The sequence below is a fragment of the Trichosurus vulpecula genome, chromosome 1 (assembly GCF_011100635.1).
Source record: "Trichosurus vulpecula isolate mTriVul1 chromosome 1, mTriVul1.pri, whole genome shotgun sequence".
Classification (NCBI taxonomy): domain Eukaryota; kingdom Metazoa; phylum Chordata; class Mammalia; order Diprotodontia; family Phalangeridae; genus Trichosurus; species Trichosurus vulpecula.
In genome coordinates this window covers 439,823,380-439,967,558 of record NC_050573.1, presented here as the reverse complement: position 1 = coordinate 439,967,558, position 144,179 = coordinate 439,823,380, and the positions used below count along the sequence as shown (strand labels likewise).

The 144,179-nt window shown below is 38.7% G+C and overlaps 1 protein-coding gene across 1 annotated transcript; it reads left to right on the top strand.

Moving 5' to 3' along the window:
* Positions 1-53,814: 53,814 nt before the first annotated feature.
* Positions 53,815-134,755, top strand: AGGF1 (angiogenic factor with G-patch and FHA domains 1). Its single transcript, XM_036763222.1, has 14 exons — positions 53,815-54,466; positions 59,270-59,372; positions 60,568-60,770; positions 61,528-61,692; positions 67,918-68,106; positions 97,003-97,351; positions 105,974-106,085; positions 109,687-109,738; positions 111,611-111,712; positions 113,987-114,152; positions 116,011-116,093; positions 122,995-123,122; positions 131,697-131,796; positions 133,580-134,755. Exons 1-14 carry the CDS (start codon positions 54,257-54,259, stop codon positions 133,778-133,780), a joined length of 2,163 nt encoding a protein of 720 aa, XP_036619117.1. The 5' UTR covers positions 53,815-54,256; the 3' UTR covers positions 133,781-134,755.
* Positions 134,756-144,179: the final 9,424 nt, after the last annotated feature.

Sequence of the window (144,179 nt, the reverse complement as noted above, 5' to 3'; positions counted from 1 at the left end):
GCCTTTGGCTTGATTAACAATATGCAATATAATATAATAGAAAGACAATTGGATTAGGAGTTAGGAGACCCCTCTCCAGACTCTTCAGAAGTTTCTCCTCTACCAATTAATTATTGTAACTGTAATTTGGACAACTCCCTGAAGCTCTCTAGGTCTCCATTTCCACACCTTAAAATATTAATGAAAAGTAGATGGCCATCAATTTAAGAATGGTTAAACAGACTCGGTACATGAATATAATAGAATATTACTGTGCCCTAGGAAATGATGAACATGGAGAATACAGTGAAAAAGGGGAAAACTTAAATAAACTGATGCAAATTGAAGCAAGCGGAACCAGGGAAATAATATGCACAGTTACTACAACAAAGATATGGAAAGAGCAATAGAAAGAGGAACAATAGCAATTAAACCCGCCAAACTGAATGTCGTTTTACAATGTTCAACCTCGGCCCCAAAGAAGAAAATGTACCTTCTCTCTGTCTAGGTGGAGGACTTAGGGTACGGAACATTTAGGATTTTACCGTCAGACTCAGTTTGAAGCAGCTGGGTGATGCACTGGAGAGCATGCTGGGCTTTGAGTCAGGAAGCTCCGAGTTTGAATCCTGCCTTAGACATTGGCTGTGTAACCTTGGGCAAGTCATTTAACTTCTCTCAGGCCCAATTTCCTCAGCTCTAAAACAGGGATAATAATAACACCTGGGGCATGTAGGTGGTGCAGTGAATAGAGCACTGGATCTGGGGTCAAGAAAAACTGAGTTCAAATCCAGCTTCAGACACTTACTAGCTGTGTGACCCTGGGCAAGTCGCTTCACCCTGTTTGCCTCAGTTTCCTCATCTGTGAAATGAGCTGGAGAAGGAAATGGCAAACTGCTCCAGTGTCTTTGCCAAGAAAACCCCAAATGGGGTGAGGAACCATCAGACACAACTGAAAAGACTGAACAACAACACAGCAACAATAACACCTATTTGACAGGGTTGTTGAGAGGAGATGTGAAGTGCTTTGTAAACCTTAATGTATTATGTAAATACTAGCTACTGTTATTAATGGATTGGTTAGTTTTGAACTGATTTTTTTTGGAGGGAAGAAGAGAAGTTAAATGGGGCCTCCCATCTCATGCTGCACTTGGCTCCACCCTTCTCTCCATGATGAACAGTCTCATACCTGGTCATACCCTACATATTCCAGCAGTTCTGAATCCCTATAGGTCATCATCCAAACCCCATTCCCTATCTTCCACCACCCAGTTCTTTATTCTCATCCCCCTCAACCCTACCACTTCAAAGTTCCAACTGAACATCATCCTCCCCTTCCATCATGCCTTCTGGAATGCCTGTTGCATAGTCAACAAACTTCTCTTCATTTTAAATCTTTTCTGCTTCCACTCCTTCCATCTTCTAGCTATTACAGAAACCTAGCTCCCCCTTGATGATACATTCTCCCTGGCCACCCTTTCCAATCCAAGCTGTACCCTAACTCAGTGGTCAAAATCGAGGAGTTGGAATGCTCCTTGCTTCCCATTGCAACTTCCAGTTTCTCTCCCTACCTCCATCACTAAGTAACCTCTTGTCCTTTGAGGGTATACAATTCACCTCTATCACTCAATCAAATTCCTAGTAGCTGTAGCCTACAGACCCCCAGATCACCCTCCTTCCTTCTTCAATGAGTTTAGTATATGGCTCACAATTTTTCTCTACACCCCAACTCCTGCCCTCATACTAGGGGACTTCAACATATCTATTGACCCTCCCTTAAACACCCTAACTAATCAGTTCCTCAATTTACTCACCTCCCATGACCTACTCCTCCACCTCACTTCAGTCACACACAAAGATGGTTATACCCTTGATCTTGCCATCACCCACAAATGCACTACCTCTGTGTTAAAGAATTCTGAGATCCCCTATCCAACCACAATCTATTGGCTTTCTACCTTTCCCTTTGCCATCCCTTACCAAACCCTACTGTTATTACACACCATGACCTCCAATTATTTGACTCCTTGATTCTTTCCCAAGCCATTTCCTTTGTACTAACCACTCCCCCATCTTGACCCTTTGGTGAACCAATTTAACTCTATGCTATCTTCTTCTCTTGGGTCCTTAGCTCCTCTATCATTTTGCCAGTGTGCCCCAGCCAACCCTCAGATTTGACTCACTCCCACCATCTCTTGCTTTTGTTCCTAAATAGCAGTTGCTGAATAAAAGTGGAGAAAATCATACAACTGTTCTAAATGGCAGCACAGATTTATGTTCACAAACTCAACTGGACCCTCACTGCTCCTAGGGAATCCTACCATCCCTTTCTCATCAACTCACTATCCCACTCTCCACAGTGGCTCTTCTAAACCTTTTCATCCCTTCTCAAATCTCTGATGGCTTCCCCTTCTCCATCCTCTCAGCTGAGAACCTGGCCTCATTTTTACAGAAAAAATTGAAGCCATTTATGGTGAATTCCTTCATCTTCTGGCTCCTTCAGCAAGTTCCTTGCAGGTGGATTCTGTTGGCTGGCTCTCTGCTGGGAACCACTTCTTCATCTCATATCACTCCTATGCCCACTGCCACTCTCTCCTCCTTCACCCTGTCTCACATAATGAAGTAGGCTTACTCCTTACCAAGGCTAGCTCCTTTAGCTGTTCGAGTGATCCTATTCCATCTGTCTTCTCTAACTGATCCCCCCCATCATCCCCATTCTATCATTTTTTTCAGTCTTTCCCTGTCTACTGCCACCTTCCCTACTGCCTGCAAACATGTGTATGTCACAGCCCACATTCTGGGGGAAAATACCCTCGCTCGATCCTTCCATTCTGTCTATCTTCTTCTACTCTTTGTGGCTAAAGTCCTTGAAAAGGCCATCTACAATAGATGCCTCCATTTTCTCCCCTCTCAGTCTCCTTTTGATCCCTTACAATCTGATTTCTGACCTTATCATTCCACCAAAATTGGTCTCTCCAAAATTACCAAAGATCTCCTAATAGATAAATCCAGTGACCTTTCCTCTTCATTTCCCCAGACTCTTTGCAGCTTTTGACACTGCTGATCACTCCCTCCTCCTTGATGCTCCCTTCTCTCTAGGTTTTCAAGATACCACTCTCTCCTAGCTCTCCTACTATCTATCTGACCGCTCCTCGTCCCCTTTGCTGTATCCTCATTCAGGTCACACCCACTAATCTTGGTTGACCCAGAGAACTCCATCCCAGACCGTGTTTTTAATTTCTTTTTTATTATGAACTTAATAAATATCAACACATATGAACATTTCCATATACTAAAAAGAGGATTGTGTATGACACCATGAATCTCTATTCTATGCATCTTTTTTAAAAAATAAATTTAGCACAACAGTGCTAACACTGTCCTGCTTATCTATGTTCCCTTCTGTGCTCTTCTGTGTGTTTTTTAACATTTCATCAATGCTCCTTTGTTTCTTTTTTTCCAATTCTCCTGTTTCCAAAAATTAAAAGCCTACCCTTCCATGAATTTCATCTAGAAACCTAGATTTATAGAATTTTTAGACCTAGAGGGAGCTTAGAAATAATTTCATTATAGGATCCTAGGATTTAGAACTAGAAACAACATTTAAGGCCATTCCCCCTTGTTTAAATGGATAAGGAAACTGAGGCAGCATGGCAGAATAGAAAGAGTACTGAATTTGGAGTCAGCTAACTGGGGTTCATATCCTCACTCTACCAAGTGCAACACATGTGACCTTGGGCAAGTCACTGAAACTCTCTGGGACCCAGTTTTCTCATTTAGAAAGTGAAGTTAGACTAGACAATTTTGAAGGTCTCTCCCAACTCTAACCCTATGGCACAAGAAGGGAAATAATTTGGCCAAGGTCTCATAGAAGTAGTCGGCACAGTGAGCATTTCTCAAGGTCACCCAGGAGGTGATGAGACTAGACTTTAGGTTTCTTGATCCTCAATTAAGTTATTTTACCATTATACCCAATAGAATACAAAATCCTCAAGGGCAGGGACTCTTTTGCTTTTGTATTTATAACTGCACCTCTTAGGAAAGTGCATCGTACATAATAGGCACTTAAAAATATTGTTGATGTGAGAGAGGTAGTAGTGGGGTGTTGAGCCCCAAGCGTGGTGAAGTTCCACATATGGTGAGGATACTGTCCTTGTGGGTGGCTCACAGAGAGGCAGAATAGAAATCTCTAGCCTCTCCCCACCCTTCTTCAAGGGAGATTTTCATTTTCCTGCCAGGAGGGAGAGCGGGAAGTTGGGACCAGAGAACACCACTGGTCTTTCCTTATAGAGAGGAGATACCGAGGTAAAGGTATATCTATCTGCTCCCTTAAATATTGTTAGTCTAGGCTATATGATCAGATTCCATCTAACTGTTGATTGCTTTGTCATTCTGGAGAGAAGAGGACCCCATGCTTTATATCCAAGGTTTGACCCTTTCCCACCAATACCAATCCCACAATGAACACACAGCAAATAGCAAAGAAATCTATTTACCCAAATCATAGCAAAACAGAAATCAGATAAGATATACATAGGAGGATGTACAGCAGACAATACAGAGTAGAGGAAGAGCATTTGAAGCAAGGCAACTCAGTTCAACCAAGAAAGAAGATCCTACATTTCACCCAAGGGGAAACTTGCTGAAGTCTTTAGAGAAGCAAACTGGGACTAGAGACGTGGTGGAGGCTGGCCACTCTTCTCATGTCTTCCTAGGGTCTTTCCTTCAGCTGCCTGAACTAGGGTTGGCCTCTTCTATCTTTTCTCTCCAAGATGGAGTCAGGAGTGCAGTGCCTGAAGTGACTGGACACTTGAACAAGCCTGGAAGCTTGACATGTCCCCAGAGGGGATTGTCCCAGGAGAGTCCCAAAGAGGCACTGACTCTACTTTACCCCACCTCTCATGTAGGGGTATAATGGAGAAGACCAAAGGAGTGCAGCTGGGTGGGGAAAATAGATAAAATGAGAGTCTAAGCCATTTTCAAATGTTTGTTAAATACAGTAGTTCATAACTCCAAATGTATAATTAGCCTTTGTATTCAAAGTAAGCCTGATTGTTATAATGTACAGTGGAGGACTGCTTTTAAAGCATAGACCTTTATATTACATTTTTAAAAGCCCTTATTTTAAATAATTATTTTCAGATGCCATGGACTATATACATTTTTGGAAAATATAATAGTTACATTGTACAAAAGACAAGTAAATTTGTGTAATCTGATCCTGCTGTTTAAACATGATTCCAGATTGGTAGAGAGAATGATTACTTTCTATGTCCCTGCATGAAGGATGGAGCTTGGGAGAAGAGAACATTTTCTTCTTTCCTGCTTCCAGGGGCGATACACATGGTTCTAGACTCTCTTCAGGAAGAGAACTAAAGAGAAAGAGGGAAAGACAGACAGGGAGAGAGAGAGAGAGAGAGAGAGAGAGAGAGAGAGAGAGAGAGAGAGAGAGAGAGAGAGAGAGAGAGAGAGAGAGAGAGGAGAGAGAAGAGAGAGAAGAGAGAGAAGAGAGAGAACGAGAATGAGAACGAGAAAACTCTGGGAAGTGGGAACTTCTACATGTCCCTGATTTCTAGCTTGCCTCCCTTGAGACTTTGGTGAATTTTCTCCTGGATAAGATTGGGGACTCTAATGGAGGCACTCTTTATATTATCTGGTATATTCTAATCTATATAACTTCCTTGATTTCTGTTTGCTGTTTGGATAAATGGGTTTATTCTCTGTTCATTATTTGTGATTGGTTTTGTGTAACTAGCATTTGGTGGGAAGTAACCAAACCTTCAGACATAAGTTATATCCCCTCCTCTTTAAAGAATAGCAACCAGGAAAGCAGTTCTAACCCTCTCAGATTAAAAAAAATCCTGCTAATGAAATTATATAGGGGCATATTATTAAAAATTCTTAGTAATATCTTGTGAGTGTTTTGTGGGGTTTTTGACAGCTGTGTGTTCCATTCTTTTGGGGGGTGGTCCCTGAATGTTTTCTCTTATAAAAATTAATTTGATAATTTGATGCTGTACTTATAAAAATATATCTTTAATTATAATACTTTGATGGAGTAGACCTCCTCATGGATATTTCTCTTGGCATTGATATCACAATTATTCAAACTAACTTGCGAAAAAGATAAATCACCCTTACAGACAACTTTCATAGGATTATCTAGCAAGGAAATTTTATTCCAAGTATTCCATGAGCCCATTGTACTCAGAACAATGATACCTTGGGTTCTACTCTGCACTGAATACCACTGCCCACCAGGAAGGATGAGTACTTACTTAACCAACTAAGCATTTGGCAGTGACAAGGAGATATTTTTAAGTCATATCCCCAAAGTACCAATATAAAAAAACCAAGAGCCTCAAAATATCTAAAATGAATCATAGAATGTAAGAGCTGGAAGGGACCTTACAGATCATGTAGCCCAACTTTTTTTATTTTATAAATTAAGAAACCAAGGCCCAGAAAGGTCAGATTAGTAAGTGGCAGGGAGGAACTAGAACATAGTCCATTCTGTTACACTACACCATGTTATGAACAATATATAAATAATAAATGGCCTCCAAAGCATGTCTTTTAATTACTGTCTTTTGGCCATGTAAGTCTTAGGTGTGGATTTCCTCCTTTTTGCTTTCCCTGATTCAGATCCAAGCTTACCATCTAACCACTCATTTGCCACACTGGATGAAAGAATTGAAATGTGTGTGACAATGATAAAACAAACACAACGTCATGTATACCCCTCTCAAAAGAAAGGAAAGGGTACCAATGAGATCTATCCAATCATTCAAAATCTAATTTAGGATTTTAATAATAAGATTGTGTCTACTTTAAAATAGGTTTTGCTATTTGGTCTATTGAATATACTAAAAGTATAAAAAAATAATAATTACTCAGCCAGTTCAAGATATAGTATAGTCAAGGGTCAATGTCTTCCAGCTTTCATCATGTAAGATTATCATACAACAGTAGTTTACTTTTTTCCTGCTCAATAATTCTTCATATATATTGAATACAATAAAGAATTGTTTCAGAAAAATGAAGCTAAATCTGTATTTTACCCACATTCTGTACGCCTTTATTCAATAGATTATTTTACCTCTAAGAGTACAAAAATTTTGATGATGAAAGATTCATGTACCCCTGTAAGCATCATAGAGCTATTTAGGAAACTGGGTAGTGCTAAGGCAGATCTGACTCAGTTTCCTCCTCTGTCAAATGAGGATAATAATATAGTACCTACCTCCCAGGGTTGTTGTAAGGATCAAATGAGATAATCGTAAAGTGCTTAACACTTTGTGCATGGCACATAGTAAGCTCTATATAAACATTAGCTATTGTTGGACTTTATCTCTGTAGTAGATTTAAGGTGACCCTTGAATCTGCACACCCTTTGCTTAATTTAGAGGCTCTGTCAAAGCTACTCTTCCTGACAGATCCCCATATTAAAAAATAATAATGATAATGACAGCTAGCATTATATAGTACGTTAAAGTTTGCAAAGCACTTTTAAGGTATTGTCTCATTTTATCCTCACAACAACTCTGGTTGGGGCACTAGGGGTAGGTGCTGTATTATTATCCTGATTTTACAGAAGAGGAAACTAAGTCAGACAGAGATGAAATTCCCTGCCCAACATCACACAGCTATAAAGTGTCTGAGGCTGGATGTAACCTCAAGTCTTCCTGATTGCAGGTACGGGGTTCGCCCACCATGCTTCCTGCTTCACCTATCTTATTTTTTGCTTCTATCCATAATTAACATGCTGTTAACAATCATCATTTTAATCCGCAGCTTTCGCCTCCATGTTACCAACAAACCAAGATATTTAGGTTGAACAGTTCACAGTCTCTGTTTTCTTATTTACTTATAACACTAAGCAGGCTCGGGGAAGTGATTTCCCTTCAAGGCTGCCTGGGCTTCCAGCAGCTGTTAGATGCAAGCCTGAGCTAGGAGAGGTGCCCATTTGTCTGATCAGCATCATGAGGGACCAGATTCTTTGCAATATCCTTAGCCAAAGCTGTGGAGAATATATTCCATAAAACTGAACCTACTCTGCAAATTTCCCTTTGTTGCTTTAATGGATGAAATGGACCTGAGAAACCATGTCCAAAGCATTAGCTTTGAAATCTTAGCAGATTTTATTGACTTAAGTATTTCACTCAGTTGCCACCAGAAGCTTGGTTAGCTGTTGTAAAATAATTGAGGTCATGTTGGTGTGACTTTGTAGATGGCCCTGGCACTTAGTACAGTACCTGGCATGTAGTAGGTATTTTATAAATATTTATTGACTCGCTGACTGGCCCTTCCGTGGTGTTTATTTTCTGTACTTGTCCTGCTTCCAACGAGGTGCAGAGAGAGAGAGTAGTCTTTCCCACCCTGGCTTGCAGCCGAAAGCACACTGTGTTTTCAAGCGCAGGTGGCTGATTCTAATGTATCACTACAAAAAAACAAACAAAGAAACAAATGAAACAAAAACCCGGCATCAGCTTCATGTTAGCATTTTTTGAATGGGATGCCATTGTCAGCTCTCCCATATTTTGTTTTTCTATCTTTCTGGAAAGCATCTTCTCACACTAAGATGAGCTGTTTGTGTTCCCAAGGGATTGTTTCCCTATCTCAGAATAATCAAATCTGGCATTTACTAGTAAAATATCAAAACAAAACCCAATTCATAGGGAATGGTGTGAGCACAATTCAGAATGATTTAAAACAGTCAAGACTTCTATATTCTCTTTATTATTCCTCCTTAAAGGCTATAATATGATTATTTATGCAGGCTTATCTATGGCATGAGGATTGAAAAGTCTATTTTTTTTAAATTGTCATCACACCAAATTTTTTGGTGTTGCCTAATGAATGAAGGTTCGAGTTCCCAATTGCACAGCCATTCTCTACTGTGAGTTATCTCTGAAGCAGGTTATTCCTGACACTCAATTGCACCACTGTTTTTGTCAATAGACATTGAGTGCCTACTATGTGCAAAGTACTTTGGTATCCACAGGATCATGAATTGGAGTCAGAATCTTACTCTTTGGATCATGGAAGTTAGACATAGGAAAAGAGAATACGGCCACAAATTAGCTGGTAGGCTTCTTGAGGTCCTCTTTTCTCCCTACCCATCACAAGTCTCTTTCCTCTGAAATTTCCTTCCATTTACACTGTGTATATATCTTGTATGTGTAGCCTTTGTGAGCTCTAAGGATCCTGATCCCAACTCCCACTCTCACAGATGTGTCAGGGCCCAGAGCAAAGTTATATCCCCCTCAAGGCTCTAGGAGCACCCCTGAAGGGTTGAGGGGTGATTATCTCATGTTATTGGATCAAATTCCCGTTCTGTTATGTTCTTCCCATTAGTAATCACCAGTCATCAGTGCCTCAGTACCATTTAAACAATTAATGCCAATTAACTTTTACAAACAAATTTTACAGTAACAGAAGTGTAAATGTCCCTCCCCCAGTACCTGAGGACACACTCTCCCCTATACCACCTCAGTCCATGGGAAAGTGGAATCAAGCACAATTTCTATATAATCTTCTTCCCACCATGTTTCCTTTCAAGTGGAGCACATCTGATGAATAAATCCATGTCTCTGTCACCCCTGGGCTGGATCAAGTAGCTCCCTCAAGACTTTGCTCTTCACCATCAGGCCCCCCAACAAATTTTAGCATGGCCTCTGGCTCCCAGAGTTCTAGTGGCTTGTCATGACCTTTTGAAGCTCACAAGGCCACAGCTCTCTCTAATACTCTTTCATCTAAAAGAAGGTCTGTATCTGCTGGTCCCTGATAAGGAAGTCTCAAGGCCTCTCCCCATCCAGAAGCTTATAGCATTGTCTCAGTCTCTCACTTAAACAATAGCCAATGAGGAACAAGGAAGAACAGGCCTCTCACTTCACCCAGTTAGTGGCTTTTGAATGTACCCCACTTGTAACAGAGCAACCAATTAACAATCCATCTCCTTTGCATGTGATGAGCAGTCTTGAACCACTTATGGAATGCCCACGAATGACCCACATCAGGGAACATGGCCATTCCATGTTGTTATCCAAATCTTTCTGAAAGCAGACTACCTAGCCTCTTCAATGTGGACATTGCATCAGCTAAGCACACTGTACAGTTATGTGCTACATATATGTAGTATGGGCTATTTTTGCTTTTATTTGCAGCATTTAGCATAGTCATTAAGGCAAATAAAGGTTAAGTGGCTTGTCCAGAGTCACACAGCTAATGAATGTCTGAGGCTTGATTTGAACTCATGTCTTCCCTGACTCCAGGCCCAGTGCTCTGTCCACTGAGCCAGCTAGCTGCACCCTCCATGGGGGTAAACAGCACTTTAAAGGGAGCTGAAAGGAGTTGGAAGTGGAAAAGTAGTCTAGGGAGTCAGAAGCTGAGCTGGGTTAGGAGTGAGCATGGCTGGTGGGTACTTCTTCAAATGGAGGTTCTAGGAAGGAACTCATCAACTGGAGGAAGAAGCCACAGGAGTAGAGGTATCTCCAGTGTGACAATACCCTAGGTGCCTAATTAATGCTTGTTGACTGACTGAATGACTAACAGTTATAGTAAATGGTCTGAGGAGAGTTTGTGCCTGAACTAGATCTCTTTGTAAGCAGGGATTTTTTCATTCTTTGTATTTGTACTCTCAGTAACTACTATAGGACTTGGCACACATTAGGTGTGTAATAAATGCTTGTTGATTGATAAAGTCCATAATCTATTTCCCCACAGCAAAATTCTTTTCCTTAGTGAGTAGAGCTATGCCCTTCCTTAGCCAAATATATTATTATCAGTCTTTTTTGGTCTGGACCTGTGACACCATTTGGGGTGTTCTTAGCAAAGATACTGGAGTGGTTTGCCATTTCCTTCTCCTGATCATTTTACAGATCAGGAAACTGAGGGAAACAGGGAGAAGTGACTTTTCCAGAGTCACACAGTTAATAAGTGTCTGAGGTCAGATTTGAATTCAGGAATATGAGTCTTCCTGACTTCAAGCCTGGCACTCCATCCACTGCACCATCCAGCTGCCTGTACTCAAATAACAGATGAGCAAACTGAGGTCCAGGCATAAGAGGTGACTGGTCTAATGTCACATGGTGAATTCATTACAGAGCAGCAGCATCCATTGACTTCTAGCCCAGGGTTCTCTCTGTTTAGCACACCGTCTCCCATATTTGCTCCAACCATCTTCTTAATTGTCAGTGACAATCAAGAATCAATTCATTTCTGAAAAGACCATGTCACAAGAATAATCAAGGGTCCCTCTTTGCTTACCTATTCCTTTCCAGTTGGTTTATTGTGGCAATAAAGCAAGTAATGAGAAAGCAAAGAGTGAAAGAAATGGTGGAGGTTCAAAGGGATTGAGGAAACTCCCCAAATGGCATGGCCATGCCACTTAAAACTGCAGATGTGAGCTGACTCACACTTTATGAGCTAAATTCTATAGGCCCATGACATATTAAGAAGAAATAAATTCTCTAATAACTATATGCTTCTGACGTTTATAGCTCCTGAGATCAGATATGAATGTGTGATAGAACTAATGCATTACAAGGCAACTGTAATTACAACTCAATGAAATGAAAACTAGTCTAATAAGTGTGTCTAAGAAAATGCAGTGATTCATCTACTTACAATGGAATTAGGATTCTGAAAAACATGCCACCAATTTCTTTGCCATTACAAGTACTGAATGGTACCAAATAAGTGCATTTTGTGTTATTTATATCTCCACTCTAAGAATTTCTCTATGAATATATGAAGTGATTCAATGACTGTTGGCCTGTTGCCTGATGTTTTGTAACAGTTTAAAAAAAAAACCACGCCACTTTGACATTTCCAAATTTCTCGGTAAAAGATTTCCTCTGAAATGGAATCCTGTTATCTCATTATTCCCTGGTACAGGTCCATCACAATTCCTGCATTAGGTTTTAAGTGGGTTGCGGTTTGACTAGTCAAGTGCTACAGTTCAATTTATGGACATATTTTCTGGATTCAAACTACAAGCAATGCAAGGATAGTGGAAGCTACTTTCTTATTTGATGCATTCTCCACATTGCAGGTTACATTATCCTAAACAAATCTCACTTTCAGATCCTGGTCGACGTTGTTATTTACTGAGCTCTTAGTTGTCTTCCTTTCTGAGAGAAGGTATAGGTCTGAAAGCAAGGAAAGGCCGGTCTCTGTTTTACCTGAGTCAAAGAGACAATGTGTTCCATTCCCAGCATTCAGTGAAGAACAAGAAAGATACTGAGCAGGACATCATTAGTGCTACAAATCAGGAAGCTGAACTGTCTTTCAACTTCCCAAAACATTAAAGAGACCCACAGTCAAAACCAAACACAATCATACATGTGTCCTGACTATGCTCAGAGATGACGTTAATCACGGCCAAGAAAGGCACCATACATGCACAATACAACATGCGAGGGGTGGTGAACAAGGGACGTTACTAAGATGGTATTTTATAAGGGCTTTTTTAAAAAATAAATTCTGTGATTTTTTTTTCTGTCTTTTTTTCAGACATGTCCAACTCTTCGTGACCCCATTTGGGGTTCTCTTGGCAAAGATATTGGAATCATTTGCCATTTCCTTCTCTAGATCTTTTTTTTTTCCCCTAACATCAACTAAATTTCCCCTGGTAGCTCTCCTATTTCCTTTTTACAGAAAGTCATCATTCATATATATACATACATATATACACACATACATATATACATAAAATATTTTTGAAAAAGAAAAAAGTAACAAGTGAAATTAGCAAAAACAATCAATACATAGAAAAAAAATCTGACAATATATGCAATGTTCTATACCCTCAAAGCCCCATTCCCCCTAAGAAAAGAGTTGGGGGGAACATTTCCTCTCACATCTCTTCTTCATAATTTTGCAACATTTATATTCAATTGTTTTTTGTTGTTTCAGTTTACATTGTTGTAGTCTTGGATATGTTGTCTTCTTGACTTTGCTTACTTCTCTTTGCATCATTTCGTGTAAGTATTTCCATGTTCCTCTATATTCATTCCATTATATTGTATACAATGTACACAATGTACAATGTCACACTCCATTACATTCATGTAACATAATTTTTTTTAACCATTCCCCAATCAATGGGCACTTGCTTTTTTCCAGTTCTTTGCTACTCCCCACACAAAAATACTGCTGTAAATATTTAGGGTATATAAATACTCAAGTTGATAAACATTTATTAGGTGCCTACTTTGTGCTGGGCACTATGCTAAACACTGGGCATAGAAAAAGAGGCAAAGAGTTCACAATCTAATAGGGAAGACAAAAACCAAAGAAATATGTATGAACAAACTGTGTGTGTGTGTGTGTGTGTGTGTGTGTGTGTGTGTGATAAACAGGAAATAATTAATAGAGAGAGGGAAGGGGGCAGTGGTGAGATTTCAAATAAATTAACAACCAGCAAACCAAGCTGAAGCCCCACCCCCACTAACAACTGGTTTGCCGAACTTCTACCAAACAAGTACGAATCAGCTGAATCCCACCACTGGTGGTTATTTGGGGTGTTCATACCTCTGGTGTGAGCCTTTCAGGGCTGCCCATCACCTGTGGCATGCACAATGAACACACCATTTCAACAGACAGGCTAAATCAGGTCGAGGGTAACCAGTGGGCTTCAAACCTGTCAGTGAGTTAAAGGGATGTCTATACCAAGCATGTGAAGACTTCCTCCAGTGGAATGGACAGATGAGAACAATTTGTTCCAAGAGCTATGAAGGCAGCTGAAACAGGCTATATGGGGCTTTGAGCTTGGTCATAAATCAAAGACACCAAGGTCAACCCAGGACATTGACAGTCATCCTGACTTTTATCCTGGCACTGCATTTTCGATGACTCTGGAAGAGAGAGTGAAACTGACAACTTTGTACAACTCTGTCTCACTCAAATGCAATTCATACTTGAGTCAAAACATTACTCTGTGATGTCATTGGTCCTCTTCAACCAAGGACCACCAACAATAGAGAGAAGATGGGAGAATTAAGAGGGATTGAGAAAGACTTCCTGTAGAAAATGAGATTTAGTTTGGCATTTAAAGAAAATTAGGGCAGGCAGTAGGTGGAGATGAAGAGAGAGAATAGAACACGACAGGCATGGGGAACAGCCAAGGAAAATGCCCAGAGTTGAGAAATGGAGGTCTCAGCGGTGGAACAGCCAGGAGGCTGAGTGTCACTAGATCAAAGAGTACATGGCAGAGAGTAAAGTGTAAGACCAAAACATAGGAGGGGGCAAGGGTCAAATGATATAGATACTTTAGCCACTTTATTTAAAACTTATACAGTATGTCTCAAAAGTCTTCAGTGTAGTCGAGCTTTAAACAGCTTTAAACTGCACTAAAACTTTTGGGACACCCTGTATTTTGAATAAGCATTACTTTAGACTCATATGTAGAAATTTTGATGCTAATAGATCTGGGTCTGCTTGAGCCCTCTAGGCATAGACTTTTTTTTTCTGTGTATGAAATACTGGTGACTCAGAACTATGCCATCGGGATATAGCATCTGAAGATCAGGTGGCAGGTATAGGTAGAAGCAGCCTTGGGCCCGGAAACTCTGAGGCCCATTCAAACTTGTGTTGGAAGCTGTCCCTGGGCTAGAGCAGGGGATAGAAGCAGCGGGTATATGACCTTTGATTGGAATGGAACTCTGGAACTAAAAACATAACCTGTGGTCTTCCTGAGGCCTGGAAAACCTTCCATAGTGATAGGTTCTATTTATATAGTGCCCATACTATTGATGCAAGGTCCTCTAACTCAGGACAGCAGAAGAGTCAAAATAGACTGTTGAGAAAGGGGCTGAAGATGGGACTCTTTATGTAGAAATAGGTAGTCCTGTAAGTAGGGATGTGCTGGAGCCAGCTCTAACAACTTAGGAAAACCAGTTATTAAATGTTCAGTTAGAACATTACAGATCTCAAAAACTGGTAAACACTACGAATCAGGGCTTGATTTATCTCCCCACTTTCCAGCTCCCCTTTATGTTAAATCTTCCCTCCTTAGAATGAAAGCTGCTTGAGGGCAGGGAGTGTCTTTCTTGCTTGTGTTGTGATGTATAAGTTCAAAAGACATAGTTTCTGGGTAATTAATCATTTTATTAATTATGCTACCGAGTAATTAATTAAAAAATCAGTGGCACTCTCGAATGCCAAAGATGGATCATCGAGGCTTCTTTATGCTTATATTCCCTGAGAAATGTGGGAGGGTTCCCTGACAATCTGCAATCAACTGATTGGTTAACAATTAATGAGAGAATGAATATTATAATGAGAGGTGGACCTATTCTAATGAGGGACTAGGGGTGAGCACTCTGATCACTCTTGTTTCCAGACCACCCCAACCTTGAGCTATCTAGACAAAGGATCTACCATCTAACCTAACCTTAGCAGAACACAATGGGTTTCCCCAACTTGGGTGGGGTCTGAACAAGATTGAGGAGAAAGTTAATCCAATTTCATTATCAGCTATGTCCTTCAGATGCTGACTTGACCTAATGAAGGAGGAAATAGAAATGGAAAAATGCCTGGACCTCCCCAGTAATTGGTTATTTAATAATCATTTTTCTCTTGGTGTTTATATCTCTGGCACACAGCAAAGTATCTGACATATAGGTAAGTGTTTAATAAATGCTCTATCCATCTATCCATCTATGTTAAACTATGAGGAGACAGCTGAATAGCAGTTTGAAAGATAGGTACTACAGTAGTAGTAATTGATAAGAATTTCACTGATTTTCAGTGGAGTGAATTGTATGGAAGCCAGCCCCTGGGTGTGTAATTGGCAACTATCACATCTAACCTCATTTGCCCATGACTAAGGTGAAGGAGCTACCCCTTATTGGGTAAATCCTCAAGAGTTAAGAATCTCGCGAGGTTTTTGTCTGGATTTGGAGATTACATTGGGAAGTATATGGTGGGTTTGAACAAAGAAGAAGATAGCCACCAAGAGGAAGGGTTAATGGCAGCAGCAACCATAGGATAAGGGGAGTACCTACTTATGTAGTCTGTCTGGTAACAGCTGAGAATAAACTGAGGAAGCTTAGAATCAGAAGAAGCCTCCTGATAAGACTGGGGAAAGGTCTTTGATTGGACAGAGTAAGCAGAAAAAAGACCTTGTGAATGGATTTGCTATATTGTCTCTGAAGCCAGGAGTCCAAGTGGAACTCTTAAGGTCTTGGAGTCAGTGTTACAAATCATTGCACAGGAGAGTCATCTGAACATTTCCATACTGCCTAGTGAGATCAAACTGAAAGAAGACTGGGAACAATGGATTCTTTTCTTACCCTGCCTGCCCATTCACAACAGGGATAATTTTCCCACTCCAGTGAGTTTTCATGGGAACCGTTGCTTTCCCTCTGGCACACTGGGAAGTAGATTATAGCTATTCTGTGTAGCGGAGGGAATAATTTTGCTGCCTGTTTACTTCTCAGTGAGTTACCTTGCTATTTTGTCTTAGTTAAATTCCCTGATGTTTGATTTGTGCTTGGTTCCTAGATGGTCTATTCAAAATGCATTGGGTACAGAAGGCATTAGATGGGTACTCAAGCTTTATTTTGCATAATTGAACTGGAGGCAGCTAGGAACCCCAAAGTGAAGGGAGGACCCTGATTCCAGGTGCTTGAGTTGGAGGATGTTATGAGCAAAATTTGAATGTGTGGAAGCAGAGAGAGCGATTAGTTAATAGAAGCGTGAGCAAGCAGCAGGATGGTGAGTCATTGCTTTGTCAATGAGATGTGAGTCAGTGCATGTTGTGAGTGAATGGGGTTGTTATTTGGGCACAGATCTCTGTGTAATTTGAAAGTCTGTTTCAGGTCTTTGGATGTGGATCCCCAGAGAGTTCAAGGTGCCCCTTTAGGCAAACCTCCATTTAGGGAATGCAGTCGTGACTGAGAAGAATATGGAGTCAGGCACCCCCAGACTGCATCCACCTAATGAAATTGAACTGTCCTAGGTTCTGATGCTAATCCTCATGGAGTAATTCAAGCATTTTTGGAACTGTGATAACGAAGCCCAGGAAGATGTAAATATCAAGCATAGTCCTTAGTAATAGGGGTAGTGTGGGTGGGCACAGAATCAGCATGAGAACGTTTGGGGAGGAGGGGTGATCTGTGTCAGTCTAAGTCACACAAGTCAGAGAGAAAGAGGAAGAAAGCGGTGGAGTGAGAGAGAGAGAGACAGAGAAAGAGAGAGAGAGAGAGCATTTTGCCTAGTCAGAATTGCCAAGCTGCCTGAAGTGAGCAGGCTGTTCTAGAGATATCTTCAGCAATTCAGGTATCAAAATGGAGGGTGCAAAGGATGCTGGATGCCATGTCCTGGCATGATTGGGCTGCTTGAATTTTAAAGAGACAGTGAGGCCCTGAGGTCTGTTAGGTCAAGGTCCTCAGTTCTCTTGACCCTTGAGTCCTAGCAAGAATTTTGTAATACACATTGGCAGTAGAAAGAGTGGGAAAAACCTTAAGCTTTAAAGCTCTGAATATTAGGATATACTTAGGATATTCCTAGAATAAGAAGCCACAGAGTGCAACAGAATAATGAAATAATGCTAAACTTAGAGTTCTTAGGTCTAAGTGCAGGCACTAATACTTACAAACCAAGTGACAGTGGTCAAGTCACCTAACTTCAATAAGTCTCCATATTTCCTTGTCTGTAAAATAGTAATAATAATAATAGTTGTCTTTATAAAAATAAATGTTATTGATTTCTTTTGCTTTCTCCATCCCCTCCCCAGCCATCCCATATAATAAAGTACATTTTTAAAGAAAAAATCAGGAAAACAGATGAATAAATTCAAAAATATGAAAATATACAGAATGTTCTATAGCCATGGCCCTGCCAATTCTGCAAAGCAATGAGGGGAAGTGTCTTCTCATTAACTACCACCATGTTGTGAGAAAAATATTCTGTAAACCTCACAGTATTGATTATGTCAATAGGGACAGGAGAGGGATAAGGAGGGGGGACAGACAGGATCTAAGAGTAACAAAGGCAATTAGTAGTGTCTTGGGGCTGCCACTTCTGTTAAATTTGAATGCTTAGCTTGAAGAGGCACAGAGTGCTAGACTGATCTGGATCATAGACTTATCCTCCCTAAGCTAAACCTTCAAATTCAATGGAAGTGGCAGCCCCAAGACAAGATGGCTACTAGAAGACTTAAGGTGAACAGATCAGAGTCAACAGATAAATGTCAACAATAGATCAACTTCTATGAGAATGAACAGTTTATTGCTAATTTAAAGGGAAAGCTGAACCAACACATGGTTGGCAACAGTGGAGCAAAAAAAGTAGGTAGCTTTCAGAGATTTGGTGTACATTTACTCATCTGGACCAGAAGACTTGCAAACATCACAATTAATTTGAAGAAAATGATGAGGAAATTCAGAAGCTGCCAAACAAAAGACAAGAACTCCTCAGAGTTTACCAGTTCAGGAAACTGAATCACCTTCATTTGAATTGTCTTAGGAAGCTTCTGAAGATCACCTGGCAGGATAAGGTACCAGATACTGAGGTCCTTAATGGAACTAAACTGACAAGCAATCAAACTCTACTGCAGAGAACACAACTCTAGTGGGCTGGTCATGTTGTTCGAATGCCAAACATACATTTGCCTAAAAGACTATTTTATGGAGAACTCACATGAGGCAAGTGCTCACAACAGAGGTCAGAAGAAGCAATAAAGGGACACTCTCAAGGTCTCTCTGAAGAACTTTGGAATCGATTATGAGACATGGAAGACACTGACAAAGGAATGCCCAGTATGGCATGCCTGCATCAAAGAAGGCATTGTGATCTATGAGCAAAGCAGAACTGCAATAGCTCAAAGAAATGCGAGATGCACAAATTTAGAACCATCTCTGCTCCAAATGTTTATATGGATTATTTGTGCCCCCTGTGGCAGAGTCTTCCAAGGTCATATTAGTCTGGTCAGCCATAGTTGGACATGCTGTACCTTCACCCCAACATAGTTATGTCATTTTGGTTCTCTTCAAGAACAAAGGACAACAGACAGTGCACCTATCATTTCACAACACACCCAATTCTCACATTGAGTACTACCGTTTTTGTCATTTTTGCCAATCTGCTGGATGTAAAGTAAAGTTTCAGGGTGGTTTTGATTTACATTTCTCTTATTATTAGTGATTTAGAACATTCTTTCATGTGATTGTGAATACTTTGCAATTCTCCTTTTGAGAACTATTTGTTCATATCCTTTGACCATTTATCTATTGGGAAATGGAGATAGATAAATAGATAGATAGATAGATAGATAGATAGATAGATAGATAGATAGATAGATAGATATGTGTGTATACATACATATACATAATACATATACATATACATATATCTTGGTTGTCAAACTCTTATCAAAGAAATCTGACATAAAGATTTTTCCCATTCAACCAGTTTCCTTCTTATCCTAAGTGCATTAATTTTGTCTGTGCAGAAGTTTTTCAGTTTCAAGTAATTAAAATTACATATTTTGTCTTTCATAATTACCTCTGTCTTTTGTTTGGTTAAGGATACATCTCCTACAGATTTTTAAAGGGCTACCATGATGGTGTTACAGGGTTGTCTGCCTTAACAATAGTAGTTCGGAGCTTTGCAGTGCTGATGCTGCAGGGTTTTGGCTCCCAACAGGCTTTTGCTCCTGAAGGACTGTGGCAGCATTGGCTATCCATCCTCAGCTTGGACAAATTTCCACAGCTGGGGTCTCTGCAACATTGGAGGGAGGGGGGATCAGATGTGGAAGCAGGTTTTATTGTAAGCTTGTGTCATGTCTTTGGGTCTGCTAGTGTAGCCTTGCTGCTGGTAGTGTGGGAGTTAGGGGAGGTATGTTCAGTAAGCTCAGGGTCAGTATCAGTTCATGGAGTTCTATTTTTGTTTTTTTAACCTTCTTTTGGATTCTGGGTATCTTTGACCATGGAGACAGCATAAGTTACTTTATCTTTGGCACATATTTTCTGTTTTGGAGGTTTGAGAGGTTGTGGGGATCAGAGAAAACATCTAGACCTCCTTCTCATTGTTCATGTGACCCCAAAATCCTCACATTTCCATAAGAAATGTGAATTATTATTTCTACGTTCTGAGTATTTGGCAATGGGATTTTCACTGCCTAGGTGATAAAAATGCCTCTTTGTCTCTAAGTGGGAATGATATAAACTAGATAGCTAACAACTTGAGAGTGGTTTCATCACTCTTGTCTTCATACTCACTATATTCTGGGGCTTAAACTGGCAGCTTCTAAGATTTATGAGATATACTTCAGACCTAAAATAGAGCCCCGGGGAAGTGGTAGGCTAGATTCTGGATCTGTGATTTGGAAAAAAAAGTGATGGTAATGCTTCTGCATGATCCTATTGTAGGCATTGCCTCTACAATAAAACAAAGGGTGTTGCAAAACTGCTTTGAAAAGTAATAAATTGTTTGTAAATGTTAGAAACTGTGGCCATTTCTAAAGCTTTAACTTTCTGGAAAAGGAGATAACCCTTCTGTCTTGACTGGAATTTCTGGGACAATCCTGGTACAGCCACTTCCAATTTTCAGTATTTTTGGCACTTGAATTAACCAAATCACTTTAATGGGGATGCTTACTTCAGTTAATTATAGAACTTGGGCAACCCCAAGGGCCATATTTATAGCATTTCATTTTACATGCCATGTTTAATCATCACAAAAGGAATGTGTTAGCTTGGCATAGCTCCCTTTAGTGGTCCAATCTGTTTAGCACTTTATCCTTTAATAAATAATATCATACGTACTTATATGAATGGAAGGAGAGCAGAGTAAACAGAACTAAGAAAACAATACACATGATGATTACAATGATGGAAATCAGAATAACTTGAAAATAAGCAAAATGTTGTGTAGTCATGATGGCCAATCTTAAGCTTCTAGAAGAGATGACAATGTACACCTCCCTCCTCTCCTTAGAGAGGTAGTGGACTATGATCACAGAATGTTACATATACAGCCAGACTTGGTCAAAATGTCAGCTAGTTAGTCTTACCTGTTGTTCTGTGATATAAGGGAAGGCTCGTTTGGACTTAAAAGTGGTTGATTTCTAAGGTCTCTTTCAGTTGGAAATGCAATGATCCTGTGCCTCAAATGCTGGTGGCCATTTTGAAGTTTTTAGAGGAAGTCACACTACACATCTGTATCATTAAGAACCACCACCCTGCTGAACTGTCCAGCAGTTCTTAATCGTATCATACACTGATCAGCCTCCTCTATCTAGATCCTGAGTTCTCCGGGTTCCTATTTCTCACCATTTTTGTGCATCTTTGCAATGGTTGATGACCACAACATATGTAATAATGGAGAAAATATTCTAAAGTGGTTCTGCAATACATAAGGACCAATTATCACAAGTTCACTTGACTGCTTTAAAAAACTGAAGAACTGTTTATTTAGAAAGCAATGGGAGTACCAGGATTAATACAGTTGTACTCATTGGTGCCACAAGTACAGAAAGCTTCTCAATAATTCATTGAGTGAGTGTTCCATACGGTTATCAAAGATATCTTTGCAAGTGACATCTGGGTTATACACTGCTGACTGCAAGGATTAGAAACAACTCATTACAGCAGAAAAAGAAATGGACATGGAGTCAGGTGAAACCTGGCTTCAAATCCTACCTGTGACACTTAGTCACTGATACTGTATGACCATGGGCAAGTCATTTAACTTCCCTAAGCCTCAGTTTACCTATCTGTAAAATGGGGAAGTAATAGTTGTAGTATCTGTCTCTTGGAGTGTTGAGAGAATCACATGAGATACCAAATGTTAAAACAGCTTTGCAAGCCTTTGAATGCTATATAGATGTCAGCTATTACTATTCTTTGAGTGGTTCAGGTTCATTTGGGACACCAGTTCTTGGTGAGCCATTGGCAGTGTCAAGTGGCTTCTCTCATTCTAATCCCAGTGTGTTTTCTTGGTTTGTTACACCATCTCCTTTAAATAAAGGGGGTTTTGATAGCAGCAAATTATGAGTCAAAAAGTCCTAAAGATTTTCTTCCCATCTCTGTGAAATTTTATTTGGTTTGTAATAAACAACACAGGATCATTAAAGTTTAGAGTTAGTAGGGATTTTAAGCCATCGCTTAGTTTTACTTCCTACAGAACAACTCAGTTAGATGTGAGTTTTTTGTTTGGTTGGTTTTTTTACTGGATCTGTGATTTCACTAGTATAGAGAACTTCCCAAGAAGAAACTTCCTCTAACAAATGCAGATGGCTCAGTAGAAGTTGGGCAGCAACTTCTAATTTTACAAAGTCTCCCTGGGTAGTGAGAGATCAAGTGACTTGCCAAGCAAGGGTCACAGAGCAAGCATATATCAGGTAGATCCAGTGGTGGGATTCAGCCAGTTGGCACCGGTTCAGTAGAACCGATACCTAATTTTAGGCTGAGTTCGATGAACTGGCTGTTAATTTATTTGAATCTCACCACTGGGTAGATCCGGCTCTTCCTGATCCCAAAGCCAACTTTCTATCCAATGTACTGCCTCATATTCATTCTTCCATTTTCAGCCTTCAGAGGAAATAGAAGCTCTGAGACATTAAACACCTAGGCAAAGGTCTTGGGTCACCTGGTTGCTAAGTGACTGAGGCTGAATTCAAACCCAGATCTCTTGACTTCAAACCCTGCATGCTGCTTACTCCCCTACTACTTGGCAGTGACTTTCACTCTGTCCCTCTCCTCTGTTATTACTGACATGTTTATTTTTTTAATAACTGAAAGTATGATGCAGCATGTTCTCTTGAAAATAAATTTTTGTTGTTTCGAAAATGCCAGTAGAATTCATATCCTCAAACAATGACATTGAGCGGCTGTTCAGAGACACATGGTCAACATAACTATTCAGTTACTGAGCTGCGAGTGTTATTTAACCAGTAACTTCAGAAGATCTCCCTTTCTCTAGCAAGTACCAAAAGGAAACATGACATCGGTGTCAAATAATTTTGCTTCCCCTCCTGTGCAGTGGATTCTCAGAAGATATCAATGTTTGCCAAGACACATTAATATGGCAGCTGACATTTAGAAACAAAAACACTCCTTCTGGATTGACCAAGAACTTGTGTCAATGTCAAGTTTTACACCGTGGATCACTGGAATATGGCACTGTATAATGTATAGTGATTAATTTGCATGACACACAGAAAGTTCCAGACTTCCAATTTCCACTTTCCAAAATGTTGTGAAGAAGGATTGACATTTTTCTCACATATCACATCCAATATCTTCTTTAATATATCACTTTGTTATTACACATACTAGCTAAGAAGTTTTCTGTGATTCAAAAACCTTGGTCACTTATAAGCCTCATCCTGATTTAGTTCAACTTTTTTTCTCACTTGTTTTTGACTAATATCTGTATTCTTAATTATTTTTTGTAGCCTTTGCTTTTTGAGAAGTTGTATAGTTGAATTTCCCTCTTTTAATTATTTCCTACACATATTTGTTTATCCTGTATGTAGCTTGCTTTATATGTATATTTGTTTGTATGCTCTCTCCTCCATTAGACTGTAAGCTGCTTGAGGGCACAGGCTGTCTTTTGACATGGGAAGCTTTGAACCTGTAAAACCTCCTGACACAGAACCTGAAAGATCTAGACCACTTAATCTGGGTATGATTTCTCAGGTCCTCAATTCCTTCATCAGTACAATGAAGAAAATAATATTTATATTGCCTACCTCACATTGTTGCTATATAGCTCAGAGGAGCCAATGCATATAAAATACTTTGTAACTCCAAAGCACATTTGAAATTTAAAGCTTTTTTTTTTAATATCTTTTTCCGAGTATTTAATACAATGCCCAGCATGTAGAGGGAATTTAATGAATTTTTTTGAATTAAATACCATTTAATGCACTGTTCTCCCTTGATAACATCTTTGGTTTCAACTGAATCTTCATGCTAGTATCATTTCGATTTCTAGTTTCTTCATTCATTTTAATTCTGAGCCTCAGAATTATTAGCACATCTTCAGGTCTTACAACTTCAGAATTTTCCCTGGAAAAATCCATCAAGGACATGTTCAGCTTTCTTGCACAATTTTGCTTATGGGGGTGAGGGGGAACACACACACACACACACACACACACACACACACACACTTTGAAATAGCTTCGGTTATTAAAAAAAAAGTTATCATTAGGGAAACCATATGTGAAAAGTAGCTTGAAATTGCAGTGGTTTCCCCACCCAAACCCTACCTCCCAACAGGCCCCCACCCCAAAAAATTTCTCCCTTCTCAATCTGCCTCAACCCCACCATTCTTTCAGGAATTTTGAGCTGCTAGCTGTTCTAGTCCATCCAAGAAAAAAATATATTTTCCTCTTTAGTGTACAGAAATAAGAATGGATTTTTTAAAAAATTCATTTTTATTTGGAAATGAAGGAAAAAGCAAAAAAAGGAAGTATAAAGCACAGGAATAACTGAATTTAAATAATACAGGTTTCTATATAATGTCTACTTTGTAATCTCACCTTTTGAGCTCCACCAAAAGACTTGGATACGAAACTAGAGGAACAGGAACTTTCTGCTGATGGACAGTCTTCTTACAAGCATTCTCTAAGATTTTTTTTTTCAGATTTGATGGGGGTCCAACCATCCAGAGTGCCACTGTCAACAGGCAATCACAATTTCACAAAACTTATGTGAAAATTAGGTTCATTACAAGAGAAATGAACGTACATGTGGAACCCAGAGAGTTCAGAATCCATACAGAAGTTTGCATATTTTTAACAGTGCAACAAAGGTAAGGGAAGATACCAGAAATCTCCACCTAAAAAGGGCATGGCATGGGAGGGAGAAAGGTACACTAGAGGTGGGGAAAGGACAAAACTCCTTCTGAAGGGGAGGAGCAAGGTGATGGCAAAAGCCGAATTCTTTTCCCTGGAAAACTGCTAGACCATAAAGATAGGCTAGGGGCAGCTAGGTGGCACAATGAATAGAGCACCAGTCCTGGAGTCCGGAGGATTTATTAGCTGTGTGACCTTGGGCAAGTCACTTAACCTCAATTGCCTTGCCTACCCCCCTCCAAAAAAAAAAAAAGATAGAATGGTTTATCTATGAGGGTTCCAGCTGCACAAGCAGTTTCTCAGCCTAGCATAGACTGTCTGACACCTGTCTTGACTCCCAAGGACACACAGGGTTTCCAGTTTGGGATGCAAATAACAAATTATGTCAGCTGGCGGGCAGGGGTGTGAGCTTCATCCTTGACACATTCAAGGCTTCCTGTATACTCTGGGTCCAGTATTTCTGGAAAATACACAATTCAAAAAGACAAGTTCAGGGGACCCCTTAACATTCTTTAACACCACTAACCTTGACCTTTAGGAAGATACTTGTGGGTAGAAGTGGGGCAAGTAAGAAGAGAGAAGGGGAAGGAAGAAGGAAGCAGATGCTAATGCAAGCAGGAGATATGAGTGTGGGGCCACTGAGAGCAAAAGAGTCAGAGGGCAGATTCTCCCTTTCCAAAAAGAGCAACATTTTGCCTAACTGAAGTAGGCCAAGGACTTGGAAGTCATACTCTAGTCATGAGGCAAAGTACACGGTAGGGAGCTGTTGGGGGGGGGGGGGAGGAGGAGAAATACAGTATTAAACTATATAGCTTGGCAAAGAATCTGAAAGAGGAAATGCCCCTAGAAATGAAATCACCAGATGGTAAACACCCTAGGCTGTAAGGGAGTGAAGCACAGAAATTTTTAACTTTCCCTTCCCCCCTCCCCCAGTAGCCACTATTGCTTTTTTGGTTTTGTTTTTTGTTCTCTGGGGTTTGAAAAGGAAGTCATACCACCTGTGGAAAGAAGTGAAAGTGAGCTGCTTTGAAAGGGAAAGCCATGTCCCTGAGCGCCTAAGAAAGCTGAGTCCACTGCAGGGAGGGGCAAGAAGCTGTCTGAGCATGCTCAAACAGATGCTCCAGCTTGATAAATGATTGACAGCTCAGCCTGCCTAGCTCCCCAGTGCCAAATGGTGCTTACATTTGCCCACAAGCTGGTTTGATCTGTACACAGTTAGCTGCCCAGATACCAAACTACCATTCTTACAACTCAGCTCTGGCTCTATACTATTTAGAGCTGGAGAGGACTTAGAAACCTGAGAAGGTTTCTGAAAAGAAAAAGGCCTTACAAAATGAGGAAACTCAACTTAGGCGATTGCCTCAGGTCATATAGAAAGTGACAGAATCAGAATTCAAATCCAGCTTCTCCAACCCTCAACTGGAGGCTTTTCTGGCTGCACCCACACTACTCCCAAATCCATAGCTTTCTTATTGGTTTGCCTCTGGTATAGACACTAGAGGTTAAGGCTGATCGTAGCCTCTGACCTTCTATGACACTCAGCTGCTTCATCCATTGAGGCCTATGGCTCTGTGCCACTTCTACATTTTATCAGCTTATTCTGAGAGGGAGAAGTCAGCCTTTTGCCTCTTCTTCCTGTTTCAAAGCTTGGTTGCCTGCTGGTTCCAGTTACATGCTTGAGGAGCTATGCAAATGCAAGGGATTGCCACATATTTGGCCCTCTGTGTACACTTCTGTCAGAGAGCAACTGGGTGTACTGGAAAGAGCACTTAATTTGGAATCAGATAACCTTAATTCTGCTACTGAAGTTGAGCAAATCACTTTCCCTTTGGGCCTCAGTTTGCTCATCTGTAAAAAACTATACTGAATTACATGATTTTCAAATTCAATTCAGCAAACATTTATTGTTAAGGACATATTATGTACCGGGCACTGAGCTAGGAAACTAGGATAGAAAAAGAGAGAGAGAGAGAGAGAGAGAGAGAGAGAAAGGAAGGAAGAAAGAAAAAGAAAGAAAAAGAAAGAAAAAGAAAGAGAAAGAAAGAAAAAGAAAGAAGGTATTCCCAGTGGAATACCACAGGGAACTGTGTTTAGCTCTGTGCTATTTTAAATTTTAATGACTTGGACAAAGGCATAGAGAGAATGCCAATCAGATTTGCAGATGATAAAAAGGTGGGAGGGACAGCTAACCCACTGGATAATAGAAGATCCAAAACGATCTGACTGGCTAGGTAGGCTAGGGAGGAATATCTACCAGAGTGTCTTGCCATGGGGGCTGGGCTAGCTCTTTTACTTAAAAGGTAGTGAAACTGTTGCTGAGACTCAATTGATTCTGGGCACTAAGGCTCCAGGTTGTTGATAGAACTTCATAGTTGCCCCCATACAAAAAATCATGAGGAAGCTCTTTGATGCTTACCCAATGGACTGCTATGAGCAGCTCATGCAGAGAAGCTACGCTGATCTTAGCTGCACGTCCTTGTTGTATATCCTTCCCTTGCTACACCTAAATAAATCTCCTTTTATTAGCCATTAGATGGACTACAAGCTTCTGATTTTATTGCAATCTTGAATTTAAATTATCAGGACAATGGTCTGGTCAGCCAGTGCCCACAACAATTAGGTTGAATCTAATAAGATGAACTTCAATAAAGACAAATCTAAAGTCTTTATGTAGGCACCAAAAAAAAATCAACTTCACAAGTACTAGATGTGGGAGAAATGGTTAGACATCTGTTGTTATGAAAAAGATCTGAGGGTTTCAGTGAGCTGTAAGCTCAACGTGAGTTAGTGCAATGTGGAAACCAAAAGTTAATGGAATCTTGGGCTGCATTTTGAAAGGCCTAGGAATAGGGAGGTTATTGTTTCATTGTACTCTGCACTCATCAGACCTCACCTGGAATATATATTGTATTCCATTCTGGTACCACAGTTTAGGAAGATCCTTTAAAAGCTGGGAGAGTGTCCAGAGAAGGGCAACCAGGATGGTGAAGGACTTTGAATCCATATCATATGAAGGTCAGTTCAAAGAACTGGGCGTGTTTAACCTGAAGAAGACAAAGAGAGGGGCCCAAGATCTTGATCAAATTAAAACCTCTCATTTTACCAGATGAAGACACTGTGGCAGAGACAAATTAAGAGCTATGTTTGCTAATAAATATCTGAGGCCAGATTTGAATTGACTCTTCCTGACTTCTAGTTCAGCGTTCTATTCACTGCCTGACTTCTGATAGTCTATCACTGAGCTTAGACTCAAAACCTTTCCAACTTGGGAGGACCTGCCAGAGCTTATACCCCACAATACAACCTTTGAGAAGCCAGGATTACTTCTTCCACCTAGAAGGAGAACTTTAGGGGAGCAAACAGAAGACCCACCCAATTAAAAGGGCATGTGTGTATTTTTACTGGGGAATGAAGAGGGTAGTACAGCACCAAGTCATGGAAAACTGACATGTTGGAAATTACTTACCTTCCCACAGTCAACATTATCCAAATCACCTTCTACTTCACCAGGCCTCCCTTTTAGAATTAAAATATCTAATGATGAAAAATTATAAACAGCAAATCCTATATGGAAAACTCCATAAATTAGGGCTTATGGTAAAAGGGATAAGAACTAGTCCTGTGATTTCAGTGATATTAGGAACTCTCAGGTGAAGAAACTCTCTCTACCAATGCAGTTCAACACCTTTGCTGCCACTTCTCTTTTTTTTCCTTTGGTGGAGGTAGACAATTAGGGTTAGGTGACTTGCCCAGGGTCATACAGCTAATAAGTGTCCTAGGTCAGATTTGAACTCCTATCCTCCTGACTCTAGGGCTGGTGCTCCATCCACTGCAGTATTTAGCTGCCCCTTGGTTGCTACTTCTGAAAGAGTGGTCTGGAAACCTGAGAGGTGGAGCATCTTGCCCAAAGTAACAAGGCCAATATGTTTCAGAGGAGGGACTTGAACCCAGGCCTTCTTGATTCTAAGGACAACTCTTATCCATTCCCATAAAATAAGAACAGGTTACATTAATCAATCAAGAAAATCAATCTATTCCAGTTTAGGGTGGAGAATAAAGGGTTATATGATATAATCTAATTTGTAATTTTACATGACTTTCAGTCCTTTTCAGCCCTTATTAGGTAGAATGTGATTCATGTTAGGAATGGATATCGGGTGATGTGAAGAAGGCACAAAGAGTCTCTGGGATCCTTTCTGCCCTCCAAAAGGAACAGTACCATGCAGTGAGGGGGGGGGGGGTGGGAACCAGATTTGTGATTTCGTTGGTATAAGGAAATGCTGGGTGAAGATATTTCCTCTAATAATACAGGTCAGCACCATTTGGTGGGGTTGGGGAAGAAGAGGGACTTAAAGCCTTAGAGTGACTCTTTTTTTTTTTTTTTAGTGAATCCTTTTCTTAAGGGGATTTGTTCTGTGAAGCTTAGATTCAGTCAAAGGGCCGCACTTGAAGACCTAGAGCGCCACATGTGGCCTCCAGGCTGCAGGTTCCCCACCCCTTAGACAATTGCCTAGATCACTCAGGTTAACTGACTTCCTTAGAGTCACGTTGCCAGTATGTGTTGGAAATAGAACTCAAACCCAGGTCTTCCTAGGAGGGCACAAGGAGAGGCACTATGCTGCTCCCTCACCGTGAAGCATGTTTTTTAAATTTACTAACTTAATTACCAACAACAACAACAACAAAAATAACCAAATAAACATACAAAAGGAGTACCAAAATTTTACATAAAATCCTTAGCATTTTATAAGGTAGAAGCAGATGAATTAATCAATAATAAAAAGGGGGAAAATATTTAGTTCTCTGTCCTTCTTCATTCATATGTACGTATATATGTGTGTATATCTAAATATACATGGGGTAGACATGTATACATACGAACACGTGTGTATGTATACACATATATGAAGGAGGCTATAATATATTATATATTTATATAATATCAAAATATAAAAAAGATCATATTCTCTGTCTTTCATACATGCACATATATACACACACATATACACAAGCATATACATGTACACATTTGTGCATATGTATACACATATGTGTATATGCATATACACATTTATGTATACATACATATAAGATGGAGGAGAGAGAACAAAATCTATTTTATATATTTAATGTTATATTATATATGATTATATATTTTTTTCTGGTTGTTGACTTTGTATCACATCACTCCATAAAGATATGTCTTTATTTCCTTGACATCATAATATTCTATTACACTAATATGCCATCATTTAGCCAAGTCATTTTCTAATTGTTGGATATATAGGTTAATATTTTGCTGTTACAAATAGAAGGAATACAAATATTTTTGTACCAGTGGGTCCTTTTATATGAGGAGGGGGAAGGAATGAAGTCCTACCTATGGAATCACTGGGTTGGAACGTATGATCTGCGTTTTATTTTTATTGTATATTGTATATTGTATATTGCCCTGGTGTACCCTGCCCATTGGACAGCTAGGTGGCACAGTGGATAGAGCACGAGCCTGGAGTCGGGAAGACCTGAGTTCAAACAGAGCCTCAGACAATAACTACCTTGCGACCCTGGGCAAGTTGCTTAACCCTGTTTGCCTCAGTTTCCTCATCCGTAAAATGAGCTAGAGAAGGAAATGGCAAACCACTTCGGTGTTTTTGCCAAGAAAATCCCAAATGGGGTCACACAATGTTGGACATGATTGAATAACAAAAACCCTACCCACTCTCCAACCCCAAAATATATTAGCTAGGTAGTTCCAAACTTTTCATTTGGGATTTTTTTTAATGATGCTTTATTGCCACCTGCTGGTGACAAATCATCTAGCTTCATTATTTTATCCTCTGGCTTTCAGGAAATTAAGTAAAAGGACATAACAAGGGAAGTTAGGCTAAAGGTTTAATAGGACTAGAAGACAGGAAGCAACCCTAATGTTTCATCCAATCTATTCCTCATCTTCCTACAGTACTTCCACTAAAAACAATTAACCAATTTTACCCGTTTCCCTTTTCTATCCCTTAATAGTGATTTCATAACTATTCTCAATCAAAAACCCATTACTTAAAACCCTAAATTTTATGACATTCTTTAATTTTTTAAATTAAATGTTCCACATAGTCATCAATCTTTGTATAATACCTTCCATATATGTGAAATATTTTGTCCCTTTAACTGTCTTTTCTCTAGATAATTAAATTGTGTTTCTTTAGCATTTTCTTAGAGTTCCTAAATTATTAGAACTCTTTGTCTCTCTCCTAAGCATTACAGTTAATTTTCTTTCATTCCCTTTAATTTGTAATGACCAGAACTCGCCAGATCTGAAAATAATGAAAAATTTCTAATTCTGGATCTATTATTTATTCTGTGGCGTTGGTCAAATCATTGACTTGACTTGTCATGGCCTTAGACAAAAGAGAGGATGGACTAAATGATTTTAAGGTCCTTTCTAATTCTAAGTCTTCTAAGGGACTCTATGAAAACCCCTATGAACATCTCACAGCTCCTAATTGCCATCTACATCAAGGATCTATCAGCTCCACCCAGGTAGATCATATCCCGTCTATAACTCAGAGCATTCCCTGAGATTCAGAGAGTCCAAGTGTGTTTAGCAAGCAGCAGAGGAAAAATTTGAACCCAAACCCTCCTGACTATAATTCTCATGTTGTATCCACAATTCCAAGATGTTTCACTATATATTCTTTTGTATCTATTACATTTGTAGTTCACTTTTTTAGTACCAGGCATGCACCTCTAAGCAAACCAAACCAACAGAGGAAAAATCAGAGCACACAAAAGATACATTAGAGGCTTCTGAGTTAAATTCATGAAGAGGCCCTTTGTTTTATCACAAGATTGCTGCTGGATTAATTTACTTAACATGTATCATAAAAATACTTAAAATCATTGAATTTATAAGTATTTGGTGTACATAGAGTTTCAGGAAAAAAATCAATCATGTAAAGGAAAGAAACAAATGTGTATTAAACACCTACTATGTGCTTTGCAAATATCATCTCCTTTGATCCTCACAACAACCCTGTGAAGTATGTACTATTATTATCCCCATTTAACAGCTGAGAAAACTGAGACAAACAGAGGTTAAGGGACTTGCCCAGGGTGTCACTCAGTTCCTGACTCCAGGTTCAGCACTCCATCCACTATGCCACCTAGCAAAGTAACCCTGTACTACTTGGCACTGCTTCATGTTCAGATGATTATGGACCCCTCTCCTCCCTTGATTTTTTTTTCCCACTTTTAACATCTAGGACATAGGCCCACAGCATAAAGCACAAAGCACATCCATGGATTTAACTTCCCCACTGGTATACACCTGAGACAGGAACTGGACCTGAGATTTTATTGGTAAAGCAGTCTTCCAGATGAGGAAAGTCCCCCTGTAATTTAAAGCACAAAAGAGTTACCTAAAGCATCCAGATATCAAGTGACTTACTCACTGTGCCACAAGTGAAACCAGAACCCTGGATCTGAGGCCAACTTTCTATGCACTACCCCATTCTGCCAAAACGTAATCATATAGCTTTTTTATTCTCTTGTACTAACATGCACTTTGTCGATGTTGAACAGTATGATTTTATGTAAAACCAAGTCAGTTTCTCATTCTGTGCCCATCTTTCAAGGTCCTAGGCAGCCTGCTCAGTTTGGGATCATCTGGGAACCTAATGAGCTGATCAGCAACGCCACTGTGTTCTCCAGTTTAAGGTTATTGGCCTATTTACTGGTGAATTTTATTTCAGTTCACACGTACTTTTTAATCAGATACATATAGTCCCCAGCACAACATCTTGAGTACGCTTAATATGTACTTGATGATAATGACAAGGACATTAGGCTTAGAAATGCTGGAGCCTCTTCCAGAGAATGTTTCAGTGGGTTAAAGCAATTACATGGCACAGTTATCCTCATTGCAATCACAGTTGAGTATTTGTCAGTAAAAGAGAAGAAAGAAATCTGTTTTTCAACAGATAATATTAAAATATCCAGTCCATTATAAACACATGAATAACAAACATGAATGTACTTTTAAGATATTTTAACTCTTAATTTTTAAACGTGATTTCCATTTTTATTTCTTAAATTCAGATATGTTTGAAACTGCCTTGTGTTTGATGCCAAAGAGTCATTTACCCTACCTTCAACAGGGGCAGGGAAGAAAGAAAAGTTCTGAGGGTGTTTCAGGGCTCAAATGAGGTAATTGCTACGACTCTATCCCAATCAATCAGATGTCTGAAAGTATTTATTTTTTCCTTTCAAGTTTTACTGACACCTTTTGGTTTTACGTCACAATCATTCCCAGCCATTTCTGGATATTTCTAGTAGCTAGGTGGTATAGTGAATAGAGGTCCGGGCCTGGAAACAGGAAGATACTTCTTCATGAGTTCTAATGTGGGCTCAGATGCTTTTTGGGACTCTGGGCAAGTCAATTAACCCTGTTTGCCCCAGTTCCTCATCTGTAGAATAAGCTGGAGAAGGAAATGGCAAACCACTTCAGTTTCTTTGCCAAGAAAACCCCAAATGAGAGTCAGACACAACTGAAAAATGACTCAACAACCACATTTCCAGACATATCCTACCCCTACCCCCAATGAGCCTTCCCTTGTAATGAAGAAAAAAACAGCTAAGTAAACCCAATCAATACATCAATCTTGTCTGATGACATTCCTCATCCCATGGTCTCTCACCTCTCCAAAGAAATATATTTCTTTGAATTTTCTCTGGGACCAAAATTAATCATTATAGCTAAAAAGCATTTGTTTTCACAAAAGGGTCTTTGCACTGACATTTGGTGCATCAGGAAATGACCCAAAGAAGGTTGTGACAACCTTAGTCATACTTCATCTCCTCTGTTCCCTCTAATACTGCCTTGTAGAGTAACACAAAGGTAACAATGTGATAGTGAAAGTTTTAAAAAGAGAAGAACCTAGGTGTGTTCTCCTTAAAGGTTTCCAGAAAAAGAACATCTCCCTCTCTCTAAAGTCTCACACTTTGGGCCTCATTAAAGTGTGTGTGTGTGTGTGTGTGTGTGTGTGTGTGTGTGTGTGTATGATGTAACAGGGTGGGGAACCTGGCCTTGAGGCCACATGTGGCCTTCTAAGTCCTTGGGTGTGACCTTTGGACAGGCCAAGTTTTACAAAACAAAGCCTTTTATTAAAGGGATTTGTTCTGTGAAGTTTGGATTCAAAGTGCCATACTTGATGACCTAGAGGGCCACATGTGCCCTCAAGGCCAAAGGTTGCCCACCCCTGGAACTCTAGAGGAATAAAGGTTCAGCTTTTCAATTTATATATTACTCTGGGTTTTTTTTTTTATTTACTATTACTTTGGGCTGACTAAGGAAACTATCCCAGGAAGGGAAAAAAAAAAAAACAACTTGCTTGACCATCTCTGCATTTTCCAGCTTCATAGTAGGTGCTGGATGGGTCTTGACTCTCCAACACTACTATCTCTCCCAGCAAGGCTGTCGTCAAACATCAGATGGTATTAATCTCAGTTATATTTTTATATAACACTAGAATAATTAGGCAGAGGAATGGGCATAAATACAGAAGGGATAGAGAATTGTCCTTGAGGTTTTGCTGAATGGGCACAGCTAGCTCCCCTAGAAACCAGGGTTTTCCTTCATTAATCCCCTTCCTCTCACAGGGAAGAAGTGAGCCACAAATTGCAAGGGAGTGCTGCCATTTAGGGCAGTTGCCTCTCCACCATCCAGAGATATGGAAGGAGGAAATTGTCTTTAGGGCATCAGGGGCCACCTCATCCAACCTCATCCACTAGGCTCAGCAGCATTCACTGGTCACAGGGACTCTTGGCCCACCTTCGCTGCTTTGTTAAGCAAGAAAGCAGAGAAGCACAAATTCAATGCAAAGTGTTTGACTCTGCAAAGTCAACTTGACCTCAAAATAGCCACTGACCAACCTGGGTCATGACTTCTTCCTCCTTCTCCAAGTATGTGTCTCTTAGAGTTCTTAAACAAATCCCAGAAGCCTTCACATAGTTCATGACCTTGATAGCTCGCCAATTCCTGGGAAAGCATCTGAATCTCTATGATCACCCTGATTTAAGGTTGGATGCAAAATAGGGAAGGAAATATATAATAATAAAAATGAGAGGAAGGAGGAGGAGAGAAGCAACAACTAGCATTTATACAGCACCTAACTATATGCCAGGCACTGTGCCAAGCACTTACTTGATCACCTCATTTGATTCTCATAACCACTAAACAAGTTAGGTTCTTTAGTGTCTGAGGCTGAATTTGAACTCAGGGCTTCCTGACTCCAGGCCCAGGGCTATATCCACTGTGCCACCAGCCACCTCATAACAGATTCCAGTACAGGGTTACAAGTGTAATAGTACATTATTTAACCATAAGAAAGGCTGTAAGAGATGGATTCAGAGAAGCCTGGGAGGATTTGAATAAACTGATTCAAAGTTAAACAAGCCATGTGAGTAAAGAGAAGGGGTTGAATGTGAGAGAATATTGAGTTGAATGTTGAGGTAGAAACAGAAAGATCTGGCAAATAATTGGCTATGTAGGATGAGGGAGAATAATAACACTGAGATTATGAACCTGGAAGACAAAGAATAGTAGTGCCTCGACAGAAAGAGGACAGTTTAGTAGTGGAGAGGGTGTGGGGGAAAAGAAAATGAGTTCTGCTTTGGACATGTTAAATTTGAGATATCTCTGGGACATTCCGCTTGAAATGTCAAATTGTTAACTAGTGATGCAGGACTGAAGCACCCGGGAGAGACTGGGGAAAGAGGAAGAACGTGATGAATAATACCTTCCCCCCATCCCCCCCAAATGCCTTAAATGATAGCTTCTATTTCATCCCCAACCCCTCCATGCATGCAACCTGGAAGTTCTAAAAGTAAAAGAACATTTACCAGAAGTTGAAGCGATGGAGAAAAGCTGAACAAAACATTTCTGTTAAGACTCAAGTGGTGTAGTGGTGAGGATACAGGATTTGTTGTCAGGTTCAAATCTTGCTTCAGATACCTACTACATGTGTGAACCTGGTCAACTCACTCTTTCCCAGCCTTTGTTTCCCCATCTGTAAAATGGGAATAATAGAAACTACTTAACAGCTTGTTTACAACATTAAATTTCTATAAAAATTCTATTTATAAATGTTATTCTCTGGATAGCAACAAAGATGTCTGAGGCAGCATCAGCAGCTTCAGGACAAAGCTACTCTGACTCTCAAGAGACTTCAGACAGACATGGGAAGGTGAAAGAGTCATGCAATTGACCAGAGCAAGGCTTTGTATCCTAGGCCCCTGTATCAGTCTGGTAAAGTCTATGATCTCATACTCATAATAATGTTTTTAAATGCATACAATAAAATATTTGGGTTACAAAGGAAACCAATTACTTTCAAATATAGTTATCAAAAAAATTTTTAGGAAAAAGGAAAAAAATTCACGGACCCCAAGGTTAAGAACCCTTGAGCTAAAAAATTGGAAACTACAGAAGTGTCCCCCTGTAGGGGAATGGCTAAACAAATGGTGGTATATGAATGCAATGGAATATCAATGTGCCATAAGAAATGGCAAAATGGACGGTTTCAAAGGAAACTGGGAAGACCTCTATGAACTGATGCAGAGCAAAGTAAGAAGAGCTAGGAGAACAATGTATAGAGTGATAAAACATTATATAAAACAACTTTGAAAGACTTTAGAATTCTGGTCAACACTGATAAACCATGAATCCGAAAGAATGGAGATGAAATACACCACTCACCTCCTGCCAAAGAGATGATGAACTTAAAATGCAGAAAGAGACAAATGTTTTCAGACATGACTACTGTGGGAATTTGTTTCATTGAGCTACATATGTATATATTGAGAGTTTTGTATTTGGGGAGGAGTAATTTTTTAAATTTGCTGAGTAGAAGGGGAAGTAGTGGGGCAGATAAATTAACAAAAGAAAAAATGGAAGGGGACATAGGTAGGTAGTGATATAATGACATGAAGAAGAAGGAGGAGGAGAACGAGGAGGAGGAAGAGAAGGAGGACAAGAAGAGGAAGTAATAAAAGCACCAATCAAATATTTAAAAACATACAGAAGAGAACAGAAGGAATTTTTTTAATTAGTTAATTTATTTATTTTTAGTTTTCAACATTCAGTTCCCTAAGTTTTAAATTTTCTCCCCCTCCCTCCCCAAGACAGTCTGCAATCTGATATAAGCTCTGCATATACACTCCTATTAAACATATTTTCACATTAGTCATGTTGTATAGAAGAATTATAATGAAGGGGAGAAAGACCCAGTTGGGGTGCTGAAAGAGCACCCTAAAACCTAGGCATTCAGAAATGGGTCCTTTATTAACACCCAAAAGGACTGGATCAAGAGAAAAGGAGCCTTTTGCCCAGTTTCAGGAGATCTAGGAGCAATTCTCTGTTTCTGAAGGAAAGTGCCTCCTGCAGGGGACAAGACTGGAGCCCCATCAATGAAAAGTAAGGAAAAAGGACAACAGGGAATGTCTAAAGAGGAGTGGAGATGGACTCCAGCCAAGTCGATAAACAAAAACCACAAAGCCATTAGAAGCCAGCTTCTGATAGATGAAGAAAACTAAAGGCAGCATGAAGTTGGCAATGTAATACACCTGAAGGACTATAAGGATCTTCAATATAGTAGAAATTCTACTGATTGTGTGCCATGAGTGGCCTCTGGAGAAAGACCATTCACTCATAAATATGTTTATCTTTTATGGAGTCTAACATAACCCCTCTGGCACTTCAGGGCCCCACGTCCTTTCCCTCTTGTAGGCCTCATGCTGGCACACCTGGGCTGGGCAGGCTAGGCCTCCTCTTCTCCACACCTCAACTTCTGACCAGAGCTTACATTTCATCTAACACAGTCATTCAGAGCTATCCGACTGCCTTAGAGAATGTCTTGCTTAAGGTCACCAAGGATGTGGCTGATCTATAGCCAGCCAATAGCTATTTGCCCTCTGATTTCAACAATTTTGGTTGGAAAACTTCACACTTAGTTTAAAAAAAAATAAAATTTTCTTTCGCTCTGTTTAAGATCGTAATACTTTGCTGTCTTTGTTATTTGCTCCTTATCTTCTGTGATTTTATCATCTTGGCTGGAGGACCAATGGGGTGTCCTGACCAACTTTCTGCCCCCAACTATGCTTATATTAGTTCTTGTTATTTTTATTGAACTATAAATTATCTTGCTTATTCCTTTGACCCTTGTGAAACAAGTGGCAAACAGGGAATTGCCAGATTATCTGGGCAAAAGCAAGGGTAAGAAGTCTTCCATGGTATAGTTGGGGCCTTGGTGTCAAGAGAGCCTCTGACACTAGTGCTGCATTTGGAGGCTCATTGAGGTATGGAGAATTGTGACTAAAAATGCATTAACCTGAAAGCTGAATGGTGAGCCTTTCTGAACACGATTAGGATTAGTCCTCCGATAAAAGGCATCACAAAGCATGTGTGTAAAGCTTTCCCAGTCTGATGGACTTTTCAGAGTTTGTGCTTGACTGAAATAGCTGTCAGAAGCTCAGTGTTACCTCCATGCTACAGGGAGGCATCAGAATACGATTTTAATAATTCAAATCACTTGCATATATTATCTTCTGTTTTCACAATATTCTGGTCAGATGGAGAACAGGTTTTATCAACCGATTTTATAGACAAATTGGAGAAAAAAGAGATTAAATGACTTATATAAGAACGTATAGATAGAAGCAGACCCAACATTAAAGCCAAAATTCCCTGCAGCCTAACTTTGTAGTCTTACCACTAATTGTCTGTTTTTCATTCTCATTTAGGTTTCTGATAAAGTAGCAAACAGACTTACCTTCAGATTGTAAAAGCAAACATAACAGTATTAATATTCTGTCCTCTGGCTCCAGGGTTACTGCTCTCCAGTGTCCTCATCATCTTTTTTCTACTGCCACAGGTTAGAACAGAGGAGGCCCTGGATAACTAACACACCACTCTGTCACCCAGGATAATCAGATAGTATTGGAGAGTCCTATAAATAGGGAGTTGCCACAAGATGCAGGAATGGCTTGGCTTGGGAGTACAGACGGTATGGAAATAAAGTAAATTGTCAAAGTATGTAAACCTTTAACATTTGTGATTGTTGTTATTGAGTCGTTTCAGTCGTGTCTCACTCTTTGTGACCCTGTTTTGGGTTTTCTTGGCAAAATACTCGAATGGTCTTCCATTTCCTTCTCCAGTTAATTTTACAGATGAGAAACTGAGGCAAACAGGGTTAAGTGACTTGCTCAGGGTCACACAGCTGGTAAGTATCTGAATATGGATTTGAACTTAGGTCTTCCTGGCTCCAGGGCCAGTGCTCTATCCATTGTGCCCCTAGCTGCCTAATATTTCTGATAGCTAGTTATTTTCCTATTATTCTCCATCTCTGGATTCCCAGACCCATCTGTCCTAGCCAAAGGAAAGACTAAGACATTGAATAGTCACTGTTTAAGGGTACAAGCTGCTGCCCAATACCACCTTCCTACCCAAGTAGGTGTTGTCCTTTGAAATGTCACTTTTAGTCTTTAATGATCAATTCCAGCATTCTAGAATGCTAGCTACCTGTGTTGTTAAGCAAAATGGCCTCTTAGCACTTAGTTCAACCAAGTGCCCTTGAAGAGTTTGGTTTTTGTTTCCTTTGAGTAATTCAGTGTATTTCATTGAGTCTTACTAGGTGCTAAGCCCCAGGCCCAAACCCCTATTAGGTGTAAAACCTATGTGGGTGTGGATTGGTAACTAAGGTGGGGCTAACTAAGGGGAGGTGCTGACTCCAGAGCCAATCATAGGAGCCTAAGCTCTGGTCATTCAGATGACGTTTGATGATGTCTGAAACAGCATTAGAAGAAAAGACAGCTATTTGCGTAGGGTTCTCACTCTTAGTGGCGTGTGGAGACTCCAGGCAGCTGTAGCTAAGAAGCCCTCCAGCTCGTAAACCCGGATGCTGAGACTTTGTTAAACTCTGGTAACTATGTATTGGGATTTGAATCAGACAAGGTCTGTCTGTACTTTGTTTGTATTTTGCTCTGAAGTTCAGGGTGCTGGTTTTCAACCCTGAACTAAATGAATGATATTTGTGTGCTGAATTAAAGTAACCCTGTCAACCCCTTAACGTTGCTTTCCTTACTAAAGCAGATCAAAAGAACCTGTGCTTTTGCAGTGTGCTGGTAGCATTCTTGATGCTGGGCTTGTGTTGGTCTTCCACCCCCCACAATAGCTGCTAGCTGGATTGTTGAAACACTACCCAATCTCTATTCCATGAATACACTCTATCTCCACTCTGTTTGAGCTCATAGTGTGAGGGTCAAGCCTGTTGCATTTGCTTTTATTATATAGGTCATGTAAATTTGTCAGCTTCATTGTCATATGTTCCTGTTTGATGGTGGGGCATTTCTGGTGGGTATTAACATAGGACACATAAATAACTGCATATTACACACTCTGTCCTCTTTGGGAACAACCCATTCAAGAAGACTTTGTTTTTTAAGAGGCACTGGGGAAAGTCCTCTCCAAAGATGCTGGAAAAACCCAAACATGATAGGAGGTTGCAGTTGGTGAGGGAAAGTGTTTCAACAATCCGGCCAGTAGCTTCTGTGGGGGTGTAAGATCCACCCACAGCCAGCACCAAGAAAGCTGCCAACAGCACAGGTTCTTTTGATCTGCTTAACTAAGGAAAGCAAGGTTAAGGGGTTGGCAAGCTTACTTTAATTCAGCACACAAATATCATTCACTTAGTTCAGAGGAAAAAACCAGCACCCTGAACTTTAGAACAAAATACAAACAAATTACAAACATCAACAGACAGACCTTGTCTGATTCAAATCCCAGTACATTGTTACCAGAGTTGAACAAAGTCTCAGCATCTGGGTTTACAGGCTGGAGGGCTCCTTAGCTACAGCTGCCCGGAGTTTCCTCATCAACACCATCTCAAGAGCCCTGCACAAATGACTCTGTCCTCCCTTCTTATAGGGCTTCAGACATCATCAACCATCATCTGAAAGACTAGAGCTTAGGCTCTGGTGATTGGTTCTTGAGCCGGCCCCTCCCCTTAGGACCCTGGGAGGTTCACATCCACATAGATTAGGTTAACACCTAATAGGGCATGGCTCTGGAGTTAGCACCTCCCCTTAGCCAGCCCCACCTTGGGCCCCACCCCAGTCACCAATCCACACCCACATAGGTTCCACACCTAATGGGGGTTTAGGCCTGGGGCTTAGTACCTAGTAAGGATTACTCAAAGAAAACAAAGGCCATTTTGCTTACCAATACAGGAAGAAGAAAAGAAAAATCACATCTGTTCTGAGCTCTGATGACCATTTTGTTCCTATTCTGGGAAGCCACAATACTCCCTATGATGATCCCACTTCCCTGAATGCATGCTGTTCATGCTATGTTGTGGAGACACAGTAGTTAACTGGGAGCTAAGCCCAGAACTTCAATGGAAGTACCTATATGGAGGCAGGGGAGATGGATAATTCAATCTCCTTTATTTACCTTGCACTCATTAAATACATTTTATTGGTGATTTCATGGGTAAAACAGGTTTGGTCCATGAGAATATACACTGGAAAGGGTCTTGAGCCAGATCCCAAATATAAGAATAGGACTCTATTCTCTGGTTGGATAACAAGATCAAAGAATGATAAATGTATAACTGGAAAAGATCTTAGAGGCTATAGAGGCTATCCAATCTACCACCATCATTTTAGAAATATGGAAACAGGCCAAGAGGAGTTAAGTGATGTGTCCTCTTTCACAAAGCTAGTATATGTTGGAGGCAGGATTTGAACTCAGATCTTCCTGAATCTAACCCTATTATTTTTTTTTAATTTAAATTTATTTATTTAACATATTGGGTTTTCAGCATTTTCACAACAGTTTGAATTACAAATTTTCTCCCCATTTCTACCGTCCCCCCCACTCCAAGATGGCTTATATTCTGGTTGCCCTGTTCCCCAGTCAGCCCTCCCCTCTATCACCCCCCTCCCCTCTCATCCCCTTTTCCCTTCCTTTCTTGTAGGGCAAGATAAATTTCTACACCCCATTGCCTGTGTATCTTATTTTTTAGTTGCATACAAAAACTTTTTTTGTTTTTGAACATCTGATTTTAAAACTTTGAGTTCCAAATTCTCTCCTCTCTTCCCTTCCCACCCACCCTCCCTAAGAAGTCGAGCAATTCAACCTAGGCCACACATGTATCATTATGTATAACCCTTCCACAATACTCATGTTGTGAAAGGCTAACTACATTTTGCTCCTTCCCAACCCATCCCCCTTTATTGAATTTTCTCCCTTGACCCTGTCCCCTTTCCAAAGTGTTTGTTTTGATTACCTCCACCCCCATCTGCCCTCCCCTCCATCATCCCCCCCCCTTTTATTTTTTTTAATCTTCCTCCCTCTTCTTTCCTGTGGGGTAAGATATCCAACTGAGTATGTATGGTATTCCCCCTCAGGCCAAATCTGATGAGAGCAAGGTTCACTCATTCCCCCCTCACCTGCCCTCTCCCCTCCTCCCACAAAACTGCTTCCTCTTGCCACCTTTATGCGAGATAATCCACCCCATTCTATCTCTCCCTATCTCCCTCTCTCAGTATGTTGCTCTCTCATCCCTTAATTTCATTTTATTTCTTTTAGATATCTTCCCTTCATCTTCAACTCACCCTGTGTCTGCTCTGTCTCTTTTACATATATATATATGTGTATATATATATATATATATACATATATAAAAACACATATATATATACACATACATACATATACACATAGATATATACATACATACGCATTCACTTATATGTATATATACATAAACATATATATATATATATGCATATTCCCTTCAGCTACCCTAATACTGAGGTCTCATGAATCATACATGTCATCTTTCCATGTAGGAATGTAAACAAAACAGTTCAACTTTAGTAAGTCCCTTGCAATTTCCGTTTCTTGATTACCTTTCATGCTTCTCTTGATTCTTGTGTTTGAAAGTCAAATTTTTTATTAAGTTCTGGTCTTTTCACTGAGAAAGCTTGAAAGTCCTCTATTTTATTGAAAATCCATATTTTGCCTTGGAACATGATGCTCAGTTTTGCTGGGTAGGTGATTCTAGGTTTTAATCCTAGCTCCACTGACCTCCGGAACATCGCATTCCAAGCCCTTCGATCTCTTAATGTAGAAGCTGTCAGATCTTGGGTTATTCTGATTGGGTTTCCACAATACTCAAATTGTTTCTTTCTGGCTGATTGCAGTATTTTCTCCTTGATCTGGGAACTCTGGAATTTGGCGACAATATTCCTAGGAGATTTCTTTTTGGGATCTATTTGAGGAGGCGATCGATGGATTCTTTCAATTTCTATTTTGCCCTGTGGCTCCAGAATATCAGGGCAGTTCTCCTTGATAATTTCTTGAAAGATGGTATCTAGGCTCTTTTTTTGATCATGGCTTTCAGGTAGTCCAATAATTTTTAAATTATCTCTCCTGGATCTATTTTCCAGGTCAGTGGTTTTTCCAAGGAGATACTTCACATTGTCTTCCATTTTTTCATTCCTTTGGTTCTGTTTTATAATATCCTGATTCCTCATAAAGTCACTAGCTTCCACTTGCTCCAATCTAATTTTTAAAGTAGTATTTTCTTCAGTGGTCTTTTGGACCTCCTTTTCCATTTGGCTAATTCTGCCTTTCAAGGCATTCTTCTCCTCATTGGCTTTTTGGAGCTCTTTTGCCATTTGAGTTAGTCTGTTTTTTAAGGTGTTGTTTTCTTCAGTGTATTTTTCAGTATTTTTTTGGGTCTCCTTTAGCAATTTGTTGACTTGTTTTTCATGGTTTTCTTGCATCCTTCTCATTTCTCTTCCCAATTTTTCCTCTACTTCTCTAACTTGCTTTTCCAAATCCTTTTTGAGTTCTTCTATGGCCTGGGGCCAGTTCATGTTTTTCTTGGAGGCTTTGGTTGTAGGCTTTATGACTTTGTTGTCTTCTTTAGGCTGTATGTTTTGGTCTTCTTTGTCACCAAAGAAAGAATCCAAAGTCTGAGACTGAATCTGGGCACGTTTTCGCTGCCTGGCCATATTCCCAACCAACTAACTTGACCCTTGAGGTTTTCAGTGGGGTATGACTGCTTGTAGACTAACGAGTTCTATGTTCCACGTTTGGGGGGGAGGTGCCAGCTCTGTCAGACCCGCACTACTCCTTCCCCAAGAACCCCCAGTCCAGACTGGGCTTAGATCTTCAGCAGGCTGTTGCACTCCTGCTCTGATCCGCCACTTAATTCCTCCCACCAGGTGGGCCTGGAGCCGGAAGTAACAACAGCTGTAGCTGCCTCACCTCCGCTGCCCCCGGGGCTGGAAGCCGAACCCCGAACTCCTTCCACTCCCGCAGCTTTTCCCACTAACCTTCTCCGCAGTCTTTGGTGTTTGTGGGTTGAGGGGTCTGGTAACTGCCGCAGCTCACATTTTCAGGGCGCTAGGGCCCCCTCCGCCCGGCTTCTGGTCTGGATGGTCCACGCCGCTCAGGCTGGGCTCTGCTCCACTCCGTTCCCAGCTCCCAGCTCCGTGTGGAATAGACCTCACCCAGAGACCATCCAGGCTGTCCTGGGCTGGAGCTCTGCTTCCCTCTCCTGTTCTGTGGGTTCTGCCGTTCTAGAATTGGTTCAGAGCCATTTTTTATAGGTTTTTGGAGGAACTCAGGTACGGAGCTCACTCTAGTTCCTGCTTACCAGCCGCCATCTTGGCTCCGCCCCTAACCCTATTATTTAATCCATTATGCCACCTAGCTTCCTCAAGAAGTTATCCATACTGGGCACAGACAGAAGAGCAGTTGTTTCCTTTGGTTTATAAGACCAAAAGACAATGAACTACATGTCCTCTGATATCCCTTCCAGCTGCAAATAGATGATCTTTAGGATATGTAACAAATGCATGCATGTTGTTCCCCATTAGAACGAAAGCTTCTTGAGGGCAGGGACTATTTTGCTTTGCCTTTGTGTACCAGTGTCTTGTTGACTGATTGATATTATTAAAGGTGGTTGTAAAGAGGTATAAAGAAATGAAACTATAACTCTGCAGGATAGAAGGATTAAGAAAAAGGAATTTTTACTTGTTTGACCACCTTGATGCCAATTGTCATGGTAAGTAGCATTCAATACACAATGTTTAAAAAAAAAACCTCTCCTCCTCCTTACTGCATCTATTGTATGAGAGAAATGATTATTTCCTTCATATATTAAAAACCAATTATTGAATTAGGACTAATCCATAAATCAACCATTGTGGGAAACCTTGGGCAAGACTTACCCAGTCTGTAAGGCTAAGATTTAATCAAAGAGAGTAAAGAAATTAAGTTAATTGTGTTTAATCAGGTCTGAGAAAATGTAGATTCTCCTTTTTGTCAGATGGATATATGGATATTGATAAGTCTCTTTGATCAAGACTGGGTGCGCATGGTCATAGCCCAAGACCCTCATTGGAATAAGCCCACCTCTCACTATAATATTCATTCTCTCATTACTCGTTAACCAATCAGAGTTGATTTTCACCCTCTCGTACATCCCCTTTTCAAAAGACTTTATAAATATTGAAGATTCAACAGGCTCTATCTCTTTGTTCACTGAGGGGAATGATGAACCTATTTTGTTGACTGCGTTCTAGATGTAGTTAATAAAATTGATTATACTTTACCCAGAACCTCTGTCTCTTGGAAATTTTCAATTGTCACATCTATGTCTCTGTATCACATTGCTTCAAGAGTTCTTAATTTACATAATACTTGTTCCCTTAACTGCTCTGCATGTAGCCTTCTGAAATTGACATCGTATTCTTAGACTTCTGACTTTTTTTTTTACCAGCATTCACAGTTCTTACTTCCTCTTTTCATAAGTCTCTCTGTTAAGGTTACAATCTTTTTGAATATATGCATCACATGCCGCTGACAAAACATAGAGCAAATCCTTTTCAGAGTGCAAATATCAAAATTATTTGTGTCAATAAAATGCGTTTCTATATCCTATTTCTTGGAGATTTCTTTCTAAAACTACTAACACTAAACACCAACGGTGTGCTACTGTTGAAAAGATATATGTATCATCTCTATCAGTCAAAGCACTGTCAAATAGGCCATTGAGGCAGTAAGTATAAAGGGCCCCTACCAATGATTTCCTAGGCTTTTAAAGGTACTTTATTAAGACACAATGGTGATGGCACAGCACACGTCTCATCTAACATGGCACACAGAAAACAGATGTCCTATATATTCATAACTCTTTAGACATCCAGCCCTGCTTTGAATCTCACCTCCATAACCATGTCTGATCATAACAAACACTGTAGAGAAGGGGCCTGCCATCATCAAGCCCGTCCAGTTGAAACAGCAAGGTGTCCTGAGGGAGAGACAGGGAAGAGAATGCGCCAGAAAGGTCAAACCCACTCCCCTTAGAACCCAGAAGAGACAGCTGTGGACCCTGTGCCCAAGAACCCTGAAAACAGCAGCAATTTTTCTCTCTTGTCTCCCTCCTTCAGACCACCTGCCCTACTTCTAGCCTAGCCCTAGACATCCAAGATATCTGCCCTTTGGAAGAGAGGACCTGGGAACTGTGCTGCAGGCCCTGCCTCTTCAGCAACCATAGCTACTCAGAAGAGGAAGTTCTCACCACCAAAGTCCTTGGTACTAGCAAGTGGTTCAGCAGCAGAAACACATGCAAAATATCAATGGAAATGACATTAGAGAATATGCATTACACCTGCTTTGCTGCTGCACCCTATGGATCATGGGGCTTTTTCATCTGATTTGCAGCTGAATTCTCCCCTATTTGTCTTCTGTCTCACTTAGAATATGAGCCCTTTGAAAGCAGGGACTGCCTTGCTTTTGTATTTGTACTCCCAGCATTTATCATGGTGCTCTGTGTATTGTAAGTACTTAACAAATGCTTTTTCATTCATTCATCATTCATTCATTCAGGGGCTATGGAGGGGCAGCAAAAGTGACACCTGACATCCTCAACTATTCTATCTTCTGTCTCTGTTGCTGGTTCTCTGTAGTCACCAATGTTCCTTTTAATCACTGCCACTGGAATCTGACTGTAATAGGAATGATCTCACACACACACACACACACACACACACACACACACAGACAAGTACTGCTGTTAATCTCTTCATCATTTCTTCCTAGTCTTTTCTTTTTTCTGTCACTTCGGCCCCAGTCTCATTTTTCTTTTGAAAGAGCTGCCTTTTAAAAGTTCTCATCAGCCAGCTACTTCCTTTCCTTCTGCATCTTCATCTAACCAATCTTGGTACATTAAGTGTAATCATTGGGAACTTTCCTTAATTACTTTTACTTGTTGTTGAGTGTTCAGGAGCCATTTTGCTGTTTTTTGTTCTTTTGGTTACTTATGGACCTGGAACAAGCTCAAAGTTTCTACAGAGCTACGGTTTTACTATATTACCAAATAAGTGGATACTTCCAATTAATATAGCAAAACCAAATTAGCATCCAAATCACATTTTGAATGTAACCAGTTCTGTTTAAGAAAACAATCTCCAATTTTTTCAAACTGATTAGACATAAAGAAAATCATGTACCGAGCCCAGAATAAGTAGGCACTTAATAAAAGTTTGTGAATGAAAATAAGTAGAACAGGTTATAAAATGAGATATTAGACCAATTTCACTAATGAATATGGATGCAAAAGTCCTAAATAAAATACTAGCTAGGAGCCTACAGCAATATATTATAAAGATTATACATTGGGACCAAGTAGGATTTATACCAGGAATTCAGGGATGGCTTAACATATGGAAAACTATTAACATAATTGATTATATCAATAACAAAAGTAACAAAAATCATATGATTACATCAATACAGGCAAAAAAAGCTGTTAATAAAATATAACACTCCTTCCTATTAAAAACATTTGAAAGCACAGGAATAGGTGGATTTTTCCTTAAAATTATAAGAAGCATCTACCTAAAACCACCAGCAAGCACTATTTATAATGGGGATAAGCCAGAAGCCTTCCCAATAAGATCAGGAGTGTGACAAAGATGCCCATTATCACCAATATTATTTAATATTGTTCTAGAAACGCTATTAGAAATACATTAGAAATGTATTAGAAATAGCAATAAGAGAAGAAAAAGAAATCAAAGAAACCAGAATGGGCAATGAGCTAATGAAACTATCTCTTTTTGCAGATGATAGGATGATATACTTGGAAAATCCTGGAGATTGAGCTAAAAAGTTAATTGAAGCAATAATTTTAGCAAAGTAGCAGGATATAAAAGAAACCCACATAAATCATCAGTATTTCTATATAGCATCAACAAAATCCTGTAAAAAAAAAGATAGTAAGAGATACTCCATTTAAAATAACTGTAGACAACATAAAATATCTGGGAGTCTACCTGCCAAGACAAACCCAGGAACTATATGAACATAATAATAAAACATTTTTTATACAAATAAAGTCAGATTTAAATAATTGGAGAAATATTAATTGTTCACAGGTGGGCAGGGCCAATATAATTAAAATGACAATTCTACCTAAACTAATCTACTTATTCAATACCATCCCAATTAAGTTACCAAAAAATTATTTTATTGAGCCAGAAAAAAATAACAAAATTCATTTGGAAAAACAAAAGGTCAAGAATATCAAAGGAATTAATGAAAAAAATGTAAAGGGAGTAAGTTTAGCAGCACCAGATCTGAGGTAGTGGCTAAAAATAGAAAAGCAGATCAGTGGAACAGAGGAGATACACAATACACAGAAGTTAATGACTAATAGTAACATTCTGTTTCACAAATGTAAAGATTTAAGCTTTTGGGATAAGAATTTACTATTTGGTAAAAAATTGTAGGGAAAACTGGAAAGCAGTCTGGCAGAAACTGGGTATAGACCAATATCTTACACCATTTACCAAGATAAGGTCAAAATGGAAACATGACTTAGACACAAAGGGAGATAGCAGAAATAAATTAGAAGACCATAGAACACTGTGAGATACTGTATCAGTAAGGGAATAATAACAATGTAGATGATAATTGTCAAAATGCCTATGTAGCTCTGTATCGCAAAGTATACGAGACTCTCCACGTAGAAGGTAGAAGAAGTAAACCATTTATTCGGACACCAGAGAACCATATCCCACAAGCCATTTATCCAATCTATCAGAGCAGTAAAACATTTAATACACAATATCACAACACGGAGCCTCGCCATCCCAAAACCTCTCCAACCCTGTGCTAGGGTCTTCCCAAAAACAAACTAACAGTACAGCTAAGTCAGCCTGTTCAGCTCTAACTATTACGACAGTGGCCATTAGCAGCCATAACTGATTTTGCGCTCTCTCTCTCTCTCTCTCTCTCTCTCTCTCTCTGTCCCTCTGTCTCTCTCAGAACTTCCTGTGACATAACTTCCTTTTCCTGTCAGAAAGCTCCTCCTACTACACGTGACTTAGGCTTCCTGGGTGGGAAAGATCTTCAAATCTAAATTGCTATTACAGATGTAAAATGGATAATTTTGATTGCATCAGATTAAAAGGTTTTTGTACAAAAAAATCAATGTAGTCAAGATTAGAAGGAAAAGAGAAAATTGAGGAAATTTTTATAGACAGGTTTTTTTAGATTAAGGTCTCATATCTCAAATATAAAGAGAGACAGTTGAGAACTAAAAATGTAACAAAAATTTTAACGTAAAAAATGGATATTAGTGAAAGTATCTCCTTTCTATGTGTACAGCCAGGCATTACTCAATTTTTTAAAGTTTTTCAGTGACTAGAATTGAAAATTTTGTAGAATTGCACAATAACTTCCTTCTAACAAGTTGTCAAGTCTGAAATTATCTTGAGATTGAATTTAATTCAAAATGTACCATAATACTATTAAATAAAAACACATACAATTTTACAAAAACAAATTAACCCTTAATATGCCAGGAAATACATATTTAAACATTAAATCCAAGTACCTGCATAATTAAATTTTACCTATGTTATAGCTGGAGGCCCCTCACAAATTGTCACCTACATTGTCACCACCAAGGCACCAAGTTAAAAAGCATCCACTCAAAATTATAGCTCCTAAGTTCTCAGTGATACATTTACTTTTTTGAAAAAAATTATTGATAAGTTTTGTTTTTACAGTACAGACATTTCTAGATTATCTTCACTCTATGAAAGGTCTCTTTTAACAAAGTGAAACAATTAAGCAAAACTAATAATACACTGACCTCATCTGAAAGTATAACATTTCATATCTATGGCACCCTCCCACATCTCTATTTTTGAAGGAACAGAAATCTATTCTTGATCTTCCAACTCCTACTTCATTGAAAAAAGAAAAAACAAATTCCTTGTGACCAATATTCAAATATCCATATACGTAGCCTCATGTGTATACAGCTATTGAGGGAATTTGTTTTGCTTAACTCTGGAAATCTAACCATAAGATCACAATGTATAACAAAAGAGAAAAAAAATGTTGATTTTTCTTTGATGGATCCCCAAAACTAAGGCATCCAATAACTAGAGTCCTAAGTGATCCAGTAGATCCTCACATATTTGAAGGGCCCAATATTTAATGCCAGACAAGCTCCCCTGTGTGGCCACTCCTTTGGGCTCACTTTCCCAACTCCCATTTGCACCGGCAAGCATGTCTGCAAAATTTAGAGACATAGTTTCAGGGGTGGAGGTAGGGGTTGCAAGACACTACAAGAAGGATATTCTAAATTTGATTCTACTATTTAGCATAGAGGAGAAAAACAGACTGCACAGATTACTAACGAGAGGTACAGTAGACTCTTAGAAGGTAGATCTACTCACACTGACAACGAAAAATTACTTATTAAGCACTTACTAGGTGCTAAGGATGCAAATAAAAAAGTAAGAAAATCTCTGTTCTTAAGGAATTCACATTCTAATAGGAGAGACAACACATATACTGCAAAACAGATGGAAAGGCCCCCTGGTCCTTAGGGTACAGCAGAGAGTAATGCATATTATCTAATATTCTGTATCTATCTTTTTTGTATGTAGTTGTTTGCATGTTGTCTTCCCCATTTGACTATAAAGTCCTTGAAGAAAAGGACTGCTTTTGCCTTTTTCTGTATCCCAAATGCTTAGTTCACATAGTAGGGTCTTAAGAAATGCTAGTTTTATTTCCATTAATAAACTACATCCATTTCTGATGATGAGTCACTTGACAAAGCCATGACCATCAGTGGCAAGAACCTTCTTTTCTAGGTCTTCAGTACCTGTGGGTGCTAAAGAGGCAGGGGTCAGGTGATATCCCCACCAGGTTTGCTATCCTTTCTCAACTCCAATCTAGGTTATCCTAACATAGTATATGTGCTGCATGAGGAAAAACTTCCCAATAATTGGAACAATTCAAAAGGAGAAGAGGTTTCCTCAGAAGACAGTGGATCTTCACTGGAGGTCTTCCAGCAAAGACTGAAGATCTGTCAGATATTTTGTACAGGGGATTCTTGCTTAGGTACTATTTAGACTAGATGGCATCTGAGGTCTTTTCAAAGTTAGAGTCTGGTATCACCTCTCTCAGTTCAGTTTCCTCATCTATAAGAGACTGAAATAGATGAGTGCTAAAGTCCCTTTTTTCACCTTTAAACTATGATGTTTTAAAGAGGTAAGCTAAATAAATAAACAAATGGAAGTACTACTTAAAGTAAAACGTTCTAGTCGATTTTCATTAAAAAAAAAAGTAGGGGCAGCTAGGTGGTACAGTGAGTAGAGCACCAGCCCTGGAGTCAGGAGGATCTGAGTTCAAATATGACCTCAGACACTTGACACAAGTACTAGCTGTGTGACCTTGGGCAAGTCATTTAACCTCAATTGCCCTCCCCCTCCCAAAAAAAAGTAGATAGAGTTGGTCTCAGTCAGATATACCAGCATTCAACTGCTCCCTCCCTCTGATACATACTGGCTGTGTAAAACTGAGAAAATCACAACCTCTTAATGCCCCTATCAACTCTCTAAGGTTACAAGCTGCACAGTAGTTTCAGATCCGCATTAGTAAAAAGGGAGTTTCTTCCTTGGGAGTTCCCTACACATATGAAATCACAGGTCTGGGCCAAAAAAAAAAAAAGGTTATTTACATTTATGGGTGATAGAACCACAATTCATTATTACCAATCTTTGTGGTTCTCACCAAACTATGTTCTCTTGCTAAAATATCCCTTGAAGTTAACTGTCAGACATCCTATGCTGGATAGCCCAGAAGCAAGTCCCAGTCTAGTAATTCTTATGTTTTTACTCAGGGTAGCATGAATGGCTTTGAAATGGCATGGTCAGGAGAAAGTGACACACTAAGACCAGAGTCTCTCTTAAATATTTAATCCCTTTCTAACCTCCAAATCTGAGAGAAAGAGCATCTCCTTAGAGGGGCAGATTAGGAGAGTTCTGAATCTTAGAGCTGTGCAGAAAGTCTAGGGAAAGTAGTGTTCCTCCAATGAGAGCTAGCTTTAAGGTTTTCAAGTATTTTACATGTTAACTCATTTAATCTTTAAACTGCTCTGTGGGGTACATGCTCTAAGTGTTCTTATTAGTCTCATTTTACAGATAAAAAAGATGAGGTGCAAAAAGGCTAAATGATTTGGCCAGGGTCACATAGCTGATAGGATCTGAACCTAGGTCTTTCTGATTATATGTGCTGTGCTTCTAAGTACCATGAACAAACCAAATAAACACATAATAGGGATGGTAAAGCTTGACATTGTATTCATAGAATCATAGTTCTAGAGCTGGAAGGGCCCTCTGTACCCATCCAGGACAATCTTCTCATTTTCCAAAGAAGAAAACTGTTATGGGAATTTTTGTTTATTTATTTTTGATAATTTTTATTATTCAGGGTTCAGGTCATTCCTTCTGCAATTTTTGCTTAACTATAAGCCTGTCTTCTGTTAATATTAACCTTACCTAACCCAAACCTGGAATAATAATTGCTAAGGTTAGACTGACATTCTTCTGATAAAAGCCAAAGGGAAGTCTGAGCTCTTCAAAGTGATTTAGTTATTTGTTAGCTTTCTCTCGCTAACTGTGTAAGGAAAAATTTCCCTGATTGCCAGTTCTCTTGGTTGTCTTGGTGACATATAAATCCTCCCCCTCAATTAGCTTATTGTGAACCCTCTAATCTGTAACTTGACTTAGTTTACCTATATAGTCTGGCTGTTTCCTTACTGGATGTATGAGACTATGACTTTGCTTAACAAAGTTTCCTCAACTTTTATGACACTGAAGTAAGTATGATGAAGCATGAAGCCAAAGATGAATGTATAAGATTTCAATATGTAAAAGAATTAGCTCTGTCACCCTGACATAATTTTTGTCTGTGAGAGGCTTTGTTTGGATCCTGTCGGGTCAATTTTTTTCCTGACACCTGCTGCACCTATGCTTAAGCTTAATAAAATCTAGGTTTTTACTTCAATAATTTCTGCATTGTGGTAGATCAATTTTGGCAGCAATTACCTACCACATGAACTCAAAAAAAGAAGATAAGCAGCAAATTCCAAAGACCCCAGGCTACCTGACTTCTCATCGCTGCTATACCGAGTGAAAACCTGACAAATGAAAAATGAAAATAATAAGAGCTAGAATTTATATAGCACTTTAAAGTTTGCAAAGTGTTTCACAAATAATATCTCATTTTATCCTTACAACAATACTGGGAGATAAGTGTAATTTTACAAATGAGAAAATCGAGGCAAATGGGTTAAGTGACTTGCCCAGAGTCACCCAGACAGTAAGTTTCTGAAGTAGAAATTGAACTCAGGACTTCCTGACCTTCCAGCCACTTCTCCTGCAATCTGCTCGCCCTCAGGATCCAACTTCCATTCTCCCAGAAAGACTAAGATCACTCAACGCCAGATCCCAGGCTATCCCCGCCACTCTCTCCCCAGGTAGCCCTCCCACACTGCAGAGCGCAAGCGTATCAACTCCACCGCCGTTTCCCCTCCCCCCTCAAACCCCTGCCCGAGTGCAAGCGGAGACTAAGGGTTCTCGTCACTTCCGGCTCTGCTCTGGGAACACGTCCGGGTGAGACGCGGCCCTTGTGCGTCTGCTCCTCTCTTCCCGCCCTCCCCGTGCCCAGTCGGTAACCGGAGAAATTAAAGTTGTTGCCAATAAAGTTTTCGTTGTTGTGGTTCAGAAGTTGGCCCGCGAGTCCGGCACCGACAGTAGCGGCCACCGCCGCTTCTCCGCGCAGGGCCCACGACCAAGGCCTGGACTGTGCCTTTGGGCCTCGATTCCTCTGTCCGTGGTTCCCGCAGGCGCGGCGAGAGGCTCGTTTCGGGGAGGCATGGCCGGCGGCAGCCGCCGTCATGTCAGTGTCAGGCGGCTCCGCGCGTCCCGCGTCCTCCGGCTGCCGCTGAGCCCTCGGGCCGCCTCCTGAGCGCGGCCTCTTCGGCCTCCTCTCCCGGGGCGCTGCTGCGGCGGACGTCGTGCACCAGCTCCATGGCCACCGCGGCCCCTTCCCCTCCGCCCCGCTCCCCGTCTCCGCCGGCCCCCGAGCCCGAGCTGGTGCAGCTGCGGCGCAAGGTGGAGAGGCTGGAGCAGGAGCTGCGCAGCTGCCGGCGCCAAGTGCGCGACATCGAGAAGGTGCTGCAGCACACGGAGCGCCTGTACCAGGGCGCCGAGCGGTGCAACCAGGAGCTCCGCTCCCAGGTAACCCGAGGCCGGGCCTCCGCGGGAGCAGCAGCCCCCCACCCCCTACCTGCGTTGTTTTAGCGTGTTTCCCGGGCCCTAGGGTTTTATGCTGTTCAGAGGTCTGATCTTTTCCTGGCGCACACCATCCTCGAGGTTCTTTTGGAAGGAGACTGCTGAGATATAATTGTGGCTTAATGTGGTATTTTAAAAATAGCACGCGAGTGAAGAATGAAGAACCAGTTAGAAGGAGCAGAGCTTATGCTACAGTGATATTTCACGTTTAACCCAAGGCAGAATTTAATTTTGTTTTTCAAAGCAGGCAGTTTATACTCAAGACATTTTTCCATATCTTGTTACCTCCCATTTTTCCTTTTGAAGCCACTTTAACAGTGGCTTCAAACAGTTAAATTAGAGCTAGTTAAATATCACATACTTTAGGGAGACAGTGCTACTTACGTTCAGGTAATCAGTTTTGTATTACTGGATTCTTAATTTCCAAACACCACACGATTCCTTTTGTTCCAGTCAAAAGTGACAAATCTGGCAAAATATTTTGATAGGAAAAATTCAGGGCTACATTTTTCTTATCTATAAAATGACAGGATTGGGCAGTCTGGTATCCAAGGTCCTAAATTCTATCATGATTTTTGGGTAACCTAAGATTGAAGTTGTTTGTAAAGAAAAGGACACAGCATATGCAATAGATACTACTCTCAAGTTTATTGTGTTTCTCTTTTTCCCAACTTCGAATGTATTTGTTTACTTAATACAGTAAATCATAAGGTAACATTGTTGAGTTGAGGACATTTAAACATTCTGTCAACATTTGCATCCGCTGAAATTGTTACATGTTTGTGAATTTGTATCCAACTATGACCTGTTATTCTATCTCTCCCTCTGTCTTATGCCTCCTTAACATATTTTTGGCTCCCATCAGGACCTCCAATCCCTCCACCCCTCAGTACTTTGTCAGGCCATTATCCCCACCTCTTACTTCACTTTTCCTCTTTTCCAATCTGGACCCTATACTTAGCCACAGTGTCATTATTCTCAAATCCAACCGATCCTATCACTGTTCAGTCCTTGCCAAACCTTGACCCTAGACTACTTCCACCATCCATCTCCTACCTACATGCTGCTGTAAAAGCTGGAAGAATTAGCCATGTGGACTGGGTTCATTATAAATTCATGCTATCTAAATTCAATTGGGCCTTCATTGTAGTGTAACAATCCCTTTATTCCTCTCTGATTCCTTTTCTGTTAGATTATCAGCTCATGAGGGCAGGGACTTCTTTTGCATCCCCAGTACTTAGCATGAACAGGGCACATAATAAATATTGACTGACTCCCTACAAAAGCTATCCCAAACCTCCTCATGCCTCCATCCTTTGAGGACCCTAGCTCTTATTTTACTAATAAAAATGAGACCATTCAGTATGAGCACCTTTTTAAAAAAACATTTCCACAGGGAAAAACCAAGAGAAAGAAAAAAAAAGAGAAAATAAGTATGCTTTGATCTGCATTAAGACTCCATAGTTCTTTCTCTGTATGTGAATAGCGTTTTCCATCATGAGCCTTTTGGAATTGTCGTAGATCCTTGCATTGCTGATAAGAGCTAAGTCAATCAAAGTTAGTCATCACACTATGTTGCTGTTACTGTGTACAGTGTTCTCTTGATTCTGCTCATCTCACTCAGCATCTGTTCATGTAAGTCCAGGTTTTTCTGAAATCCACCTGCTCATCATTTCTTATGGAACAGTAATATTCCATTACATTCATATATACCACAATTTGTTCAACCATTCCCCAATTGATGGACTTCCTCTCAATTTCCAATTCTTTGCTACCACACAAAGAGTTGTTATAAATATTTTTGTACATGTGGTTCCTTTTAACTTTTTTATGATCTCTTTGGGATATAGACTTAATAGTGGTGGGATTGCTGGGTCAAAGGGTATGCACAGTTTTATAGCCGTTTGGGCATAGTTCCTACTTGCTCTCCAGAATGGTTGGATCAATTCACAACTCCACCAATGATGCATTAGTGTTCTAATTTTCCCACATCTTCTGTGAGCATCTTCTTTTCCCCTTCTCATCATCTAGAAACCACTTGACATCTTTTTCCAGTTTCTGACAAAGTAAGGTGGCCCTTCTTGCCTCCCTTTCTATTGATTCCTTCTCTAGGAGTTGCAGAAATGTTCATCTTCCACCACCCCTTGATTAGATCCTTGCTATCAATTCAAGCTGTCCTATAGTACTCCTCTCTTTCTCAGCCAAACTCCTAGAAAAAAACTGTCACCACTCATAAACTTTTACTCCTTTTTTCTGTCATTCTTCAACCCTTTTCTATCTGGCTTCCAAATTAATCACTCTACTGAACCTGCTCTCATGAAAGTTACCAGTATCATTTAATTTCAAGTCATTTCTCAGTTCTTGAACTGTCCACTGCATTTGACACTGTTGCACGCTTTCTTTTCTCTACGCTTTCTTCTCTTTAGGTTTTCGAGGCACTACTACATTCTCCTGGTTCTCTTCCTATCTGATTGCTCCTTCTCATTATCCTTTGCTGGTTCATCATCAGTATCACATCCCTTAACTCTTGGTGTTCCCTGAGTCTTTGTCCTGGGCCCTCTTCTGTCTTTTCCTCTTTTTCCCTCCTTCTGTGTTTCTCTGTCTCTCTCTTCCCCTTCTCTCCTGTTCTTTTTCTACTCTTCCCACTCTCCCTCCTTCCCTTTCTCTTTCTCTCCTGCTCACTACATTACCTCCTTTGAGTTCAGTTGACTTCAATATCTGTTGAAGTTTCTCCAGTCTTCTGAGTTTTTAGCCCTGTATTACCAATTGCCTATTAGTCTTTTAAAACTAGATATCCTAGAGGCCTCACATCTATCATGTCTAAAATAGAACTTATCTTTTCCCCCAAATCAACCTTTCTTCCAAACTTCCCTTTGGAAGGCAGCACTATGCTTCCTATCTCCCAGGTTCATAATTTCATCATTATCCTAGAGTTCTCGTTTCCTCTGACCCTATATGTCCAATCAATTCCTTTCACTTGTACTGAGCTTCTGATGGGTCTACCAGCCTCAGATCTCTCCCTACTCCAATTCATCCTCCATGCTGCTGCAAAAATGATTTTCTGAAAGCACGGATCTGACCGTGTCACATCCATGCTTGATAAACTCTAGTGGTTCCTTGTTGGCTCTGGGATAAAACATACTCCTCAATTTAGCTTTTATAGCCCTTTTACAACCTGGCTCAAACTTAGATTTTTAGCCTCAGGGGGACACTGCTCCTCCTCCCACATTCTGCAGTCCAGCCGCACTGACCTTCCTCAGACTTGACCATACAGCATCTCTCATATCTGTGCCCAGTTGTTAGTGCACTTTCTTCCAAACTGTTGTCGGTTGTGTCCAACTCTTTATGACCCCCTTTGGGGCTTTCTTGGCAGAGATACTGTAGAGGTTTGCCATTTCCTTCTCAAGCCCATTTTACAGATGAGGAAACTGAGACAGGATTAAGTGACTTGCTCAGGGTCACACAGCTAGTAAGCGTCTGCAGCTGGATTTGAATTCAGGAAGAAGAGTCTTCCTAACACCAGGTTTGGCACTCTCTTCTCTGTGCCATCTAATTGCTCTTTCACGTTGTTATTGTTTCCTTAGGAATGTTTGTATAGTTGACTTTTTCAATTCAATAAACCAAAAACTGTAGGAAGAAGAAGGGGGGCAAGCTGAGATAGGGAGCTTCAGAAGGAAATTATAATTTTTAAAGAATGTGGTCCTAAGTTGGTTTTTTATATATAAATTTGTTGCAGTATAATTTGGAAGTGTTTTTACCAGGTTTTTAAGACCTGCTTGATTATGAGTGTAATAGGAGAATAGATGGCATGGATAATTGAAATGGATAAAATAGTCTCACAAGTTACTTCAGTCTTTCATGTCAACCCTCTCCCTACTGCCCCTTTTTATCTGCTTGTAAGTTGTTAACAATATGAATAATTCAGGCTGACTGCATATCTAGCACATCGCCACAGACGTTGTAGCCTACCTATGGACAATTGACAGAGCAAAGAGAACACGACTTACAGAGAACTCACACTGTTTTATGTTAAATCTGTGTTAGGCCGTGGCATGTGGAAAAAGCAACTTTTGCTTTTCTTCAAGTCAAATGCCCTGGATATCAGAGTGATACACTTAGCGTCCCTTCAAGGACTCAGATGGCATAGGCACACATAGAGTAGCAATATCTCAGTAGCTAACATAGTTTCTTTCTTCCAGAGCAGTGATTTTTAATCATGAAACTGCTATTTTAAGAAATATGTGCCAAAAAACCGTTTAAACTGCATTAATTCATTTAATTAAGTACATATTATTAAGGTTGAAGGGCACTGAGTAATATTACAGATTTAATTACAATATAGATAGAAATTTGTATTTTTCTAGTTTTTTAATTCTTTATGGAGAACTACTAACCTTTTTAATATCAGCATCATATTTATAAACCCTTTGACATATTGGATACAAAGAGTCTATGTAGGGAGTTCTTTCATTTCCTTCAATTAGTTACTGATTTCTGTAAGAGTTAATGCAGGCGATATTAAGAATGATTATATCCAATTCCTCGGATTAAATGGGAAAGATGAAAGCAACTCAGTGATGGTGTCACGTTTTAGAAAAGAGACCAACTGCCCTTTGTATACTTAAAAAAAACCAACTTGACAGCTTTTACCTAGAATAATACTGTTAGTAGTCATTATACAATGTTGTATGTAATTGGGTAAAAGTTCTATGTTTTATTTTTTTTTAATAACCCTTTGTTTTCTTTCAGGTAGAAGAGCTCAGTAATGAAATCCATTATAGGAAAAAAAAAGAAAATAACAAGTCTGATGTAGAAGTCCAAACCGAAGACTACACTCCTTGGTCAACCTCAGGTATTTAGTATGCAATGAGGAAGTGCCTCTTTTAACTTGAACCAGCCCAATTTAGACCTGTCTTTCTTTAAATTTAAAATAAACAGCTAAGTATATGGAAGAATGTTTTGTCCTGTTGTTCAATTCAGTACAGTGTGTTGACTACAAAAAATCAGATAACCCTTTGAATGGAGGTGATTGGCATGTGCTTGCTGTGCTTCATATAGGAATATATTGCTGACGGAATGTCACCAGGAGGATTATTTTGAATCATGTTTTCAGTAGTGGTGATGAATGATGGATCTGAGCCATCTACCTTCTCACATGAGCCTTCGTGTAACAAAAAGGCACATATCTTTGAGGTCACTGATTTGAGATTAGTGCTATAATTTGTGAGAGTACTACTGAGTATTTACTCAGTGTAAAGCTAACTGCCTCTTAGGGGACACTGCCCATGACCTTGGCTTTATTAGCATTGTGGGCTAAATCTAAATAATAGAGTCAGTGATCCTGACGGATTTTTAACTGATTTGAGTCACAGTGATTTTTTTTCCCCAAACTCTTTATTTTGTATACCTAACTTTGGATGCCATTTGGCCTGAACTGGTGAACTCGTAGGTTCATCTCTGTACATGTATGAGCTTCAGTTCAAAGAGCGCACACTTATCTAGAAACTTACAGTTTCGTTTACCAAGTGTTTTCTTCCCAATAACCCTGTGAGATAGGTGGTGTACACCCAGGGCATGCATCTAATAATAAGCTAGAATTCAAGCCTGGCTCTTCTAGTTCCAAGTGTGTTGCACTTCCCTCCATACCGTACAAAGCTGTCATGTTGGGCAGACCAAGTCCTTCTACTCAGTTGCTGTCATGTAGAGAGTAGAGATGGCAAGGAATCTATAGAGAGAGAGTTAGCATATGCTGAGGATTATTTAGTTTAATTTAATATTTCATTCTTTGTATCTTTCTCTGGTAATTCCCTTCTTTAAAAGTTTTAAAGCTAAGTTACTAGAGGTGCCAGAAAGGAGATTTATTATTGAAAATTTCTTGAAACATTCTGTGGAAGCTTTTAAAATACATTAAATGGGTGATAGGAATCAACATGGTTATAATTTGACAACACTGTTTTTTTAATTTCCTTCATTGATCACAAAAATACTATGAAAATATGAAGTCCTTTATGACCTGCCTGATATAATTTACTTTACTTTTGCTACAGATTATTATTATCAGACATACTATCGGAATGTCAGTCCTTCAGATAAGGGGGCTGAACTTCCACTTGAACACAATCAAGAGCATGAAGAGCCCAATCATAATTCTACAGACCCATTACATGGAGAGAATGAGGGTCACACTGGCGCTAATACAGCAGAAAATGCTAAATATGAACAAGAGGACAATTTTACCTCCAATTCACAGGTAATAGACTTGCTAAAATCAGACTTTTATTACCTGGTATCTTTTTTTTTCCTGACTTTTCCATTATATAAGTTCAGTCTAACTGATATTTTCGTCATTATGAAATAGATGAAACTAGAATTTAAATAATTATACATAAAAGCAGAGTATATAAATCCTTGGGCAGCTAGAACTAGAATTTCCATAGATGTAGATTTTTTTATTTGTGTGTCATACTACGAAAATTCATGATGAGTAGTCACCAAATGCCTAATATTGTATCATCTGTTATAAATATTTCCTTATGTAAATTCCTTTAGTAGTTTTTGGTAACGTGAGGGAAATAACTTCCAAAAGTTAAAAACCAAGGAAGTTTTAAGCATGAAACAAAAATACACATTTTTGAAGATAGCAGTATAGTCCCATTTATTTTTCCCTTCAGCGTTTATTATTTACTGTTCTGCTTCTATGAATTAAATGTTTATCTAAGAAATAAGAAAAGATACCAGACTAACCATTGTTGGCTTAACATTGGTTATTCATTAGCTATCATATGCTAACTTTGAGTTTGGGTCAAATTTAAATGGAATACCTTAAGGAATAAAAAGCCAGACTTTTCACTGAACATTGAAGTCTCCCATCATCTTGAGTAGAGCTTTTTTCTGTTTCTTGAGTCATATTATTTTTAATCAGTTTCTTAGGTCAAAGCCTATTTATGCTTACTTATTGGCTCTCTCCAAGAAACATGTCTCATTTCAAACACTTTTCACTTACCTAGGAAGCAGAAGGTGTATTAGCAGCAGAAAATGCCGAATTAGATGGTTCATCATTAGCTGAAAGTTTGAGAGCTGCTGCAGAAGCTGCTGTATCACAGACTGGATTTAGTTATGATGAAAGTACTGGGTTATATTATGATCACAGCACTGGATTCTACTATGATTCAGTAAGTCTCTCAGAATCTTTTCTTTGCTATTGTACACTGTAATTGATCTTGATAATCATGTTTAAATCTAAGCACAAAAGAAAGGTAAGGAAATTATGCTTTTTAACTTTTCAGAATTATTGAAATATATTTAGAGATCACAGAATGTTGTGGTACTTCCAGGATTTTTTTGTTCGAGGTCTATCACAGCTTCATTTTGTCATTTATACTTTAATTTCTATATAAAAGCATATGAAAATGCTTAGCATTTTGGGGAGAGGTTCTTAGTAATTACATCATTGCAAGAACAGTGGATATTTTGGATACAGAAATTTACATTTCTTCATAATATTTTCAAAGTAATTGAAGTTTTTTTTAATACTATGGGCTGAAAGGGAAAAAATGGGACCAAATGGGATCTGTTATTCAAGTTTCATGATAAATTATTTTTTGTTTACATAAATCCATATGAAATAACTAAGTATCTTAAAATCTCAGTAATACTTTTATTTATCATAAGCAAGCACATGTACATTAGCATCACACATTTTATTAATCCATCTCCCAGTATTCATTTTCAGTAAATGAGAAAACAGAAGCATAGGACAGATTATTAATTGTAGCAGAAGTATAATGAGTTCCTGATTTTCAGTGTTGTGTTTTATCTCACTGAATCATGCTACATCTTACTTACACATGATTTGATAACAGTGATGTAGCTCATACTTTCTCATTCCTACAGTGAATGTGACCTGCTAAGCAAGGAAAGTGTGGGGATAGTCTCCAGAAAGGGAGCTTATTTTAAGATTCTTTTTTATATTTAGAGTTCCAAATTCTCTTCCTCACTCCAACCCTTGCCCTACCTATTGACAAGGCAAGTGATATGAAACCCACATGTGAAGTTAATGCGAACTAGCCATGTGGTCTGTCCCCCCCTCCCAAGGCAAGAAAAATAAAGTGAAAAAGTGTATTTCAATCTTTACTCAGAGCCCATCAGTTCTCTATCTGCAGATGGAAACATTTTTCATTGAGAGCCCTTTGGAATTATCAGTTGTTATCATTACAATATTGCTATTTCTTTGTACAATGTTCTCTTGGCTCTGGGTCTGTTCACTTCACTTTGCATCAGTTCACATAAGTCTTTTGATATTTTTCTGAAATCATTCTGCTCGTCATTTCTTATAGCACAATAGTATTCCATCACAATCACCTACCACAACTTGTTCTGCCATTTCCCAGTTGATGGGCATCCCCTCAATTTCTAGTTCTTTGTTACCACAAAAAGATCTTTTTTGTCTTTGATCTCTTTGGGATACAGACCTAATGGTGGTGATATTGTTGGGTCAAAGGGTATACACAGTTTTATAGCCCTTCGGGCATAGTTCCAAATTGTTTTCCACAATGGTTGGACCAGTTGACAACTCCACCTAACAGTGTATAAGTGTCCCTATTTTCCCACATCCTCTCCAGCATTTGTCTTCTTCCTGTTCTGTCATGTTAGGCAATCTGATAGGTGTGAGGTGGTAGCTCAGAGTTGTTTTAATTTGCATATTTGTAGCCAGAGATTTCAGCATTTTTATATGACATTTATTAAATATAAATTTATATTTAAAAATATAAATTATACCTTTTTATATTATGACATTTTAACCTTATATATTTTAAATTTGTGATATAGAGCATTTTAATACTGGTAACTTTGATTTCTTTTGAAAACTACCTGTTAGTATCCTTTGCCCCTTTATCAATTGGGGAATAACTCTTATTTAAAAATGCATTTAAAATAGAACATAAATATACATCTGGCAGTGTAGGACAGTCTCATAAGAGTTAGGAGAAAGTAGCATTGAGGTCAAGGAGAAGGGGGTCTCTTAAAGCAAGGTTCAAAACCTAAGTCGTCCTCTTACTAGCTACATGACCTTGGACCAGTTAGCCACCTTTTTTGGGCCTCAGTTTCCTAATTTATGAAATGAGGGTATTGGACTCATGATTTCTAAGGCTCTTTCTGCTGTAAATATATAATTATAGGATCCTGGTTGAAAGGACCATGGATGAAACTTTTCTTTGTATCTGAAAGATTCTAGTTTCTACTAGGTCAGGCTCATCCCTGATCATACTTAGAACAGGGAAGCTAACTGGGAAAGAGTTCTTGGATAATCCCTTCTAGACACTCTTCCCCTTTTACCCCTTAAATCAAGTAGACCCTGCTTAGCTACTATCTTTGTGACTATAGATTACACCTTTGTACCTCAGTTTCCTTATCAGTAAAATGAAAAGATTGGATTAGATTTTTTTAAAAGTTTCTCTCCAGCTCTAGAATTCTATGACTTATTTTCAGGATAGTATTACAATATACCTTATGATTAGTGTAGAGCAATTTCAGGGGAAACCTTCACCTTACAATATCTCTCTCATCTGCTTGACAAAACTTTTCATTCCACAGTTATAAATAATATATATGAAATGTAAATGTCTGAGGTAATTGAATTTCAAAATATTAGCAGTCATCAGGTGTAAATGATAAGACATTAGATTTTTTTCCTGTCTTAATGGTAATGAGAAGGACTGTAGAACACTCAGTAGGGGTAAAGTTTTACACAAAAGAGAGAAAAGGACACAGAATGCAGAGACCAGGAAACTGAAAGACCAGCTTAGCCAAATGGCCAAATAGAAGCTATACTTGAAAGTGTTTTTGCTTATGAATGTCTGCACATTGATGCAGCTTAGCTGGAACGTTGCCGTTGAGCCACATAATTTAGACCAACACTACTTCACATGATTTATGAAGATTGTTGTTTTGTTTTATTTTTTAACATGGCTGACTTCATTATAAAGGAGCTTCATTCCCAGAGGATTCATTCATTGAGGTATCACTGTCCTCTTGCTTAAATTTATAACCTTTAAGACATTTAAATTTAAGGAAGAATATTATGTTAGAACTATTGCAATTCCATATTATCCTTCATTATTTTTATTTATTATAGTGTTCTACTAAAACCACTTACATTGTATTTAAAGAGATCACTGTCCTCATTTTTTTATATTGCACCATTATAATTACACCATTCCGTAATTGTGATGTTGCAAACAGGATTTGACTTTTAAGCATGAATTGTCCATAAGTACTAACTTATATGAAAAACATTGAAAATAACCAAATATTTTAATTCTTGCACTTAGAATTCTAAGTAGGATATTTTCTCTTTAGTCATTCACAGTCTTTTATCTATATTCCAAAATAAGTTGTAGCAAAATGGATTACCGGTTGGGTTTTAATGTCTTCACGGTTTTATAAAGCAAGATAAATAAAGGTTAATACGGTTTAAAGTTCTGTTCGAACACATATAAAGTTAAATTTTCAGGTCCCAGTTTTGGTGCTTGGCATTTGGACTTTATTAATCACATTTTGTATGCAGTACAAATTATTTTAATGTAGGAAGTATAAGGAAAAAATGTTGACTTTGTTTCTCTTAGTTGGAGGCCAGTAGTTAAATTCTAATGATTTGAGCACAAAAATTGAACTTTTCTGGGCTAGATATGCATTGAAACATAGGGAGATTGAGCTGAATTTTGAGCCAGAAGGAGAGCCTGAGTGAACCTTGAAAATTCAACCTTCCCTAGGCTGATATGTAAGGTATTCATGCTGGTTAAAGAGGGAAGAGTGGTGGTATGGTGGCTATAACTAACCTGGGTGATCAAAGAAGTCTAAGCACTATGATCCAGTTGGCCCATCCCACTGTATAGTTATGAGTTACACTGATAATGCATATTTCAGTGTGGGCATTTCTTCTGCTGATATAGATAAGTCTTCCAAACCTTAGTAGCCAAGGTTTGTTAGACACTGTGGTGAAAAATTGTTTGTCATCTTTTGGCTTTGGGGAATGATTTTGTCTGGCCAGGTGTTGTCTGGTGTTTGAATGAAAACCTGTTGCTGCCTTCCACCTTGGTGTAGAACCTGTGAGGGCTTATGACTGGCTGACATGCTCACAAATTGATGGTTATAAAAGTGATGCCTTCCTTTGTGCTTCCCTTCCCTTCCCTTGAATAAAGGCTCTAACAAGGCTATTAGTTCCATTACAGTATTTTGTGTTGAGATATCCTTTTAAAGTGAAATAAAGCTCTTCAATCTTGACTACAGATTTTTCTCAGTTTTTCATAGCCTTCAGCTAAGGGCTTGGGACTATACAGGGTTTTTCAGTTAACATGGGGTAGTGGATATAACACTAGCATTAGTCTGAAAACTGAGGTTTGAATCCCAGCATTGATGCTCACTAGCATTGACCTCAGGCAAATCATGTTGCTTCTCAGAGGTCCAGTTTTTTTTAATCGGTAAAATGGAGGTGATATTTATACCAGTCCTACACTATGACTATTCTGAGTCTCTGATTCTATTATAAATTATTCTTTTTTGTAAGTAGAAAGGAAAATACTTGTATTTGTAAATGTCAAGTTGACAGGGTTGATTATGACAGCAAAACTGGAGTGACTTGAGTCATAGGCTATTTTTATTCACTTCGGTCACCTGTAGAAAAGCTACTAGGGAATACCAAAATCTTTTTAAAAAGAAACCTGAAAATCTATAAACCAAGAAGAGCCTCCTGCAATTTTTGATAATATTAGCTATGAGAAAACTGAAGATTATTTTAAAGAGATTCAATTACTCCTAAGAGATTTCAGTGTTCAAACGGGCATATTTGAAATCATTTGGTTCAGCAAGTAGCCAGTACAGACCTGGGTACTCAACGCCGCTTGTTTAGTTGATTCTGTTTTCTAAGTTGTAACTTTACCAAGTAGAGAATGTTTCTTTTTCTCAGGCTGTACAGGTAGAAGAAATACAGTATCAGTAATAATTTTTTTGGTTTTTTTCCCCAAGCCAGAAACTGCAGACATCAGATTTTAACTTTCTATTTGCCCTTGAAAATACAAAGGAAATTTGGAGAAGAAATTCAATATTTTGTGAATGTGTTACACAAATGCTAAATGTAATAAAGATATATTATTAGAGTGTTGTTACATTGAGCTATTAATAGGAAAAATGAAAACATTTCCTCTGCTTCAAACAATCTTATTTTTAACAGTGTTTATTTTGTTTGAATATCATTAATTTTTTACTCTTTTTTGGGGGGTAGTGTTGTTTTTTTTTTGATTTGAGGCAGTTGGGTTTAAGTGACTTACCCAGGGTCCCCTAGTGTCAAGTGTCTGAGGTCGGATTTGAACTCAGGCACTCCTTGACTTAAAGAGCCAGTGTTCTATCTATTGTACTACCTAGCTGCCACAATTTTTTACTCTTGGTGTGTAAAAGTGACTCAATAAGAAAATATACATAGATAGAATGACAAGTTGTTGCCTTCTGCTAATACAGATTTTTGTCAGAGAACAAAGGAAAATTACTAATTATTTCCTCCAAATAATTGTGTGATCAAGGTTAAATCAGATTTGGACTGAGTTTTTGTTGGTCATGTTGCTGAGAATCAATCTTAATCTTGAATATGCAGCAAATTAGTGTTTTCAGGGACTGATTTGTATGGCTTTATACTACAGAATAGCTGTAGAATTTTCAGTCTGGCCTTATTTTCCTTTGGCTGTATAGCCCTAGGGGGGGTATGTATGTGTCTATATTTAATGCAAAAGATTTTTCATTAATTTATTTTTTACTTTTAAACCATAATCTGTTGAAACTCAAATGCTATTTTGTAAGTGTAAGCATAGTTTTTAAATGCTTTCGCTATAAAAAGATTAAATTTTATCAAGGCTGTTCATTAGTTTCTTGGGTTATTTCATTACTGGAGAGTTTGACAGTCTTCATTTTGTCATTATCTGCTAAGTACATCTTAACAATTAAGGAGAGGTGCATATTTTATGAATCTTAGGCTTTTAGAGGTTGTACCTGGCGGTTTTAAAGTGATCGTATAGAGTTACCTTTATAGAATTGGAAATCATACAATCAGCTTTTTTGTTGGGGGTGGGGTGGCCCTTGTCTTGAATTGCACAATTATTCTACTGTATAGTTTTGTATTTACTGGCCACCTTTTGTATGGTTTTCGTTTCCCATGGTTTGCTAATGAAAGGAGACATGCATAACCTATCAATTTAAAGCATGTTTAATAATATAGAGTATTTAAGAAAACTGTGAAGATGTACAATATTGGGCATATTTATTGGTATTTATGTTAAACTTAATGTTACTTGAATTAAATTGACTTTTTGCATTAATAGACCTCATTGTTTTCTTGTCTCCTTTGAAAGGAAAATCAACTGTATTATGATCCTTCTACTGGAATTTATTACTACTGTGATGTGGAAAGTGGTAGATATCAGTTTCATTCCCGAGTAGATTTGCAGTCCTACCAGACTCCCACCACACAACAAAATAAAGATAAAAAAGGGAAAAAGAAAAGGAAAGATCCAGATTGCTTTACAGCCAATGAAGAGAAGGTATTTTTTTCCATATACAGTTATATAAAATACATGTTATATGATTATGAAATATAATTGTTATATTTAAGCTTAAAATTATAAAGTAAAAAATCACTACCTATGTGTAGTCTAATCGTAACCTTGAGAATCTTATTAAAATACATAAAATTTTGATAGGGCAAATGTGGACTTGTTCACTAGATTCTGACTACTGAACTTCAAGGCTCAAATTAGAGGCCACCTTCTCCATGATGTCTTCTCTGACGCCCTGAGGTAAAAGTGATCTCTCTCCTCAAATTTGCCATAGAACATTGCCTGAACTTTTCCTTTGTACTCTCTCCCTCTCCTTTATATTAGTGTAATTTGTGTATTTGCCCTCCCGTTAAATTATGTTCCTAGAAAGCACGGCCTGTGTTCTGTCTGTCTAAATAGCACAGTGCCTTACACATAGTAGGTGCTTAATGTGTTAGTTGTAATGAATTGAAATCTAAGGGGCACTACTTGAAGCAGCCATTTTTAGGATAAGTAAGTCTTGCCTTAAGTAGCTCTTAGCAAATATGTCCTTTATAATGACAAGATGTTTGTACAATCTAAAAACATTAATAGGCTCAAGGAAAAATATATAGATTTATGGTTGATCGATCTTTAATGGCTAAAGGGAAGCTAAGGATGCATTCTCTTAACATTTGAAGATGATGTCATAAGGAGATGCTGCATGCACAGAGTTATCCCAACCTAAGTAATTTGACAGGTATACATTTCATCGTAAAATTCTTCCCCAAAGATCAGCTCAGCTCAACCCAAGTTCCCAGTTTGAATCTTTATTCTTCACTTCTGTAATTTTTTTTATTCATTCACTGATTGTCCTTCATTCTCTCTCTCGCCTCATCTTAAATTCCTAGCTTTGTTCAAGTTTCATCTAAAGTCTCACCCTCTACAAGAAGCCCTTCCTATTCCTCCTTAATCTTCATGCCTTAACTTTTGGATTATCTCCAGTTTATCTTGTATCTATCTTGTTTGTATATATTTGCTTGTATGTGTTCTCCCACATTAGCCTATAAGCTTCTTGTTTAGGGAAGACTAGTACCTCTGGTGTGAGGGCTGCCTTTCTTTGAATCCCCAAAGCTTAGCACGTATCTGGCACATAGTAAGTGTTTAATAAATGATTGTTGACTTAAATTTATCACTGAGAGATTTTAAGCTTTTTACACAAACAGTGCACTGATAAGGGATGAGTCTTAATCAGTATTAGCTGCATTTACGACAACAAATTACTGATGAAATTTTTCCACTATCTACTTCTGGAAAATAAAGGAAAAGAGAAGAAATGAGGTTTTAAAAGTTTCAAGCCAACTTAATGCATATTTAAAGTCATTATCCTATTGGTCTCCCAGTTTCTCCTGTCTTACAAAAGGCATCAAGGATTGGGAACAAGCAGGTCAGTTCCTGAACACTTAAGTTACAGTTCTCATCAATTTTCTTCCTCCTTCTAGGGCTTTGTTTCCTTTAGGGCATTTGATTGTACCTTTCTCAATTTTTTTTAAAAGAATCAATGTCTAAACTTAACCAAAGAGTGTTTATTTCTAGGTAGATAATAGAGGATTTTATTATTTCTGTCAGAGTTTGCAAATGCCAATCAAAGCCCCATTTATATCTATATATTTTTTTCCACCTTCAATCCTTCACTTCTCAATGCATAACCATCCAGTTAAAATCTTGACTTCTTTACTGGTACCTAGTACTTTGTACTTGTGGTACTTCTTTGCTGGTATTAATTACCAAACTTAGGGATCTCTTCAATCCACGAGCTTCAGGGTTCTGTTTCAGCCCTGTTGGCTTATCCAGGTAGCTTTATCTGGCTTACTCTCTGCAGTTCTTTCTTATAGTTTCACTTCTCTGTAAGGATATTAAGCTTATATAGTTACAATTTTTTTCTGTCTAGGATTGAAGTTCCCATTTATTCTGTTGTTATAGAAATAATTCTGCCATTTTTAATATAATTTCACTTGAAATACTATTTTCAAAAAAAAATTAGTGATAGTTAGGGAGGGGCATACCTGGATACAAACCTTCACTTAATGCCATTGCCAGAAGTAAAGGGCTGGGAACAATGTTCAGTTTGACCTTGTTTGGCATGATGCCCTCAGAATTGCCCAAGGTTAGGCTAGACAGAGGCTTTACCATTTCACAGATGATGAAATTAAGGCCTGAGAGGTAATATGACTTGCCCGTGGTCCCATACCTCGTCAGCAGCAAGGCCCAGATTCAGACCTAGGCATCTTCAAATAGTATTTACTCTTTATACCCCATTGTGCTTCCCCTTGTACCTGTGCAGAGTTTGCCTCTAAAAGCAGCTGATGGCTTATTGTATAGAATACTGGACCTCAAGTCATGAACACTGGAATTCAAATCCTGCCTCAGAGACTTAACTAGCTTAGTTGTGTAGTCCTATGTGTGATAATATTTATAAAGTGCTTTGCATACCTTAAAGCACAGTACAAATGCTAGCTATTATTGTCATCATCTAGACAAGTCATGTTCTTGAGTGTCAGGCCTTAAAACTTGAGAAATTCAGAAAAGCATAGAGAGTAGTCAGATAAGGCTAGTCAAACAAAGACTAGGCTTTTTGTCTTTCCTCAAACTCTTAAATTGTTTATAGGCAAAACTGTTTCTTTATTTTCTTATTCTGAAAGCCAAAGAATGTATAGCTTCTGCTGATAGACTGAAGCATAAGAAATGTGGGGGAAAGAGGAACAGGGAGTTGGTGAACATAGTTGACTTTAGGACAATTTTAGGTCTTAACTATTAGTCAAATGTAAATCATAGGAAGCTTCAAAGTTTCTAAGGCAATGTTTTCTTCTCTTGATAAGCAAAATATGCTGATCCTTGATGAAAAAAATATGATTATCAACATAATCATGAGTGAATATTTTATCTGAAGGTTTGAGCCAAATGAGATTGACCCCTAAAGCTACCTTGTAGTTTTGTGATTTTACTAATTTTTAAGTTTTCCTTTTTTTTTTAAACTGTTTCTTTTAAAGTTAGAGTGTTGGGAGTGGCAGGAATAACAATAGTCGAAAAAGAATTCAAGGTGGTTACAATGCAGTTAATTGAGATTTTAATTTATCACTTTTTATTTATGTGTTATATATACATACATACATATATACAAATACATATGCATATACATATACATATATATAATGTCAGGCCTATCGAATTGTTCCACTTTGCTAATAGAACATTAGCTAAAAATAACTTGGACATGCTCTAAACTTACTGGAGAAGATGTGGAGGCTTTCATGTGGCATTTGTTATGAACTTATGTTTATATACATGTTATGAACTTTAAATGTATGTAGCTTTTAAACAAATCTGGTTAATTTTATTTTTTCAAGTATTAAGTCATTAATTTCTCTCCCTCCTACCTCCCTACCCTTCATTTAAAAAAAAATGGTAATCTAAATGTAGTTAATAAGAAAAATTCCCACATTGATCATGTCCAACAATATATACCTCATTCTTCATCTTGAGTCCATCACCTCCCTTTCAGGAAGTGAATAACATGCATCATCTTTGATCTAGTGAATTATTTATGCTGAGAGTTGTAGCAGAAAAGAAAAGTTCCAGCAGATGGAGCTATCACAACATGAAAGAGAACTTTGTCAACCCTCCCTTTCCAGAAAAGGAAGTTCAGGCCCTTCCTTCATTAAAAGTAGTGTGCAGACAGGATAAAATCCAAAGTATCATTTAACTAGAACAATTTTTAAAAATTTTGTTCATATTTCCACCTTTTGTAATTTAGGTGGCTAAAAATTTTTAAAAGAGCGGCATAAGCGCTTTTTTTTTAATGGAAAATAATGGTTTTCCATATGGAAAAAAGAGTTGTTAGTGTGTAAATATTCAGTGAGGCAGCCTGGTGAAGGGAATTGAAGGAAAACTTGGATTCAAGTACTTTCTTTGATAGGTAACTGGTCATGTGACCCTAATTTCCTAGTACAAGTCTCTATGACTGTAATTTGTAGAGTAATTACTCATCTCCTTTGGAAGAAAGTTTTCTCAATGAGAGTTCCCTATATTAATGAAATGAAAGGTCTGTTTCTCTGCCACTTCCTCCCTTCCTCAAAAAATAAAACAAAACAAAACCTTTCAACCATATTTAATCCTTGAGAATGGGCTGTGCTGAGTAGTTGAGTTTTCTTCATGGCTACAGATTCACCCCTTTAAGAATCCAAACATTACTATGAATTGATTTGTATAGATGTCTTAAAAATGTGTTGCCTGTTTTCTTGCATTTTTAAGCTGAGTATTAATGAATTTAACCTTTTCTTCACAACAAGGAATTCTTGTTATGACTAAGAATTAGAGTTTGTTGTAAAAAGGGTTTGGAATCAGAGGAGCTGAATTTGAAGTCCCACTTCTTTTACTTACTACTCATGTAATGATAGGCAAGTGGTTTTGTACTTTTTGAGCCTTAATTTCCCCACTTTACAAAAGGAAATAATAATTGTACAACCTACCTTGCAGAGTCGTGGGGAAAGCATTTTATAAACATTAAGGCACTGTATAAACATGAGTTATGGCAGTGGTGTTTGTTATACTGTGACACTCTAAAATCTAGTGAAATCTGTAAGTTGTTTTAATATTAAATGTCCACAGCTACCCCAAGATTACCTTGGACAGAAGCATGGGGTAGTAGACAGGACACTGGAGTCACAACAATCCTTGGTTTAGATCTTCTCTCAAACTCTTAATAGCAAAGTAACCCTGAGTAAGTCACTTTACTTGTCTGGGCCTCAGTTTATATATAAAATGAGGAAATTGGACTCAGTAGCCTCTAAGATCCCTTTTAACTCTAAGCCTGCAACTCTATGATTCTTGTATGGGCCATTTTCTATAAATATTTTATTCTTCTGTGATCATAAAGAGTCAGACACAACTGAAAAGACTCAACGCCAACAACAAATTTTCCAGTAAATGCCTGAAAGGCACAGATTAGGTAATCCTTGTGAAGGATACAGAGCTGTACCAAGAATGGAATTTACCCTCAAAGAGCTCAAAAATTAACAGTAACAATGAGAATAGTTAAACATATATGGAGAAGATATTAGTACTTCTTCCCACCATACGGGTCCAAACCCATCTAGCAAGATTTAATCCAACAAGATTTAAAGCAAAATCCATTTAAGGACTAGCTGTAGCTTTAAATAACAAAACAGAGTGGCAAGATATTAGTAATTTTTTAGTTGTCTCTTTGGAGATGGTATGATTAATAGAGCAAAGAAACCAAAATAAACAGAAAAGCCAGCTTTACAGGAATAAAGTACCAAGTGCCTTGATGAGATAATAAAAGAGATTATATCTGGATATTCAGTGACACAATTTTTTACAAACTGGCTAACAAGTCTGCGTTTGTAATCTCCTAAATTTGTCATTCTCTCATCAGTTAGAAAGTTGAATTGACTTAATTTTAGTTTGTAAACTTTCAGAAATGCAGTATTAATCAGTGAGGGATTTCAGAAGTCAAAAAAAATTTTAAGTCATTGAAATGTGATCTCTTGTGGTAAACAAGTACATTTAATAATGTCTTATTGATTCTTTTTTTGTCTTTACATCACCGTCATTTCCTTTTCTCAACTCCAGATGGAGCCCTCCTTTATGACAAACAAAAATATGTAATCAGAAACAACTGATATAATAACCTTGTCTGACACCATATACAATATTTTTCCCTAGTTGTCTCTTGCCTTTCTGCCTTTTGTTATCTCTTCTTTAGGATGGACCTTTGCTGATTTTTCCATTACCCTGAATTCAGTTTCCTTTTAGTGATTTTTTTCATTTACATTGTTATAGTTATATATATTCTGCTTGTTCTCATCTACATGAGTTTATAGAATCTTTTATTACTAAAAATAATAATCTATTACATTCATATACTGCAATTTTTTCAAATAATTTAAGTTATTGATGCTCCCTTTTTTGTTTATAGTTCTTTGCTATCATGAAAAGTGCTGGTATGATTTTTTTTGTTATATGCTGTGTCTTTATTTCTCTTTGACTTCCTTAGGATCTGGGAAGTCCAATAATGAAATTGCCAGATCAAAGAGTATGTACAGTGTGATTACTTTTTTCTTGTAAAACTCCAAATTGAATCCCGAACAGTTGTACTTCACAGTTCCCCCTCAGGGATCAGTGTGCCTCTCTTCCCACAACCCCTCCAATAGTGATTATTCCTGTCTTTTTTCATCATTTGCAACCTCAGAGTTGTTTTCATTGGTGCTTCCTTACAGTGAATTAACTATTGAGTATCTTCTATAACTCAGCCACAAGGTGCTAGATGCTGTAATTCAAAAACGTAACAAATATTTATTGTATCAGTAATTTGAAGGGAGTAAGGAGGGCCTCAGGGAAGGTCTTCATGAAGGATGTGGTACCTGAGTTAAGCTCTGAAAGAAGGAAGAGGGGAATGAAATGTGGGTTAATGAGTAAGAAAGTTCATTCTGGGTATCAGTCAGTAAGCATTTATTAAGTGTACAGTATTTGCCAGACACTTATAGGCCCTTGATGTACAAAGATAACAATGAAATAATCCTTGCCCTCCTGGTGCTTATGTCAGTCAATAAACACTGATTGCTTACTACCGGCCAGGCACTGTACTAAGTGCTGGGGATGCAGAAAGTACAAAAGACAATCCCTGACCTTGAGGAGTTTGAAGTCTAATGGAGGAGACAACATGTAAACAAATATGTACAAACAAGCTATATTCAGGATAAATAGGAAATAACAGAGGAAAGGCACTAGAATTAAGAGGGTTTCAGAAAGGCTTTCTGTAGAAAGTAGGATTTTGTCTGGGACTTGAAAGAAGCCAGGGAAACCAGGAGGTGGAGATGATTAGGGAGAACATTCTATATATGAGGGACAGCCTGTAAAAATACCTGGAACTGAAAGATGGAGTATTTTGTTGAGGAACAGTAAGAAAGCCATGTCACCGGATCAAAGAGTATGTGGAGGGGGCAGGAGGAGAAGCATAGGAAGACTAGAAAGGGGGAGAGGTGAGAGAAATCGATTATGAAGAGCTTTGAATGCCAAACAAGGGATTTTATCTTTGAGGAAATGATAGGGAGCCACTGGAATTTATTGAGTAGAGGTGTCTAAATGGAGGGTGGACTAGAGTGGAGAGAGACTTGTGGCAGGGAGAGCATCTACCAGGCCATGGGGTGATGAGGGCCTACGCCAGAGTGAACAGTTAAAGATGACACCTAGGTTTCAAACCTGGGGGACTGAGAGGATGGTGGTACCCTTGACAGTAATAGGGAAGTTTGGAAGAAGGGAGACTTTGGGGAGAAAGATAATTAATTCAGTTTCAGATATGTTGATTTTAATGTATCTACAGGACATTTTGTTAGAGGTAAGAGACTAGAGGTCAGCAGAAAGGTTAGGGCTAGATAAATTGCGAATCATCTGCATGGAGATGATTATTGATTCCAAAGGAGCTGATGAGATCACCAAAAGAAGTAGTTTAGAAGGAGAAGAGGGCCAAGGACAGAGCCCTGTGGGACACCCACTGGTTATCAGAGATGATCTGAATGATGATCCATCAAAGGAGTAGAGTAGTATCATGAAAATGTAGAGGCAAGATAGTATCAGGAGAGAATGGGGTGATTGACCATGTCAAAAGCTGTAGAGAGTTCAAGAATGGTGAATAAAATACCTTTGAATTTGGCAATTAAAAGGATATTGGTGTATTAGCAAGGCAGTAATCACAACATAGATGATAATTGTCAAAATGCCTATGTGGTTCTGTATCACAAAATATAAGAGACTCTCCACATAGAAGGTAGAAGAAGTAAACCATTTATTCAGATACCAGACGACCAGATCCCAAATCCAATAAGCCCAATCCATCACAGCAGCAAAGAATTCAATACACAATATCACAGCAGAGAACTACTCCATCCCATAACTTTCCCACCCCCTGTTGGGGACTTCCCACAATCAAACTCACAGAATAGCCACCACATTTCTGCTCTCTCTCTCAGCTGTAATTGGCACTCTCTCTCTCTGAGCATTTCCTGTGACACACTTTCCTTTTCCTCTCAGCAAGCTCCTCCTACCACATGTGACTTAGGCTTCCTGTGACATAAGCAGGTCACATGGCCTATTAATGGGTGAGAAAGATCTTCAAATCTAAATTGTAATTACAGTTGGTAACTTTGGAGAGAGCAGTTTCAGGTGAATGATGAGGTGAGGAGCCAGACTAGAGAGTTAAGAAGAGAGTGAGAGGAGAGGAATTGGAGGCTGTAAGTGTAGACAGCTAATTCTGTGAGTTTGAGAAAGGGAGAAGAGAGAGCTTGAGGGGGAATGGTAGGGTCTGGTAATTTTCTTTTTAAGGCTTGGGGTTACTTGGGCTTTCTTTTAGGCAACAGAGAAGAAACTAGCAGGTAAGGAGACATGAGGATTAGAGAGAGTCGGAACGATTACGGGAGGAAGTCTGCTGGAAGAGACAGGAGGGGATGGGATCCAGTGTACATGTAGAGCGCTATCCTTGGCAACGTGAAGGGCTGCCTTTTCATCAGAGACTAGGGTAGAGCAGGAGAAAATCGTGGCTTGTGTCAGGGAGTTTTGAAAAGCAGAGCTCATGGTGAATGGTCTCTATTTTCTTAGTAAGGTCTGAAGTTATGGCCTTAACTGAGAGCTGGGAAGGGAGGGGCATGGGATGCAATATGAGAATAGGGTGGAAACATGGATAAAGTGCTTAGAAAAGAGATTGTAGAGGGCTTTGAGAGTATATTCTTTCTTTGATAAACGATAGGGAGCCACTGGATCTTTTTTAGTACTGATGTGATAGGGCAGTATGTTAGAAATATTTATTGGAAAGCAGTGTGAAGGATTTATTTAAGAGAGGCCCATTCAAAGGCTAGTAGTCTCAAAAAGAAAGGGGTGAACATATGAGTGTGTTTGTAGTTGTATTAGAAAGGAAGGGACAGAGTAGGAAATACTGTGGTGGTGGCAGCAGCGGCGGCAGCAGTGGTGGTGGTGGAGGAATGGACGGGACTTGACAACTGATTGGAAATGGGGGACCAGTTGAAGAAAGAGTCAAAGATGAGTCATAGACTATAAGACTGGGCAAGTGGGAGAGTAGCAGTGTCATTCACAAAAATGAAGAAGTTTGGGCAAGGGACAAGTTCTTGGGAGATTTTGTAGTGTCTTCAGTTTGGAACCTGTTCAGTTCGAGATTCTAGTGGTCAGGTAGAGATCTAGCAATATAATATAGTGGAAGAAGCACTGGATTTCAAGGTAAAAGAATTGTTTTTGTATCCTGGCTTTGCCAGTTTCTTAATATGGATAAATCACTAGCTCTCTGGGCATCACTTTCCTCATAATGTAAAAATGAAGAGGTTGGATTCAATCTCTTCAAAATGTGACTGATGCTGTAGGGAGGAGTCAGGGTTATTTCCACAGAGGTAAAAATTGAAGCCACAGAAATGAATAAGATCTCTTCTCTCTCTGTGCTCTTTCCTTTAGTGAAGAGGGCCAAGGACATAACTTTGGGGGACACCTAAGTTTAAGGAATAGGAAGAGGAAGAAGAGATAACAAAGGACCCCAAAGGAGTGGAGGTAGGAGAATTAAGATTGCAGTGTCTTGGGAAATGAGGAAGTCAGCAGGGTCCAGTGCTGCTGAAGAGTTAAGAAAAACTAAAACAGAAGAAAAAGGCCATTGGATTGGATAATAAGGAAGCTACGATGATGACCTTGTAAAGAGCAGTTTAAGGAGAGTTGGAGGATGAAAGGCACATTAATGGAATTGATTACTGCATGATTGATGAGTAAGTAGAGGCAGCAAGTGAAAACCACAAATGTATTTAAAACACTTTATACATCCAAATGTTTAGAAATTTTTCTCTCATATAGGAGGTTAACGCAATGTGTCAGAAGACGAGGAGCAATTGTCAGTGATTTTTAAAGGGTCTTAATTTAAAATAATATACTTTTCTCATTTTAATTAAATTAGTTCATAGTTGTATTCAGCAGCAAAATGTGGATTAATATGAAAGGAAAACATCAGAGTAAATTGTTTAGTATCTTAAAATGTAGGGTTTTGGTTGTAAATAAGTATGTGAATCTGAGGATTATTCACAAAATGAGTTTGTAACTTTGATTACTGAATAATAATAATCTTGTTGGCAATAATTTTGTTAGGCATATATAGGATCACCATAAAGTGAATCAGCTCCACCTGTGTGTCTAGGGGTGACAGAATAGTTCGATGGAAAGAGCGTTGGCCCAGAAATTGAGACCTGGGTCCCAGTTCTTACCTCTGACCTTATCTTGCCTATATTTTGGGATGTAGGGTGCATTCAGGGAAGACCAGTACCTCTGGTGTGAAGGCTGCTGAGGCCTTTTCAGGGTTACTTTCCACCTTCATTGTCCACCTGATTCACCAAACCTCTCACCTGTAGCAAGCACAGTGGCCAAACCTTGGTAAATCATTTCAGCAGACAGGTTGAGGGTAATTGAGGGATCTCACACCCTCTGATGGGTTAGGGGGGTGTCTACTCCAAGCATGTGAAGACTTCCCTGGGTGTAATGGGCAAATGAGAACAATTTGTTCCAACAGCCATGAAGGTGGCTGAAGCAGGTGCTGTAAAGTGCTTAGCGCTTAGTCAGACTAAAAGAGTGAGGCTGATGATTTTGCACAATTCTGCTTCATTTAAATCCAATTTATGCCCAAATCAAAATATATCATCCATACCATGTTACCAGTTTTGCCTATCTCTGAGTCCTGTGGCAACAGGCAAGTAACGAAGCCGCAGGTGCAGATACATTGGGAGCTATAATCACAACTCTGTACGCAGGCAGCCTGTGCCACAGGGTCTTCTTCTCAATGGATCAGCAGTGGGATTTGGCAGCCCCCTGGATGTCTGAGCAGCCTGTTTTAAGTACTGCACTATTCACCTCCTGACATGAGAGAACATGCCCTAAAAATTGTCTGCTGCACCCAACCCTGGCCTGTTTACTGCAGCATACGGGAATCCCACCCTGTGGCCAAAACCCCCCTAAAATGTATACAAACTTCTGCAAAGATGATTTGATACATGGAATGTGTGTGTGCTTATGGACAACAAGACAAACAGCTCTTGTTGCTAGAGAACTCAGCAGGTATCACATCCAATTAGAAGCCTTGAGTGAAACAAGGCTGGCAAATGAAGGTCAGCTTACTGAAGTTGAAGCTGGATACATATTTTTCTGGAGTGTCCTCAGTGAAAGGGAGTGCTGTGAAGCTGGTATAGGGTTTGTAATCAAAACTAATCTAGTCAGTAAGCTCATGTGCCTACCCAAAAGAGTAAACAAGAGACTCTTGACAATGCAATTGCCACTTGCAAGAAAGCACCATACTATCACTGTCAATGTGTGTGCCTCCACCATGACAAACCCTGATGAGATCAAAGAAAAATTTTATGAAGACCTGGAGACCCTTGTCATCAATGGCTGAAAGAGGATAAACTTATAATTCTGGGTGACTTTAATGCAAGAGTAGGCACAGACTACCAGACATGGCAGGGAATCCTTGGGAAGAATGGAGTCAGAAACAGCAACAGCAGTGGCTGCTTACTACTGGAGACTTGTGTGTCTCATGACTTTCTCATAACCAACAGTCTTCCATATACCTAAGCACAATAAAACTTCATGGATGCACCCTTGCAGCAAGCATTGACATTTAATAGACTTATTTCATTGTAAGGAGAAGAGACATACAGGGTGTGAGAGTGACTAAGGCAATGTGAGGCGCAGAGTGCTGGACTGACTGATCATAGACTTATCTTCTCCAAGCTGGATATTAGAATTCAACAAAAGCAGTGACCCCTAGACAAGATAACTACCAGAGGACTTAATGTCCACAGATTAGAGAGATTCTTCCAGCAGGAACAGTTTGTTGCTAACTTGGAGGGAAAGCTGAACCAACACATGGTTGGCAACAATGGAGCACAAAAGGAGTGGGCAGCTTTCAGAGATTTGGTGTACAGCACTGCATTTACTCATCTGGGTTGGAACACTCGCAAATATCTAGACGGGTTTGATGAAAATGATGGAGAATCAGAAGCTGCTAAATAAAAAAAACGAGAACCACAGTTTACTAGCAGGATAGTTCATCTGTGTCTAAAGAGGCAGAATTTAACTCCATCCAAAGTACAGTGCGAGTGAAGCTTAGAGATTGAGGATTCTTGGCTCAGTAAGAAGATAGATGAAATTCAGTTTTACACTGATAATAACAATCCAAACTGTTTTTATGATGCCCTGAAGGCTGTTTTTGGGCCAAAGACCTATGGTGCATCTCAACTACTCTGTGCTAATGAAGCCACCTTGATTAATGATAAGGACATTGTCCTGGAGGGATGGGCTGAACACTTCCATGGTGTTCTCAGTAGACCATCATTAATCAGTGCTGAAGGGATTGAAGTCCCTCCATCTCTAGCCTAATTTCCAACTGAAGAAGAGGTTTTGCCATTAAATTCCTCTCATGTGGCAAAGTGCCTGTTGCTGATTCTATTCCAGCTGAGATTTACAAGGTTGGTGTGTTCATTGCTCTTTCAAAAACTGACTGAAACTTTCCGGGTTATACGGCAAGAAGAGGTTAACCACCAGGAGTTCAAGGATGCCTCCTTTGTCCATCTCTATAAAGGTAAAGGAAATAGATTGTCCTGTGACAATCACAGGGGAGTCTCTCTGTTAGTCATTGCTAGTAAGATTCTTGCCAGAGTTCTCCTTAATAGACTGATCCTTCACCTGGAAGATAATCATCTGCCTGAGAGCTACTGTGGCTTCAGAAAGGGCTGAAGAACTGTTGATACGGTATTTGCTGCCCAACAACTCCAGGAGAAATGCCGGGAGCAGAACAGAAGTCTGTATATAATGTTTGTCAATCTGACCAAGGCTTTGATACTGTCAGTTGTGAGGGCTTAAGGGAAATTACGTCAATATTTGCTTGCCTGGATTCTGGATAATGGACAATGCTCGCAGGCTTGTTACCATGCTTTTTAGCATGTTTCCGGCAATTTTGTTGGATGCCTTCACTGAGGATGAACACAAGGTCAGCTACTGTACTGATAGTGAATTACTTAATTTGAAAAGGCTGCAAGTCAAAACTAAAATGGAGGAGAGTTGGTACATGATTCTTTGTTTGCAAATGATTGTGTACTCAATGCTGCCTCAGGTTGAGATGCAATAAAGTATGGATTGATTTTCTACTGCTTATGTTAATTTTGGCCTAACAGTTAACAGAAAGAAAATAAAGATTCTTCACTAGCCAGTACCACACCATCCATATGTGGAAACATCGGTTACAGCAAATGAAGAAATTTTGAATACTGTAGATAAATTTGTTTACCTTGGTGGTATACTTTCCAGGTTTGTCTACATAGATGATGAGGTTGATACATGCATTACCAGAGCTAGCTCAGTGTTTGGGAGGCTCCAAAGGAAAGTGTGGGAGAGAAGAGATATTAGACTGACTACCAAACTGAAGGTCTGCAGAACTCTTGTGCTGACCTCATGGTTATTTGCCTGTGAAACCTGGACAATGTACCAGTGCCATGCCAGAAAACTGAATCACTTCCATTTGAATGATCTTAGAATCTGAAGATCACCTAGCAGGATAAGTACCAGAAATTGAGATCCTTGAGCTAAACTGCCAAGCATTCAGACTCTATTGCAGAGAGGGGAACAAATGGGCTGGCCATGTTCCAATACCAAACATATGTTTGCTTAAAAGACTATTTTATGGAGAACTCACAGAAGACAAGCACTCACATGGAGATCAGAATCAATACAGGGACACTCTCAAGGTCTCTCTGAAGAACTTTGAAATCAATTGTGTGACACATGGGAGATGCTAGTAAAGGACCACCCAGGTGTGCCCAAAGAAAGAGCTGTGCTCCATGAATGAAGCAGAATTGCAGTAGCTCAAAAGAAACATGAGATACACAAATTTAGAGACATCTCCACGCCAAATGTTCATATGGACTGTTTGTGCCCAACCTGTGGTAGAGCGTTCCTAGCTTGTACTGGTCTGATCAGCCACAGTCAGACATATTGTACCTTGACTGCAATATAGTGATGTCATTTTGGTCCTCTTTGAGAATAAAGGACAACATTCCAATTTGTGTGTTACTTTGGGCAAGTTATTTCACTGTTTTAGGCCTCAGTTCTCAAAAAAGAAAGTATACTATTAGATTAGGAATCTACAAATTTGAGAATTCTTCTAAAATAATCAGGATCAATTCTTTTATAAAGCTTACTAAAATGATCTGGTTTACTAGGAAACATAGTTTAATAAGATGTTTTGACTTTTAGCATCGTTATGCATACTGTTTACCAATTTTTCAGAGTATTGAAACTCAGTGAAAAATACCACTATTCCTGTGCTGAATATATTTATTTGGGGTATTTCTGAAGGCACATCAGGGTCTTACAGGGCCTTAAGGTCATCATCATTATAAATATCAGTTTGTATTGAACTGTAGCTAGGTCGACTTGCTAGTTAATAGAAGTCATTTACTAATAGAAATCTATATAGACCAGCTTTTATTATATTAATGAGAACGTTGATAGATTTGTAATTTCACCAGTGTGGATTCTCCTTCCACCATTGTATTGCAACCTCCTATGACTTCTCGTGTGAGTCATGCTCACATTTTTCCATGTCTTTCATAGAGAATGTACTCTTGCACTAATGGCCTCCCTTTTGTTGTTTTGGTATCTCAGGGATGCCATTGTACCACTTGTGTTGTCTCATTCTCATCAAAAGACCAATTTATCTTCCTTCTCTGGTCATCAACGTGATAATATAGTTTTTAAAGTTTACTGTTGCCATTTGATTTTCATCAGTCATTTATAGAGATATACTCTTCCCCCTTCCCAACTCTCAGGGTGTCTTTCCTTTTTTAATAAAAAAAAAACATATAAGCAAACCCAGCTGATGTAGAAACCACATCTGAGAGCAGATGCAACATTCCGCATTCATAGTGCCCCCATTTTTTTAGTGAAGAATAGGAGATTTATTTCCTTATTTCTCAAGATCCAAAATTATCCTAGGTATACAGCAAGCAGCATTAGGTATTTTTTTCTCTCCATTACATTGTTGGAGTTATGTACATTGTTTTCCTGCTTCTATGTACTTCATTCTATTTCATTTCACATGAGTCTTCACATCTTTTTTCCTGAATTCATTTCTTAAGCCATAATAAATATTCAATTACATTCGTATTTTGTTTAGCCGTCCCCCAGTCTCTGGACACCTAACTTTGTTTCTACTTATTTGGTAACCAAAAAATGTGCTATGAATACTTTGGTATGCGTGAAACATTTCTTTCTGTCTTTGACCTCTTTGGGTAAACGTCCAGCAGTAGGATAGCCAGGTAAAAAGATGTGAACAAGTGGTAATATTTTTCCACTTTTGTATATAAGTTGCCTTAAGTAATTGTTTCTGCTGTTTTTATACCTGCCATGCATGCACCTTTCCATTGTCATTTTGGTTGTTTCTCATTTTAATTTTTATAGTATTTTTATGATTTATACCCATGTAATATCCCTGGGTGGCTATTTGTGGTAAAGAGACAACCTTTTTGCAGAGGTGAGATGTTTGGAATCACTGAGAACACGGATCCTTTCTCAATTATAATCCACCCTGATTTCTTCCTCCTATTCAATACCTCTTCACAGAAGTTCTCAGGTGCCTTATTGTTGTATTGAAGTGAAAACTGTGGTAGTTTCTATCATCCAGGAAAGGCTTTAAGTGCAGTCCCAACAATAGACTGCTTTCTGAGGAACAGCCTAGCTATGTGCAGAGATGATCACTCATCATAAATAGGCTGACCACTAGGTGATCAGTTATTTTCAGTCATGGCAACACATAAAACAGAAATAGTCCTGTGCAGTTCCCTTTTGTGGGGAAGGTGACAAAACAGAGTGAGGAGGGTACTAAGAGTCACACAATTTTACATCATTTAAATAAACATTACCTAACTGTTGTTACTCTAAATAATAGATCCTTGTCCAGTGAACATTGAGTGGAGATGATACTTGGAGAAAATAAATCATTTAACTGACATTTTTTCTGTAAATGAAACCAGATGACAGAAGAAAGTTGCAGCCATAAAGATGATTCACAGATTCTCTTTGGAGAGGGAAATAAAGGATTTGGAAGATTTGGTTTAGTTGTTTATTCCAAGGCAATAAGAAACATCATTTCTTGGGGTGCTTGGTTGTCTCACATAGATAGCAGTGCTCATTATGAGCTTTTGCCAAAAGACCACAGTAAATTATTTAAAGCTTGTGTGCCAGCATCTGTTGGAAAGGATAGGGAAGTAGAAAAATTCTAGAAAGAATTCAGTATGATCCTGAAATTTAAGTCAGCACATACTTTAATACTTATGACTTTGATGTAAAGGTGGGCATAGGAGAGGCTAGCAAAAAAAATGTTAGAAAAGACTGTAGGAGTAAGAATTGCAAGGAGCCAGACTATACAGCAGCTTCACGTCTGTTTATCATGGATACATTCTTTTTCTACTGAAATTTTTCCTTTTCATTATGATCTTAACAAACATGAACATTTCAATATATAAAGAACAGAAATGATTGTATATGAAATTGTGAACTTAGGTTACATACAGTGTGGGTTTTTTTAAAGTATATATTAAATCTAACATGATAGTAACAAAACCGCCCTTCTTATTTGTATCCTCTTCTGAATTCATATGTTTTTTTTAATGTCTCATTTATACTCTTCATGCATACATTTAAGAAGAATAGAGAGGTATTAGTCATGGGAAGCACCAAACTATGTTATTTTATTTTTATTTTTATTTGTTTCATTTGTTAAATTGTTACATTTCAAATGTACAGTTGTTTCATTTGTACATTTATCTGTTTGTGAGATGTTCAGCTGTCTGTTTATTCTCAGCCATAAGTGGGTGAGGAATATTTTTTAAAGTAGTTCCCTTCACAAGAAAAGGTTTGGCAGGATATATGCTTTTAAAAAAAAATTAATTTTTTAGTTTGAGTTCCAAATTTTCTCCTCCTCCCCTCTACCCCCCCCAAGACTGCATGCAATCTGATATAGATTCTACATATACCTTTATGTTAAACTTATTTTTCCAATAATCAAGTTGTAAAGCAAACTATGTTATTTTGAAAAAAGAAAGAAAGAGAGAAATTGACTGTCTTAACAGGCAAGACGTGACTGGTTTTTGATGTGAGGAGGGCATTTCTTTAAAGCCAGAAGAAGATAACTCTAAAATATCTACAAGCAGAACTTCGGGAAAAACACAGTGTAACCACAAGATTACCTAGTATCCCTCAAAGAAATGAAGCAACAGTTTAAAAATGGTATTTTAAATGAGAACTCTGGAGAAAAGACTTGAAAATCAAGTTAGTTCATCAGAAGTGCCTTCTATGGTAGCAGTATGTTAAGTGCTACAAAAAAAAAAAAAAACAAACAATGGTCCCTGTTCTCAAGGAGCTCAAAGTCTAATGGGGGCAACAACATGCAAACAGCTATGTATAAGCAAAATTTATACAAAGTAAAGCTGGGAAAGGTTTCTCATAGAAGAAATGGAAGGAATAAGCACAGGCAAAAAGGAAACAAAATTATTGTTCTTTTTTCAGTTGTATCCAACTCTTTGTGACCCCATTTGGGATTTTCTTGGCAAAGATACTGGAGTAGTTTGCCATTTCCTTCTCTAGCTCATTTTATGGATGAGGAAACTGAGGCAAACAGGGTAAAGCGACTCATTAGCTGACACAGCTAGTAAGTGTCTGAGGCCAGACTTAAATTTAGAAAGGAGTCTTCCAGACTCCAGGTGCAATGCTCTTGCCACTACACCACCTAGCTGCCCAAACAAAATTATTAATTTTGGGGAAATTATTTACTTGGAAAACACTAGCAACAAAAAATTTAATTGGGCTGAGCATGATGATACATGTTTGTCATTCCTGCTACTGAGGAAGTTGAGGCAGTGTATCACTTGAAATCAAGAGTTCTGAACAATGGTCAAACTAATGCAGATGGGTCCAAGTCTAACACCAATATGATGAGTGCCTGGAGATCAAAGGACCATCAGGCTGCCTAAGGAGGAAACAAAGTGGTTCAAGTCAAAAATGGAGCAGGTCAGAACTTTCAGTTGAGCTGATCAGCTGATGAGGGTCAGCTCATGAATAGTCATTATACCTCCAGGCTGGACAAGATAGGGAGACACTGTCAATAATAATAGTCAGTAGTTGATAAACATTAAGTGCCTACTATGTGCCAGGAACTGTGCTAAGCACTGAAGATACAAAGAAAGTCATAAGACTGTCCTTGCCCTTAAGAAGCTCACAGTCTAATGGGGGAGACAACATATAAAAATAAGCTGAAAAGCAGGGGCTGGGGTAGTAGCTGGCACTAAGGCATAATGAAAGTTTCATAGTTGATTCCATCTTGTAGAATGATTAGTTTCTGGAGATGAAGTCCAGAAAAGCAGCCAGGTGGGAAATGATACAAATTTCTTGGGTGCTCTCAAATGTAGAGAATCAGGGAAGAGCTCCCAGATGTTTACCCACTCTCTCTCCAACCAGAGGAAGAAAATGACCTCACAGGTGGGGGTGGAGGGTGGAGAGTGGGGTTTGTTGAGAAGGAGTAAGTTTCAGAGTTGGAAACTCTGTTGGAAATTTCTGGGGATGATGTAGTCTAGGAAAGTAGCCAGGTAGGAAATTAATAATAAGCAAAACAGTAAGAACTTCAGTGAAGTTTCAGAGTACAAAATAAATGCATACACATCTTCATTTCTTTATTTCATTATCAACAAAACATAACAAGAAGAGGTTTTTTTTTAAAAAGTTACGTGTAAAATAACTACAAAATGTATAAACTACTTGGGAATCTAGCTACCAAGACACACACAGAAACTGTATGAATACTACTTAATATTTGACAAAAATGGCTGGGAAAACTGGACTGTAGTTTGACAGAAATTTGGTTTAGATCAGCATTTCACATTACATACCAAGATAAACTCCAAATGGATATGTGATTAAGATACAGAATATCACATAAATAAATTGGAGAATACACAATTTTTGACAAAATGGACAAATTGGGTTATATAAAATGAAAAATTTTTGCACAAACAAAACCATTGTAACTAAAATTAGAAAGAAAAGAGCTGGAGGAAGAAAATCTTTGTAGCAAGTTGCTCAGATAAGGTCTCATTTCCAAGAGAGATAAGGAACTGATTCAAATCTATAAGAACACAAGCCATTCCCTAACTGATAAATGGTCAAAGGATATGAATAGGTAGCTTTCAAAGAAAGAAACCATGTTATCAATAGCTATATGAAATAATGCTCCACATCACTGATAATTAAAGAAATGCAAATTAAAGCAACTCCGAGATTGTACCTCAAACCAATCAAATTGACAGAGGTAAAAAGGAAAAGACAAATATTGGTAGGGCTGTGGAAAATAAGCATATTAATGAATTATTGGTGGAGGTGTAACTAGGTCTAACCATTCTGGAAGCAGTTTGAAAGCACTGGCAAAAAGTCAGTAAACTGTACATACATATCCTTTACCAAGTGTAACAATAATGTTGCTAACAACTGCTGTGGAGGTGAAAGACCAACAATAAGACCAACAATACCAGCACACAGGAGGCTGCTAGCACAGGTTCTTTGATCTGCTTTTCTAAGGAAAGCAACTTTAAGGGTTTTACAATCTCACTTTAATTAAACATACATATTTCATTCACTTAGTTCAGGGAAAAAAGTCAGCACCCTGAACTTCAGAGCAAATACAAACAGAGAAAATATAAACAGATCAACAGACAGGCTTTTGTCTGATCGTAGCAATACATACGTAGTTACCAGAGAGAGAGAGAGAGAAGCACCAACATCTGGGTTTTCAAAGCCCGAGGGTGGGGTGGGGACCCCTTAATGGCTATCCATAGTCTCCACACTAACACTCTTTCAATGAATGTGCCCCCAAAAGCAAAATGCTAACCTCCAAGTATATATATGCCTCTTCAGGGTCAGAGGGCATCACAACCGTGGGACTCAAATGCATGTGAACTAGGTTTCCTTTTTTTTTTTAATTAAGATTTTTTATTTTTAGTTTACAACACTCAGTTCCACATGATTTTTAGTTACAGATTTTCTTCCCCGCCCCACCGCCTCCCCAAGACAGCATGGAATCCAATATAGCTTCTGCATATAACTTTGCATTAAACTTATTTACACAATAGTCAAGTTGTAAAGAAGAATTATGACCAATGGAATGAATCATGAGAAAGAAGAAACAAAAAAGAGAAAAAAAAAAAAGAAAAAAAAATAGGAGAGCAAATAGTTTTCCTCAATATGCATTCAGACTCCATAGTTCTTCCTCTGGATGTAGATAGCTCTCTCCATCATAAGTCCTTTGGGGTTGTCTTTAAACCTTGTATTGCTGAGAAAAGCCAAGTCTATCAAGGTTAATCATCACAGAATCAGTATATCTGTGGTTGCGTATAATGTTCTCCTGGTTCTGCTCCGCTCGCTCAGCATTATATCATGTAGGTTTTTCCAGATTATTATGAAGTCCGTATCTTCCCCATTTCTTATAGCACAATAGTATTTCATTACATTCATATACCACAACTTGTTCAGCCATTCCCCAATTGATGGGCATCCCCTTGACTTCCAATTCACTGCTACCACAAAAAGAGCTGCTATAAATATTTTTGTACATACGGGTCCCTTTCCCATTTGTGTGATCTCTTTAGGATACAGCCCTAGACATGGTAATTCTGGGTCAAAGTGTATGCACATTTTTATAATAGCCCTTTTGGCATAGGTCCACATTGTTCTCCAGAATGGCTGGATCAGTTCACAGCTCCACCAACAATGTAACAATCTTCCCCACATCCTCTCCAGCATTTAACATTTTCCTGTTTTGTCATGTTAGCCAATCTGACAGGAGAGATGTGGTACCTAAGAGCTGTTTTGATTTGCATTTCTCTAATCAGTAGTGATTTAGAGCATTTTTTCATATGCCTATAGATGTCTTTAATTTTGTCCTCTGAAAACTGCCTGTTCATATCCTTTAACCATTTCTTAATTGGGGAATGACTTGTATTCCTATAAATTTCTCTCAGTTCCCTGCATATTTTAGAGATGTGAGGCCTTTATCAGAGACACTAGTTGTGAAGATTTTCTCCCAATTTTCTGCTTCCCTCCTAATCTTTGTTGCTAATTGGCTTTGTTTATACAAAAACTTTGCAATTTAACATAATCAAGATTATCCATTTGGCATTTTGTAATGCTCTCTTATCTCTTGTTGTGTCATGAATTCTTTCCTTTCCCATAAATCTGATAGGTAAACTATTCCTTGCTCTCCCAAATTGCTTATAGTATCAGCCTTTTCTCCTAAATCATGAACCCCTTTTGACTTTATTTTGGTATACAGTGTAAGATATTTGTCTGTCCCCATTTTCTGCCCTACCATCTTCTAATTTTCCCAGCAGTTTTTGTAAAATAGGGAATTCTTAGCCCAGAAGCTAGATTCTTTGGGTTTATCAAAGAGTAGATTGCTATAGTTGGTGACTACTGCATCTTGTGTACCTAACCTATTCCACTGATCCACCACTCTCTGTCTCTTAGCCAGTATCAAGTAGTTTTGATGACTGCTGCTTTATAGTAGAGTTTAATATCGGGTATGGCTAGGCCACCTTCCCTAGCATTTCTTTTCATTAATTCCCTAGATATTCTGGACCTCTTGTTCTTCCAGGTGAATTTTGTTATTATTTTATCCAGCACTGCAAAATAATTTTTTGGTAGTTCAATTGGTATGGCACTGAATAAGTAAATTAATTTAGGTAAGATTGTCATTTTTATTATATGAGCTCTGCCTAACCACGAGCAACTTATGTTTTTCCATTTATTTAGATCTGACTTTATTTGTGTGAAAAGTGTTTCATAATTATGTTCACGTAGGCCCTGGGTTTCTCTTGGCAGGTAGACTCCCAAATATTTTATAGTGTCTATAGTAACTTTAAATGGAATTTCTCTTTCTATCTCTTGTTGTTGGGCTTTGTTACTAATGTATAGGAATGCCAAGGATTTATTTTATATCCTGCAACTTTGCTAAAGTTGTTTATTATTTCAAGTAGTTTTTTACTTGATTCTCTGGGATTGTCTAAGTAAATCATCATATCATCTGCAAAAAGTGATAATTTCGTTTCTTTTTTGCCTATTCTAATTCCTTCAATTTCTTTTTCTTCTCTTATTGCTAAAGCTAACATTTCTAGTACCAAATTGAATAATAGGGGTGATAATGGATTGTAGTTCAGTGATATTTGAATTGTTTCTTTCTAGTTGCTTGCAGTATTTTCTCTTTGACCTGGTAGTTCTGGAATTTGGCTATAATGTTTCTTGGAGTTTTCAATTTAGGAGGTGATAGGTGGATTCTTTGGATGATGATTTTACCCTCTGGCTTTAGAACCTCTAGGCAGTTTTCTTTAAAGAGTTCTTGGAAGATATTGTCCAGGCTCTTTTTTTCAATCATGGGTTTCAGGTAGACCAGTAATTCTTAGATTGTCTCTCCTGGATCTGCTTTCCAGGTCAGTTGTTTTTCCAATCAGATATTTCATGTTTTCTTCTATTTTTTCATCCTTTAGATTTTGTTTGATTCTTGATGTCTCAGAGTCATTAGCTTCTACTTGCCCAATTCTAGTTTTTAATGTATTGTTTTCTTCTTTTAGCTTCTTTATCTCCTTTTCCATTTGGTTGATTTTACTTTTCAATGAGACATTTTCTCCATATTATATTCTGATTCTCCTTAACCAATTCGCCAATTTTACTTTTTAAAAATTGGTTTTTCATCAGTGAATTTTTTTTCTATTCTTTCCATTTTTTCTTTTACCTCCCTAATTTGGTTTTTAAAGTCCTCCTTGAGTTCTTCCAGGAATGCTTTTTAGTCTGGAGACCAGTTCACTTTCCCTTTTGAGGTTTCAGATGTGGGTGTAGTGTCCATGCTGCCCTCTTCTGAATTGGTGTTTTGATCTTCCTGTCTCCATAATACGAGTCAGTGGTCTTTGAAAGCTTCTTAGTGTTCTTTTTCATGGTATTTTTTTTCTCCTGGTTTCTAAAGTGGATCTCTGCTTCTGGGGCTTGGGGGCTCTGTCCCAAGTTTCTTGTGTTGGGATCTAGCTTTTTGTGCTACAGCCTTTGGTTTTGTGAGGTGTGGGGGAGGGGTGGTCTGGCTGCTGGGAATCTCCTCTTCCCCAGAACTGCCCTCCAGCATGGGTGGTTTCAGCTGTTGTCTGTGGTGGTGTCTGCCATTTCCTCTGGCTGTGCAAAGCCACGTCTAGGGTCCTGGCATTGACATTTGTTAGCTCCACCCCCCTGGGGCTCATTTACTCTCATTGGTCTGCTGAGGTAAGGGCTGCTGGGACACCTCTCTTCCTGCACTAGTCTCCTTCCACCACCACAAGAAGAGCCCTCTCCCCCACTTCTCTCACTGCTGAAGCCCCTCTTCTGGCTCCTCTGTTTCTCCTGAGGTAGTATTCTCTGGGTTTATTCACTAGAGGGATGAGAGCTGTTTTACCTGGCCATCATGGCTCCTGGAAGTTCAAGAAGGTGAGTTTCAAACCTTTAGACTGTGGGTTGGAGGCCTCCGGGCTAGCAGCTCCCTCAGCCACAGGCTCTGCACTGGTGTCTCCCGCAGCTCTGACAGACTCCCGTCCTGGTCTGAGAAGCCTGGGGCTCAATTGCAGCTGTAGCCAGTACTTTCGTCCTGGGCTTGTTCCTGGTCTGGCGTTTCACTTGCCCAGCACCCTCCCAGACTGGCACATTGACTGGATTATTCTGATGTTCTGGGTTGGTTTGGTCTGGTGCCCTTGAGCGTGCCCGGCGCTCCTGCCCCTCTTAGTCTAGTAGTAGCTTCTAACTTAAATCTGCTCAGATTCACTTTTTTAGATGTATCTGACAGAGTTTGTGAGAGCTCCAGTAGTTTCTTCCTTTCACAGCACTACCTTGGCTCTGCCCCCTGAACTAGGTTTTCTTGTGACTTAAGCAGGTCATCAAAGAGTCTGTTGAAACAAAAGCAAGATTCAGTCAAAGGCACTTGATTGCCTGAGTTGCTGAGAAGCTTCATTTAAAGAGGGCTTAGAAGCCCAGGCAACATTTCCCACCAACTGCACTGCTTGTTTTTGACTGCCATAATCATGCCTGTGCTGGGTGCCATCTCCCACACCTTCCTTGTCAGCTTCCTTTTTTGAATTGCCTTCCCCTATTTGACTTCAAACTCCTTAAGGACAGGGACTATATTTTTCTTATTTGTATCTCCAGCACTTAACTCAGTGCCTACCACATAGTAGGCATTCAATAAATATTTGTTGTATTTATGTGAATATAGTAGAATAATGCCATTGCAGTGTAAGAAATAACAAGAGATGGTTTCAGAGAAACATGAGAAGATTTGAATGAAGTAATATGGAACTTGCAAAACTAGAACAATTTATAAAATAAACATTGCAAAGACAAACAACCTAGCAACTCTTTAAAAACATTGATCAGTGAGGACTTGATGATGTAACATGATACCTACCTCCACTCCAAATGCAACATGAGACCTAGCCAATGCAAAAATTTGTTTTGCCTAACTGCATATTTGTTACAGGGTTGCTTTTTTTACTTTTTCTTTTTCTCCAGCTAGGCAAGGGGAAAGTGGGAATTAGAGAAAATAAGTGCTTATTAATTGGAAAAAATAAAATAAGTTACACTAAAAAAGGAAAATTACCCTTGCATTAAAACCTTACTAGTCAAAGCCTTAAGCAATAAACTGCCTCCTAAGATTACAGGATGTATAACTAGAATACTTGGAAATCTAGTCCAATTCCCAAATACATGAAGCCCAACCCTGACACCAGAAGACTGGAGGGTTGGGGTGAAAGGTCTCCCTAGAAAACAGAAAGGAAAATCAGGAGAGGTTCATGTGGTTGATTGATCATTCATGATACCTGTTTATTAGTGAGGAAGTAATGTGTAGAAGTGATTCCAGATTTTCTGTCAATTCAAAAGAAGGTTGAAAGAATATTCTATTGTAATGATTTTGAATGTGTAGCTCTCATAGCTGTTGACCTTTGCCATCAGCCCCTGTAACTACGTGAATTCTAGGGCATATAAACCGCATTTAGAGAGTCATATAATTGAGGCATCTGGGGGCCAAAGAGGTTACAGAAGCTTCCAAGACTGAAGGGATATATTAGTTCTTCCCTTCATTTTCAGAGTCCTCCATAGGGATCCCTAGAGTGCTAAACCTTACAAGTCTCTTCTAGTTCTGTTTGATGATAAGTAAACATTTTTGAACGAATTTTAACACTGCTTTTCACTGAAAATTTGTGGTTTTTTAATGTAAAAATGAGGGTATTTGACAACTTCATTTTGTTCTATTTTATAACAAAACCATTGTTTACTCTATTGAGTGAAGTTCCATATAGTTGTCCTGTTTCTGGACCTCCTTGGAATTTCTCTTATTTCTGGAAGTTACAGTTAATTAGTTCATCGCATTTTGAGTGCGTTATATCTGAACTAAACTTATGCTACGATTAAAGGAATATGTTTGAGATGTCCTCATATTTTATGAAATAAGAAATAGTATATGAATATACTTAATGCTGCTCCTTGAGGATAGAAAAAGTACAAACTGCACTATAAACAAAAAGAGGAATTTAGTTTTCTGTGGCTTCTATAAAGTTCCATTTTCATTGAGCATACTGAAGACATTTACATTATATATTGGTAATAAAGGAAAAGAGTATGTTTGTTAGGTTGCAATACTTTTGTGCAAAAGTGATAGTATCATCCAGCTCTATATTTTAATGTCAGTATGTACTGTAATATAGACACTTCTCTGACTTGGTGTTTATTCAGCATATCCATAAAGGATTGATTAATTTCTTAAGCTTTTTTTCTCAGTCTTGATCCTTCTTGACCTTTCTTAGTGTGTGACACTATTAATCACCACATCTACCTCCTTGAGTTTTTGTGTCACTAATCTCTTCTTATTTTTTGTAATAAAAACAAGTCACATTTATATAGTGCTTTGAGATTTACAAAATACTTTACGTAACCACATTTTACAGATGAGGAAACTTGAACTTGAGTGATTAAGTGCTTTTCCAGTATCATAAATGTAGTATCTGCAACAAGGTTCAAATCCATGTTTTCCTGACTCTTAAGTCTTGGCATGCCCTGCTGACTTTACTTATATGTTCTTTCTTGGCCTCCTTTATCCTCATCTTTGAGTGGCCCCCAAAGTCTGTCCTAAGCCCCTTTCTCTCCAGCCTGTAATCTCCTCAGCTACCATGACTTCATTTATTATCTCTAATGACTGTATATCCAGCCTTAGTCTCTCATCAGCTCGTGTCATATCATCAGCCTCCTATTAAACAACATCTACAGCTGAAGGTTCCTTAGGCCAGAGGTATCCAAATTTTTCTTGGTCACACACCCCTATCATAAAATGTTTTTTAGTATTAACCCTAATTTGTGTTTATTTACATATTTGTGAATTACATATACCTGCTGTACTAATTATGTCCCAATGAGGGCCTGAACTTTTGTGTTAGCTGTGAGAATAGAGCAAAGAAATGTGTGAGCTGTGGAGATGACAAGATTTGGCAAATGACTGGATAAGTGGGATGAGGAAAAATAAAGACTCAAAGATGACATGGAGTAAGAACCTACATGGCCAAAAAGATGGTGGTGCCCTGGGCAATAATCAGGAAATTTGGAAGAGGGAAGGGCTTTTGGTGAAAATAATATACATTGGCACCTTTATACAGTTCACAGTTCACCAATGCCTACTCCTCCTATGTGATTCACTCTGTTCTAGCACAAGGAAAAGGGAGAGAGGCAGGGCTCCTCGTTCTTCACTGCTTACAAGTGCAAAGTGTAGCGAGGTGGGAGTGCACAGCTGTTGCTGGGAGTACCTGGGAGCGCTTCGGGTTAGACTCCCTGCTCAGAATAGGGGATATTGGAAACTTGCACAGCAGGAGGTATGGTTGTGTTGTAGACAAGCCCCATTGCTGACTAGATCTCCAGGGTAAGATGTGTCACACACCCTCCTAGGGTCATCCTATCTTTCCCCCCACTCTGGGGTAAGGCCTTTGGCTGCACTTTGGAGACTACTGCCTCAGACATTCCAAACTCAGTATGCCCAAAAGGGAACTTGTCTTCTCCCAAACCCACCCCTCCTGATAGGTGTGAGTAGTGAAAGAAGACAGAAAACTAGAACAATGCTACTGGTGCCCCCTAAATATTCTGCCCTACTCATACCTCAGAGAGATCAAAGAAAAAGGACCCATATATACAAAAATGTATTTTATAGCAGCTCTTTTTGTGGTGTCAAAGAAGTGGGAACCAAATAAATTATGCTATGTGAATATAATGAACTGTTCTTGAGCTGTAACAAATGATAAAGAGGATGGCTCCAATAAAATCTAGAAAAACTCATATGGTGAGGATTGGGGACATATAAATCCCTCGGGCTTTGTGAAATTGAGTAAGAGTACTGAATTTACCAAAAAAAAAAAAAAAGATTATTCTACATGGATTTTCAAAAAAGATAAAATGGCAAAAATTTCCTTGTCATTATAAGGCATTGTGACTGTGTACATTTAAATGAAAATAAGGTTTTATATCATTTTTTAAATTTTCATGCTTCTGCATGAAAAAATTTACTTTGAGTTTTGTGTATGTTTTTAAAATGAGGTAGTTAAAGGCAAAAATATGTGAATTCTACAGTAACAATACAAGTATAAATCACAAATTATAATAGTGAAAACTGATCTATCGGAGTTAAACTAATCTCATTGATCATACGGAATATTTATCTTGTCAGGCAAATATTTTATCTAGGCAGTTCACCTTTGAAATATGTTTTATAGATCTAATCTGGTGAATAGGGAGATCAATTCATCTTTTGAGAGATCCTTTAACTCTCTACCCCTAGATATGGAAAGGGAAAAGTGGCTAGACCTATGCTTTCCATAGTTTAGGTTCAAGGTAAGTTTTCTGTTGATGCAGGTTGGCACTTTGCAGCTTATAGTTTTAGATCAGGGGTCTGAATCTTAGAGCAGAGGTTCTTGACCTTTTTTGGGGGGGGGTCATAGACACCATTGTCAGTCTGGTGAATGTTGGTGGACCCCTTCTCAGAATATTATTTTTAAATATAAGATAAAATATTTAAAATTACAAAGGAAATCAGTTATATCAAATTATTTTTCTTAAACATGTTTACAGACCCTCGGTTAAGAACCCCTGCTTTAGAAAGTTGATTAACACCCTGAGGAGTTAAGTGCCTTGCCCATAGCCCAGAAGCACGGCTTGAATCCAAGTCTTCTTGGCTTCCAGGCCATCTCAGTATACAGTATGTCATGCTGCATCTCTGGTTAATAGCTATTATTACATTAAAGTTAGTAACTTACTATAGCAAGCCAAAACCAAACTTTACTAAGTAGCCTCCTAGTGTTATGACAATTAACACACCTTCCAAGCAAATGTGTCAGTAACTTAGCAAAACCCAGAAACATCAATACTACCCAGCTAACTCAAAGAGTGTGTTTGATCCATATACAGGAAGGACAGAAGATTGATTATCCTTTAAGTTGAGTTTACTAGTGAATATCATGGCCTTTATGCTCTATTCCATTTGGATGTTAGCAGAGATAGGCTAAGTACTAGGAGGTTCATTGTTGAAAAGTGATCTGCTGATACAAAAGTACTAGAAATGCAAATTACTTAGTAATTACATGAGTTCACGGTAATTCCTAGGACAGTTGCTTTTTCTGTATCACAGTTTCAGCTCTTGTTAATGAAGTATTCTTTTTTTTTTAACCACAGGATTTTGATCTAGAAGAACATAAAGCATCAAATAGTTTGAATTGTCTTACCACCAGTGTCGAACATATAAGCTGTATTGAGAGAGAAGAATCCACAAATGTGAAAAAGAAAGCCAAAGTAGATAATCATAATAAAAATAGTCCTTTGAAGTTTGCTGATGCAGATAGCAAAGATAATGTAGACTCACATCTTAATGTGAATGTCTATGATTTGGCTTTATTTAAAGAAGACAAAATAATAGAGACTGACAGTGAGCCAGAAGAAGGTGAAATTACAGACTCTCAGACTGAGGACAGCAGTGATGTAACTAGTGAAGACAATATTACTTCAGCAGACACTGAAGATGAAGGTGAGTTAATTGCCTTTACATGTAACTAATTTAAACAATTTTCTAAAAAACTAATAATTTTAAAGGAGCAAACTAGAAAAAGAACTCAAATGATATACCTGCAGAAAAATGCTTTTAAAATATCAGCATGGTTTTTTTAATATCTATTTTAATCTAAACATAGTTAATGATGTGTGTTTTTTCACTCATTTATTTTTTAAGGGGTAGTTAGGAAGAATTTAAATACTTTAAAAAATATGTGATTCGCTCATTGTGGAGACTGATGCAGATTACAGTCCCTACAGACCTTAATATTAAGTTAGTAACTATTCCTTTAGTCAGTAAGTAAGTATTTAATAAGCACCTACTATGTGCCAGGGCCTCTGGTAGCACTGAGAATACAAAATAAAACAGTCCCTGCCCTCAAGGAGCTCACAAACTAATAGAAGAGACAACATGCAAACAAGTAGGCTACATAGATACAAGATAAATAGGACATAATCAACAGAGGGAAGACACTTGAATTAAGAGGGATTGGGAGAGGCTTACTGTTGGAAGGGTGGAATTTTAGCTGGGACTTCAAGGAAGCCAGGAGGCAGCAATGAATTGCTATGGCTGAACCAGCTTGTCAACTGGTAGGAAATCCTCTGGTAGGAAAGAAGGAAGGAAACAAGCATTTGTTAAGCACCTACTGTGTGACAGGCACCGTGCTAAGGGATTTACAAACATCTCATTTGATTCTCACAGCAACCTTGTTGAGATGGGTGCTGTTATTGTCCCCATTTTACAGTTGAGGAGACAGGCAAACAGGTTAAGTGACTGTAACAACAATGCTACTTGCCGCTACTGTGGCTGTGTAAGACCAACAACACCAGCACACAGGAGGGCTACTAGCAGAAACTCTTTGATCTGCTTTTCTAAGGAAAGCAACTTTAAGGGGTTTATAATCTTGCTTTAATTAAACATACATATATCATTCACTTAGTTCAGGTGGAAAAGCCAGCACCCTGAACTTCAGAGAAAACACAAACAGGAATTACAAGCAGAAATTATATAAACAGAGCAAATAACACAAATCAGCAGATAGGCTTCTAGCTGTCTGTCTAACATTTGGGTTTTCAAAAACAGGGGCGCTTCTTGAACAGCTACCCAGAGTCTCCACACCAACACTTTTCCAATGAGTGTGCCTCCAAAAGTAAAATGCTAACCTCCGAGTACATATATACATCACAGTCATACTACTCAAACCCATGTGAACCAGGCTTTCTTGTGACTTAAACAGGTCATCAAAGACTGTCGACTCAGTCAAAGATTCTGATTGAAACAAAGGCAAGACTCAAAGGCACTTGTTTGCCTGGGTGCTGAGAAGCACTCCAAAACAAAGACAACAAAAACTCCCACTTTACTTGCTGTTACCAAAGGTCACACAACTATTAAGTTGTCTTAGGCCAGATTCAAGGTTTTCTTGAGTGCTCTGCCCACTGTGTCATCTGCTTTCCTTATAACAACCCTACAAGTATCAGTATCCCTGTTTTACAGATAGGAAACTAAGGCTCCTAGAAATTGAGTTATTTACTGAAGGTCACACTGACACTGTCAGAGTCCAGCTTCTTTCTAAAGCAAAAACTCTTTCATCTAGTCTTGGAGTCATCTGTAACCTTGGGTATGCTCACTTCAGTTGCATGCAGTGTAAAATAAATTGGTTTTGAAAATATAGTGCCGAGATTCCAGGGAGCAAATCACTCTCTGTCTTCATTCAGCTCTGGCTTCATTAAGCAAGACTGAGAAGACATCAAAGAACCCACAGTCTTTGGCCAGAGAAAGTAATTTCCTAGGAGAAACTCTATACTGAATGGTCTCTTCTTTTCCCACCCTCTTCTGTCCCTTCTCCACTTCCTGCAAATCGGGCGCATTCTGTCAGCTAAAACCAGTGGTTTCCTTATTTCTAAAGATGCTAGGCTAGAGCCTAGCCCAGTGTAGCCCCTTTTTTGCCTTTTTCCTGATTTCTCTGTAGCGATTGTTATGGTCAAGCATCCCCACCTGTTGGATAAACACTTGTCCTCTCCTGTCCTGATTCAACTCCTGCTTGTTGGACTGATTAAAAATCCTTAGGCCTTCCTCTGATCTGACCGGGTCTCCTATGCTCCCTGCCTACCTCCTTCCCTATGAAGGGAACTCTCCCTCAGTCCTGGGCCTGCTTTTTTGTAGCTAACTCTCAGTCATCTCCATGAAGACAAGTAGCTGGATGGTGGCAGTGAGTAGTGCTGGACCTGAGTTCAAACCCTGCTTCAGATACCCATCAGCTGTGTCAGGTCACTTGATCTCTTGGCCTCAGTTTCTTCATCTGTATGTTCCAGACACTGTCCTGGGGTGCAAAGGAGAAACAGTGTCTAGTGTTGGGGAATTCCTCAGCCCGGACGTCCTAAGAGCCCCCTGGAGAGAAATAAAAACAACAAAATCTAGCATTTATATCACACCCGTATGCCTGGCACTGCCAAGCACTTGACCAATGGAATCCTCAGAGCAGCCTTTGGGGGGAAGGCACCATTATTCTCCCCACTTTATACTTGAGGAAAGTGAGACAAACAGGTCTAGTGACTTGTCCAGGGTTACACAGTTGGGAAGTATCCAAGGTCAGATTTAAACTCAGTTCTTCCTGACTCCAGTCCCAGGCCTCTCTCCCTTGTTCTATCTAACTAGAATTCCTCCCAGAATCTAAAGTAGCATCAGCTCCCGGGCAGTTATCCTGTGGGCAGCATCTCAAGGGAACGTGGGGAAATAGAGGCATCCATTTAGGCAAGCTGGGCATCTACTTTCCTCGTTGAGCTGTTTGGGCTGTCGGGTGATTTAGGTTTGGGGAGAATGTTAACCTTGGTCTCAGAAGTTGCAGAGTTTTTTTAGTGGGGATATTTTCCCTTGCTCAGAATATCTGGTGGGGCCAGAAGAAGGGTCTGTAGTTAATTCCCTCAGAATATCTTGGTGGGGACTGCCCAGTTATTGGAGGTCTCCTTCAAGACAGACTCTATGGTCTTATCTTATGAATAAAGTACAGACTAAAGGTCTGTCTTGTTTCCATAACCCTCTAAAGAAGTTCAATTTCTAAGATCCAAGATCATTGTTTCCGGGGCAGATTATCTCCCCCAACTTCAGTTTATTTTCTCTACATTAGCAACCTAGAAGCCATCACTGACTCATCACTCTGTCTCGATCCCCGCTCCCAGTATCACATTGGGTGTTAAATCTTTTTTCAGTCTGTCCTTTTAATTTTTCTAAGTCTAAGAAGTGGTATATCTCTTAAGTATCACAGTTTTACTGTCAATTTTTGCCTTCAAATACTATTTGTATCCCTCCCCTGCAATATTTTCCTGAACCACATTGGAATACTGGCTGCAGAAAGCATTCTCTTATGGGACCAAGTAAATAAAACTGCCCAAGTAAATAAAACACCTCCAGTCATAGGAGGGTGATGCTAATCAGTGATTTACTTATTAAGTACTAAGCCCTAGGCTTACACCCTTTATTAACTAGGCTGAGGCCCCAGGCCCCCACCCTTTTGCTAATTAGGTCACAAGAGGTTGAAGCCCTCTGAAAAGCCCCTGAAAAAGAGTATATGTACCCAGAGGTTAGCCATAGAACTCAGAACTGACAGAACTCAGAGAACTGGGAATAGAGAACTCAGAGAGCTGCGAAGACCAGAGAACTGAGAATCTACAGAATTGTAAAATTGGAGAACAGAGAATCCAGAGATTGGAGAAGCCAGAAGACTGCAAGGACTCTGAGAACTACAAGAGGAGAGGATGCAGGTCAGCCTTCAGAGGACCAAAGCCTGACCTGAAAGGAGAGCCTAGAACCAGAGAGAATGGCTGCTGGCACCCAGAGGCCTTCATCTCAGGAATTGGTGACATTCTAGGATGTGGTTGTAGACTTCACTGAGGAGGAGTGGGGCCTCTTGGATCATTCTCAGAAAGAGCTGTACAAGGAGGTCATGCTGGAGAATGTCCAGAACCTGCTGTCCCTGGCTAGCAAGCTGGGAATTTTTGTGGAAGAATGTGACCTGCAAAAATTCATGAGTGATGGGCCCTGGGACTTCAATTTGAGAGAAATTCATGACTCTTTCAAGGTAGATAAAAATCCAAAGAATGATTCTGAATTTGATAAAATTGGAAAGAGATTCAGACAGTCTTCAGTCTTAAATCACTGTAAGAAAATGACCTCAGGGAATGACTGTCTTCAGGATAGTGAATACAGCAAGTGCTTTCCTAAAGAGGTAGAGCTTCTTCAGTCCCTGGAGAAGCCTCCTGAAATGAAAATGTATCCAGGTAATCAATGGAAAATGGCCTTCAGCTGGAGTTCAGACCTCATTAGACATCAGAAAAGTGATTGTGGAGAAATGCTTTCTGTAAGTAATAAAGGTGGGAAGGCCTTGAGTCAGAACCCTAAGTTCATTACTCATCAGCAAATTCCCTTTAGAAAGGAGCCTGATAAATATAATGAATGTGAAACAACCTCATGCCACTCATCCCTTCCTTATCAGTGCATATCTCACCCTGGAATGAAAGGCTATGCAAGTCCTCAGTGTGGGAAGGCCTTTGGTTGGAACTCAGGTCTTGATAGATCTCAGAAAATTTATGCTGGGGAGAAGTTGTATAAATGTAATGAATGTGGGGAGGTTTTCTGCTATAGATCACATCTTATTGGCCATCAGAGATTCCACAATGGAAAGAAACCTTTTAAATGTAATCAGTGTGGAAAGTCTTTCACATGGAGCTCCCATCTCACTAGACATCAGAGAATCCGTTCTGGAGAGAAACCTTATAGATGTTTTCAATGTGGAAAGGCTTTCACACAGAGCTCCAGTCTTGCTGCACATCGGCAACTCCATACTGGAGAGAAGCCTTATAGATGTATTCAGCGTGGAAAGGCTTTCACATATAGCTCCCGTCTCACTAGACATCAGAGAATCCACACTGGAGAGAAACCTTATGGATGTAATCAATGTGGAAAAGCGTTTACACAGAGCTCCAGTCTTGCTGCACACTAGAGAAGCCATATTAGAAAGAAGCCTTATAGATGTATTCAGTGTGGAAAGGCTTTCACACATAGCTTCCATCTCACTAGTCATCATCAGAGAATCCACACTGAGGACAAACCTCCTAAGTATGATGAATGTGGCAGAGCCTTTAGTTACCCATCTTCTTGAGAGAAACTTTTTTTTAAATATAATCAAGGTGATGATGCAACAATCATCTCCTATTTCCCATCTCAGAATTCATATGAGATAGAAATCTGATCATTGTCATGAAGAAGGAGTTCAGTTGGAGTTCAGAGCTTCTTCAGTATTAGAGAAACCATATTGAGGAGATGTTGCCTTTGGACTCAGTGTGGGAAGGCTTTCAGCTAGAGATCATCTCTTACTTTCTATCAGAGGCTTCATTGTGGAGAGAACCTTTACAAATGTGCTCAGAGGAGCCTTACTTTTCTCTGGTGGAGGGTGATCAGTAGATAACCTTATTCCTACTGGAATGAATGTGGGAAGGACTTCCTCTAGAGCTCCCACTTGACTGTACTTTGGAGAAAACATGCTGGAGATAAAAGTTAGGCATTTATTTAGCAAGGGAAGGCCACCTGTTACAGCAGAGAATTTCATTGGATCTCCTAACAGAAAAGACCACATTAAACATCCCAACTTCCATCCTGCACATAAAAAGCTATAAATACAATTATTTTTGTCTGAAATCCAAATGTTTGTCATCCCTCCTCAATATTCCATGGTATTTATAGACTGTCATTTCTTCAGCCCAGTTAATTGGCACTCACTTTGTTTCCTCTTGTTACAGGTACAAAAATTCCTTGTATACATGTTTTGTTTATTGTTGTACATTGTCTTTAATGCTTTTTTTAAGTAGCTTTGTGGCACAGTGGATGAAGTGTTGTGCTTAGAAACACAAGGCCTGAATTCTAATTCAGTCTCTGGCACTTAATAGCTGTATTTCCCTGGGCAAGTCATGGAGCTTAATCCTGCCTGAGTTTCACCATCTGTAGAATAGGGATAATATATTAAAAAAAAAAAAAGAATGAGGATAATAAGGGCATTTCTCTCTAAGGCTTGAGGTGAGGATTAAATTGAATAATATTTGTAAAATGCTTCACAAACATTAAATCACTATTTTTGATTATCATTTCTTGGATCATTCATCTCATAGTAAAGTCAGTTGGCTAAAACACATGGACAGTTTAGTCACATTTCTTTTAATTCACATTGATATTCGGAAGAGAGTAGAGGAAGCCATTTCTTCTAATGGATAGGACACAGGGTTTAGAATCAGGGAAAACTTGAGTTCCAGTCCTGAATCAGATAGTCCCTAGCTCTCTAAGTCTGGGCAAGGAAGGAGCTCTCTATGCCTCACTTTATTGTTAATTGAGAGATGAATAAATGAGGAGGTTGGAGTCAATGGCTTTGATGGTCCCTTCTAACTCTAAATATGTCTTCTCATGAAAAGTACATTCATATGTCTCCTTCACTCAGCCTCTTCCTCTGTTCCAGGAAGGAGACCTAGCAGGACTAAATCTGCAGCTATACCAGACTACTTAGAAATAAAATGTTTGAAAACTTGATAAGATCAGGTCTGTCATGTAGAAAAGAAGATGAGTAGAGCAGCCTTGTGTTCAGTTATTCCGAAGACCTCCATTACGCTGCCAGTACTTACTAAGCACTGCAAAATGTTGGAAACTCTGCAGAGTAGTCTGGCAGAAAATAGATAAGGAATTCACTGTAGACTAGTATTAACTTCTGATGAATCAATGACTTAGAAAAGGTCACCAGAAAGGAATTAGAGGAACCACAAGGAAAATACCTTTATGTGTGTTGGAAGAGCTGATCTCTACACAAGGGCAAGAAAGGATCACAAAAACCCACAAATTGCATCTAAAATTTAAAGGGAAGCACATGTGTAGCAGATTTCCCTCACAAAGCCCTTGTATGCAGTGTCTGAAGAACCAGATCCTGGGTCTGTAGAAGCATATGTAGAATGATGACAATAGACATGGTCCAGAGCTAGGAGTAGACATTTTTCAAAGGATTATAAGAGGGAGCTCCAGATCTATAATCACTTATCCAAATTAGTGACAATTAGAAAGATTTTCAGATTAATAAAGGTGGTAAGAAGATGAAGATCACAAATATTGTAATTGGAATTGTTTTCCTCAGTTGTGTACTTGTTATAAGAGTTTTATATTTATTTTTCTTTTTTTCCTGTCAGCAGAGATCAGTGGTAGAGAAAATAAATGTAACTTTCTTTAAAAGACTAAGCAAAAGTGGTCCAAACCAATAATTAGTTAAATGCAAGTTGAATCAACTCTCAGGCTCCACTTCACCCCATGGAGGTAACAAAAAGGAAAAGAAAAAAAAATTAGAAGTTTAGGAAGGATTATGAGAAAACAGACATATCAGTTTCCTGTTGAAGCTGTGAAATTCCCCCCAATCACAAAATCATTGACTCAGTGATACCACTAGAGGGCATATATCTTTCCAGATGTGAAAGGAATCCAAGTGTACAGCGTTACCAGCTCCTTTTGGTATGTCCAAGACCTAGAAAGTAAGATGTGATGTCCTATGATTAATAAGGGATAAACTGAACAAATTCTGATATGTGAATGTTATGGAACAATAACATGGCATAAAACCCAGACAATTTCAGTGAAACCTGGTGGAACACTTGGATGGGCTAATGCAGACTACAGTGGGAGTATTTGTTAACATACAGCATAGTGAAGGCCAACAACTTGGCAAGACATCCCATATCTTATTATTGTACCGGCTAACCATGATAGCAGAGTTGTAGCATGATTTGTGCAACCTGTCTATTTACCAAGAGGTGATGGATAGAAGATGTAGAATAAAAAGCACATTTTGAGAAATGGACATGTGGCAATTTGTGTTCCTTGACTATGTGCTTTTGTTACAGATATTTTGTTGTTCATAATTTTTTTCTTTCCAATTTTGGGTAGAGAGTATGGCAGTGGGAGGGGTACTAGCAGTTGGATTGTCCTGAACCTGATCCTCCACACTGCAAAACAATAAGGAAGGAAACTGATGTAATAATACATGCAATAGAACAGAAGGAAGGCCAGAAGGAATAAGAAAGTTTTAAAAGTATTACTTTGAATTCATTATTACTCACAAAGACATTCAAGCTAACCACATTTGTTTCATCCTCTTTTTCTATTTTATGGTGTATGTGGAATGTTCATTTTATTTCATGTTTGTGATTTTCAAAATAAAATCAAATTTCAAAAAAAATATATAATACCAAAAATTATGTACTAAAAATCCTCATTCCTTATCTTCTTTTGTTCTTACAACAGATGTCAAGGGACTGAAAGTATAAAAAATGATTTAAGTGTTTTTAATATTTTTATTCTTGATTGATTTTTTGTTTTCTTTCATAAGGGATGAATTATTTTAAGAGCATCAATGTTTAAAACAATATGATAAAATGTATGCTTGAATTCTTTCAAGCCTGAAAGTCTAAAACAATTTTAAGAAACAATTTCATGATACTGAAAATTTTATTAATTAATCTCATTCCCTTTAAACTAATAATTGCCCTGTATTTTTTTCTTTCTTTTTGTTCTGGGTTACAGAGGAAGAAAAAATTTGGCCTCCATGTATTAGAGTCATTGTTATTAGATCACCAGTACTGCAGACAGGTTCACTTTTTATTATCACAGCTGTAAATCCAGCTACAATTGGAAGGTAAAATGTCTTAATGTCTCTCATCATATTATCTTAGAGAATATTAGAATTATGTTCATGCTCAGTTGTCTATATATGGGTTATCCAGGATACACTTATTACCAAGCCTTTTTTATCTTAGCATTTTCATGAACTACTTATTGCTCCTTTTCCAGTTTATACTGATAGATGTGCACACATTCTGATTGAATTTAAATATAGTTCTAAGTAAAACATAGGTGGGTAAATCAGCACTTTGTGTATGTATATATACATACACAAATATACATATACACACACACACATCTATATATATATATATATATATAAAACACATAAGTACACTAAGCATTCTATATGCATTTTGGGAGGAATTTTTTTAAAATGTAGTTATGGTACTTTATGGGTAGTCTAGAAATTACTATATGACAATGAAGGAAATGAAATTTGGTACTGTAGGATTGTCATTATATAACATTGTAGGTTGCTAAATGTATAAAAGTCATTGCAATTCACTTATTGAATTCTATAAAGTGCCTGAGGCAACTATTTTTACACACCTTAAATTTCAGGTGCTTAAGGTGGAGGGATAGGAATAGGTCAGAACATGGTGGATTTGGTCCTGTATCAGATGGAAGGAAAATTTACTTAATTGCTTGAGGTCTCATTAAGGACTAGTTTTTCTTCTACAATAAAATGCTCCTTTGTTTGGTTTTTTTAAAGCCTCGCACAGTCCAGCTATAGACTGCCTGTTCAAGTTCATTGCACAATACTTTTTTTTTTTTAGCTATGTCCCAGCCAAACTTTACCACTTGTTGTTTGGCATTCATAAAATCCTTTCTTGTCTCTGTGGCTTTTGACGGGCTGTGTTCTCTGCTGGAACGTGTTTCCCCTCCTTGGTGCTGCCTTCTACAGGAAGCCTGTCCTCAGTTCTTCCAGTTGCAAATGCTCTTCCTCCTTCCCTCCCCCCTTCCTTCCCCTTTCCCTTCACACACTCACAAGAGTGCACACACACGCACACACACACACACACACACACGTGTTTGTAGTGTATGATTTTAAAATCAATTCAGTAAACATTTTTTAAGCACCTGCTATGTGCCAGGCACTGTGCTAAGCACTGAGGATACAAAAAGAGGCAAAAGGCAGTCCCTGCCCTGAAGGAGCGTGATCAAACATGGCAAGCAAATATACACAAAGCAAGCTACATACAGGATAAATAATTAACAAAGGAAAAGCACTGGAATTACCAGAATCTGGGAAAAGGCTTTTTGTGCTAGGTGGGGTTTTAGTTCGGATTTAAAGAGAGCCAGAGAGTCAGTAGTCAGAGCAGAGAAGGGAGGAGAGTTGTGGGCATCGGGGCAGCCAGAGAGAATGTCTGGAGATGAGAAAGGGGGTGTCTTGTTCATGGAACAGCCACAAGGCCAGTGTCACTGGGTCGAAGAGTACCTTTTGGGGAGTAAGGTGTAAGTATACTGGAAAGGGATAAGGGGGCTAGGTTCGGAAGGGCTTTGAAAACCAAACAGATCTTAAGTTGTTCAGAATGCCTCCACACACATAAACCCCAAGAATAAAAGGTCCTTGAGGACTGGGAGTGTTTTGTTTTTGTCTTTGTAGCACTGGACCTAGTAAGATGCCTGGCTCTTAGTAAGCAACAAATAAATGCTTATTGATTGGCTGAATGAATTAGAAGAGGTAATTTGCCATTATAAAAAGTATTCTGTCTAGTAGCCTGAAAAATTAAAGCATTTTCAAAAAGGCACTAGTCACTTCTTAGTCTTTTATCAAACCATATTATTTGTGAAGTTTTTAAGTTTAGAAAATGATAGCATAAATGGTTTCCTCATTTTCATTATGTTTAATTTATATGCGACTTGCTTTCATAAATTTGTACCAAAACACAAGACAATAAGCACTCATGCCTTTTGATAACAGACCTTATCCAAGTGGCTCTGTGACTAGAGGGGATTTCCTAGTTAATCAAGTAGACCCACCCTCTCCAGGTGTTTGACCTGCCTGGATTAGCCTGGTTTGAGTTCTTGTGCTGTGGGGAGCTCTGAGAAGTCTTAAAGCCAGTGCCCAAGGGGATATGTAAATCTGTCACTTTGTAGTTATTCAGAAAACAATTTAAGGAAAAAATTAGTATTTGGTAAATTTGTGTTTGCAGGATTGCTTCTGTATTTACAGTATTTACTTAGAAAAGAATGGCACCAAATTTAAGGTAAATGCCCACCGTTATTTTTCATAGCATAGGAAAAAAAATGTATACTATGTATATGATTTAGGTAAAGCACAGACTTTAAAAGATTTTTAAAATTGGGAAAGTGAATTTAACATTCACAGCTCTTTTATTCCCTAGACCCTGGGCCCAATAAAGAGGACCAAAGAAATGAAGTTGCCAGGTCAAAGCTGTTGAATAATAATCTTTTCTTGCTGTAAACTGTAAGGAGCAGGAAGAGAGAGCATACAGAACCAAAGATTAATACTTTATTTTTTGGTCTTCATGATGATATACCCAAAGGGTCACAGTCTCAGGAGAGAAGCAAAGAGTTTACTGTCAGAGAATTCTCGAAACCTCTTGGAAAAGGCATATTGGCCTGCTGATTGGCTGGGTATTCTAAGCAGGCCTGAAAGGTTACAAAAAACAAATCTGTACAGCAGGAATCTGAATTTGCTAACCAGCAAGAGCAGATTCCTTAGCATTCTAATAAATCTTTACTTTGTATTTGGCCTCCTGTCTTTGACTCACAGTCATTGAATTTCTGCTGATGATATGTCTTTTCTTAAGAGATTGAGAGAATTCTCCAATAATTCATACCTTAGGAATGCATTACACCAAAAATGAAATATATTTGACAATACCTTTTATTGTTTACAGGTACTTTTAATATCTTAAACTATACACACACTTCCTAGCCAGTCCCCTGATCTGTCTTGACTTCACCTTTTTGGTATCTATAGTTTGTACCCTCAGCCTCAAAATGGAAACATGTAGAGAGAATATGAGATTTTTCTTCTAATGGTTTCCAGAGGTTTTGGGACTTTAATTTCTATACTTTTTAAGAGCTAATTTCTGGCATTAGTGCAGTCTCCTTTTCCTTCCAGCTACAGCTCATAGCTAACTGGATCCCTGGTGCTCAGTGGGGAAAATGAACTTTGACACATAGGATAGCTTCACATTTTTCCATTGGGAAGGATAGCTTATTCTTATTTCAGATTTTATATACAATGCCTCAATCTTAAATGCTCCCAAGCAATAGAATTCACCATTGTACATGTAAAAAAATAAGGATTTTTTCAGCAGACCTGGGACACTTAATGCAGAGTTGGTACAAAGATAAGGTTTCACAGATTTAGCCTTATTATATATTCATTGGTTGCTGATTATTTTGGGTTAGGTGAACCAAAGAATAAAAGGTAATTTTCATTATTTTCTATTAGGCACCTTACTTAGACAGGAAATTCAGAATAAGGTTAAAGATATAATATAATCTATACTAGGGTTCTTCTCAGGATTGAGAGGAGTGCATTTAAAATATTTGCAGTTACTCAAAATTCCACTTTCATTCTATAAATGGTATAGTTATAGATGGCTGAAAAATTATTGTATTTAACTTTCCAGAGAGAAAGACATGGAGCATACACTCCGAATTCCTGAAGTTGGTGTCAGTAAGGTAAACTTAACCCAAAAAAAATATTCCTTTCCCCATGTCTTAAAGCAAAGTTAAGCTGTTCGACTTTTCTTATTTGAGCTCCAGTCCTTTTTGTTTTGTATAGTTTTGTTTTTATGACTAATTACTAATAGAACATTTGTGGTTTGGTATGGGTTCTTTTTGTTCATTTTGCTGAAAAATTATTTTATTAGAATTTTTCTATACAGGTACATGATAAAATAAAGTCCTTTTAATCATAATGTGAATGAACGTTTTCTTTAATTTAAGGCAGAGTGAGGCGCTCCAAGCCCTCACCTTTATTTCATCCAGGCCCCTGAGTCACTGTAAAATTTTACTGGCTAAAGGACTGCTGTCACTTCCTCTGAAGGAAGGTTTTAAGATAAAGAGTGAAGAGTTAGGATAAATAGCCAGTGAGCTAGTTAGAATTTCTTAGGGAAGTAATAAGAGAAAGGAACATTCTGAAGTTCAAGATATTTACACTTTAGAAACTTCTCTGTCTTTGGAAGTACTGGTGCCAATCAAGGATTGAAGACCTTTCCCACCAACTCAGTAGATGTCAAGTGGGGCCAATTAAGGGAAGCTTAATTTGAGGTTAGTTTGTAGGCAGGCATAATCCCTTTACTCACTAGGCACTAAACCTCAGGCCCACACCCTTTTGCTGATTGGGCATGAAGCCCTCAGGCCCTAAAAAAAGTATATACCTAGAAGGTAGCCATTGAGAACTGAAAATTCACAAGTCAGAAGAGAAGCCAGACTTCAGAATTCAGCCCAAGGAGAAGGAGTAAGAACTCTGAGTCCACAGAGTTGCAGAAGAGAGTGCTGAGTGGAGAGGGGAAACCAGGGAGCTTCAGAAACCAGGGAACTGAGTGGGGGGAGAATGCAGGCAAGCATACAGTTAGGATTCGTGAGCCATTGTCTATGGGAAGGCAGGGGGGAAGGTTACAGGATGACTTGGTTCCTTGCTATAATACTGTGTTATAGTTTCCTTGTTGCTACATTGAGGTGGGCTTACTGGTTTTAGAGTATAATTATTGCTATATCAAATTGGAATCACTGGTCCCGGGATTGGATTCTCTGGTGTCTAAATAAATGTTATACTTCCTCTGCCTTCTACTTAGAGAGTTTCTTATACTTTGCGATTCTGAACCATACAGGCATGTTCATGGTCGGTCACCCTTGAGGTCATTTACTGATACAAGAAGCTACCTCTTATTCCTTTATTTACTTTAGCGTTTCCCTTTCTGTGTTTATCATATCTTCCTCTCATTTATTTTTCTCTCTTCCTCCTTTGCCTCACTTTCCCCTTTTTGTCTTTCTCCCTATTTCTTCCTCAACCATAACAGAAAAAAATATGAAGTTGAAGTATCTGTACAGTGTGTATATCTGTAAGCACATACATATGTAAAATAGTTTTCCTTTTGTTAATTTTAAAGCCAAATGAGCTTAATCTGTTATGTCTTCTGTCTTGCCCTTTTCATCCCCCAAATGAAACCACAGACACTCTAGAATGAACTAAATGACCATGATGTTTAAGTATTTCCAGTCACACTAAAATTTGGCTTCTTTGAAAGGAAAAAAATATTCAGGCATACTTGAAAAAATAACATATATTGTAGGTCAGATACAGACTTTATATTAGATTTGGAAACAAAGTACAGCATATATTTGTATATGTTTATTTGCTTTTTATTCATTGTGGCCAAAAATTTTTTTTAAATTCCATACTAATCTAAAGTAGATAAATCTAGTGGTATCTGATCTTTAAAATTAACATGTTCAGAGACATACGGCAGAGTATTAATGGTCTGAGACAACATTTCACAGAGGTCACATTCATCTAATAGAATTTTTTTATTTCCTTTACTTCTCAAGTTTCATGCAGAGATTTACTTTGACCACGAGTTACAAAGTTACGTTCTTGTGGATCAAGGCAGTCAAAATGGTACAATTGTTAATGGAAAGCACATTCTACAGGTGAGTGTTTTTATGTTAATCAAACACCTACATATATTGTTATATAGCCATAACTCTCTGAAAGCTGTAACATTTATAGACTCTTATTCCTCAGCTCAGAATTCCTCATAGGCTCCATTTTTGTTTTCCAATTAAAATTCATAGTCCTTTACCCAACTTTGAATGCAATCTGATACCACTTTTCCCCACCCAGATTTATCTCATGCTGTTCTGTAGTGAAGCTAGACTGTTCTGTACCCTGAACATGTACCCTTCTGTTCCTGGATTTCCTTCCCACCCATTCTCTAAAGACCAGTTCAGTCATTTCATCCAGGCTGCTTTTTCTGATCCTTTTCTGTCAGTAACTTTCCCCCCAGAAATCACAGGTCCAGACCCTACCCCACCACTACCACCACCCCCGAAAAAGTTTGTTTTAATTGTCTATTTATGTGTCTTATCTCCTCCTATTAGAATGCAGTCTCCCTGAGGGCAGATATCTTGTCTTATCTAAACTTCATCTCTTCCATACCACTTAGTGCTTTGAACACAAGGAGTGCTTAATAAATGTTTGGGGAATTGAGATGACTATATTAGTGGAAAGAGGGCTGGATTTGTGGGTCAGAGGAACTGTTTTCTAATCTTGACTCTGCCACTTATTATCTGTATGGCTTTGGGTCATTTCACTTAGAGGAGTCTCAGTTTCTTCATCTACAAAATGAGGGGATTGGACTAGACAACCTCCAGGGTTCTTTCCAGCTGTGAGATCTGATTATGACCAAAGTTCAAGTCTTGTCTTCTCATGTGGCCTGAGGAAAGCCACTTAAGTGTCCAGTGACCGAAACAGCTTGCCAAGACTCTCAGTGGCAGAATAGTTGCCAATCTATATTGGTTGAGGGAATTTCCTATGCCAGTGAAATCATAGGTCTGAACCAATAAATAAATAAATGTTTATTATAAAACTTGGTATAGGTCATTTATTCAAGAGTGAAGTATAAATCTTTTATGTACGTACATGGAAACTATTACCACAATTCTAGGTTCAATCACAGATTTCTCTGCACAAAGTTAAAATACATTGTGGCTGGTCTGTTATCAAGGGGGAAAGCCTTAGAAATCAATTTCATATGCCCCTCCCAGCGATTATTTGTGTCATCAGACTTCTAATGATAAATTTAGTTTTCCTCCTTACGTATAATTAGATCTGGAAATTATATATAGGAAATTCTCTTGCAACAAAATCTGAGACCTCCAGACTTTTGGATTAAAATGCAAATTGTTAAAATAAATATATTGATTACCAGGAGTAATGGTTTTATTCTAGGAGGACCCATATTGCTTTAGAGCAGGGGTGTCAAACTGTTAGAGAAACAATTCCTGTGGGCAGCATATTGACTTAGAAAACCACTAATTAACATTATCTGTGTATTGTATTTTTATTTATTTTGTTAAACATTTCCCAATTACATTTTAATCTGGTTCTAGTTGCTGAAGAGTTTGACACCTTTGCTTTAGACTAGATCAAGCAAAAAGATATGCTTTGAGCTCAAGAAAAAGAATGCATATCTGTTGTATGAACCTCCCCAACCGGTATCCTCTTCCTCATTCTGACCTCTTTTTGTGTAATAGTAGTTTATTGTACTGGATAATTTGGGAAAGGGAATAAGCATTTATATAGCACCTACTCTGTGCCAGGCACCATGTTATACTCTCTCATCTGATCCTTACAACCAACCCTGCTAAGTAGCTGCTATTACCCCATCTTACAGTTGAGGAAACTGGGACAGAGGTTAAGTGACTTGCCCAGGGTACCACAGCTAGTAAATATCTGAGGCCAGTTTTAATCTTAAACCTTCTTTTCTTCAGGCCTAGTGCTCTATCCACTGCGCCACCAATTCCTTCAGTTTGGAGATTTAATTGATATATCTAATGGGTTAGAAGAAATGTTTGAAATAGGAAGAAATGAGAGTTGTGAAGGGAAATTACTATCTGATGGTAAAATTTAAAAAAACATGAAAAGTTCAATTCAGCGGTCTTATTCACTTATACTTCAAGTTAATACATCATTGTCCTAGGTAGTAATTATGTGGATATGGGACAGAGAAGACATTTGTTGCCCTGAATTTTTATATAAAATTCATTGTATCTATATCAAGAAGACTGGGTTATTCTTGTATAGATGGTAACACCTGCTATAACCTGTATTATGGTGTTTGTTGTCCTTAACTTGTAAAGTAAAGTAAAAATCAGCCATGTGTGTGATCATCTTGGACTTTGTTTTACGTGTTTCCTCTATAGCCCAAAACAAAATGTGAACCTTATGTACTAGAACATGGAGATGAAGTGAAAATTGGAGAAACTGTGCTATCCTTTCACATTCATCCAGGTAGTGATACTTGTGATGGTTGTGAACCAGGGCAAGTTCGAGCCCACCTTCGCCTTGATAAGAAAGATGAATCTTCTGGTAGGTAAAATTTATTGTTCTGTAGGATGTTGATAACTTTTCTTTTAAATTTTAAGCTTTAAGTATAAAATCTCCATTTTTCTGGAACTAGATACTACCTTTCAAATGAAGTTTTTCCATTTTAAGAACATATCCTAGTGATGGATCCAGTACCCTGATCTTTGTATATGAGGGGTAGCTTATGAGTATTTGCTAATAAACATCTAATGAGTAAAATGTATTTTAGGAATAAGTTTATTGAGCCGAGTACATTTTAATGACATCCAGTAAAGACAGTATGTTTTCATATTTGAAAACTGGGCAGATAAACAAACAGAATCTTTTACATTCTTGTCTTTAGCACTTTGAGAAATATAGCAGCACATGAAATGTACTGACCAGAAGAAAAGCCTATCAGATACAAATATGGACTCTGCTAATGCTAATTCAGTTTAATAGACTTTTGCAACAACACTGAAACCATTTCCAAATGTCCTTCAAGGTAGTGATTATAATATGATTAGAATTATAATTATGCTTTTATCTAATTAGGTCCTGTTTCTTTTAACTTCTGTTGTTGATATTAAGAAAGATCATTGACAGGCTCTCTAATTAGTAGGATTGGTCTGTTGGCATTAACATGAGGTGCAGTTCATATTGCTCTATTGCAGCGATTCCCTATTTTTTCTGTTCCCTGTACTTAGTTTTCAGTAAATCATCTGTATTTGTTCTTCAATATGAAAGGAAATAAATTCTGAAGTTTATGATGTGTATGAACATAGGGATGGAGCCTGGACCTGTATTTCATTGCTCTAGGGAGCTCCTAGTAAGGAACTTCCTCTGCCAGCACAGGCCTTCACCTCCTTTGCAACTAAGCCACTTAGATGCTGCTGAGGACATGGAGCCATTAAATGGCTTACCTTCAGTCACACAGCCACTATGTGTCAGAGGTAAAGCTTGAACCCAGATTTTCCTGGGTCCAAGGCCACTTGTCTGCTACGCCACTTTGTCTCACAAGTAGATCACAAGCAGACTAATTTCAATAGGATAATATAGTTTTTTACCAAATATTCTTCACACCCCTTTGACAAGCCCCATAGGGTTACATAACATACATCAAGTTGGGAAACCGTGCTTTATTATCATAGTACCACTTTCTGAGGCAAAATTAGTGTTATCAGAAGTTTCCTAGAAGCTTTTGGTACCACTATCTAGTTTTCCTGAATTTTAAGAAGATACTTTGAACTTCTTGGAAATTGCTTGTAACAAAATTACTATTTCTAAAAATAAGTCCCTTAACATATATACATACTCATCATTCACATCTACTTATTGGGTGTTTTTTGTTTTGTTTTGTTTTGTTTTGTTTTTTGGAACAAGGTGGCTAATATGTTTTCCTGTCAGAATATTCAACAAGAACCTGAGAAGTCCTGAATTCTCTACTAGTTCTTTGTCAGCTCATGTTGACCCTTTGGGAAAATCAGTTAATTTTTTTTTACCTTTTATAGCCACATACTTAGCTAATAAGACCCCTTGAAAGATTGAGATCTATTAAGTAGTTTGGGGGTCTTAACAGTAATTGTCCTAAGATATTTTTATAACGTGCACTAAAGTCTAGCTGTGATATGACCCAGTACTAGAATATAGAATTCTTCTTATTCTGTCCAAGGAAGTTTAGTTACCAGAAGTAATGAAAGGATCTCATTAAAACCCAGGGACCATTTTATATCAACATTTCATTGTACCTCTTTGCTAATGACTTACAAATGGAATATTACTATTGATTGCAAGCACCGTATGCTGCAAAAGCACACATTTCCTCCAAAAAAGAATTTCATGCTTCATATGTCTAATGATTAAATGGTCATTCTTTTTTTAGTTAGTCCAGCATTAAGTAAAGAAGAAAAAGAGTTGGTAAGAAGAAAAGCATTAAAGAAAATAAGAGTAAAATATGGCTTAATGGTAAGTGTTTATAAGGTAGTAAATATTATACTATTTAAGTGTTAAAGCAAAGCTTCTATTATGCAAGGCCAGAAATATGCCTATAAATGCATGGAATGATCTGTTGAGCATATGAAGTTTTTGTCAGCCCAGCTGGGATTATAAGTGAATAAGTGTTAGGTTGGGACAAAAAAGAAACAGAAGAAAATCTTAATGCTTTCACATACATTCTCTCATTTTCTCCCTGCCCAACATCTCTGTGAATACCTTAGGCAGTCTTCAGTTGTCACATAAAAAAAGCTGAGATTCAAAGTTTTATCCCTTTTTTTTTCCCTTTGATTGCCATCCTTGTTCAGGCCCTTCTAGCCTGGGTTGTTTCCATAGTCTCCTAATTGGTTTATCTGCCTCAAATCTCTCCCATCTCCATGTTCTCTACTCAGCTGCCAGAGTGATATTGCTGCAGCAAAAACCTGACTGTGTCACTCCATCTCCTGTTTAAATACCTTTTCATAGACTTCTCAGTGCCTTGGATTCACTAGCTTCTCATTTCTGCCCCTTAGGATCCCTAGTTTCCTTCAAAGCTCAGCTCAAGCACCACTTTTTACATCTTTCCTGAAACCCTCCCCCAGCAACTAGTGCCTTCACTCCCCCAAATTATCTTGTATTTATTTACTGCATATATATTGCATGTGTACATGTTTCCTACAACAGAGTGTAAGCTTCTTAAAGGCAAATACTCTTCATTTTTGTCTTTGCATCTGTAGTACCTAGTGTAGATCCTGGTACCTAGTGAGCACTTAATAAATGCTTCTTAATTGATCAGAATGACTTAGGAAATGTCACACAGCTAAGTGAAGGAACCGAGAGTAGAATCCAAGTCCCCAGAACCATAATCTAATATTCTTTTGGTTGTACCGCAGAGACCTAGGAAGAACAGATACTTTTCACATAACTCACCTAATTTTTCTATTCAAATAAAGATTTTTTTTTCTATATGCATTATTTCCCTGATCATTACTTTGATTTAGTCCTGACATGTGATTTTTATTGTTATAGGAAATTCCCTCTACTAATGCAGATCAGCAACTGTTCTGTACCTTAAAGTGTTAGGAATGGCCTGGGGCCCTAAGAGGTAAAGCGACTTGTCCAGGGTCATATTGATTTTTAAGTGAAGTAGTAATTATAATCCTTCACTCATTTTTTTTTTCCTGAGGGAGGAAAGCAGGGCAATTGGGGTTAAGTGACTTGCCCAAGGTCACACAGCTAGTAAGTGTGTCAAGTGTCTGAGGCCAGATTTGAACTCAAGTCCTCCTGATTCCAGGGCCAGTGCTCTACTCACTGCGCCACCTAACTGTCCCCACTCATTTCTTGTTAAAACATCTCCACGTTACATGGAGGGGAATATTTGTTAAATGCTTGCTATGTTCATAGAACTGCTGGGTGTTGGAGAAGCAAAAAAAAAAAAAGTCCTTTCCATCACAATTTAGTAAGATAGAGGTACAGCATTCACAAATTACTACAGTACAAAATTGCATGTGCCAAATGAAGTGAACTTTGGAAAGCTTCTTGGAGGAGGTGACGTTTGACCTGGGCTTTTTAAAAGATGAGTAGAATTTAGACTGATAAGGGTAGAAAAGGGCACATCTCAGGTAACAGGAAGAGCGTAACCAGAGACCAAGAGGTAGAGCAGTGTGCTGTGGGAATGGAGTTGGAGTCCTGGGCTGGAAGTAAATACACATAGAGAATAGTTATATGAGATAAGGCTAGAAAGGGTAATTACAGATTATAAAAGACTTGGAAGAAAGGGGGGAAAATTTATGAAATGCCTACTATGTGCAAAATGCCGTGTTGTGTGCAGGGATGCACATTAAAAAACAAGTCAGTCCCTGGTCTTCAGGATTCACATTCTAACAGTGAGACAACTCAGGTGGAAGGTTTCAGCTTCAAATGAGATGAAATGCTTCATGGTACTTAGGATGCAGCAGTAAAGCAAATGGCCATGCCTCGTATTTAATGTAATTTCCATTAATAAAACAACATTAGTTTCTGATTTTTGAACCATTTGATGGTTCCAAGGACTTTGGTGGTAGAACTTTGTTTTTGTATCTTTGGTAGCTGTAATCGTTGAGGAGATGTATAAGCTGTAACACCTGTGGAAGTTGCATATCCACAGGGGATGCTTCTCTGAACTGTGTGTGAATGAGGGGTCCAGGAAAGAAGTAGAGCTGGTGGTATATGGTATGCTGCTGTCTCTGAGGCTTTTTGGCTTACTATATCAATAAGGCAAGATTAATGACCTGGAGGATGACCGTGAACATGCCTGTATGGTTCAGAATCGCAAAGTATGAAAAACTCTCTAGGTAGAAGGCAGAGGAAGTAGAACATATATTTAAGCACCAGAGAATCAAATCCCAGAACCAGTGATTCCAATTTGATGTAGCAGTAATTGTATTCCAGAACCAGTAAGCCCACTTCAGTCTAGCAACAAGGAGATCAAAACACAGTATTAGAGCAAAGAGCCAAGTCATCCTGTAGCCTTCTCTTCTCCCCACCCCCCCTTCCCATAAACAATGACAAATCCTAACTTTTTGCTTGCCTGTGTCCTCTTCCCTCCCCCCCCCCCCCCCCCCCCGCCACCCCAGTCCTCTGGTCTACAGCTCTCTAGTCTCTACTTTCCTCTCAGCACTCTCTTCTGCAGCTCTGTGGACTCAGAGTTCTTTTCTCCTTGGGCTGAATTCTGAAGTCTGGCTTCTCTTCTGACTTCTGAATTTTCAGTTCTTAATAGCTACCTCCTGGGTGTATATATGTTCTTTTTAGGGCCCCGAGGGCCTCACTCCCAATAGGCAAAAGAGTGTGGGAAACATCTTTAATCACTGATTGGCATCACAAAGATATGGGCAACAACTGGCCCCAACTGAGGCCTATTGAATGTGTGGGAAAGATCTTCAATCACATTATCACCACACTTACCTGCCTTTCTGTGGCAGCTTGTTGAAATTGGTGGTATCAGGGACATTTGACTCCTACTTCCCAAGGGTTTCTCCTCTCCAGAAGGGAGGCAGGGCTAATGATCTGGAGACCACTGTCAGGCTCAGGGACCTGGGTTTTCTCCACCAGAGTCCAAGAGAAGGTGGTGCTCAAGGTCTCTTGACTTGCCTGGCACAGGCTGCCACCTTTGTCTGCAGCAGAGAGGATGTCAGAGGAGTTTCATTTTTATTCAGCAGCCAGAGAATTGTTAGAATGTTTTGAGCAGAGGAGTAACATGATCAGATTTGTGTTTAGGAAAGGTTAGTCTGGCAGCAGTGAGAAAGACGGTTGAATTTGATCAGAGGGAAAAAAAAACTGGAAATGGAGAGACTGCCTAGGAAGTTGTTGAAATACCCTTAAAGGAATGGCATTTACTGGGGTGATAGGGGGGAAAGGCAAAATTTGAGCAATATTGAGGAGGTAAAACTCAGGACCTGACCTCCTTGAAGAAGGGTGTGAGATAAAAAGGGGAAAGCCAGGTAATGCAGAGCTTTTCACATGGGTGATGGAGTGAATGGCACAAAAGTAAAAGAGGGGGGAGGGGGGAAGGAGGAGAAGGAAGTAAATTTAATCTTAGAATTGATGCGTTTGACTATCAAATTGCCATCTCAGGGAGCCACGGAAGGGAGAAAAGGAAAGAATCTAGAACTCAAAATTCTAAAAAACTAATGTTAAAAATTGTTTTTGTATGTAAATGGAAAAAATAAAATATTCAAAAGGAAAAAGAAAAGAGGAGTTTGAGCTATTGGTTCAATAACTAGTTGGACATATTCTGTAGACAGTTAATGATCATAGGATGCTAGATTTAGAGCTGAAAGGGGCCTTAAAATTTAAAATTTGCCTACTTATTTTACAAATGAGGAAGTTGAGGCCCAGGTGTTAAATGACTTGCCCAAGGTCACAGGCAGCAGAGCTGGGGTATGACCTATGGGTTCTCTACTCTAAATCCAGTGTTCTTTACATTCTACCATATCTAAAACTCAGGAGAAAGAAAAGGGCAGAAGTTGAGATTTGGGGAGTGTAAAGAATCTCAAAAGCAGTGGAGCATAAGCTCTAGAAGGTCTTACCAAGCTGGAAAGGCTTTTAGTTAAGGCCTAGTGATAGACCATGACATCTGAAGACCAGCCTAAGTGTGGAGAGGCTCATCACTGGAAGATTGTCTACTAGGTGATAAATTTTTCCATCCTAGCAACTATTGAGATATAGAGGGATTCAGTCCATGCCAATAAAGAGTATTAAAACCACTGTGTGAGGTAAATAAAATGTGAAGACTTCATAGGGAAGATATGTATAAATATATATCTATATCTGTACTAAGAAATGTTTAAAAATCAAGAAATAGGGAAGTGGAAAAATTCTGAGGCTGTAAGAGTCTGATGGCTCAGCCTCTGGGAAAGTTTACCCTGAAACTTTTTGTTCTTTCTTCTGGTTCTGGTTTAAAGATTTGCTCAGTAAGAATAGGGTCACTGTGACCTGCTTTCCTTTACTATAAAAGTACTGTTGAAGAATGGAGAGGGTCTCCCCCTCCCCTTCTCCTTCTTCAGATTTATAGATGTCACCTCAGTTGTAATCATTAACTAAGGGAATGGGAATTGGATTTTTGTGCCTCGGTTTGCCAGTTCTTTGTCTAGTTTTTCGTGCTCAGATTGTAAGCCCACCTCCCAGTCAATGGTGAGAAGGGTCAGAGGTGGGCAGGAATTCTCTTGTGTTAGGTATAATTATTTGTGCTTTGCCCCTTGTAAAGCGCCTCCCTTGCTAGATCTTTTCTGGCAGAGGACACACTATTCTCGAGAATTGAATAAAATTTATTTCTGTTCCCACCCTGAGATGGCTCCTTATTATAAATTAAATTTTTAATTGGTGAGGGTCTTTTATCCCACACACCACAAATCTTTGAACCTTATTGAAACTGCAGGTCTTTCAAATCAAAATTAAAATAACATTATTGGGGGTGGGGGTTCATTTATTTATTTTTTACATTCTGTTTTTAATTTTCAGTTTCAAGTTCTCTCCACTCTACCCTCCTCCACAATTATATGATGCCTATTATATATACAAAGTCATACAAGGCATTTCTATATTAACCATGTTGACCTACCTCTCCCCCTGCCCCCCCCCGCAAAAAAAGAAAATTTAAAAAATTGCTTCAGACTGAACTCACAGCCATAAGTTCTCTTTCTGGAAGTGGATGGCGTTTTCATCATGGATCCTTTGGAATTGTCATGGATTTTTGTATTGATCAGAGTAGCTAAGTCTTTCACAATTGATCATTGTTACAGTATCACTGTTACTATTTACAGTGTTCTCCTGGTTCTGCTCATTTCACTTTGCATCATTTCATATAAGTCTTCCCAAGTTTTTTTTTCTTTAAACCATCCTGCTTATCATTTCTTACAGTACAATAGTATTCAATCAAAATCACATACCACAACTTGTTTAGCCAATTCCTGACTGATGGGCATCCCCTCAATTTCTAATTCTTTGTACCACCAAAAGAGTTGCTATAAATATTTTTGTATATATGGGTCCTTTCCCTGTTTTGTTGATCTCTTTGGGATGCAGACCTAGTAGTGGTATTGCTGGGTCAAAAGGTATGCACAGTTTTATAACCCTTTCGACATAATTCCAAATTGCTCTGCAGAATGGTTGGATTAGTTTACAACTACACAATGCATTAGTATCCTAATTTTTCACATCCCCTCAGCAGTAGGTGTGAGATAGTTCCTTGGAATTGTTTTAATTTGTATTTCTCCAAGTATTAATGATTTAGAGCATTTTTATATAGCTTTTGATAGCTTCAAAAATATTAATATCCAGTGGATTATAAGATCTTTGAGAGAACAGAGTAACAACTCTATTGCTTTTTGTCATTCTATCTCAGGTGCTTAGAACAGCTTATACACAGAATGCACTTAATAAATATTTGTTCATCTAATAAAGGAGAGAAATTCCATAGTATGTCTGGGCCAAAATTTGAAGGGGATTGTGGGAAAGATGTTCTTCCGAACTCTTAGATTTGAATTCTTTCTATTCTCGTTCCAAAATAAAGAAAACTGATGTAGTAGAACGTTGGAACTTTTTACATTTATGTTTACTAAGCATTAGATGTCCAAATTAATTGAAAATTTTCACACTTACATCATGTGTATTGGTATTTTTTAATTGGAAAGTGCTTCATCACATAAGTTTTCCATGTTCATTGAATTAAGATGTGATTCAACTGTTCTTGGAATAAATTTTTTCTATTACTCAGCTCTTGTATTTGTTACTTAGGATGAATATGATACATGATAATAATGAGAATAAGAATTTGTTATAAATATCATAAATAATAACATTATGGGGCAAAACTCTGACCAAGAATCAGATGACAACAACAACAACAACAATGAATTCTAACATTTCTGCTGCCTCCAGTGTTGTAGCAGTCAGGTGAAAAATGTCTGCTTATTTATAAAACTGTGCCACTGCATTTTCACTGTAAAACCTCCTTTGGCCCCTTAAAATGTAGGATAAACACAGGAACATTTATTGAGGTAAACACAAGAAGCCCAAGGACGTAGGACAGCCTCTCAGATGTCTGAAGCACCTTTGTGTACTAGCATTGGATCAAATGTTATTAAGATAGCAGAATTGTAGGGTGTGCCTTTATAAAGCTAGTGATTTATTTTACTATGAAAATATAACTGACTAGGAAAAAAGACTGAAACCAATAAAAATCTAGGAGGGGTTTCTTTTTTTTGTTTTAATTTCTAATATATGTGGAAACATTTGCCTTATTGTAAAGATAAACGTGTAATAACACCAGTAGCCTCTCCATCTTACATTGAGACGGTGTTGTTATATTATTTATTTTAAAATTTCCTTCTTTGATGATTTTTGTGTATTTTTTAAGAATACAGAATACGAAGATGAAAAAGCACTAAAGAATCCCAAATATAAAGACAGAGCTGGAAAACGAAGGGAGCAGATTGGAAGCGAAGGAATATTTCAGAGAGATGATGCCCCTGCTTCTGTCCATTCGTGAGTATTAGACATATTGCCACCAATTCAAAGCATTCATTACACACTGTGCATATTCAGGTTGCCTAATTTATGTTGGTTTCTGTTCTAATGGCCTAAAAGGATGATGATAACAGAACATGCAGTGATCAAGTATGAAATTGTCCAGTTCTAGCCTCTTATTGAAGGCCTTTCACATCACCATGATCCCCCCATGTTTCTGAGAAGATAAATACATTTTTGTATAATATATAGATGTGTGTTCATACATATGCATAATGTAATGTAGTTAGTATTTATTAAATAATTATTTGTTAAGTGCTTATCATATTCCAGGCACTCTGAACAGAAAAGACAGAAATGAAACAGTTGTACCTTCAAAGGGATTACATCCTATAGGAGAAGAGGACAGCTTGAACACAAAATATATGCAATATAAACATAAGGTCATTTTGCAGGGAGGCACTAGCAATTGGAAGGATAAGGAAAGGCCTGCTGACACTGCAGCCGAGCTTTGAAGGAAATATGGACTTCACAGAGCTGGAGGTGGTAATGGAGTGTGTTCCAGGCAGGGGAGTCAGCCAGAACAAAAGCAGAGAAGGGGGAAATGGCATTTCATGTATGAGGAAGGCCAGTTTGGCTAGATCAGAAAAGTGTTTAAAGGGTAATAATACGTACTGAGGCCAGAAAGGTAGATTGATGCCAAGTTGTGAAAGACTTTAAATTTCAAACTGAGGAGTTTCTATTTGATTTTAATTAGGCTATTGGAATAGTCAAGGTGAGAATTGATGAGGATCTAAATTAGTGTGTGGTGGCAGTGGGGGAGGGGGATGGGAGAGTTGTTGGGGAGTTTGAATCAACAAGCTTTGGCAGCTGATTGAATGCATATGCGCAGAGAGACAATGCATGAAAGAGACTGAAGAAGTGAGGGTATTCAAGGCTGTGAACATAGGCACTTCTATAGAAGAATGGTGGTGCCCTGAACAGAAATAGGGAAGTTCCTGAGGAGAATGTTGCAAATGTTAGCTGCAAAGATAAGTTCTCTATCAGACATGTTGAATTTGAGGTGCTTAGGGAATGGTGAGTTCAACATGTCCAATAAGCAGCTGGTGTTATGGAAATGAAACTCAGGAAGAGATTCTAGGGCTAGCTATATAGACCATGGAGTCATTTTCCTAGAGATGATGATTAAATCCTTGGGAGCAGATGAAATTACTGAGAGAGGTTGGGGAAAGAAGATGACTGCCCTAGGACAGAGCCTTGAGGTACATTCACAGTTAGGGACCATAATATCGATGATGATCCAGCAAGGAAAACAGAAGTGAGATGGACAGGACAGCTGAAAGAACAGTGTCATGAGAACCCAGAGAGGAGAGAGTATCCAGTAGTTGAGAGTGGTTAATAGGGTCAAATGCTACAAAAATTTCAAGTCCAATAAAGATTAAAAGTCTTTTGATTTGGCTATTAAAAGATCGTTGGTGAAAAAACCTATAAAAATGGCTCTGAACAGATTCTAGAACTGCAGAACCCACAAAATAGCAGAGGGAAGCAGGGCTCCAGCCCAGGACAGCCTGGATGGTCTCTGGGTAAGGTCTATCGCGCATGGAGCTGGGAACAGAGCGGAGCAGAGCCCAGCATGGGCGGTGGCAGGACCAACCAGACCAGGAGCCATTCAGAGTGGGCCCTAGTGCCCTGAATCAGTGAGCTGTGGCAGTTACCAAACTTCTCAACCCACAAACACCAAAGACAACAGACAAGGTTAGTGGGAAAAGCTGCAGGGAATGGAAGGACTTCACGGTTCGGCCATCGCCCCGCGGGCAGTGGAGGTGGTACAGCTACAGACCTACAGCTGCAGTTGCTTCTGGCCCCAGGCCCACCTGGTGGGAGGAATTAAGTGGCAAATCGGAAGAGGAGTGCAGAGCCTGCTTAAGATCTGAGGCCAGTCCGGGTTGGGGGGTCTTGGGGAAGGAGGAGTGCTGATGTGGCAGAGCTAGCTGTAATAGCTCTGAAAACAACAGCGCATCCCCTCAAGCTTGGAACAAAGTACTCTTTACAAGCAGTCATACCCCGAAGAAAAATTCAAGTAAGTCAAGTAAGTTGGCTGGGAGCATGGCCAGGCAGCAAAAACACACTCAGATTCAGTCTCAGACTTTGGAATCTTTCTTTGGTGACAAAGAAGACCAAAACATACAGCCAGAAGTCAACAAAGTCAAAGAGCCTACATCAAAAGCCTCCAAGAAAAACATGAACTGGTCTCAGGCCATGGAAGAGCTCAAAAAGGATTTGGAAAAGCAAGTTAGAGAAGTAGAGGAAAAATTGGGAAGAGAAATGAGAAGGATGCAAGAAAACCATGAAAAACAAGTCAATGACTTGCTAAAGGAGACCCAAAAAAAATACTGAAAAAAATACTGAAGAAAACAACACCTTAAAAAATAGACTAACTCAAATGGCAAAAGAGCTCCAAAAAGCCAATGAGGAGAAAAATGCCTTGAAAGACAGAATTAGCCAAATGGAAAAGGAGGTCCAAAAGATCACTGAAGAAAATACTACCTTAAAAATTAGATTGGAGCAAGTGGAAGCTAGTGACTTTATGAGAAGTCAAGATATTATAAAACAGAGCCAAAGGAATGAAAAAGTGGAAGACAGTGTAAAAATATCTCATTGGAAAAACCACTGACGTGGAAAATAGATCCAGGAGAGATAATTTAAAAATTATTGGACTACCTGAAAGCCATGATCAAAAAAAGAGCCTAGATATCATCTTTCAAGAAATTATCAAGGAGAACTGCCCTGATATTCTAGAAGTAGAGGGTCAAATAGAAATTGAAAGAATCCGCAGATCACCTCCTCAAATAGATCACAAAAAGAAAACTCCTAGGAATATTGTTGCCAAATTCCAGAGCTCCCAGATCAAGGAGAAAATACTGCAATCAGCCAGAAAGAAACAATTTGAGTATTGTGGAAACACAATCAGAATAATCCAAGATCTAGCAGCTTCTGCATTAAGAGATCGAAGGGCTTGGAGTACAATATTCCGGAGGTCAGTGGAGCTAGGATTAGAACCCAGAATCACCTACCCAGCAAAACTGAGTATCATGCTCCAAGGCAAAACATGGATTTTCAATAAACTAGAGGACTTTCAAGCTTTCTCAGTGAAAAGACCAGAACTGAATAGAAAATTTGACTTGCAAAGACAAGATTCAAGAGAAACATGAAAAGGTAATCAAGAAAAAGAAATTGCAAGGGACATACTAAAGTTGAACTGTTTTGTTTACATTCCTACATGGAAAGATGATGTGTATGATTCATGAGACCTCAGTATTAGGGTAGCTGAAGGGAATATGCATATATATGTGTATGTGTGTGTGTGTGTGTATACATATATATATATATGTGTGTATATATATATAGACAGAGGGCACAGGGTGAGTTGAATATGAAGGGATGATATCTTAAGAAAATCAAATTAAGGGATGAGAGAGGAATATTGAGAGAGGGAGAAAGGGAGAGATAGAATGGGGTAAATTATCTCGCATAAAAGTGGCAAGAAAAAGCAGCTCTGTAGGAAGGGAAGAGGAGGCAGGTGAGGGGAAATGAGTGAATCTTGCTGTCATCAGATTTGACCCGAGGAGGGAATACCAAACACACTCAATTGGGTATCTTACCCCACAGGAAAGAAGGAGGAAGAAGATAAAAAAGGGGGGATGATAGAAGGGAGGGCAGATGGGGAGGAGTTAATCAAAAACAAACACTTTTGAAAAGGGACAGGGTCAAGGGAGAAAATTGGGTAACGGGGGATAGGTTAGGAAGGAGCAAAATATAGTTAGTCTTTCACAACATGAGTATTGTGGAAGGGTTTTACATAATGATACGCATGTGGCCAAGTTGAATTGCTTGACTTCTTAGGGAGGGTGGGGGGGAAGGGAAGAGGAGAGAGAATTTGGAACTCAAAGTTTTTAAAAACAGATGTTCAAAAGCAAATAAAAAGTTTTTGCATGCAACTAGGAAATAAGATACACAGGCAATGGGGCATAGAAGCTTATCTTGCCCTACAAGAAAGGAGGGGAAAAGGGGATGGGAGGGGAGTGGGCTGACAGAAGGGAGGGCTGACTGGGGAACAGGGCAACCAGAATATATACCATCTTGGAGTGGGGGGGGAGGGTAGAAATGGGGAGAAAATTTGTAATTCAGACTCTTGTGAAAATCAATGCCATAAACTAAATATATTTAATTAAATTTTAAAAAAAGATCATTGGTAACTTTGAAAAGAACAGTTTGAATTAATTGGTACAGTTGGAAGTCAGATTGCAATGAGCTGAAATCAATCAGTAAACATTTTTTAAGAACCTGCTGTGTTCAGGCACTATGCTAAGGTCTGGGGACACCAAAAGAGTCAAGAACAGTCCCTGTCTTCAAGGAGCTTACAGTCTAATCAGGGAGAAAATATGCAAATATACATATATACAAAGTGAGCTATGTTCAGGTTAAATATAAAATAATTAACAGAGATAAGGCACTGGAATTGAGGGGTTAGAGAAACCTTCCTTTAGAGAGTAAGATTTTAGTTGGATTTTAAGAGGTGAGTGAGAAGCAATTGAAGGCATTGAGAACTTTCTAGTAATTTGGCCAAGAAAAAGAAGAGAGATATAAAGGGCAATATTTTGAAGAGATGATATGGTCAAGTGTGGTGTTTTTGTTTTTTAAGTTTTTTTAAGGATGGGGAGACTTGACTGTATTTATAGGCAACAAGGAAGGAGCCCTGAGATATGAAAAGATGAAAGATTAGAGAGAGATATGATATGATAGTAAGGGTAATCTGCCAGAATAAATAAAGAGGGAATGGTGTATATAGAAGACTGGACTCAAGAGATTAAGGAACTAGAGGCTAAGATGTCTGGTGGGGGGGGACGGGACATAAATGAGTGCAGAAGTCCCCAAGTACGTATGAGCCAGGTACTAAAATCCTTGAGAAAAGAGTGGGTTTGATCATTAAGGGCCCCCAGAATCTGGGTTAGATGATTGATCTGCCCCAAAGCAGGAGAGGTTGCTGGATCATGGTGGCAGACTCACTTCTAGAAGTGGCATTGAAGAACAAGTGCGCCAACTCCCCCTCCCTCCCTCATATCAGAAGACACAAAAGATGGTGCAGGAAAGATAGGAGAGGAGAAGGGCTAGAGATAATTGTCTTTTGGGGGCAGCCAAGTTTCTCTGACTGCCAGAAGGCAGAAGAAATACAAGAATAAGCTCTTGTGTGAAAAAAACACTGTACTAAGTGCTAAGGAAGATAAATAAGACAGATAATCTCCACTCTTGAGGAGTTATGATTTAATAAGAAGACAAGACATGTACACAGACTACTCTTGTATAAAGTAGAAGATGATAAGTGTGTAAGAGAGGATGACTGTTCCAAAGATGGTACAGCATCATGAGATTTGGAGCAAGAGGAAACATTAGAGGTCATCAAGGTCAAGGCTTTTATTTTTACAGATGAGGAAACCAGGGAAGTCAGGTTACTTGCCCATTGTCATGCAGGTGGTGAGCATCAGAGATACAATTTGAACTGAGGTCTTCTAATTCTAAATCCAATGTTTTTTTTTTTTATCACAATACTGCTTACTAGGGAATCAAGGAAAACTTCATGGAGGTGGCATTTTAGATTAGTCTTTATGGTTAGATTTTAACAGGTAGAGATGGTGAAGAAAGGTATAGTGGACATAGGGAACAGCGTGAGCAAATGTATAGAGTTGCAAAGTACCAGGACATGTTTGAACAAAAAGTAGTCCAATTTACCTAGAGTGTAGAGATTGTGAAAAGAAATAGTATAAGACTAGGATGGAAAAGAGCCAGATGGTAGAGGACCTGAAATGTAACGCTAAGAAGTTTGGGCATTATTCAGTAGGCAGTGGGAAATCACTGAGGTTTTTAATCAACGTAGTAACATGATCCGATGAGTACTTTAGGAAGATTCATCTGACAGTAGTATATAAGGCGGACTGAAAATAGGACTTTTGAATATTTTGGGCAGTAGATAATGAGGGCCTAGGCTGGGGTACTACCAATTAAAAAAAAAATAAAGGGGGATCCTATAGGTGAGAGTTAGAAATAGGATGATTTTGCAACTGAAGTATTGTTCTAGCCAAAAAAAAAAAAAGAGTAGGGTCAAAGGCCTGGAGTTAGGAAGCATAGATGTTTCAGAGAAGCTTGGTGTCTTTAATAGAAACAAGAAGGATTGATGAAAGAAAAGGTGGGTCTTAGACATATGAGATGCTTGCGGGAAATCCAAGAGGCTATATCCAGGAGGTAGTTGGAAACATGAGTATGGAATTCAGAGGTTGGAGCTAGAGACAACAGATTTAGGAATCACCTACAGAGTCGAATCTGTGAGAGGAATGAATTTATCAAGTGAAATTATAAAGAAAAAAGAAAAAAACCATGAATAGAGCATTAGTGAACATCTACATATAAGGCAGCATTGGGGAGAGCTGGAGAGTACAATGTCATGGAAATCAAGGGGAAAAGGGAAGTGATCACTGTCATTTGATGCACAGAGGTAAAAGAAGATAAAGACTATAAAAAGCCATTGTTCATTAGTGACCTTGGGGGAAGTAGTTAGTGTAACATAGAAAGGGTGGAAGTCACTGCATGGGTTTAAGGTGTGTGGAAGCAATGGGAGTATTGATTACAAGGTACTTTTTCGAGATGTTTGGAAGAAAGGGAAAAATCAGTCATCTAATATTAGATTCATACCATGTGCCAGGCATGTGAGATGGAGTGTCCTGTTGAATGTCTGTGAGGAACAGAGATAAGAGCAGTTGGTCTGATTCCCAGTGTGGGAGAAGGAAGCTCAAAAGAGGGGTTTATGTTTTATCCTAGAGCCAATAGGAACCACATGGTCATAGCTGAGCTTCAAGAAAATAAGTTTGGCAGCTGTGCGTAGGATGGAATGGAGTTGTGAGAGACTTGGACCAGGGTGACCAATTAAGTGGCTGTTGAAAAATCTGGGTAAGAGGTGAGGAGGCCTGAACTAAGATGGTTGCCATGTGAGTGAAGAGAAGGCATTAGACCTAAAAGATGTTGTAAAAGTAGAAATGCCAAGATTTGGCACCTAATTGGCAACAATGGAGTAAGGAAGAATGAAGACCTCAGGATAATGCCAAGGTTATGAACCTGGGAGACTGAAAGGATGGCTGTATCTTCATGGGAAATGGGGATGGTTTGGGAAGAAATAGAAGTTGAGTTTTAGACAAATTTAGGACATCCAGGTTGAAATGTCCAATAGGCAATTGGTGATGCAGGCCCAGAACCCAGAGAAGAGATTATGGCTGTATGTGTGTGCGGGGTGTGTGTGTGTGTGTGTGTGTGTGTGTGTACACATATATGTGTATATATATACATGCAAGTCATTTACAGAGCAATGCAGACATGCACATCATCACCATGCAGATATGTAGCACCCATGGGAGCTGATGAAGTTACAGAGAGTATGTGGAGAGAGAAGATAAAGAGGCCTAGGACAGAGCCTTGAGTAACATCTGCAATTAAGGGGCATGGTGTGGATAATGAGCTGGCAAAGGAGACTTGAAAGAAGTCAGAACTAGGAGAGAGGAATGTTGGAAAAAGAAATAGGACAATAACTCAAGCAAGACGGAAAGGTCAGGTAGAATATTTTCTGGAGGCCAAAGAGGGAGTCATCAGAAAGGAAGAAATTGAAGCTGCCTTCATGGAGAAGAGTCCTGAATGAGTCTGAGGGGCTGAGATTCAAAACAGCTCTCTCCACTGTTACTTTTGGCAAGGAGAACCACCTCTTCCATGGAGAAGCCTGGAAACTTTTTTTCCATGATGTATACTTACTACAATCTGAGACTCATTTCACTTAAGTGTCTGTAGATTTAGTATGTTTTACTTCATGTACCTAACATCTAGGGGGAGAATAGGCTAATGCAAAATAGACTGTTGAATTTATCTTTATTGCAAGACACAACACAATTGTACATGATAGTATTACATTTTTTCTTTAATTTTTTTTTAAAGGAGCTTCTGAATTTGTAACAAAAATGTGGGCAGAAGTACAGTATGTGTCATTTTTTTTTTCAATTTAAATGTTACTAATTTAGTCATTTTTTTCTCTCAGAGGAAAACTTCTGGATTCAGTTAAAATTGAAAGCTAGCATGCAAATCATAATTATTTAATTTATTTTACCTATTAGACTGTATCAAGAGAAAAGTTTTTTTTTTTCTTTTAACTGATTAAACTCTTCAGAGTTTAATCTCTGTGGTGCACTACTTGTTTGGAAATCTGAAGACTATTTTTAAAAAAGGAATTAGAGGTCAAGAAAAAAATTTAAAAGAAAGTCATTGGTCTGACATTCTCAGCTTGTAATTCAAAGATTGCCTTAATCCATTTGAAACTGAAAGGAAAATGATTGTTCTTAAGTGTCAGAACCTTGGTATTATTAAAATAACTTTTCTGTTCTAGAGATATGGGATGGACTACAAGTAACAAAAGGCCAATTACTTAGAATTGTCATTTCTTGCCTTTATTATTATTCAAAAATGTTCTTTAAATACCAGATAACATTTTTATTTTCCTTTAAGTGAAATCAATGACAACAACAAAGGTCGGAAGATGCTGGAGAAGATGGGTTGGAAAAAAGGAGAAGGCCTAGGAAAGGATGGCGGAGGAATGAAAACTCCAGTGAGTCTTGTTTTCAAGCCCTAACTTCCTTGCCACTAAAATTTTATTTTAAGAAGAAAGTTTTAAAGGAATTTCTAGTATAAAGTTAGAATAACAAATGTTACTTCATCGAGCCATAGTGTGCCTTGATTTTGTGTTGTGCCAAATCCCGAACATTCAAAAGCTGAACCCCATACTACTGTTTCAACCAGGTGATATCAAGACAGTGTAACTGGTTTCCTTTTTTATCCTAAGTATTTGATTCATTTAAAACATTATTCTGGGGAGCCCATAGGTTTCACCAGACTGTCAGACAAGTCCATGACAAAAAAAAAGTTAAAAACCTCTGGCTTAAAAATCCATTCTAAGTTGTGAAGAAATCATTTACAAACTCCTATACAAATGTGAATTATTATTGTGAGGCCCATACTCAACAGCTAACATTTTATATATCTCCTCCCCTACCCTGGCTCACCTGCAGCCACCCACATCCCAGCAGGTAGCCAAAGAGAATAGGATATTGATAAACCAACCCTCTTCCTCTTCCCCCATCTTTCCCTCCATCCTTCAGTGGAATAACACAGAATCTTCCTTCATTCCAACCCCCTGCACACTACCCACTTCTTAATAGTCAGTTTGTGGAGAACAAGTCTGCTAACATCAAGAATGATCAAGGAGTAGCAACTGCAGTCCTTTCATTAATATGGTAGATGACTGGGTCCTACCTTCAGCTCTGCTGATGTACCTATAGACTTTCAGTTACTGACCTCTGATCTGCATTTGCACCCTAAGGTGCTCTGAACCTTTCATAGGGGAAGCCTCCTATATGTATAATAAATACCTCTCATAAATAAAGTGTGAGCTCCTGGAGAGGAGGAACTGTCTTGTTTTCTGTTTGTGCCCTTAGTACCTAGCACAGTAATTAATACATAGCACTTAACAAATGCATTTCCAGTACATGTACCAGCTGTCCTCGTCAAAAAGGAAGGCTTTAAACAAACTACACAATTCACTTTTTAAAAAAATGAATCTCGGTTCATTTTATAGATAAGCAGGTTCTGTTAGCCTGTGATTCTGTGTACCTTTCATTAAATAGAGAGGGTATGAAAAACATAGGAGATAATGAGGAGCAGTATGGTATTGTGCATGCTAGATTCTTAATTTGAATCCTAGTTTTGCCATTTACTAATTGAGTGACCATGACCAAGTCACTTGATCTTTCTAAGCCTTGGTTACCTCATCACAAGTTCCATAATAATCACTTGGTACCCTAAAAAATGATCGAGTGATTTTCAGTGCATTTGTAACTTTAGTTTTCTCATTTTTCCCCAATAAGACTGTGGTCGACCCATAGTCCTTAAGAAAATGAAACAAACCTTCTTAAGGTTCCTATTGTAGAATTTCCCCTGTGTTACTCAGTTCTTTTCAGGAAAATAACAGCCCAACAGCTGAATATTTTAGTTGAAGGCTAGGCAAGGGTTTGCTATATGAATGGTGCTTCTACTTTTAGTCAGACCGTTGGGAATAGAATTCTGAAACGTCTCTAGATGAAACATGTTAAGTTGCTCTGGAACACATAGTGTATCATGATTTCATGACAAAGGATGATGATGTAGAAAAAAAATGATAGGAAATTACATGCACAGTGGTGTGACCTCTTCTTATATGTATTTGCTGCATTTGACAGCTTGTGTCAATCTTAAATCAGAGAGCTCCAATTCAAGGGCTAAGTTAAAAAGCAAATATCAATTTATTTAGAATTATATGGTAGCTCTTAAATAAGATAATTCAATTGTTAAAACAGATCCAGCTTCAACTGAGACGGACACATGCAGGCTTGGGGACAGGCAAGCCATCTTCAATTGAAGACGTTCAACTCTTCCAAAGTAAAAACAAAAAGAATTGGGACAAAGCAAGAGAAAGATTCGCTGGAAACTTCCCAGAAGCTAAACTACAAAAAGATGCATCAGGAGTCATGCCTTGGGTAAAAGGGACTGCAGAGTGAAGGTCAATTATAGAACAAAGACATTCAGAATTCTTAAATGTTTAGATTTGGGGTTTTTGTGGGATTTTTATTTTTCAGGTAAGTGTGTATGTGTGAGGGAATGGAGTAACAGTTTACCCTCTCAGGATTCAAAGACATGTAATAAAATTTGGTTAGCTATGGACTATTTAGTTATGTTGGTCAAATTTGCATCTTTTTTAAAAAACACCTTATGTTAAACTAATCAGTGAGTTAAGTTGCCATACATTTCATTGAGTGAACCAAAGTTCACTGAGCACAGATATGGATAATTGAATGCAAACATAAATTAACGAATTCTCCTTTTCTTTAAAAGGCCACCTAACTAGGAAAATTACCTTGTCTTTTACATTGCAATTCCTTATTTACAACATCTAATTTTCTTAGTAATTTAAAAGGGAAGCAAAAACCATACAAATTATGAATGGCTTTTTAAAGTATATACTTGTCTTCATCTCTGTGTAGTCATAGTTACGAAATACAAAATAAAAAAGGGGCATCTCTGACTTCACACAAAACCATTCTGGCTACACGCTTCTCTCACTTGTCCTGTGAGAAACTAGATAGGATGTTGAGAAAATATGGCTAGTTTGTGTGAATATTATTATCTATGAGATAACCTAAGTAACATTATTGAAAAGATAATGAACAGGTTGTAGTAAATTAGCATTTTCCTGTTTTCTTCTATGAAGAATGTGTTGATTTGTACAGCATATTAACCATTTACATTTGGTATGTTTGGAAACTGTAAGGTGTCCAGATGTAAACAGCTGAATACAGTATTGAAATATTTAATGTCCTGGCATTTGTCTTTTTGATAAATCCATTGCTGGCAATGGAGTTTGTGCCAGGTCAATCTGATTTCCAGTGAAAAATGGACTACAAAATAAAGGCCTCAAAATCAAAATATTTATTGAATATGTTCTTACACTCAATAAAAACTATTGTGACATTAAATGGTGTGATTCATTGAACCATATGTTTAAATAAATTATGCCACTTGTGGCAGTAGAACTGGAAGAACATCATTATGAAAATAAGAATTTTTGGCAGCAAATGCCTCTGAAATATTTGTAGAACTGCAGTCCCGCTTGGTGAGTGTAGGTGTCACTGCTCTGCTGGTTATCTCTGTTTCTTTGCTTTCCATTCTACTTTCACATCAGCTTCTGTTCTGTGAAACTAATGGAGGAGCTGATTGCTTTCTGTTAATTAATGCAACCAGTTGCTCCTACATCTACTAGGAGGAGAAGTCTTAATGATTTAGATAGGAAATGAATAAAAGTTCTGGTGGGAAGAGCCTTTAGAGGAAAATATATCAAGAGGAGGAAACTTTACAAGGCGAAGCCAAGATGGATACCTTTTAAGCTTTCTAGGCCTATAGTAGATGGAGATGTGGCGGGGGAGGGGAAGAAAAAGGTAAATAAAGATAAAGAGAACATGACCAAACTGACTTCCCTTGTTAAATCCCTTCTAGACCTAATAAATAACCGACTTCTGAACTACTGGGGCCCAATGGTTTTGGAAATAGATTTGGGCTAAATTTGTAGTCTCCTTTTGTTTCCAACAGATTCAGATGGGTCCCGATGCTAAGATGTACCCTACCACTACTAATCCTGGCCGCAATGAAGGAGCTACAGTAAAGTAGACAAGATCCATTTCTGATGAGTGGTATTCTTTAGCTATAGCATTTTGCCTGCCTTCAGGTACTATAAACTTAAAATAGCTCTAGTCATCTCAGTAAGAAGGATCAGATGCATATGATACAGAACAGATCCCAAAAGGGCTCTCACGTTGGAGTCTATTCTTATGACTTCCTTTCAAAATTCTATTTTTATATTTAGCCTCAAGTCTTTGCCACGCACTACCATTAGACTAGAAATTTTGAAGCCATTGTAAAATGCAGTTTCCCTCCTTCATTTTTGTTTGTTTTTATAAAATTCAGAATTGGGGAAAAAATTGAAATGTACTTTAGTTGTACTGCCCTTTACACATTGAAAATTATTGTTTACTTAAGTATGTAAAATGTTTGCTCATACAGTTTTCATGACTATATATAGTTTAAAATATAACTTACTTGAATTTCAGTTTAGTAATTGAAATTACTTCTAAATGGTTTACATTTTTATGTTGTTGTTGTTGCCAAATGGAGCTGCGCATTACTGAACTTTGCAGAATCTAGCATCTTAATTTCCAGGCCAGTTTGAGAAACAGGCAGTAAATGTCAAACAGAAGAAAATACCAGTATTTTGAACTTCATGTCCTCTACAATGTCAAGCAGATATAGTAAACACTCAACAGCCAGAAAGGGGGGGCATGGGAAGGGTGGAGGGACTTTGTGAACCTTTGTCTAATCAATCTAATTTTCAGTTTCTTTTTTCTGACGTATCATTTTTATTTTCATGGACATGATAGAATGAAATTTTCCTGGATTAAGACAATGTTCTTCACCCTTTCATGTATTAGTTTATTTCCTGATTTGATATATTTCTAAATATAGTTGTCCCTCGACATTCTCTGGGATAAGAGCACAGGACCCCCTCGACAGTAAAAAACCATGAATAATTCTAGGCCCTACCCCAAACTTATGTTTTTAATAATTCTTATCATATTTACTGAACACACAAAACAAGTAAAACAACACACTACATCCACTAAAAAGTTGCAGTTTCTAAGCAAGAGAGATTAGTATCTCACACACTGTGCAGACTCTTTGCAGTTGTCAGTGTACTTCACAGATTTCCTTCTACAAAAAGCCCAAGATACAGCCATCGCTGGGAGAAAATCACATGACTGAGTTTGGATGATAGACAAAGAGGAGGCATTCCTAAAGAGTGCATGGCCTGTAGTTTTTTAGCACACTGAAACTTTTAGCAAAATTTAAATTTCTAATAAATTTATGTATACATACTTATGTTAGCAAATGATAAAATAGATTAGTATACAGTATGTTTTTATGACTTACTAAAATTTTTTTTAGTTTTCTTTATATATGTGCATTGTCTGTGATTTTCCACAGTATGCCACAAATCTCCAAAAATTCCCATTTAATTGTCGATGGCCAACCCACAAATAACCGAAACCTATGAATGTCAAAGGATGACTATACTGCTTTTATAAGCTGTAGAATTTGGAGATATTTTTAAAAATCAAAGGGTGTATTTTACAAATACCTTTATACTATATTTTGGGAAGACTGCTTGACAGCATCCCAGAAGTACATTCTGATCATAAATAGCTGGGGTTTTCTGTGTCTTGCAGCATTTGAAAGTACTTTTCAACCCCATATTTGATAAGTCCAAAAACATAAATTGCCCAGGAAGGACTCCCCATCTGACAAGAACTACTGGGAAAAGCAGTCTGGCAGAAATTAGGTATAGACCAGCATCTTACTGTATCCCACATGTGACCTGAATATTAAAGGTAAGAGAAGCAGATCAATTATCTTTTCACAGTTTTGTTTAGAGGGTGGTTGAATTCTTGAATTCTTAGCTAAAGCAACAATGAGGCAATTGCAAGAGATGAAGTAGATAAATTTTGTGAAATTGAAAAAACTTTTGCATGAACAAAGTGCAACCAGAATTGGAAGGGAAGACAGTCAACTAGGGAAAAAAATTGGATGAAACATCTGTAAGGTGGTCCTAGCCACCTGGGTAGCAGGAAAAGGAGCTTTGAAACCAAGGAGCCCTGCTTGAAAAGAAACATTCTCAACCACAGCCCTTCCCCCAACCTCAAACACCAGTTGCCTTACACAGGCACTCACCATTCTTCGGAGAAAGAGCTGATCCACGGTCACAGTCAAGATCCCCAAGAGAAACATCAGCTCTGCAGAAGAGGAAGCAAGGGAGGAGTCCAAGAGGAGGTCAGCAAGATTGTTTACTGAACCAATCCTTGCAAAGGTTGACTTTAAGCCCAAAAAGACAGCAGGGAAGGACAAATCTGAGGATCAAAAGTTCACATGCAAGGGTAAAAATGGCACAAAAGGGAAACAAGCAGAATTCACTAAGCCTGAAGAGAATAAAGATGACTTGCCCACAGAAAAGAGAGAAACTAAAAATGGAGAGGTCTGGTTTTAAGGAGGCAATTCCACCCCATCACAGTTTTTTTTTTTTTAAACATTTAGTTAAGTGTAAGCCAATCTAAAATGGCTTCATTTAGAATCCTATTTAAAGAGCTGGAATCGTGCCAGTTTCATTGGTTCTAGTTTTTGTTTTTTCAATATAGGCAGAAATTGATGAATGTTGATTGGAAAGGTGTTAACTGTCCTGCATGGTCTTAACGTTCTGTAAGCAGTTTTTATATCATTAAATGAATCATATAAAGCAATTTGGAGTTGTGACCCTGAGTTTTAAAGATCTTATTTTAATTAATCTGTACCCTCATCTTTCAGTACAATTGTTTTCTAAATAAAACTGCTCCCTGGTGTGTCAGATCTCCCTTTCATAAGCGTGTGCTACCTATGACATTGTCTTTGGTAGTAGCAGTATAATTTTTTCCCAGTAACTTTGTTGATGAGTTGTAAAAGACTAGAAGATATGTAGTTTTATTAAATACAGAATTAGTGGAACTTTGCTTTGTAAAGACCTAATACCTTGTCCATATTCAAGATGATGGTATATGATAACCTCTTTTTAGGAAGAGTTGCCTCTAAACTTTAAGGAAGTCACTGGAATAACAGTTTAACAAAGGATTACAAGTACATAATTTTTAGACTTTTCTAGCATTTTTTAAATGTACAGTATTGTTTGTAGTGTCTGTGTGTTGATAACCAAACAAGAACTAATAAAATCTGATTGCGAAAGAAAAAAATTACATAAGGTTCTGATAGGATATATAGACAACTAATAAATATGTTAAAGACGAAAAGCCATTGACTAATAATGCATTTTGGTGTACTCCCTATAAGAGCTTATCCATTAGCATCTTTGTCTGGGTTCAACAGTACAGATAGACAAATAAAGGGCCTAGAGTTGAACAGAAAGAGGAGCACAGGTTGGATTGCCTTTGCAAAATTGCAAAGCTCTTTGCCTGATCCCAAGCTTCTCACGAAAGCAAAAGCCCATCTTTGTAATACTAACATTTTGTCACTGTTGCCATATGGGACCATGACATGCAATACAACTTCCTCCAAAGAATTAAAAATGCCATGCTAGTGTCACAAATTGAAAGGACTTCTGATTGACATGACCAACAAGATGCAGGGCTATGCATTTCTTCTGATCCTCACAGCTCAAACTTCTCCAAAACCAAAATTATGTGCTAAAGATAAAGCAACTTTAGCTATCTCCACGGTCTAGAACAAGAGGGTGGCCTGACTGAGATTAAAATGTAATTGGGAAATGTTAAAGTAAAGATACAATATAACAATGTTAATTTGTGGTTTTCAAAGGCAATATGTAGCTCTATTTTTGGTTGTTGCCACTGGTCTAGGATACCAGCAACCCAAAAGAAGATAAAGAATCACTCACACCCTCTCACCCATGCTTTCAGAGGTTTTTCTCAACCTTTGCATCTTTAGGTTGTACTTTGAGTGCTGTGGAGAGGGGAACCCCAGGAGCTGCTTACAATACTCAATTTTAGCTACAGCCCTTGGCAGCAAGGAGTTCGGACCTCAATTATAACCCTGAACAAATGCAATGTTGATAGAATGGTAGAACTGTTGAGGAGGCTTCGATTTATTTGAATATTCTCAAATAGCTGTTTGGTGATAACAGTGAATCACTACATGCTCATTGAATATTAGCTGCACAGTTCTTAAATCCAAATAATACAAATATTGACACATGCAGAATAATGAACCTCAAATATGATCCAACTGGAAACTTGAGTTGATATGCATAAGTCAAGAAGCCCCTCTAGAGGTAGGAGAGAATTTAAATGTAGTTATTGTGCCTGTGGAGTAAGGGATATTGACTTTGCAAAAATTCCTGCAGGCCTTGAATGTTTTAAAAAAAAAAGCTATCCTTTCCCATCTACATTAAAATTTCATTGGCAGGGAAGCAGAAGATGATTTGGGGAAGTAGTTGGAGTATTATCAAATGTATTTTAACATGTGACAAAGTTTTACTGAGTATCCTATTATATAAAAAGACTTCCGAGGCCAGGAAGGTTGCCAAGTCATTCACCTGATCATTACTTATCTTGATCAAAGTCATAGGAGACTATATACTGAAATAATAAAGCTTTCATTAGCATTTTATGTTATAGTTTAAAGACTTAATAATATGAAATCAGCTTTCAGAGAATATCATAATCAAGGCTTTCATAAAAAGAAATGTTTAATAGTATTTAAATATGCAATTACCCCCAATACTGTCTGCATATATTCACACCATTAACCCACTAAAAATGGGCTTTTAATCTCTAAAATGACCGTGGTGCCTTTACTTAAACTTTACATACAGCATTTTCAGAGTGAGTTTATGAATAACCAAAAAAATCAGTCTCATTGTCTTACAGTCACATTTTTAAAACAGGGAAAAAAATACCTCAAATAGAATTACTTCTTCCACCTCATTCACCAGATTTGGCTTCAAATGTCATTTGGCTCTTTCCAAAACATTTGCATTGAGAACATGCAAAAGACTGTGAGTGGTGTTGGCTGTGAAGGCTGTTCCTGAAGAGGAGCTGCAGATGTGTTTGGAGCAATGGCAGAATCACTGGAATGCCTAAAGAACCCCCAACATGATGACTTTGAAGAGGGTAACACTGACATGGGTGTGTGGGAGTTTGCTATGTTCATTAAAGAATGGGTCTTATCACTTCAGTGATGATTTTTTTTTGTTCTGGTTTTTTCTCTTAAAGACCAACCTTAACCCCAAATTACTCTGGTCCCAGACCAAGCCCTACTTGATCACTGTTTGGGCCCTGATTGGCTCAGAATAAATGTAAATAACAGTTTCAGTTTTGGTCAGAAACCCTAAGCATCTTCCCCTCCCAGATCTATCTTTTTAAGAGGCCATTCTTTGCCCCAGTCCCCATCAGGGTGCCACCTCAGTCAAGCTGAGACCTGTTAAAGATCTTAGCTTGAAAAGGCCAAGATGCCCCACTGCATCCTGGGCCATCTCCAGTCATCCTGAGCTATATTTTGCCACTGGACCCAGACAACTCCAGAGGAGAAAGTGAGGCTGGTGACTTTGCACAGCCCTCCCTCACTTAAATCCAATTCACTTGCATGTTATGGCATCACTTCCCTGATGTCATGGTCCTTTTCGAGAACAGAGGACAAAGAGCAAGATGCCCCATAACACCTCCTGACTTTGAGAGACTAACTTGCAGCAGGAGAGTGGTAAGTCAGTGACCTAACTGTTTATGTGGTCAGTCGACAAGCATTAAATGCTTACTACTTGCCAGGCCCTGTGGAGATACCAAAAAAAAAAAAAAAAGCAAAAATTAGTCCCTGCTCAAGTTCACCATTCTATTGAGAGTCCATTTAAATATCTAGGTACAAACGTGATATATACAAGCTAACCTGAAATTTGTCCCAGAAATAAGGCACTAACATTCAGCATCAATGTGGTAAGCCTCCAGCAGCAGGAAACCATTATGTTGTCTGTGAGAGGAGGCAAACCAGCCTGAGTCAGAATTGGAGCAGGTTAAACCATCTATACCAGTCTGAAGTGGGGTCTGGCCCATGAGTAGTCCCTGAACTTCCCACTTTGGGCAAAAGGAGACTTAGCCTCAAAAAAAAAATCCCGCCCCCCAAAAAGATGATTCCAGACTAACACATCTTCCTTTTGGGGTAAAATTACAAGATTGGTAGATCTGGGGATTCTATAATTTACCTATATTTTAACAAAGCATTTGACAGCCTTTCATCTTTTGGAAAATAACAGGAAAGACATTGTAGATTATCATGGTTGGTTAGATTTAGGATTAGATTTGTCCATCATGGCCCATAGCAGACCTTAGAACAGTGGGTGAAAGTTGCAGAGGCAAATTCAGAAGAGATATAGGGTTGGTTGGTTGGTTGAATATCAACCAACCACCAATTTTCCAGAAGTCTGACATCCCACTGCTGTTGTTTTTTGTTTAGCACATACCCGCACCAGTACTGAGGTCCAGGCTCCTTATTTTCCTCAATGCCACATCTTTATAGGCCTAGATAAAAATCCTTTAAAAACCCAAAGACCTTACTGTCTTGGAAAGATGTCCCATTCCCTCAAAAGGTCCAATGGGGTTGACCCAATTCTGCCTGGGTTGTAGAGGACTGGACTTTTTCTACCATCTTCACTGACTGTCCTTCATATTTTAAGTATGTCCCCTCTATAAACCTGGCTTGCTTTACTGTCTCATTGCGTGTTCTGTTTCCTTGTGTTGGACTATAGATATTCTTCTGAACCTTCCTATGTTTGCATTGATTGACAAGGACCTTAGAGTGAAGCAAATGAGATTCACTAGCTGGACTTTCTCTTAGGACACATAGTGAGTAGCAGCAGAAATAGAGGGGCCTTGAGGGCACAGAGTCCTCCCTTCACTTATATTGATTCCTAGGGGAGAGAGGATGTGATAAGGTGGTCACTAACAGACCCTGAGTCTGCCTTCCAGGAAGGATGGCAAATCAGAAACAAATGTCTGCAGGAGGTGGAGATTCGACACTTCCTAGTGGCAGGTCAATATAAAGCAATTAATCAGTAAGCATTTATTAAGCACCTACTATGTGCCAGGCACATAGGCTGAAAATAGAATAGCCATTGTAGACCCTGGGTTCAAATTGTGGGAATGCCAAGACAAGGAAAACCAGAGAAGGTGGTAAAAAAAAAATTTAATAAAAATTGAAGTGGGTGTATGGGGAGTTGTGGGGGGTGGGTGGGCAGTGGAATTCCAGCTTCCAGCAGCTGAGGATAAAATGTACCTGTGGTGTTGGAGAATCTTCTGTAAGCACAGCTCCAAGTGGAATAAAAACTTCAAGGAACCCAGTTGGGGTCATTCCTTTATATGTAATTATCTTTAACAGATCTCAGTTTGACACCCTTTCAATGATTAAGGCTAGGTAAGAAATGAAGCATAGGAAAAAAAATCATTCTAGGAGAAGACCCTCAATTGCTGTTTGTACTCATTCCGAGCCATCAGGGCCAAAATAATGACCAAGTAGGGCTATTGCTGGCCAATCCGTGAGAGCCTGAGTGATTTGGGTTTAAGGCACGGTCCTTAAGACAGAAATCTTGCTTGTAAATCCCAAGGGATCTTTTGAGGTTTCAGTGATCAGAATTTACATTCATTTTGGCAGTCAAATTGAGACCTGGGAAAGACCTTAGCTTAAAAGGCCAAGGTCTCCCACTGCACCCAGGGCCATCTCCAGTCATCCTTGTGAGAAAGAAATTTCATTGTTCTGCTTCCACAGCACTATTGAGGGAAACACCAGGACCCTTGAGCTTCCCCCACCCCCGCTTATTCAATTTATCGTTGGGGTACACCCTGTCTGAAATGGACTAGAGGCCGGGACGTGACAAGCCTTCAAAACCTGAGAGTTCAAACAAGGGGCAAAGTTCTCATGCATCCGCGCACACCTAATAACCTTCATACATATTACTTTACACACCCATGCATAGATTATTCCTCCATTTTTTTGAACATGGGACCCATTTTGGGGGCGGGGGGAGACACGCTAAGGAGTAATGTGTGATGGGTGGGCTAGAAAGATTGTAACCCAGAGGAGCTGGGACCAATCGCAGCTCTGAAGGGATGGACTAGGAATGATTAAGCCTATGTAAGGCTTAGTTTGACTTCTGTGCTGGGTGTATGTATGCTCCATTTTGGGGTATCATACACCCACTTATTGCAAGAATTGTAAATAAACACTTCCTTTACTCACTTCAGTTTAAGTTTTGTTTCTTAAGGGAGTAACAACCCTGTTTGTAACATCCTCATCTATGTCTTGCCACTAGATGGACCCAGATGGCTCAGGAGGAGAAAGTGAGGCTGGTGACTTTTGATAATCATTTAATATCAATTTAGTAACTTCAATAAGAGCCAGAGCCTGAACTAATAATCAACCAGAAGAAGAGCCTGGACCTAAGCCTCTTTGTTCTCTGACTTTACTCAGAGAATAACCTTTTCCTCTGTCAACAAGGCCAGATCAGGCTGACTTAAGAGCATTCTTTCCTCTGTCTATGGCCATTAAGGATGAGACCCTTAACCCGAGACACTATCTTGAATAATGTGACTTTTTCTTATCTTAATATTTTATGGACATATACTATGTTATGGCATGTTAATGGTAAATTAAACACAGAGATCCTGGGTTGTGATTTCAATTCACATTTTGTCAGCTCTCTTATCTTATTGTATTTACAACCTATTCAATTAAGAAAAGTCCTTTTCTTGTATCATGGTTAAATATACATGGGGATCATAAAATTGAGTAACACAGACATGTTGAATT

What these genes read in the sequence shown, in the direction of transcription:
- AGGF1 (XM_036763222.1), top strand. Translation starts at nt 54,257, where the DNA reads ATGGCCACCGCGGCCCCTTCCCCTCCGCCCCGCTCCCCGTCTCCGCCG. An exon ending in ATTTTACCTCCAATTCACAG is followed by an intron (nt 60,771 to 61,527) that starts GTAATAGACTTG and finishes TCACTTACCTAG; the next exon opens with GAAGCAGAAGGTGTATTAGC. An exon ending in ATGGAAAGCACATTCTACAG is followed by an intron (nt 111,713 to 113,986) that starts GTGAGTGTTTTT and finishes TTTCCTCTATAG; the next exon opens with CCCAAAACAAAATGTGAACC.